The sequence below is a fragment of the Ochotona curzoniae genome, unplaced genomic scaffold, assembly GCF_017591425.1.
Source record: "Ochotona curzoniae isolate NIBS_2020 unplaced genomic scaffold, NIBS_Ocur_1.0 contig_2210, whole genome shotgun sequence".
Lineage (NCBI taxonomy): Eukaryota > Metazoa > Chordata > Mammalia > Lagomorpha > Ochotonidae > Ochotona > Ochotona curzoniae.
The window spans coordinates 38,495,593-38,604,727 of NW_024465369.1; the positions used below are offsets into that span (position 1 = coordinate 38,495,593).

The 109,135-nt window shown below is 41.0% G+C and overlaps 1 protein-coding gene across 7 annotated transcripts; it reads left to right on the plus strand.

Annotated features, from left to right (window-relative positions):
- The first annotated feature begins 4,969 nt into the window (after positions 1–4,969).
- On the plus strand, positions 4,970–97,552 carry OSBPL6 (oxysterol binding protein like 6). Of its 7 annotated transcripts, XM_040972112.1 has the most exons (25): positions 5,126–5,227; positions 28,989–29,081; positions 35,168–35,290; positions 37,586–37,639; positions 38,692–38,805; positions 38,919–39,089; positions 42,284–42,416; positions 49,039–49,142; positions 49,693–49,785; positions 55,531–55,605; positions 60,436–60,601; positions 64,874–65,007; positions 66,542–66,565; positions 74,532–74,639; positions 76,280–76,417; positions 84,134–84,221; positions 84,662–84,915; positions 85,701–85,838; positions 86,738–86,801; positions 88,956–89,034; positions 90,292–90,436; positions 93,009–93,153; positions 93,898–94,024; positions 95,746–95,868; positions 96,839–97,149. In XM_040972112.1, the coding sequence occupies exons 1-25, from the start codon at positions 5,126–5,128 to the stop codon at positions 96,945–96,947; spliced, it is 2,904 nt and encodes a 967-aa protein (XP_040828046.1). In that variant the 3' UTR covers positions 96,948–97,149. The 7 variants fall into 7 exon arrangements, with proteins under 7 accessions (XP_040828044.1, XP_040828047.1, XP_040828051.1 ...); XM_040972110.1 differs by lacking the exon at positions 66,542–66,565 and having other exon boundaries at positions 4,970–5,227; positions 96,839–97,552; XM_040972114.1 differs by lacking the exons at positions 5,126–5,227; positions 66,542–66,565 and adding an exon at positions 20,587–20,625.
- The last annotated feature ends 11,583 nt before the right edge of the window (positions 97,553–109,135 follow it).

Genomic DNA, 109,135 nt, shown 5'->3' on the forward strand with positions numbered 1-109,135 from the left:
TTGTATTTTTGTACCAATTTTTATTTGACTTCCTTGTGTATTATAGATGACCAGATACATTACCTGTTGTCTAGCACTTGCAGAACAGTTAAAAGGGCAGTAGCCAGTATCATACCCCATTACTGATGCTAATGGAAATCGTTTTAGTGATGTTTCACCATTAGACCTAAGCTGTGCTGCCACGTGTTTGTGTGTGTGTCTTTTTATGTGTTTTCAGGTACAGAAACCCCAAAGACACACATCTATAGTTTTAAGAGGTTTTTTAAAATTTGGAAATAGAAAGGAAATGCATGAAATACTTTTTGTCAGTATGATATTAGGATATTTTGATTTTGATCTGTTATTCTAGCTACTAATTATAGATTTTAGCAGTCATCTCTTAATTTAGTATTTTCTATCCCTTTGCTCTATACTTAAATAACCTTGTTTGTGTCTTTATGGTTCATTTTATCTTCTTTGTCCTAGTTAGCATAGTTCAATTAATTCAAAGAAATAGTCCTTAGATTTATCAACTGAATTTCATAAGTGTATTATATATACTTTATACATACTTGTTTTTTCTAATTTCAAGTTATAAACTGTCAGCCCTGTCACTTACAGACTCTAAGTTCTAGCATGATTTAGAGGAACTAAAAGAGAAACAGCACCATGAAAGTGGAATTTCACCTTTCAAACTGTGGGCAGATAAAGAAGTAATTGAAAGCCATGCGTAGGGTTCAGTAGGCTGCAAAGGCATGTTAGAAAGGAAAAACCATCAAGCATTAAGGGAAAGAAGGAAGAACCAAAAAATAGGGACTGTAAATTATAGTTTCTTAACAACTCACTCCAATCATTACGAAAGGGGCATCACAATAAAAAATTATGCAAAAAGTTTAATTGTGAGGGATAGTTTCGTTAATCACTTGCAAATAAAAAGATGGTATGGAAAAAGAACAAGAAAGCACTAAACACAGAGAATCTTTTAATTTGTATTTTATTTGTATTTTACTTAGTTTTTAAGATTCCATACGATCAGTAGATACAAGTCTTAAGAACAACGGTAATCCCTCCCTCCCTTCTACCTTCCTCTCTTCTCTCTTTGTCACTGTCTTGTCTTTATTTTTATATTTAGTTTTTAAAATAACATTCTAAATTTACATTACAGTGAAAAAAAAAAGCTCACTACTTCACTGAAAAGAAGGTTAGCAAGTCGAAAATAAGGTCTTAGTTTAGACAGAGCACAGCCTGTAGGTATAAACAAAATTGAACACTACAGTTTTAATGATGTAGGGTTGCTTTAAAATTTACTGTAGATGAATGAAATCTGGGGAAGTCATTCTTCTACCCCCTCCCCAAAGGCAGTTTTTATTGATACAAAGAGAACAAATGCTTTGTGTTCCACAGGTACAGCTCCAAGAAGGCAGCCACGCTTCCCCCACTCTGCTGCTTCCCCGAAACACTCCCTCCCCTCTCTGCAACACTATTTCTTCTAAAGATCATACGTAGTAAAAATGTAACTGTGATGAGCTCTTTTGAGAAAAATCACATTGCTTCAAAATATACTGAATTTAACCTGGGTGTCTCAAGAGAAGATGGTTGCATGCGTTGTGTGTGTTGGTTTTAACTGTAGTAATGAAGATTTGGGGTGTCAGAATTTCAGTTTACAGTGAAAACCCATCGTGTGATAAAGTAGGTGGGGAAAATCCTACTGCAAATAATATGATTGGTCTCCTAATATTCTAATATCCTAGAACCAAAACTGATAAAGAAGGTTATCTGAAAATGTTAAAACTAGAAATCAATTCAAGTATTATCAAATGTACATTAATCTTTCCTAATAGTTTTTATAGTATGTGATTTGATTGGATTCTTCGAAAAGGTCATGGAAAAATTGAACAGCTCAAAACAAAAAAGATAGTTTCTAGTATCTGAAGTTTTTTTGCTTGTTTGAAAGAGCGATCTTTCATTTCCTGGTTCACTCCTCAAATGCCTGCAACAGCTGGACCTAGGCCAGCAGCATGGAAATCTTGCAGCTACCCAAGTTTTTTGACCCCCAAGTTTTTTGACGCGTTTGTGATAGCATCAAAGCATAGCTCAGGCTTTGTAGTCCTAAGTTTTAAATGTGTTTCTGAATACGAAGAATTTATGACAATTATGAACATCAAAGTGTGAAGTCTTCCCACCACCACTTGCTTTCATTTTATTCCTGGATCATAAATCTGAAGTTATATCATTGAGCACACCTTATAGCATGTAACAATACTTATTTTGTTCCCATTGGTAGGAAGAAAGCAGCAGGAAAATTACACGTTCAGTCTTATATTGCTGTTATTTTCAGCCACAATACTTTTTCTTGCTAAGTGTAGTGATTGTGTTGTTGTTATGTTGGTATAATGCATTTTGAAACAGAGCCAGTGAAATGGATCAAATATTTGTTTGTAATTATTTAGTGTGATTTTTAAAGGTCAATCTCATTTACCTTTAATATATTAGTACTTGGAGCATTTTGTTTAAAATTTCTTAAAAATTAGTAGAAACAATATTAACCCAAAAATTAAATCATGAGATCAATTCTCATCACTTTTCTTCCTTTTGATATTTTTTCAATATATTGAGAATTGGAATTCAAATAAAATGTTGCTTTTTCATCACAAACTAGTTATCCTGAAAATGTAATTTTTAGTTAAACAAAAGTGAAGGTGTTAGAATTGGTGTTGATGAAATTGCAGTTGGCTGTAGTTAAAAATAAAGTGTCCAATAAAGGAAGTGTGACTTGAATTTACTTCCACGTGGATAACGGTTTAATAAGTTAGATTATTGCAATGTCATCCCCTGGGGCATTTGAACAGATCACAGAACTAACATATATTGGCCCCAGTGTTTGCATCTATTTGTAAATATCTTGTACCTAGTGCAAAATCCTTCCAGTCAAGAATCCGAGCCAGGTTCTTCCTTTCTCTTTTTTGGCCTCAGAACTTGGCTTCAGAAACTTTATTCACACTTTTTAAGCTCCCTTCACAAAACAAGAAGATGCAATGATTGTCTATCAAGTATTGTCTTGTTGCTACCTTTTGCCAATACTTTATGAAACTTCTTTCCTAGGCAACAGAAGTGCTCTAATGCTCTTACATTTTATTTTTTCAAAGACTTAACTTTGTTTTAAGGGAAAGTCTTATCGTGTGTTGAGGGTAAGCAGTTCTTACTTTTGCTGACGTGATAGTAAAAGCTGAGATCTTTACTTAAATTTTATTTGAAAGTTTATTTGAAAGGTAGAATGGGAGAGGTAAATGGAAAGAATGACGGAGACAAGACATCTTCCATCTATTGTTTCATTCTACCAATTGCTGTAAATTTCAGTGTTGGGTCAGCGGAAGCCATGAGCCCAGGATAACATTTGGATCTCTCACATGGAGTAGTTGATAGTTAAGCCCATCTTCCATTGCCTACCCAGGCACTACAGCAAGGGCCTCCATTGGAAGCATAGCAACTGGGACTCAAACAGGCAGTTTGATATGAGATGCTGGCTTCATAGGCTGCAGCTTACTTTGCTGTGCCACAATGCCACTACTGAAGCTTGGAATCTTTTTTTTTTTTTTTTTTTTTTTTTTAAAGATTTATTTTTATTATTTTTTCATTGGAAAGGCGGATATACAGAGAGGAGAGACAGAGAGGAAGGTCTTCCATCCGATGATTCACTCCCCAAGTGAGCGCAACGGGCCGATACTATGCCGATCCGAAGCCAGGAGCCTCTTCCGGGTCTCCCACGTGGGCGCAGGTTCCCAAAGCTTTGGGCCGTCCTCGACTGCTTTCCCAGGCCACAGGCAGGGAGCTGGAAGGGAAGCAGGGCTGCCGGGATTAGAACCGGCGCCCATATGGGATCCCGGGCGTACAAGGTGAGGACCTTTAACCACTTGCGCCACCGCGCCGGGCCCCTGAAGCTTGGAATCTTAAGAAAGAATAACAAGTTATGTTTAATAGCATACCCAGTGTTTTCAGCTTATAAAAATCCACTTTTAGGGGGCAACACAATGGCTCAACCGGTTGATCCTCTACCTGCAAGTGCTGACATGCCATATGGGCAGCGGTTCAACTCCCAAATGCCCCACTTCCTATCCAGCTCCCTGCTTGTAGCCTGGGAAAGTAGCGGAGGATGACCCAAATCCTTGAGACCCTCTATGTGGGAAACCTGGAAACAGCTTCTAGCTCCTCACTTTGGATTGTCTCAGTTCCAGCTGTTACAGCCATTTGAGGAAGAGACCCTGTGGATGGGAGATCTTTCTGTCTCTGCTCTCTGGAAATCTGCCTTTCTAATAAAAGTAAATATTTTTTTGAAAAGTGAAGCAAACAGAACTCAAACTAGTGTTCATATGCTGGCATTTCAGATGGCAGCTTAACCTGTTATGTCTCAGTGTCAGCTCCAAGAATATAAATTTTTTATACATTTGGGAAGGCCAAGTTCCAGTTGCTTCCAAATTAGGGCCAAGTGTCTGTGCTTCCAAGATGACACCTTAAACATAATAACCACTGGAGGGGAAGAATATCTTGTCTTCTTGTGGCAGAAGAGCTAGAACCCGTCCCCTGACTTCTATTTATAGTAGCAATAATCTGTTCTTGTAGGTGATGCCCTCAAGACCCCATTGTATACCTCTTCCCAATATTGTGCTGGAAATTAAATTTTTAACACATGAATTTTGAGGAACACATTCAGATCATCACAGCCAGTGAGGCTCCATGGGGACTGGTCTTAGCTTTTCTTTGGCCATTATGTCACTGTCTGCTCTAATCAGATTGAGCACCATTAATTCCTTCATCATGCCATTTTGGGCACCCAGGTATCCAATTCACTGCTCATCTGTCAGATCTCATCTCTGACTTCCAGACCCATCTATTCACTGAAACATGTGTCTTCATAATAATTGGACATCTACCTGGTTTTAAATTTTTGCTTGTCTTTTATTAACCTCGGGTTTTTGTGCTTGCTTTCTCTTAGGAGGTGTGGATACCCTCGGTGTTTGCGTGCTCCTTCCTAGTCCAGTGTGATTTTCTGAAATGGAATGAGGCAGAACAGTCATCACCCTTTGGTGTGCAGACCTGAGAGAAGCCTGGGATGGTCTTGAGTGCATGTTACTAGAATCCAGTTGCGACGATGAGTTCAGACGAGAAGGGCGTGTCCCCTGCTCATAAAACATCCACACCAACCCACAGAAGTGCCTCCTCTTCAGTATCCTCCCAGAGGGACAGTAGGCAGGTAAGTGAAGAGTGGAAAGTACATGTTGTTATTTTTGTCCTTTCAGAACCATTAAGAACAGATGGGATTGTTCATTCTTTTTGAAATTTTGTTGTGAATACATTTATGCCACAGGACAAAGTGTTGCTTTATGTAGATACACCTGATGGTGTCAGGAAACGCCTGCTCTTGTTTTTCTGTGATTTAAGATCCTTTTCTAAAATACAGAGCACAGAAAAGAGACATGGTTCTCGGGGGAGGCTTTCGGTTTGCTCACAGCCTGTATCAGGAGGGAATTCAGCATCAGGACCTTGGATTTTCCTTCCTGTCATCCGTGAAAGTGGAATGGCATCTATGAACCTGCACTTGCTGGACTTCTTCCCATAAGATTACCACTGGTCCGACAGGCCATAACTTCTGTTTGGCGTTTTGTAGAATCTGTCAGATCCAGAAAATGTCTTACAAATAAAGTTATAATATCAAGAAATTGAGAGCACTGAAAACTCAGTGTTTAAAAGCAACAAACAAGATAAATTGTCTTTGTTTAGTTATAGTAGAAAATATCTGTCCCTTGTCTCATGTGAGTCAATTCTGTATGAATTTTGCTTACAGTTATGTCAGAACTATTTTAGTGGCTCTCCTACTTTCAGTGTTTGGGGATTCTTTGCATGAATATTCTTCATTTTCAAAAGAAGTGGTTTGGGCCAATACAGATGTGAGTGTAACCATTTTCCATTATAATATGAGAGCACTTAAAAATGGGCATGGAAAATGAAATTGAGTACAAGTTTAGTTTGAAGCAAAACATTTGAAAAACATGTATACAAAGAGTCATCAAAAAGTTTGTGGAATTTTGTATTATGAAAAAGCAATACATAAATTTTAAAAAACTTTTGTACCAAAATAAACTTATTTCTCAATTCACTTCTCCATGATTTTTGAGGTATTTTCTTTTTTTTTTTTTAAGATTTATTTATTTTATTGGAAAGGCTGATATACAAAGCTGAGCCCATCTGAAGCCCGAAGCCAGGAGCTCTTCTGGGTCTTCCAAGCGGGTGCAGGGTCCCAAGGCTTTGGCCCATCCTCGACTACTTTCCCAGGCCACAGGCTGGGAGCTTGGTTGGAAGTATGGCTGCCAGGATTAGAACTGGCACCCATATGGGATCCTGGCACGTGCCTGGCGAAGACCTTAACCACTATGCCAATGAGCCGGGCCCTTTGAGTTATTTTCATATTGTCTTGTGGCAATATTTAAATATGTAACTTGAAATTCTCAGTAAATAGTTTGCTAATCTTTCATAAAAGCTATATTTTCATATTAAAGTATGTGGTCTAATTTATAGAAGTGTAAGTATCACATCAAATAGATATGGACCTGAGATGCTAGTTAAGGTGTAAATTCATTCTTGTAATAGTCAGACTACAATGCTAGGTCTGCTCTTCAGAGAATCCTAATCACAAACCCTCGCAGCATTCTTTCTCCTATTTCTAGTGAGAAATTCCAGTGAATTTGTAAGAATCAGGGATTCCTCAACATATGTGTCTTGCATAGGTCCTAAGGCAGAGAAAATTTTTGCCATTGGTGTCCTTTGAGCTGGGCTCAAAAGAAGACATCTGCTTTCCAGTACCTGTAAAATGTATTATTCCAACCCCACATAGCCTGTATCTCTCTCTCTCTCTCTTTTTTTTTTATTAATTACATCGCATTATGTGACACAGTTTCATAGGCTCTGGGATTCCCCCAACTCCTCCCTCTGCCCTCCCCCCATGGTGGATTCCTCCACCTTGTTGCAGTATTACAGTTCACATTCAGTCAAGATTCTTTCTTTGCAAACATATACCAAGCATAGAGTCCAGCATCTTATTGTCCAGATAATGGTCTCCCCAAGAAACCGTTGAACAGCCTGTACTTCATGCAATAAGATACTGTGCTGTAACCAATGAACGAACCATCAATGTGAGTCAGACTGCTTATGATCCACATCAAAGAATTGTAAAACCTAACATACTTTTAAGACCCTAAGCTACTTGGAAATGGGGCGGGAGAGCAGAGAAATCTTCCATATCCTTAGAATGTGTGAGGAAGACGTGAAGTATAACCGATTGGGAACATAAGAGATAATTTATAGGGCCCGGCGCGGTGGCGCAAGTGGTTAAGGTCCTTGCCTTGCATGCCCAGGATCCCATATGGGCGCCGGTTCTAATCCTGCTTCCCATCCAGCTCCCTGCCTGTGGCCCAGGAAAGCAGTTGAGGATGGTTCAAAGCTTTGGGACCCTGCACCCGCGTGGGAGACTCGGGAGAGGCTCCGGGCTTCTGATCGGCATAGCATCGGCCGTTGCGCTCACTTGGGGAGTGAATCATCGGACGGAAGATTTTCCTCTCTGTCTCTCCTCTCTGTATATTCACCTTTCCAATAAAAAAAAAATATTTAAAAAAACAGATAATTTATAGACAATAGGCTAGAATCAGCATTAGACAATAGTAAAACTACAAGGACATATAGGGAAAATCAAGAGCGATCCTGACAACCCCTTAACAGGAGGTCATATGCACAGAGCAGGGCATAACCCAGAGTGGAACAAGTAGACAGGAGGAAGCTTGTATCCCAACGCTGGGGATTCCCGGATCCTCACCAAGGACTATCAGTACAGGCACCAAGGACTACATCCCAACTGCCAAGGAGACCATGGGGAATTGGAGTGCCTTCAGAGGCCAAGAACTCTGAGGTCACCCACTCCCATTTGGACCTACCACATGGGATGGAAGCCCAAATCCCTCCTTGCAGGATCCAAGGTCATTGGAACAACAGCCAGGAGCCCTGAGCAGTCCGCAGAAACAGAACAGTAAACTTCCTTCAGGACTAGGGAGGGGAACTTTCTCTGGTCCTTACTTAGTTCCAAATTTGGATCCCCATCTTCTCTTGCAATGACCATCAGGGTCACTCCGGAGGCACTCCCCCCCATTAGAATAGATAGAGAACAACAAGGAAAGCTTAGAATCAGACAGGAAATGGTCAGCGTGGATTCACATATACCTTACTAGGTGAGATACAAAAATTAGTTAGTTACTCCTCACTAAGGTATTGAAGATTTCTCTGCACACCCCTCCTAAAACTGTTCTGCACTTCAACTGTTGACATATGCCTTGTTAGAGTTATAAGCCAGTTTAGACTATCCTAAAATCTGTCAAGTTCAGCAAAATTATGCTTCAACACTATAAACTGCTAAATACAAAAATGAAAAAGACATGAGATAGCTGAATAGTACTCTATAGCCATTTTAAGGTGTATAGCAGCCAGTTCTGTATATAAACTAAAATTGAGATGTCAATGAATTAGTCACAGGATGTGGTTAAGAACTTGCATTTTTTAAAACATATTGGTTACTCAATACCATGTCAATTAATTCCAAAATGTTGCAAATTGTTGTTGATGTTGTGTTGGGGCTTTTAATTGATCAGGATGGTATTCTGCCAGCTCTGCCTTCAGACCAGAGATGGTCTCCTTAAGAAACCGTTGAATTTATCTGACAATAAGATGCTCTATGTTTGATATATGTTTGCAAAGAAAGAATCTTGACTGAATGTGAACTGTAATACTACAACAAGGTGGAGAAATCCACCATGGGGGGAGGGTAAGGGGAAGGGTTGGGGGAATCCCAGAGCCTATGACACTGTGTCACATAATGCAATGTAATTAATAATAATAATAAAAAAACCAAGAAGACATCTGTTTTCTGTTAACTGGAAGTAAGGAAATTGATAATTAATTATGTGATTGTATAATCATAATATGTGTTGCTTTGCATTTGTAGAATCAAAAAAGCAGGGGTAACATGAATGAAAAGGTTTGTATATCAAATAACTACCTTATACTTCAAAGCTAAGTTTTTTGGGGTTTTTTGTGTTTGATTTTTTATTTTTCTTTATGTTATGACACCGTTTAATAGGTACTGTGGTCCCCTTTTCCCTTCCCCAAGCTCCCTCCCCTCCCCACCGTCCCTGCCTCCAGTCTTACAATGGATGTCTAAGATTTCAAGTTCAGTCTATCCCTTGCTTGTCCCTCTGCCCTCGCTGCAGGCATTTCAGTTGAACAGCCTGACCTTCCAGGCTGCTGGCTGGGAGGAAGGGATTGTCTCCCCAGCTCACTCTGGGGAATTCTCGTGATAGCATAAGGCTAGTTAGTGATTGCCCTAGAGTTACCGGTCAAGTGGGTGTTGTTGATCTGCTTTTTGCATTTGTGCGCCAGGAGCAGCACACAACACATAGAGGAAAAACTGCCAGAGGACTGAGAAGGAAGGTATTTTGCGAATGGAAAATGTTATAACCTGAATGATGTCTGTAAATTAATTGTGAAAAGTAAGAGCTGCTGTTATTTTTTAAAGGAGAGTTTTCCTTAACTCTTCCATATAGTTTTTCCTCTGGTTCCTTGCTGACTCTGTTTTCTGTCAGTCCATCTCCCTTGAAGGAGAAAAGCATAAAAGAGAATTGCAGCTCCGTTTTTCCTTTGCTTTCTTAGTCATGATCTAACGCCCAGAGTTTATGCATGGGACTCAGACATTGTGAGCGATCCTGTGATGTGAGGTGATAAGTGTCAGTGCTTTCTGTTTGTGTCGCTGTTTTGCATGAAAATCATGTTCCCTATTAAGAGACTTGGAGAAAATGTGATAAAATATCCATGCTCCTGATTTGAGTGATAGCTGTGCAGATGGAGCCAAACTGCCAACTTCAATCTAGTTTCTGTTCTAAATTGAGTATTTGGAGGTAGGAAACCTCTGGCCCACCGACTATGTAACACCCATGAAATCATTTTATCCAGGCCTGCCCAGGCAACTGTGGACAGGACTAGTAACTTTATACTTCTGCAGCAGGCTGATCTCCAAGTTGATAGTGTTTTATTTTATGACCCATGATAATGTTATTTTTTATTTATTTTTTTTAACGTTGCATTATGTGATACAGCTTTTTAGGTACTGGAATTCCTCCCTCTCCTCCCCCCCATGGTGGATTCCTCCACCTTGTTGGGTATCCACAGTTCAAGTTCAGTTGAGATTCCTTTCCTGCGAGCATATACCTAGCACAGAGTCCAGCATCTCATCTTCTAGATAAGTTCAACAGCTTGGGGAGACCCTCTCTGGTCCAATGTTAGAGCCAACAGAGTAAAATCCCGGTCAATTACATGCCCCAACATAACATCAGCAACAATATACAATTTTGTGGAACCAATTGACATAGTATCGAGTAAGCAATATATTAAGATTAAATGCAAGTTCTTTACCACATTCTGTGAGTACTTCGATGACATTTCAACAATTGAGGTGCGAGACAGTTTAGGAGAGGTGTGCAGAGAAATTCTCAATACCTTGCTGAGGAGTACTTAATCTTTGTGTCCTCTCTAGTGAAGTGCGTATGAGTGTATGCTGATCAGGCTTCCTTTTTGTTCTCTGCCTATCTATTCTAACTTGTGTGTGTGTTGGAGGGGTGCTCGGGAGCAACCCTGATGATCATTGCAGAGAGGGTGAGGACCCAAAGTTGGAACCAAACAAAGACCAGAGAAAGCTCCTCTCCCCAATTCCGAAGGAGGTTTATTGTTCTTCTGGTTCTGAGGACCATTCAGGGTTCCTGTCTGTTGTTCCGATGACCCTGGGTCCCATGATGAAGGGCTCAGGCTTCTTCCATCCTGTATGGTGGGTCCAGAGAAAAGGGGGGATGTCCTCTGAGTTCTCGGCCTCCGAAGGCATTCCAGTTCCCTGTGGTCTCTTTGGCAGTTGGGATGCAGTGCTTGGTGCCCGTACTGACAGTCTTTGCTGGGGATCCGGGAGTCTCCAGGGTTTGGGACATGAGCCTCCTCCTGTCCCCCTGCTCCACTCTGGGCCCCGCCCCCTGCTCTGTGCATATGACCTCCTGTTAATAGGTTGCTAGGATCTCCCTTGACTCCCACTGTATGTCTTTGTGTTTTCACCATTATCTAATTCTGTTTTGAATCTATTGTTAATAGGTTACCTGCTATGCTCCTGATAGGTTACACTACAAGTCTTCCTCACACCTCAAAGGAAATGGAAGACTTCTCTGCTCTCCTGCTCCATTTCTGAGTAGCACAAGGTTTTGACAGTATATTAGGTATTGCAGTTTTGCACAACACATGGTTTGAGACAGTATTAATTACAGGTTCATCTGAGGCAGAATAACTGTCATTGGGAATCGTTAGGATTGATTCACATTCACAAAGCACTGAGGGTTCTAAATGGAGTTATCTAAGCAGCAAACAAAGTACAGAATTCCCAGAGCTCCCTGGCCACGCGGCCAGCAAGCGAAGCTTAGAGCCAAATGGCGCGCTGGCTGCCTGGGTTGCAGCTCACCCCTTGCGTGTGGCATCCGCCGTGTGCGATCCAGGCGTGAGGCTTTGCTGAAGGCCCAGGGAGCTCACAGCTGCCATGTGGCCATGAGGTCATTTTCCCTGGTCCTGGTCCCACCCCCTCCTGGACCCGCCCCCAGCTCCAATCGCTAGGCCGTCAGGCTCCCACAGGAGCAGTAGGGCAGCCCAAGCCGGCTACACAGAGCTCCGTGGCAGCCCATGTGGGTCTGGCCAACCCGGGTGGCAGCTCACCCCTTGCGTGTGGCATCCGCCGTGTGCGACCCAGGCATGAGGCTTTGCTGAAGGCCCATGGGATAATGTTATAAATACCCAAATGGCCCTTGGCAGGGAAAAGGTTCCTGGTGCCTGATATGGGTAAAGGACCTAGCCTGTAGCTGAGTGTACACTGGTAGTAACTTCCTGGTCATTATTGGTCTGTGCTTCTTCCTAGTTTCTAATCCCAAATCACTAATAGATTGATTGAGCATTTCTGCTTAGATGCTCCACTGTCAGATTGTGCATTAAGTGCTGCAAGGATAACTGTTCTCTCAGGGCCTCAGGGTTAATCCTCACCTTTCTCCAGGGCTCCTCCCATATACAGTTAAGGCCAGATTTCCTTAGTTAATATCCAGTGACCACCATGTTCTGCAGGTCTAACCTCATATCCAAAACATACAGTTTTGCCTGCAAATGGTTCTTGTAGCATCCCTCTCTCTATGTCTGCATTTATTTTTTCTGTGCGGAATTCCCATCCTCCTCTTCTTGTCTTTGTGCCTCCATTTTAAACAGCCTTTTCATTAATCACTCAAATTGACATTACCTGCTCACTTTTCTCTCTTCTGTGAAATTTTACATAAAACTTTCTGATGATATTTCATATTCTGTATTCTTTCTCTTTTTATGTGCTCAACTGTATTGTGAATGCTTTTAAATATGACTATGTAATATAATTCCTTTGAATTTCTTAAAGCAATGTATTTTATGTATTTGAATGGCAGAGTTAGAGAGAAAGGTCGGCGAAAAACATCTAACATCTTCCATCAGCTAATTCACTCCCCAGATTGCTGCAACAGCTGGGGCTGTAGCTGGGGTTGGCTGAAGTCAGGAGCCTGGAACCTCACCCAGTCTCCAGCGTGGATACAGAGAGCAGCATTAGGGCCATCTTTGTTGTTTTCCTGAGTGCATTAGCAGGGAGTTGGAATTGAAGGAGCAGCTAGGATTCAAACCAGTACTTCTATGGGATGCCTGAGTTGCAGGCGGTGGCTTAACTCACTACACTACAATTCCAGCTTCTATAATTCCTTCAGGACAAGATTTTTACTGCAAATGTTTTAATGTATCCTGGAGGATATTTTTAAAGACTTGAAGAAAATAAATCCACCCATCATGGGCAATGTGAAATCACCAATATGCCTGCCACAACTTTGGAAAGCAATGCCCAGTAGTTTTCCCAGTAGCCTTTTTTTTTAATAAAATATTTATTTTGAAAGTCAAAATTACTTAGAGAAAGGAAGAGACAGAGAGACAGAGCAATCTCCCATTTGCTGGTTCACTCTTCAGATGGCCAGAATAGCCAGGACTGTATCAGGTTGAAGCCAGGAGTCAAGAGCTTCAGGCAGGTCTCCCAAATGGGTAGCAAGTGTTTGGGCCATCTTCTGCTACTTTCTCAGGCCATTAATAGAAGGCTGAGTCAGAAGTGGGGTGCCCGTAAGAGGTGAATGCATTTCAGGAGTGGCTTAAGCCGTCACTCTACAACACTGGCTCCATTATAGCTTTTCTACAAGCCAAATATCGTAGAACTAAATGGACTCAGAAGCACAGAGAGTAGTCAAAAGTAATAACATATTAGGAATTGATGAGATTTGAAAAGTTGTGACAAATTTATTATGATTAATTATTGGTACATTTATATAATTTAGTGTTTAAGATTGGCTGTGTTTAACAGCAGCCTTTCACATTTCATTCCCTAAGTGAGTGCAACAGCCGATGCTATGCCGATCCAAAGCCAGGAGACTCTTCCGGGTCTCCCACGTGGGTGCAGGGTCCCAAAGCTTTGGGCCGTCCTCGACTGCTTTCCCGGGCCACAGGCAGGGAGCTGGAAGGGAAGTGGGGCTGCCAGGATAGACCCGGTGTCCATATGGGATCCCGGGCATGCAAGGCGAGGACCTTAACCACTTGCGCCACCGTGCCGGGCCCACCTTTCACATTTCTTGAGCATTCAACAGGCGGCTGATGTACTCCTGAACGAGCATACCCTGAACATCTCCTAGTCTTTGGAGATGGAGTAGCAAGAATGCAATAGTATATTCTAAGCATTGACACACTGCTTTTCAAAAAGGGCAAGAAGGGCTCGGCACAATGGCTCAGTGGCTAAATCCTCAACTTGCATACTCTAGGATCCCATGTTGGTGCTAGTTCGTGCTAGGCGTGATAGCCAGCAGCTAAAGTCCTCGCCTTACATGCACTGCCATCCCGTGTGGGCACCAGTTCATGTCCCAGTGGCCCTACGTCCCTTCTAGTTCCCTGCTTGTGGCCTGGGAAAGCAGTGGAGGACGGACCAAAGCCTTGGGACCCTGCACCCAAGTGGGAGACTTGGAGGAAGCTCCAGGCTCCCGGCTTCAGATCTGCTCAGCTCTGGCCATTCCAGCCACTTGGGGAATGAACCAGGGGATAGAAGATCTTTCTGTATCTCCTTCTCTCTGTGAATCTAACTTTGCAATTAAAAAAAAAAATCTTTAAAAATAAGTAAAGTAGGGTCTAGTGCAGTAGCCTAGTGGCTAAAATCCTCACCTTGCATTCTCAAGAATCCTCTATGGGCAGCCCTGCTTCCCATCTAGCTCCCTGTTTATGTCCTGGGAAAGTAGTAGAGGATGCCCCAAAAGCCTTGGGACCCAGCACCCATGTGAGGGACCTGAAAGAAGTTCCTTGTCTTGGCTTTGGATCAGCTCAGCTCCAGCCATTGCAGCCACTTGCAGAGTGAATTAGCAGATGGAAGATCTTCCTCTCTGTATATCTGACTTTCCAATAAAAAATAAATAAATCTTAAAAAAAAAAAGTAAAGTAGTGTAAGAAAAAGTTTACTTTCTCAAACTATTTTCCTTTTCTTCAGTTATTACCAAACAATGAAACAAGAAATAAGTGGTCAATAAATTTTCTGATATGATCAGCACCGCGCAGGAAAGGGTAGAAATAAACGCATTTACATATATTAGTTTAAGTAAAATTTTGAGACAATATTAGTCTTTCTTTTTTATGACCAATTTCTACTCTTTCTCCTTTCTCTTCTCCCTTCGTCATGGATTAGTAAAGCAGAGAACAGCTGTGCTAACAGTAATGGCTGTCCTTGCTGTCACTGTGTCGCGTATGTAGCACACCAGGTGACGGAGGGAGAGGAGTTGGAGACGGAGCGACCCCAAGCCCTTGTGATTTCACTAAGAGTTTTTTCACCAATGAAGGGGGCAAGTCTCCGCTTAATATGTAGTAAGCTGGAAGACTTTAGCAGTCATCTCATTTATGTTTTGTTCACATTTGTGTCTAACTATATATAGCCGTATGTGTGTGTGTGTATCAGCTGACTCAAACTGTGCCATTAAAGTTCCAAAGAAGGAACAGAGAGACTGATTGACCTTACCCATAAGACTGTAGGACTTACCCGTAAGCCAGCACCAAGGAATGCTTGTCCCGGGAGATGCTGTACGAACAGAGAATTCTGTCAACTTTGGGAAATGCTAAACAAAACCTTCCTTGCAGTGTTCATCAAAAGTCAAGGGCACTGATAGCTCCTGAAGTCGTAAGACTGTTGCAAAGGCGAGTGACCCAGTGGATGGAATCTCTCTCTGTCTCTCTCTGTCTCTCTCTCTCTCTGTCTCTCTCTCTCTCTCTCTTTAATTCTCATCTAATTCTCACTTTCAAATAAAGAAATAAATCTTACAAAAGTAAAACCAGCTTGGAGAGTCCTTGTATCTTGAATGCCATCTCAACTGTGTAGAGATCTGTGCCGCTCTTGCTTGGCGTTGACAGAATGCATTCAGTCTGTGGAAAATGTGCTGAAATTTAAACTACAAGAAAGAAATTTGCCCCTGGCACTCAGAGGCTCATTGCCTACAAATGTTCACAGCTTTCCTTGCTGCCTACTGGAGCTCTAAGGCCAGACTCCTGCCCATGTTTCGTTTCAGGTTCTCCCCTAGTTACCTTGCAGTGACATTTTTATAGCAGTGACTTTGCCGGTCACATCCAAAATTAGCACTGCCTGTTAGGTTCTTGGGCATAACACCGAGCAGAGAGAGCCACAGCCCAAGCAGTTACCAAGCCCCAGCTAGTCTCACTCAGGAGGCAATCCCCAGGAGACTTCATTCATCCGGGTGTGGAAATCATTGCTGGCACAGTTTCAAGGGTATTACATTGGGATGGTGAAGACATTATCTTGAAGAATCAGAAGTCTACCAAACTGCTTTCTTGGATTTTAAATTTAAAAATGCTATTTCCCTCTGTGTGCTAGGCACAATGACTTTCCCAGAATGAAAACAAAATGCTCTCACAAAGGTAAAGACCCACATATCTTATTATGTAATCTGTGCAAGGCTCTACACTGCTTGACCTCATGTCCTAAGAGCTAAATTTCTAAAAATTGTAACAACTGGTTTTGTAAAGTTACAGAGTGGACATTAGTGTGAATTCAAGGGAACCCACCCTTTCCATGAGCTGTCATTTAGGACACATCATGGACCATGTCGAGTGTCTAGGAATGAGTCCTGGCTCTGCTCCCAGTTGCAACTTCTTACTAATGCACATCATGGGAAGCACCAGGAGATAGCCCGAGGAGTTGGTCTTTGCCTCCCACGTAACCTAGATTGAGATCTTTAGCTCATGGCTTGCTCCCTGGATGTTTGACCCAGAGGTAGGAGATTTTCATTCATTCATTCTCTCTCTCTCTCTCTCTCTCTCTGCCTTTCCAATAAAAATTAAATATGAGGGAAAGTATTTTGAACACTAATTAATATTGTGGAGGAATTTTGCAACCCTAATTTTGAAAAACAGGATTTGAAAAATAGTATAATTCTAATTTTGTTTTAAATGATTGAGTATGTAAATGCATTTTTAAAACACTGAAATAAATTGTGCCGGTGCATTAAAAAATCATTGCTGGAGCAATGGTTTGTTCTATTTTTTTTTCTGAAGTTTTTTTCCCAGAGTTTCAGCAAGGAATATGTGGTTTTTGAAGGTCAGGTTTTTCAGAGTGATGTGTGTAGCTTTCCAACAGTGTTTGTGTGTTCCTTGTAACAGAAGTATGAAGATCCCCTCTATCTGGGCAACTAAGCAAAAGAGAAGCAGGTCATAAGAAATCGTGCCTCTGGCTCAGACAAAGGAAATAGGGAATAAATAATATGAACTGACCTGTGTGGTTCTAGCTAGAACCAGTCATGACCACAGTCAGGACACGTGAGTGTATGCAAATGTCTAAGAGAACAAACCTTTCTCTGCTTTAATGCTGAACACTCCACTGTGAGAGAAGCTCAAAGCACATTACTGTGACATGAGATGTATGTCTGAGCATGTTGCTAAAGAGCACCTGTGTTCATCTGTGCCCACCCCTGCATGTGATGACGAGTTCCTTCCCTCTTGTGTGTTCATTTGTAGTAAGAAATGCTTGGGAAACCGTAAGCTTGGAAATGAATTCCTGTAATCTCCTTTGTTCTCCAAATAGATTTCTTAGTATGACAACTACTTCTGATGAAGCTCTGGATTTGTTTTCATCAAGAAGCAGATCCACAGCTTCAGGGTATCTGCTATTTTAGTAATGTAATGGTTACTCCTTACCCCACACACTTAAGATGAGAAGTCAAATAAATACAAGGGATATGAAGTTTCATAGGAAACTTGGAATAAATTTGCAAAACCATATTTGAGGTGATAGGCTGTGAACTGGGCCACGTTTGTGCTCTCTGCTGTCCAGGCTTAATCTCTGGGTAATTTAGGCATGTCTGAGCAGGAACTTGGGCACTGTGTAGCTAAGTATTATAGCAAATATTTATTCATTCTTGCATTCAGCAATTTTATTTATGAGTACACATGGGCATATCATAGATAAATATGCTCTGAATTTACAAGTCTGACCAACAAGATTCATACCTCCCTGTTAAAAGGTAAGAAGAGGGTCGTTTTTTCTAACTTGTGTTGTTAGCAACTTCAAGTGAATGATTGTTTACTGAAATCTTGTGTGCATTCTAGGTACTTTTGAAAGCCTTGTTGAAAATTACAGATTAACTCGAGTCTGCTTTCAAATCACAGGAAACTTTTTTTTTGGGTCTCTTAAGTTCACCTCATGTTGCAGAGCCTTTGCTCTCAAAATGGTTCACCATTTGTCCATTTTATGTGGCTTTTTTTTAATTGTTGCTATAATGAAGCATGATCGGTACATGTATTTAAATCAATTGTTATAATTCCCAGTGGTTTTGCTACACTGCTGAGTGTTCATAGTGCGGAAAAAGGAGCTCACCAGCATATTCCTTTTCCAATTCCAGTTAAAGGTAACCCTAAGAATTATTTGCTTATTCCTGTGCATTTATCACTTCCCAAGTGTGTGACAGACGGTATCTCAAAAAACACTGAGACTGATATGCCTAAGTCACATGGTAAACAGAGTGATCATCCGTGTACTATTCTGTCCTGTAAAACTTACTTTCTTTTGACTGTGTTATACACTGCAATCCAAAAGTAAAAGGTTAGCCCACTTGCTTTTTTGCTTCTTGTAAATCAGAGATTGTAAATTAACCCTGAGGTTGCTTCAGAAATAGAGAACATGCTGTCTTGGGGCTGTACTTTATTTGAGAGCACTATAGTTGATTTCTCTCTCTCAGACACACAAGTTCTCTCTGTTTCTCTCTCTCTCCCCTTTGTATCTTTATCTATTGTGGATGAACATGTCTTGTGATGTTCAACCACTGTTGAGGGCATATGCATTTGATATTGCTGTAGGTTTTGTCTTTTAGCTTTATATATATATATATATGTTTTTTTTTTTTTTATTCACCCAACCCCTCCCCATACTCTCCCCCCATGGCAGATTTCTCCACCTTGTTGCAGTACTACAGTTCAAATTCAGTCCGGATGTTAGCATTATATTTGTTTTTTGTTTTTGTTTTTGTTTTTGTTTTTGTTTTTGTTTTTATAGGTTAAGCCACCACTATTTTAAAGATTTATTTTTTTATTATTTTTGTTGGAAAGGTGAATATACAGAGAGGAGAGACAGAGAGGAAGATCTTCCGTCCGATGATTCACTCCCTAAGTGAGCGCAACGGCCAATGCTATGCCGATCCGAAGCCAGGAGCCTCTTCCAGGTCTCCCGCGCGGGTGCAGGGTCCCAAAGCTTTGGGCCGTCCTCAACTGCTTTCCCAGGCCACAGGCAGGGAGCTGGATGGGAAGTGGGGCTGCTGGGATTAGAACCGGCGCCCATATGGGATCCTGGGCATGCAAGGTGAGGACCTTAACCACTGTGCCATCGAGCCGGGCCCATATGTTAGCATTATATTTGATTGCAGTAGTAGGGAATATTTAAATTGAATTATGAATTCAATTTCAACTTTTACTGACTCTGTCTCACTCATCCTCTCTGTGTCTGTCCAATCAGCTATAAAATAAGATTCAGTAATCATTACTCAAACACTTGTTAAGAAGATGGAAAAATTAATCCATGTAAAGAATGTAGAGAAGCAAAAAGAATCAAATATCAATGACCATCATCATCACATCAGTATTGATGAGTATCACTAAAAGTTATGTTGCTGCTTTTAAGAGTAGCTATAATTAGGGGCCCAATGTGGTAGCGTAGCGGTTAAGGTCCTCTCCTTGAACGTGCCGGGGTCCCATGTGTGCACTGGCTCTAGTCCCAGCCACTCCGCTTCCCATCCAGCTTCCTACTTGTAGCCTGGGAAGGCAGTCAAGGACGGCCCAAGACTTTGGGATCCTGCTTCCACATGGGAGCCCTTGAAGAGGCTCCTTGCTTCGGATTGGCTCAGCTCCAGCTGTTGTGGCCACTTGGGGAGTGAATCATTGGACAGAAGATCTTCCTCTCTGTCTCTCCTCCTTCTCCGTATATCCGCCTTTCCAATAAAAATAAATAAATCTTTTTTTTTAAAAAAAAAGAGTAGCTATGATTATAAAAGATATATGACTAGTGCTGGAAGCTGAAAGATAAGTTTTTACATTGTTTTGAATATTTTTCCTTAAAAATATTTTATATGATTTTTAAATATAAATATCATTTACATAAGACAGATGAACAGTTTCAGTGGAATTCACATTCAGGGAGCAAGAATCCGATTGAATTTATTTTTGTCTTTAAGGTTTATGAAAAGTGAGCCTGTGGAGAAATTTGTCATAGGCTGTGGTATTTCCTGTGATGCCTTTATACCTTGGGAATTAAATTAATGTGAGGCAGTGACAAGAGTGTGCAGCAGGTCTTCTGGACCCCTGGGATCAGGTTCCTCTTGACCGAGCTGTCTGGCTGTTGTGCATGATCTCATTGTCTGTTTACTCACCTCTTTGATACTCAGTACACTAGGCTTTAGTCATGTTGGCAGATTTCCACTTGCTGGCCAGGAGGTATCAAGATCAGTAGATGCTGGCACTGGCGCTGTAGCCTAGTGGCTGGAGTCCTCACCTTGCCCGCGCTGGGATCCAGTGTGAGTGCTGGATCTAATCCCAGTGGTCCCGCTTCCCTCCCAGCTCCCTCTTGTGGCCAGAAAGTACAGTTGAGGGCAGCCTAAAAGCCTTGGGACCCTGCACCTGCATGGAAGACCCAGAAGAAGCTCCTGGCTCCTGGCTTCAGATTGCCACGACTCCAGCCATTGTGGCCACTTGGGAAGTGAACCAGTGAATGGAGGATCTTCCTCTCTATGTATCTGACTTTCCAATAAAAACGAATAAATCTTAAAATAAAAATCAGTGGCTGCTGACTTCAGAAACATTTTTACCAAAATAAGGAGCTGGAGTGCATAAGTGCTCTAGATTCCAGTTTTTAAGCTAAATATGCACCAGCTCACTCTGAGCAGGGAGATGAAGGCAAGAGCTTCCTCTTTTGTCTTCTCTGCGTGCTCCAAGTTTCTTCAAAAACTGGACCTGGTAATTAAGTTGAGAACTAAGGATTGAAGGAAAATTTTGACTTTAAAAGAATAATTAATGGGCTTGTGTAACTGTTTATGTAATTTGCTTATGTAAAGTGTGTTACGCCTTGAAAATAGTGGCATGCTTCCTCATCACTGTGAAAGAATATGATAATAGCTACCCTGTGAAGGAACTGCAAAAAATTATGGCACAAACTATGGTCCTCAAGAACTTTTTGAGAACTAGTTTTTATAACGGAGAATGCACTGAAATTAAATTGGATGTACTTCCCTTGACCAATCATAGCTTTAAGCCTGCTGTGTGATAATTCTGTGAGTATGAGACTAACTTTTTTTTGTTGCTTTTTTTTTTAAGATTTATTTTATTTTTATTGGAAAGGCGGATATACAGAGAGGAGAGACAGAGAGGAAGATCTTCCGTCCGATGATTCACTCCCCAAGTGAGCGCAATGGCCGATGCTATGCCGATCCGAAGCCAGGAGCCTCTTCTGGGTCTCCCGCACGGGTGCAGGGTCCCAAAGCTTTGGGCCGTCCTTGACTGCTTTCCCGGGCCACAAATAGGGAGCTGGAAGGGAAGCAGGGCTGCCGGGATAGAACCGGCGCCCATATGGGATCCCGGATGTTCAAGGCGAGGACCTTAACCACTGTGCCACCGCGCTGGGCCCTGCTGTTGTTTTAGATGTTAAATTATTTTAAGTTTCCAGAGTTTTATCCTCTTGGAGCTGGGATTTTTAGAATTCCAAATGAAAGCTAGATGATTCTTGCATACCTTACAATGAATTAATCACTTGCATGACTCCGTATTAATTAATCAGAAAGCAGCGAGAAGTTCCAGAGATTTTTGATTAGCAGCAATATGCAGGTGTTATGCTAGATACGGTGTGTTGGGGGTAGGAGATGGGATACCAAGGTGAACTTGAACTGGTTCCTGGTTTAAAGATCCCCCAGGCTAGGTAGACTCCACAAGTGGGTGTGATAAGTTTAAATTGTCATCCTTATACCAGCTGATATTAAAAATATAACATTTAACTACTTAGATATTTCACTTAAAGTAATGAGCAGATGAGTGTGTTATTATCTGACTTCAGAGATACACTTTTTAAAAGTATGAATCCGAGGATAATGAGTAGTGAGTTAATTTTTTTTATTATTAGATTAAAAATAATAGGTTCTAATAATATGAAAACAGAAAACTGACAAGTTTATATAAGAGTGGCTCCTTTGTGATCATACTGGAGGTTAAATGAAATTGCTTGTTTTTTGAAGCTAGTTGCAATTATAATATTAAGTATTAGGGATGGGTGAGATGCCTGCTAATCCTCTGCTGCAGTGCTGGCATCCCATTTCTGTCTCATTCCAGCTGCTCCACTTCTAGTCCACCTCCTTGCTGACGGCCTGGGGAATCAATACAGGATGGCTCAAGTCCTTGGGCCCCTGCACTCACGTGTGAAATCGGGAGGTAGCTCCTGGCTCAGCTCTGGCTGTTGCAGACATTTCAGGACTGAATCAGCAAATAGGTCTCTCTTTGTTCCTTTCTCCCTGTAACTCTCACGCATTAAAGCAGATTTTTAAAAATCTTTCTTTATAAAGTTGTTTTAAAAAGGAGTAGGCCTAGGACAGTGGCTCAATGATTAAATCCTCACCTTGCACATGTCAGGATCCCGTGTGGATGCCAGTTCATATCCCAGCTGTTCCACTCTCCATCCATCTCCCTGTGTATGGCCTGAAAAAGCAGTAGAGCATGGCCCAAATGAACACTTGGGACCCAATAAACCCACATGGGAGACCCGGAAGAGACTCCTTACTCCTGGCTTCAGCTCAGCTCAGCTCTGGCCAGTCTGGCTTGGCCCACCCCTAGTCTTGGCTTTTGCCAGCAGCTGCTAGAGCCTACCTCAACCTGGCCTGCCCTTAGTCCCAGCTCTTGCTAGCATGTGCATTAACCTATCCCAGCCCAGCTCAGCCCACATCCAGCCCTGGCCTTCATGTGAACCTGTCCTATCCTGCACTCTGTCCTATCTCTAGCTTGTGCCAGCATGTGCTGCAAATTGGCTGAGCCTGGCCTGCCTCTAGATCCACTCACATGTATGCCAACAGGTACTGCAGTACAGCCTGGCCAGGCCTAGCCAGTGCCCAGCCCCTGCCCACATGCTCACTAAGGAAAACTGTGGCCTAGAGGGGAAGTTCCTAAAGTTCCCTTACCAGGCCTACTCCCAGCTTCACATCTCATGTACGTCAGCAGGTGCTCTGGCCCACCCCGACATGGCCTGTCTCCAGTCCTTGTACTCACCAGCAGGGACTGATCTAGCCTGACTGTCCCACACCCATTCCAGCTGTTACCAGTGGGTACTACAGGTTAGCCCAGCCTGGACCACCCCCAGATCCAGTTCTCTTGTGAACTGACAGGTACTGTAGCCTAGCCCAACCCATTTCACACCCAGATCTAACCCATCTCCAGAAGCAGCCCACACACATGCCTACAGGTGCTACAGTCTTGCCCAGCTCAATTCAGCCTCAGCCCAAAACGTCATGCTCACCAATGGGAGCTGCAGCCTAGCAGAGGAGTCCCTAAAATCCTGCTACCAGACCCAGCTGTGGATCTTACGTGTGCCAGTAGGTGTTCCAACCCAGTCTGGTATGGCCACCCCAGTCTCAGTTCTTGCCAGCTGACATTAAAACCTAGCCAATTCTAGGTGCAGCCCACACCTCTTCCTGGCTTTTAAGCATGCCAGTGGGTGCTATGGCCTGGCCCAAACCGGCCTGCCTTTACAGTTGGCTCTCATGCTTTCTAGTGTGAGCTGTGGCTTAGCAGGGGAGTTCCCCAAATTCCTCTTGTAGGTCTTCTTCCAGCCCCAGCTCTCACTATGGCAGCAAGTGCAATAGCTCTGTTTGGCATGGTTTGACCTCAGTCCTGGCCTTTGTATTTGGTGGATGGTGCTACAGCCTGTCCCAGTCCAGCCCCCTCCCAGCTTCAGGCTCCCACAAGTATTGGTGGGTTCCACTGTCCTGCCTGGCTCATCCTCTCACCACCTCCAGCTCTCCTGCAAACTGGCAGGTGCTACAGTCCTAGAGAAATGAGCCACCAGTTCCCTACAGCATCTGCCCCCAGAATCAGTTCTCTCACATTCCAGTGACAGCCCAGCCTGTCATGGCCAGCCCCCCTACCCTAACACTTGCAAGTGGATACTGCAACCTAGGCCAGCCAGGCATGCCCTTCAGTCCCAGCTTTCATGTGTGCCACAGGCAATACTACTTAGCCCAGCCCAGGTCTCTCATGAGGATGGATGCCTTGGCCTGACCTAGACATGCCCTCTGTTTCCCACTTCTAAACTACCCTGTGAGTCCCACATATCCTCAAGCAAAACAGAATAAAATTGACACCTGTGCTCACTGGTATAGTTAACACAGATTAGGCATTAAACAGACCCAGAATGCCCACCAGCTATTGGCAGCTTTTCTCCCAGCAGTGTAACACTCGCCTAGGTACAAAGCAACCTAAGCAGTTGCCTATAGCAGGAGATTAACTTTTTTTTTATTCTATTTTTTCATGAACTTTTTGAAGTACCTTCGTATTTATGGGATAACATGTGACATTTTATTTAATGTTCAGGTAAATTATTTGTGCCTTTGGGCATTGATCATTTCTTTATGATAAATACATTCAAAATCCATTATCCTTTTATAAGAAAGGACAGTAAATTAACACTACTGTTGTCAACCTACTGTGCAACACTCTACCACCAGAACTTCTGTTGAGATCTAACTATAACTTAGTTCCCATTAATCAATCTCAACCTGTCCTTCTCTCTCCCTGCTTTCCAGCCTATGGTATTAATTCTTGTTTTTCAAAAAGTTTGTATCTTAAGACCTTTCTTTCCCACAGCAGTACCTTAAATTATGCAGCAATTCATTTGTAAGTGGGGGAGCCATTTTATATCTCTAATCTCTGAAAGATAGTGACAACTATATAGCCCTTGGTTCTCTCTCTCTCTCTCTCTCTTTTTCAGGAAAAACACCTTGTGTATCTAAAAGAATATTTTTACAATTGTTTACTCTTCATAGAATTGTTGTTAGGGAAATTTTGCTTAGATTTATCTGGGGAATACATAAAACAAGGATTTATTTCTTCCCTTTTAGTGGCTTGTACACTGTGTCAGGATGATTTGGAGTTATTATCAATGGGAGGTTTATGTAATTTAGATGAACTAGCATTAAATAAAATTTTGAAATGGGTTTCCTTTTAAGAAATGCTTTTCAATTTTCTTAAAAGAAACACTATGATAAGAATAGTATACACATGTAAGAATTCTCCATTGTGATAGTCAACACCAAGCTTCAACAGCCATTCTTTTAGGACAGCGTTTGTCGAACCTCCTGCTCTGGAGCAGGTGTCTGGCACGGCAGCTAAGATGTGCCTTGGGATGTCTGTGTCCCATTTCTGAGTGCCTGGTTTGAGTTCTGGATTCACTTACAATTCTAGCTTCCTGCTGGGACTCACCTTGGGAGTTAGCAGGTGGAGGCCCGGCTACTTGGGTCCCTGCTACACAAGTGGGAGACCATGGTGAGTTCCAGGCTCCTGACTTTGGCTTGTCCCAGAATGGCTGTCATGGGTATTTGGAGAAGGAAACAGTAACTGCAAGATCTCTGTCTTTTTCTCTGTCTCTCTCTGTATCCTTCAAATAAAATGAAAATAAATGTTCAGAAATCATACCGTTTCAAGTTTTAAAAATTACTGAAATATTTTAAGAGGTTTTGATTGTGTGGTATATGTTTATCAATCATGACTAGTTTAGATATTTAAATATACAGTACTTAGCTATATGATTAATATTTCAAAGTTTATTTTAAAAAATTAATAATAGACCCATGACATGTTAACCTAAATTGTATTTTAATATTTTTTAAAATCCTGTATTTACAAAAAAATACTTCAAGCGAGTTTAATGGTATCATTTTACATTTTTGTAAGTTTCTGTGATGCCCTGCCTCTTATAAGACAGCTAGATTGTCACATCTGCTTCTAGGTTTAATATAGCATATCACATGTGGTGTGGCTTCTGGAAAACTCCAAAGAAAATGACATTAAAAAAAGCAAATAACATTTTGATATTATTTTGAAAATAGTTTTCATTTCACCTCTTCTTCCCCCCAAATTGGAAAGACCTGGGGTTTTCCAGGCTTACTAGGCTCGCCTGTGAGAGCCACTGCTGCAGCAGTAACAGAGGAGGAGGGAGAGCAGGGGAGAGGGAGCAGCCTGGGCTTTTACTTTTTAATGTTTCTGTTTGACTTTGGGTTTCTAAATCCACTAGATACTTTTGTCATTCCGAAATATCCAAGAGAACATGGAAAGATACAGGGGGAAAAGAAAAGTAGTACAATTTCTGTTTTAACAGCAGAAAATGTTATAGTGATTTCAGATGGTTTCAGATGGTCTTACAGTAAATTTAAATTTCTTTTTCATCTGATGTGTTTTATGTAGAGTCCTATCTACTGGATCAACATGCACCAACTAGTCATGCAAGCCCCAGGCTGTTGCTGTGTGCTATCTATCACGAATCTGAACATGCCCGTGGGGCATCACTCATCACAGACCTTTGCTTGTCCCGTGAAAAGCACCACACAAATAGTACTAAGACACATAAATCTGGGAATGGGAAGAACAGTCCTAGTTACTGCTTTAAACTGTCCTTGGACACTGTAACTATCTGGTTGATCCCTTCCCAACTTTATACTTGGCCCCCAAAATACCTGTTTTTGTTTTTCCTTCTTGAATAATTCTCCAATCTCTCATGTTGATTATTTTCTTCTTATGGCTTTATATGATTGGAAAAGTCTACTGAGGGGCTAGTGTTGTGGTGTGGAAGGTTAAATACCCACCTGCAACACTGGCATATCATTTAGGACTGTTCCAGTCCCATCTGCACGGCTTTAAATCCAGTTTTCCTTCTAATGTGCCAGGGAAAGCAACAGACAATGGCCTAAGTGCTTTGGCCCCTACTGCTCACATATGGGAGACCCATATGTAGCTCTGTAGCTGGCTGGCTCAGCCTGGCTTGTTGTAACCATTTGAGAAGAGAACCAATGAAAGGAAAATATCTCCTCGCCTCCTTTCTCTCTCTCCCTCCTCTTTTTCTTCTTTTCCTCCTCTCCCTACTTTTTACTCTGCTTTTCAAATAAATACATGAATACACACATTTAAAAAAAAACAACAGTGCATCCAGGGAGGGGGCTGGCTGGTGCAGTGGCATATCAGGTTCATCTTCTATGGTGTTCTTATGCCACTTTTCATCTCATCTCACCGGTTCACGTCCCAGCTGCTACACTTCTGATCCGTTTCCCTGCTATTGGCCTGGGAAACCAACAAAAGATGACTCTAGTCCTTTAGCCCCTGCACCCATGGGGGAGACCTGGAAGAAGCTGTTAGCTCCCAGCTTTGGATGAGCCCAGTTTGGGCCGTAGCAGCCATTTCGGGAGCAGATAGAATCCCCTCTCTGTGTAACTCTGACTTTCAAATAAAACAAATAAATCTTTTAAAAATGCATTCAGGTAAGATTTTTTAATCTAGCATCATATCTTCTTTTGTTTTTAAAAGTAGTATAAATAAAAAAAAGTTTTAAAATCTACAAAGGATTTTAAAAAATTTGGCTCATGTAAAAATGTAATTTTCTTCATGAAAAAACCGCAAATATTAATATCTAATGTTTTTCCAGTGGGATACCAAAAATAGAGACCTCCATAAATAAATACCAATCCTATCTGTTCAAACAGTGAAACTTTAATTCCCACAGTACAATGTCTCATTTCATTTTCAGCCTGTATTTGAAAATTAATTGCATAGAGTTATTTCTCACATGTCTTTTAGATTTACAATTCTCAAATAAAGTGTTTTTTTTTTTAATTTTTCCAAAGACACAAATAGTACTTATTTGCTGCAAAAAAAAATCTTTTTAAAAGATCAATTGATTTGAAATGTTGAGTTATAGAGGGAGAGGGAGAAAGGGAGAGTCACAGAGAGATTTTCCATCTACTGGTTCACTTCCCAGAAGACTGCGATGTCCATGGCCGGGCCAGGCAGAGGTTAGGGGCCTGCAACTACATCTGGGTCTCCTCTCCCACATGAGTGGCAGGCATTCAAAAATTTTGATTCTTTTACTGCTTTCCCAGACACATTAGCAAGGATCTGAAAAAGGAAGGGAAGCATCTGAGACTCAAACTGGGGATACAGTATGGGATGCCAGGATCTACAGGCAGCAGCTTACCTGGGCTACAGTGTGAGCCCCCCAAAGTAAGTAGAAAAAATAAACAAGCAAACAAAGAAATTTTTGTCAGAAAACTGTTAAGAAGAAAGTTTCTAAATTTTCTGTCACCTTTGTTTTGTGCCGTTAATATTCTGGAGTAAGTCTTAATTGTGTATGTGTATAACATCATCATACTTGTCGTTTTGACATTTCCTTAGTAGTATGTAATATTTTTATAGGTGTCAGATATATTTAATTCAAATAATGCTTCAGTAAGCGTCTGTGTTCCAGTATCTTTGCATACCCACTTACCCAATTCTTTCCTTGGACATTTAGCTATGGTATTACTTGATCAATGAGGCATGCTCTTCTTTTTCGGAGGACTTTTTATATAATTGTAGAATTTCTCCTTAAAAAGATCATAGCCAGTTTATACTATTTTCTCTCTCAACTTTCATCTTGTTTTTAGTCTGACAGAAAATTTTTTTTGTTTTTTTTTTCTTTGAGTACAATAGAGGGTGGAAATGTTTGCAGGTGTTCCACGTGACTTGCATGTTCATGTACTTTTCCTGGTGAAACATAGGAATATTTTATCCTTATACTCTTTAGGAACTTTGTAAAGGATACCTATCAATTATGTTTGATTAGTTCTTGGCATGTTTTAATGCAAAACTTTAAAGACTCATTGATATTACGGCTGTGGACTTTCTGACGTAACGTTCTATATATTGGCTGTTCTCTTGGACAGGTGAGAGAATGTTGCTTTGCAAGGCTAAAGTAGATACATCATTCTCATGACGTAGGAATTTCAGGCATACCCTGTCTGTTTTTGTGTATCATGAAATTTCTCAGGATGTGCTGTGTTGTCAGACTTGAAGCCCGCATTGCAGCAGTTCAACAGCAGAACCAGAACAGGGGAGAACAGAGCCCTGCACTGACATGGCTGCTGAGAAACTTGTCACTTGGAACACAGCTTGCTGTTTGTGCCGTGAGCTGTGCACTCTAATCTCTGTGGCCTTCTATGTGAGGAACAGGCTATCATACGTTGGGCTGTGTCTCCTTTTCTTTTCAGAGCATCCACATATTGGAAAGAACTGCTTCCACTGGTACTGAGCCTTCGGCAAGCCGGCAGCTGCTAGAACCAGAACCAGTCCCCCTGTCCAAGGTCAGTGATGCATTGTGGTTGCTTTTGCTAGTATGCTCATGCCTTCTGTGGACCAGTCAGCTGTCCCAACCTTTTATGTTAGACTGCACTAAGGCAACTGTAACTTCAGGTGTATGGTGTTTCTTCCACTTTTTTTCTGCCTTGAGTACGAAGAAGTTCTGTGCCCTGTGTTAGGAGATAATAGATGAAATTATGTGTTTCTGAGATTTGCAGGGTTCCATGCAAAGGTCCCAAACTCTCTTTATTTTAAAGGATGAAGGAAGGAAAAGCTGTGGTCATTCCCATTTGGAGAGATAAGCAAGTATCTCAGTGTCATGCCAATGGAAAGTCACTAAATCTGGTAATAACAATTAATAGTAATAGCTACCATTACTGCCCACGTACTGGATGCCAGGTACTATGATAAGTGCTGGAAAACATTACCCAATTTAATATGATTACAAAAAGTTCCATGCATGAAAGGTATTTGTTACATTTTTAAAATGCAGAAACTGAGAGTTGGTAACTTTCCCAAAGTTTGTAAAAGCAGAACAGAAATTCAAACTTAGACGTGTCCAACCTTCCAGCTAGTGTTTTTCAGCTCTACACAATCTCTAAGATAAAACAGTGCTCACACAGACGACTATTCCACAGTCCAGATTCTAGTCCTTCTCAGGCACACGTTCATTACTAATATCTTTTCTGTTCCATGGGAGCTGGGGTGCCCTTCAGCCTGCCCTTCCTCAGATAAGGAAACTATCTAAGTTCATTTATGCCTCACAGGCAAAAATTGCAAAGAAGAGTTGAGAAGCTGCCATCCTATTCCCCCTGGGATTTTCATTGGGCTGTGTCCCTTAAAAAAAAAAACTCTGAAAGTAGAATGCATGCAGATTTTGAATTCAGATATAAAAATAGCAGATTACTTCCAATGATGGTTAATTCTAAATGTGTATAATGAATCCTTCCATTTCAATTTTCTTATATTAAACATAATTCTTCAAGAGAAGGACACTTTTCTACCCTATTGTTGTAAAATATAGATACTTTTACATAGAATGGTCTGAAAGTATTACAAATTATGAAAATGTATCCTAGCAGACAGAAATAGACTAATAATCTGAAAGAAAAATGAGAGTGCTAAACTATAAAAATAATTCAAAGTTAGGTAAAAAGTGGTTTGATTTCCATGTAAATAGCAAATAGAGAATGTATGCTTGGTAAACGTAAGTGGCAATCGCTTTGAGACATCACTTCTCTCCTATGCTTTAGCCAAAAAAAAGAATAAATCAATGTAGGCCATGGAAAAGGCAGCCAGCACGTGCTGAGCACCTGCTTCTGTCTCCTGCTGGGCACATGATTAGAACACACATTCCCTCCCAAAGCCTTTAGCTCATTGAATTGGGTTATTACATTATTCTCCTTTTAGTAATAACCACAGTATGATTTCCCAGATACAAAGGCCCAAGTTTGGTCAAGAACCATTTCCCTATGGAAAGAAGTAAGCTCATAGTAACTGGGATTGGGTCCACTGGCTTGATAAAGAGATATACTTGGGACACCAACAAAATCCATCCTTTCTACATTGTTGCTTGTTTGGATCTTGCTATAAAATTAACAGATCCTTTTTTTTTTTTTTTAATGCTAGTACAGATTCCAGATACTATAGCATCCCACTAACTCTATGATTCTAAGGAAAAATGAATTTCCTGATAGTGGAAGAACTTTCTTTGAAATACATATTGTGCTTGCCCTGATTTCTTCAAATGCTTTGTTCTGTGCTTTTACCTATTAAAGCATTTTACATACACCCTCATCGCCACTACACACACAAACATGCAAAAACATACAGTATACCCTGAAGAAAGGAAATGTCTGTTTTTTTTTCCAAGTGAAATGACTGGGACTATTATATTATGTTCCATTTTTATTTTCTGTGATCAAGTTAAAAGTATTTTTAAAATTGTGCAACACCAAATATGTGTGTGTATCTGACTTCAGTCATGCAGCGACATAATCTCATTAGGACTTGGACTCTGTTTCTGTTATATGTAAGTCTACAAAAAGTGTATATTGTTAAGCAGAAAATAAATATCAATTGAAACTTCAAAAATAAAGCTTGTCTTCCAAAAAGTTAACTTAATTTTCTTATGATACACCTACTAGGAATGGAAGCAAGTATTTCATCAATAGAAAATCATACTTGGAAGATTTTGTCTTGTGCTAGCTGGGTCACTTTATACCTTTTGGTAACATTATCATCAGTGTTGAAATTGAAATAGGGAGAACATTGTTTGCTTTACCAGTTTGACAGCTTATTTAATTGTGAGAATTTTATTAGAATTTTCCATTCTTGTGCTAGACATTACCACATTGTATCAGACCAAAGGGAATTATGCTTGGTTCTGCTATATTTATGTTTAAGCAACAGGCGTTATAAGTATATGTTGGATCTGCCAGTTAAGATGCCAGTTAAAGTCCACATGTTCTTACTGCACCTGGGTACTCTCTCTACTCTGCCTTCCTGACTCCAGCTTCCTAGAAGACAGTGGTGATGGCTCAAATGATTGGGTTCCTGCCATCCATGTAGGATACCTAGACATAGTTCTTTGACTCCTGACTTTGGCTTCAGCTTGATCAGAACCAATGCAGGCATCCTGGCAGTGATCCAGTCGATGGAAGCTCTCTGTCTCTTGGTGTGTGTCTCTCTCTTTCTGCCTTTCCAATGAGTAAGGAAGGAAAGAAATACTATGAATTCCAAATTTTAACAGAGAAGTGTATTTTAAGTTTTTTACTTTTCTGTACTTCATCTTTCCTTTTCCCTGGTACAGTTAAAACTCTAAAGAAGAAAGAAGCCACTGAAATAGAAATCGGTAGTCCTAGTCCCACAGGGACAAGCAGTTATCAGAGCTCACTTAAAAGTCTATTTGAAAAGCATTTGTACTTGATGATTCCGTGTTTACATGTTCACAAGTTAGAGAGGGTATTCATCACACACACAGAAGAGAGAAAGAGAGAATATAAACCCGAGTTCGGCCCTAACCTTTGAAGAAGATCATCCCAGAAATAAGGATGGCTTTTTTTTTCATGGTTACTATCCATGGATGGGTATCCTCAAAATAGAAATATCATAAATACAGCTGGCATCCCTCTAAGAGAGTTCTAGAGAATATATCTGAGAGCTATTCTCATATATAGAGAGAGAGCTATTCTTTTAAGTTCTTGAACATGATGAACTTTCTAAAAAAAATAAGTAAAATGTAGCTTTTTAAAAATTGTGTATGTCATTGGAAAGGGAAAGGGATAGAGAGAGCCCATGTACTGGTTCACTCTGTAATTCTACCACTTTTATGGAACAGAATGATCCTCTACTTTTCTGGTAAAAGTAAAAAGGCAAAGATACTAGACTTTTTATGAATCTACTGTTTTCTCCTGCTATTATCATTATTATAAGCAGTGCTCACTTATTCAGTTGCAATTTGATGTTAAGAAATTGGGGAGCTACTACCTTGTAGATGATGACATCCCCACTATTGTCACCGCCCCGCCCCCAAAAGAACATGCTGTGGTATACAGCTTGTGAATGTTTCACTGGAAACAGTTTTTAAAAATCACTCTGTTTAGCAGTTTTGACCAGGTCAATCACTGTTTCTGATAGGATCATCTTCAAGTAGAAAAGCTCTTCTTGTGTAGTTACAGATTCTTTAAAGCATTTTTAAAATTGATTAATTAATAAATTTTATTGGAAAGGTAAATATGTAAAGAGAAGGAGATACAGAGAAAGATATTCTGTCTGCTGGTTCACTCCCCAGGTGACCGCAACAGCCAGAGCTAAGCTGATCCAAAGCCAGGAGCCAGGAGTTTCTCACAGGTCTCCCACATGGATGCAAGGTCCCAAGGCTTTGGGCCATCCCCAACTTGCTTTCTCAGGCTACAGTCATGGAGCTGGGTGGGAGTGGGGCAGCCAGAATACGAACTAGTACCCATAAAAGATCCTGACACATGCAAGGTGAGTATTTAGCCTCTGGACTATCACATCAGGTCCTAAAGCATTCTCAACATTGCCAAATGAATCACCAGTTGGTGTGTTTCATAAAATCCATCATCCATGTTGTAGAATTGCTTTTTCTAGGTCTGGGTGGCATCATGAGGTTGATCTTAGGGAGAAGAAACCTTCTTGCCAGCTGTAGAAGACTTTTCAGAACTTGAGGAGCACCCACAAGTCCTAGAAATATTAGAGTAAAGCCAGATTTAGGCACATCTCCTGGAAATACAACTCAGTGTGAAAATTCCACCCCATGTATGTATACTTGGACTTAAGATCAATTTGGGTAGGCCGTAGGATAAGCAGCTTCTGAGGTGACTGGAGAAGAGAATGGAAAAGACAATGGATAGCAAATACTCCACCTGCTCCTTTCCTGTAGCTGATTATGGCACCTCTTCCTCTGAGCCATGTCAGGGCAACCAACATCTGGCTAAGAGGCCAGATACCACCAGATCTTAGGTATTTTCTTAGTTGAAATCCTCTGGTTAATACATGTTGACAACTTATTTTTTTAATTTTTAAATTTTGAAACATTCTTGTATTCTTTTTTATTATTATCATTTTATGATACAGTTCCATATGTCCTGGGAATCTTACCCCTTCCCAAAGTCCCCTCTCCCTCTTGCCACTAAGTTCCCTTAATTATTACTATAATACAGTTCTTCATAAATAGTCATATGTCCATCCTTGTGGTCATGGACAATAGCGCAGACTCCAGCATCCTATTGTCAAAATATAGTTAGCAGTTATAAAATAGAATATAAAATAGTTGTAAAATAGCAATTATAAAATAGAAATTTATAACACCTTGGAGTTTTTTATATCTTTTTTTCTTCCTGTTGTTGATTTTGTTTTGTGTTTTTTCATTTAAAGGGATGTAAAGTAACTGTAATATCAGATTCAGATATGAGGATACAATGCAATATGCATCTCTACTTCCAGACCAAAATCTATGAGATATAGTTTCCGCTAATCTTTGTTGGTGTGACACATCTCCTGTAGGCAACAAATAGATAGGCTTTGTTTTTAAATCCAGTCTACTAATCTATGACATTTGATTGATGAGTTTAAGCCATTTATATGCAGGGTTAATATGAATGGGTGGTAATTTGGTTTGTCAGTTTAGCAATGGGTTGTTCATTGATTTAGTCTTCTGTTATTTTACTGGGATGTTCTATCATTTGTAGGACATTTTTGGAAGAGGCATATTCTTTTAACTTTACTGTTTAACTCCTGGAAAAATTCTTATTAGGAAATAAGGAAAGACAAAGGAAAGCTTTGCTGGGTATGTCATTCTAGACCAGCAAGGGTTTACATTTTTAAAAGTCAATGACAACTCACTTTAAAAAATGTAAATCCTGTAGATGAATACAACATGCCTGATAAAGCAGGATATCATGACATGGTGAGTCTTTACCATAAAGGAGTCTTGAAGCAGAATCTAATGCCCAGAAGTTTGACTTTGTAGCCTGCTGCAGTTTCCACAGGCTCCCAAGGCTTTGTGCATCTTTGAGAGCATGGGTGTGTGCATTTGATGAATGAGGTATTTTATGCACGCTTTGAGAGGCACACAGCCTGCCCAAGAGGAAACGTGACCACAGCACTGTTCTTCATTGTTGAGAGTAGGATACAATCCATTTTAGCCAACTGCAGCCATTCCATTTCTACACAGAAAGCCCAGTCCGCACACTGAGTGAACATTTGTCATCAAAACAATACTGTTTGGAAACTTTAAAGTGCTTCTGTGCCCAGAGGTTACCTGTCTGGAAATAAACATCTTAAACATTCTGAGTACAGGCATTCAAATCAAAATTCCATTCCACTGCAGATAGCCAGGGCGGCTCCAAGGAGTCTCTGGGAGGGTCCGTATACCTCACTGCCTACCTAGGAGACTCATGTCATGGCAGTGTGTGGCTGTGCTTGATGCTAGAATCCTCTCCAGAATGTTGTTCATACTTCTGGCGGGTTGAGTGTTGCTTCAAAAAACAACTGCTACTGAAGAATCCCCTTTAAGTGTATCATCAAGCACAAAAAAAATATGTGATTTGTTTTTCTTCTCTTTCAGGAAGCTGACAGCTGGGAAATTATAGAAGGGCTGAAAATAGGCCAAACCAATGTCCAGAAACCAGACAAACATGAAGGCTTTATGCTGAAGAAAAGAAAATGGCCTTTAAAAGGCTGGCACAAGGTAACAGTTTCATGAGACTGAGGTTCAAATTGTCTTCATATTATTATATATGTTGTCATTTGGAGAGACATTAAGAAGATGGCCATATGTGAAAAAATGAATTTCAAGTCTTTATTTTAACCATATGGGTTGTAATCTATTATGCCAACTTGAGTCCAAGATCAATACGTGTATACATGTATGCACTGCAAGGAAAATCATTTTACATATTTAATGTGTGATTTTTAAACTAATTTTATAATCTGCTTTTTCCACTTAAATGAATGTGAATGTGTTCTCATTAAATATTCTAATATTTAATTATGTGCATATGTTTTATTTGGTAGGTTTATATTATATATTCCGCCATTACTGAATGAATTTCCTACTGCTGGATGTGTTATATAGGACTTGTCCAGTTCTTTACTGTCTTGATATTGTTATGAACATCCTACTACATTTGTTTCCATTTAGTTCCTTAGAATAAATTCTTAAAATTCTTGCTACCAAAGTAAATTTGGAAAACTGCTAATTCTAGAAGTTTATCTGCTGCCATTTAAAGTTTATAATTTATTCATTTCTTTTCAACTAACATCCTTTTTCATCTCCTAATTTTAATTATGGAGAAAACAATGTAATGACATTATTAAAATGACTTGAGTAGCAGGAATTTTGAGTGCTAAGAAGAAGATTGTATTCCATTTTCAGTGCAAACCTTGGGTACACAACCCAATGGCAGACACTTGGTGTTAGACTTTTGAATATCTTCTCTGGAAGAGAAAGTTTGCCCACTCATCCCCTTTGCTGAAGGATTTCATCTCAGAGCAGGTGGATTTGTTGTCTTGAGGGCAGGGTGGCTTCCTATTGACTTAGTGCAGCAAAACTATGTATAATAACTTCCATGAGGAAGCATTGGATGTACTCAAAGGTAAGACATAAAAATAAGCAGACAGCAAGTGTGCCAATCCCCTGTCTCTAATGGTGGAGTAAAAACAGGGTAAAGGGTTTTCTGACCATTGTGACATCTCTCTGGTCTGAAGCTGTCTCCACCGGACCCACGCTGTTATCCTTCTGTAAGGCGTGTCACCACTATTGTGCTTTCTGATAATTTGGCTAACTGATGTGCTTCCTAGGATTGCCCTTGATTTTGGATCTTACCACTTTAAATCAGTGCATTTGCTAATGTCTTTCCTTGTGACATCTGACAAGTTTCTCTTGCTGAAATTCTTTGATAGGTAGAAATATTGGAAAGAGTGGTTAAACAAAAAAGTTTTATATGAGTCACTAACTGTAGACATTCAAGACATTCTTCAAGTGTCATTCAGGCGTTTTGATTGTCCAAGTTACAGGCAATTGAGTGAACATGTTTTTTTCTACTGTAGAGATTTGTTCTAGCACTTTACTTCTTATGCCCCCAAAACCCAAAACAAAGGGGTTATAGGAGCCTTCTGTGAGTTCAGTGCAAGAGCCAAGAATTCCTTATAAGAACCTCCCGATGAGTTAATTTTCCAGCAACATGAAGTGCTCCTTGGATCTGCAGAGCAAGAGCAGGGTGGTAGATCCATTGTATGATTGGCTCCTGGGACCTATCTGTTCTCTTACGAATCACCATGGAAAGAGAACAACAAAGAGTTTCTGCTTGCATGGCACAAATGTCTGCATCCATTCAGACTTCACCTGCAGCATCTTGGGAAGTACCAAAACTGCCTCTTCCCCCCAAAAAAGCACACTATAATGTCTATCAGAAATAGCTAATAATTTTGTGTAATAATGAAAAGCATTTTTGCTAAATGAAGAGTGAAAATGTATGTTAAGGCTGCTAATCTTTCCAGATAATTCATTACTTACAGATAGAGACCATTGGCTTCTTAAGGAACATGAGCATTTTCTGGAATGAAATCTGGGTGAAATTTACAAATTTAACTTCAGTGTAAAGAAAAATCTCCTGTAGAATTGTGAAGAAGAGATCCCCAATCACTGTGAATCTAGGTTCTTCTCATTTTTCACTTTAAAACAATCCCAACGTGGTTTGTTCCAAAGGTCTTGGTTGCAGGCCCTGAGGTTTCCTGCCTGCTCAGAAAAACCATGGTGAAAAGACTCCATCCTCCTTGGATTGTGTGTACAAATAAAAGCAGCAAAACACTGGGTAGGTTATTAGTCATGAAGCTAAAGCTCTGATCCCCTCGTTGTACCAAAGCCATACATCGAAATTGTCAGACTTAGTTGTTCAATGCCCAGAAGCTTTAGACCTACACGTGTGTGTGTTTTACATAATTCCAAATGCAGACAGTAACTAGGGATGTTTGATTCTTGCAGCGGTTTTTTGTCCTGGATAATGGAATGTTAAAGTATTCAAAGGCACCACTGGATGTAAGTAGCTCCCAGGACATGTTTGACAGATTGATTTAGCATTCTGCTTGAAGTGAGTAAACACTGTCAATGGACAAGCCTTGTGCCCTAGTTACCAGCTCTGTGCATGTCTGTGCCTGTAATGTTTAACAAGCGCCCACCCGCCAAGTTCTGGAGAGATGTGCTTTATGCTAACACTCACAAGCTTATGCATGAAGACTCCATTTCCTCATTTTGACACGTGTTATTCAAAACTGAAGTGGAAACCTAAAAGTAGCACACTACTAAAACTGCCCTTTCTCCATTGGAGAGAAATCACTGCTTGATATTCCTTCATCTCTTAAGAAACCGCTTCATGTGCTTTCTTTAAGTTTGTAAACAGTCTTTGTTCTTGTCAGTGTTCTTTCAAAAACTGTCTTTGAACTTCATTTCTATTGCATGCATGCATCCTTTTGTCTTGCGAACCCCAAGTTATTAAAACAGCACCTAGGTAATTTTTAGTATAAAAGTGGTTGATTACATATCAAACTGAAAATTCCCTTCTTTTTACCATTGTTATGTAGGGGGAAATAACAGAAAGTTCATATTCCACCATTGTCCCTGTCTGTGCTGTAAAATCAGCCATGTCCTTGACACAAGGCAGCACCCGGTAGGAGGAGCTGACTGCTCCATGCTGTCTGGTCCCAGCTGCCCAGTGCTGCCCCAGCAGCTGTCTTTCAGCTGATTATTCAGGGGTGTCATTTGCTGCAGGTCAAAAATTGACCACAGTTATTTTAGGAACCACTAAGATGCCTTAGAAGGTGGGGTATATGAACCGAGTAGTCTAGAATTACGAAGTGGCAAGATAGGTTATGCCAAAACGTAAGATGGATAGTCTCGCTTACTGGAAGTGTGAAGTCATTGCAGCTTCATCTGTCCTTGGCTAAAGAACCTTCAGCTCAAAACCTTATTACCCCATTTCTCTTTATTAAAGAGATAAGCTGAACATTACCTTAGGTCCACCTAAATTTCAGTATAGAAATGCTTCAAGTCCTATTTGCTTCATGCCAGCTTACTGATGTTTTGGTTTTTAGATTCAAAAAGGGAAGGTGCATGGGAGCATTGATGTCGGCCTCTCAGTCATGTCCATTAAAAAGAAAGCTCGAAGAATAGACCTGGACACAGAGGAGCACATCTATCATTTGAAGGTGAATTCACTCGTCAACACACTTTCTGCCCTTATCAGAAATGGGGGAAATTATTTGCCTATGCTAGCAGCAATAGGCTTGACAAGTATTTCTCTTGCTGCTCCTTGCCTTAGGTGAAGTCCCAGGACTGGTTTGATGCGTGGGTTTCCAAACTGCGCCATCATCGGTTGTATCGTCAGAATGAAATTGTGAGGTCACCCCGAGATGCAAGTTTTCACATATTTCCATCCACTTCCACAGCTGAGTCCTCTCCAGCGGCTAACGTTTCCGTTGTGGATGGGAAGGTATGACTGTCCTGTCACCAGCATGGAAAATGCTGGGGAAATTAGGCCAACACTCAAGACTCACATTTGCAGGACATGGAAAGAAGTTTGGTTTGTGAATAACACTTGGGAAGTAACAGTGACCTTGGTATCAAAACTGATCAAGTAGAGAACAGAAATGTGATTGGCCAAGAGAATGAGCAATTATTTTTTTCCTTTCTAATGAATAGACTGCATCCTAATTCATGTGACTTTGTAGCAATACTACAAAGTGCAGCAGCACCCAGAAGTCAGATGCCTTCCTGGATGGTAGCAAGAAAAGTCCCAGAATTTTGAAACTGAAACTCATGTTCTTGCCTTGAGCTGTAATTATGTGTAGGTCCTAGAGAGAGGTTAGTAAATTTACCCATGCAATTAATGTAACTGTACTTGAACATGTGACGGTGATATAAGCAGTAGCCTATTTAGGGGTCCAGACACTTGTTGAGTATCAACTCATTCCTGGTTAGCATGGAGCCAAACTTCAGAGGCTGTGAAAAATTTATCCAGAAGTGACAAAAAATTCCAGGATCTGAACCTGCGTGTCTGTTTCCAATATCAGTACCAGCCTGGGGCGGGGTTAAAGTTGTTACTTGTACTCTAATAAGAAAGTGATTCTTAAATTAATGAAAAGCTGGAGGGGTCATCTGCTGAAAAAAAATCAAGGTTGAGACAGTGAACTGGGAGGCAGCTGGTTCTGCCTTTGATCCAGTCATTAAGTTCCCTGAAATAGAGCCACATGGCTCTGCCCAGAGATGCTCCAGCTCCAATCTTGGCACCTGAAATTTGGGACACGACCAACCGTGAAGAAGCTGCTGTCACAAAGGTCGAGTTCACAAACATTCCACAGATGTCTCTACTGTTCTGTATGTGTTTAAACTGAATGTGGGCAGTGTGTCAATCCTGGCTTTCTTTGCAAAGCATTGGAAATCCTCCTAGCCTCATAAAAAAGATGAAACAAATTAGATTAAATGAAGCATTACTTTGTTCAGTTTTTGTTATTTTAGCAGAAATTAAACACTTTTTTTTGTTAAATCCCATTGATTTTATTTCACGTGCTTCTCAGACCTTACATGATTTCATTTTGTTTATAGCCCTGCCAAGGACTATTTAATTAATTTTCTCCTAGGAATAGTGTTGAGTAACCCAAAGCCAGCTACTTGTGAAATAGAAAAGAACAAACCAGGAAGTCAGGGGCTTAGGATGGTTGGAAGCGCAGAGACCTCCAAAACGATCCCAGCTTCCTCTGAGACTCTCGCCACATAATAGAATGAACCCCAGAGTTAGCCCAAGTTAAATAAGAACTATATCCCAAGTGGGTTTTTTTTTTATGTATGTTTCTAATTTTGTAGTTATTTCAGTTCTGTTGGCACACACTATTGAAAAAAATAATAAAACTCCATCCCTTGTGTTATTTATTAAATAACTTAGGTGATATATGAGAATGGAGGAATGAAACCAAATCCTCCCCACTACCTGGTTTGGAATGACAGCTGGCCACCTCTGGCTTTCACAAAAAGAGCCATTGTTCCATTTACTAATGATATACCTCCATAATCTAACTTGCTGAAAGATTTCCATTAAGTTTATCAAAGTGCAATAAAGAGTGAAATGAGCTTTTTGTGACTTTGCTTGCATTCTAAATAGCACATTATGAAACCCTTGGATGTTAATTGGTTTGTGACCCAATGTGAGTAATAACTGAGTCCCAGCTTGCGAAGTATGTGCATCATTCACTTCGTAATGACTTAGAAGAGACACAGCTGCCATTGAATATTAAAGTCAAGTATGGCATTGCAAAGTTATTTCAGCTTCTTCAGTATAAAATGTCTGCCTTTTCCAACTGACTGTTCACTGCACTCAACTTAGTAGTTACACACTTCACACACATTTATGGTATTTCACATAAAATTCCCTTAATGGAAGAAGGCCTGTCGGCTGTAAATAATAACTTAGTGAAACAGACCTCTTCACACGTTGTCGGTTTCAGTGTGCGTTCAAATCATCACAGCACTGCCTGCTGATGGTCACGTATTTAGCAGTCCCTTGTGGCTGGCAGGTCCTTGGGCTTATCCTGAGGGTGACTTTTTTGGAACAAAAGACCCACACTCATGAGTGAGAAGCCATAAACACATTGATTGTATCAAATGCAGCTTGCTGACAAATTGCAGCTATTAGAAATTTCTGAGTGAGAAATACAGCAGTCTTGGAATTTGTCCCCTTCCTTGAATGATGGAAACCGTAACCTAATGAGTGTTGTCCATGAAGTTTGCCTTCACTGAGCCAATAACCCATTCAGCTAGTGGGATCCTATGTATTTGGACTGTGCTCTTCCTTTTTTTTTTTTTTGTCTTTAAAAATAAAACAAAGCCCTTTATTGTCTTAAGTAATAACTCTCAAGTGAATGAGGAAATCAACAATGAAATTATAAATTATTAAATATGCAGAATGCTATATATATATATATATATATATATATATATATATAAATTCTAAACATAAGAAACGAAAAAACAGGGCCTGGTGGAGTAGCCTAGTGGCAAGGTCTCACCTTGCACATGCTGGGATCCCATATAGGTGCTGGTTCTAATCCCGGCAGCCCCACTTCCCATCCTGCTCCCTGCTTGTGGCCTGGGAAAGCAGTCAAGGATGGCCTAAAGCCAGGGGACACTGCACCTACATGGGAGACCCAGAAGAAGCTCAAGGCTCTTGGCTTCGGGTTGGCACAGCTCCAGCCATTTTGGTCATTTGAGGAGTGAATCAACGAATGGAAGATCTTCCTCTCTGTCTCTCCTCCTCTCTGTATGTCTGACTTTCCAATAAAAATAAAGAAATCTTTTTTAAACAAGAAATGTTAAAACCATCAGAGATAGTGTCACCAGCATAAATGATTCTGTTAATAAAACAAGAACAAATACAAATTCAATTGATACTTGTATTTTTTTTACATTGTTCTAAACATCTTAAATTGTACATCTTTAAGGGGTACAAGGTGATAGTTTGAGTCATATGTTCCGACTTTGAAGAGCAAACCGAGTTAGTTACATTTCCATCTCAAATATTTTTCTACAGTCTTTGGAGACTTGCATTTTTAAGGTGGAGGATATCATTTCAATGCCCTGTTCTTGATTCATGTCACCATGCAGTTCCTCTCTGGTTCTTCTCGCTTTTCGTAGATGCAGCCTAACAGTTTTCCCTGGCAGTCACCTCTTCCGTGCAGCAACAGCCTCCCTTCTACCTGCACAACCGGCCAGAGTAAAGTGGCAGCCTGGTTACAAGACTCAGAGGAAATGGACAGGTGTGCGGAAGGTCAGTGCTCACCCACATGGGCTGCGAGGAAAAGCCAACCAAACAGTACAAACAGCAAAAACTGAGAAGCTGAATGTGGGGTCCTAGTTTCAGCCCCCCACCCCCTTGAATGCCATGACTTTCCTTTTCCTATGTTTGTGCCTCAGACTCTTCTCCGGCCCCTGGTTCAGCCTATTCCCTGCCAGTTCTCCTCACATAAATGAGCGTGGTTTTTGCTCTTTGACTGCCTTCTACCCAATGGGTCCTCCCTCATCTCTGTCAGTTTTTCTGGACTTTCTCAAGCCCCAGCCTTGGGCAGTCACGGCCAACACTACATCCCAGGAGAGTCCTCTGCTCACCTCCCAAACTCCGTCCTGCCTCCTCACTAGGTCCCCTCCATAACTGCCTTCTCTGCTGCTCTGTCTTGGTCATGGAACAAACGTCTGTCTCCTGGCAATAATGGGAACTCCAAACAGCGCTGATGTAGGATGCAACTGTCTCAACTCAAGGTGCCACGAAGTCCACCTCTCGTAATTTCAACTGAGATCTGTTTTAATGATGCTAGTGGTGGTAGAGAGTATGATGGCAGTGGTAATGATATGGTCAGCAGTGGTGGTGACGGTCATAGTGGTGATAGGGGGGATAGGAGGTGTGATAACAGTAACAGTAAGTAGGTGTTGAGTCTTTCCCGTACCCCAGCACTATTCTAGGTGTTTTATATACAGTAATTAATTTCTTCCTCTCAGCCATATTTTGCACATGTACAGAGAAGTGCACTCAATTGTCCAAGTTCTCATGACTCTAACAATGGAGTTGGGCTGCTGACTGCTGAGCCTGTGTCTGAACATCTGGTCACACTGCCCTCCCAGCATGTAACTCTCCCAAAAGTGAGCCTAGCTCCTACATATCCTTGTTACCACCAGTACTGCTGTCATAACCACCCTTGACACCTCAAGGTCATCTTTAGCCCTCCTTCTGTCCCTGTTCATGAAGCCCAAACAGTTCTATTGTGTCTTTGAGAACACCCCTCCCCTCCTTTTCTTGTCCTCCTTATCTCTCCTTTCTTAGAGTTCCAATGCTCTTTTTCTGATTCAGGATCACCATGAGCAGCCCCTCAGCCTTCTGACTCAGTTTCCTCCCTTGCAGAGGCTCGCAGGAACCCCCTACTCTTGGAGATGCGAGCAGACTCTGGCAAGATCTCAGCACACATTATCCTAATGCCCTCAGCCAAAATATTGCTACTCTTCTCACTTAGCTGACATGGGAAGTGAAATGCATGGAGTTTAAGGAATTTGCCTAAGATGATACAGCCACCCTGGCAGAGCTATTGGCATGCCAGCCAACCCATATTCCACTAACCCAAAAGTCAAATTTTTGTCCACTGCGTAATGCTCCCCCAAGGCCATTAGCTCCTAAAATACTGTTTATGCAAAAATCCCTTCCATGGTTCTCCATTGTCCTGGGGCTTTATACTCCCAATGTTTAGCACAGCACTTAACAAACTGCATAGTCAGCTTTTTGACCCTAAATCCCCTTTCCACATTGCCTTCCTTTATAGCCTACCCAGTGAAATGTATTTGTGGTTTCATGAACAGTGAGCATTTACATGTTGCTATCTTAGTGCCTTTGGCGAATTTTTTGCAAGACACGATGCCTTCTCTTCCCTTCTCCGCCTTCCTATATTCCTGAATCCTTTGCATCAACCCAAAGCTGCTCTAGTGACTTCAGACCTCAGCAGCTGTCCAATTCCTAAAATTCTATGGCACTTTTTTGACCCATATTGGTCACTTCTGAGAGTCCCTAATACCAGTAATAAAATTGTCTGTGTTTCCAAACCAATAACATTTTGGGGGTTATTTCATCAGTTGCTTTTCAAAAGTTGTAGCAGTGTATATACTTATGGCATGTCTCATTTGTACTTGAAGAGGCTGACCATTCACAGATCTGGACTTAAGATCAGTACAGATCATCTCAAGAATATCAAGCAATTACTTGACTCTTGGAGAACCTTTTTCCCCATGAAGATAAATGTCATGTCGGGTGTGGGGGGGACACGTCAGTGAGGGGGTTTAGCCCGCTAATTTCCCACCTGCAGTGTTAACGTCCCACATGGGCACTGGGTTAATGTCTTGGCTGCTCCACTTCAACTTAATTTCCCACTTATGGCCCAGGAAAGCAGCAGAGAATGGTCCAAAGCCTTGGGGCCCTGCACTCACATGGGACACCTTGGAGAAGCTCCTGGATCCTAGCTTCAGAGCAGCTCAGCTCTGGTTATTGCAGCCATTTGGGAAATGAACCAGCAAATGGAAGATGTCTGTGTGTGTGTGTCTCTCTCTCCGTAATTCTTTCAAGTAAAAAATAAATAAATCTTAAATGTTGGGGCTGGCATTGAGGCTTAGGGGATTAAGCTTCTACCTGCAAATTGACATCTGTTTCCCAGCTGCTTCACTTGCAATCTGTCTCTCTGCTGAGGTACCTAGGAAAGCAACAGAAGATGAGCCAAGTGCTTGGGCCTTTGTATCCAATGGGGAGACTTGGAAGAAGCTCCTGGAGCCTGACCTTGTGACCACCTGGGGTGTGAACCAGCAGATGCAAGATCTGCCTTTCTGTCTTTTCTTCTCTGTGTAACCCTACCATTCAAATAAATAAATAAATCTTTTAAAATAATAATAATAAAATGGCAGGTTAGTATGATAGAGAGAATAGAACATTTAGCCTCGTAATTAAGATGCTCAGTAAGATGCCTGTGTTCCCCCATTCTAGTACCTGGGTTCAGTTTCCGGATCTAGTTCTTGACTGCAGCTTCCTCCTAAATGCATGGTGGGAGGCAGCAGTGATAGCTCAAATGAGTGGGTTCTTGACACCCAGCAGGGAGAACTAGATTGAACTCCTGTCTCTTGGCTTCAAGCCCAACCCAGCCCTGGCTGTTCTGGTCATTTACGGAGGGAGCCAGAAAAAGGAGCTTGGTCTTTCTCCCTCTTTTTCTCTAAGAAATAAAACATTTTTGAGTATTCTATGTATGCCAATACATGCCATCATTAAAGATGAGTAAATGGGGTCTCACTGTAAACGTTGGTTATTAAATGTACTTTTTTTTTCCAGAATGTAAATTACATGAATCTCACCTTACTTTGTGTTTAGAATCATGTTGGCTACACAGTGTCCTCCCAATAGATGTCATTTAAATGAAACAATGAATACGTTTGGAGATACCTTAACTTATTTAACTCTTCCATATTTGGATAGCATGTTTCTTTTTGGAACAAGGCATGATGTGATAAGGAGAGAGGGAGAGAAAGAGAATGATCTTCAATCCATTGTTTCACTAAGTGGCAGTCAGCAGCCAGAACTAGGCCAGGACAAAGGCAGGAGCCAGGAGCTTCTCCCCATCTCCCACATGGGTGCAGGGGCGTTTCTGCTTTCACAGGTATATTAGCAGGGAGCTGGATAAGAAGTGGAGCAGCTGGGCTTTTGAAACAGTACCTCTATGGGATGCTGACACTGCAGGCAGTGGCTTAACTTGCTAGGTCACCAAACCAGCCCCTTGCCTTTCTTGACTTAATTTTTTTCCTTCTTTCAAATTTCAAAATTAGATTTAATCTTAATTTAATAAAATCGAGGGTATTTTTAGTGTCTTTGAGATGTCTTTGTCATCTGAGATGCCGCCAGATACTTAGACAAGCATTGGAATGCTGCCCAGGATTTTGTCTCAGCCACTCTGTCAAGGACAGAAGTGAGTGGGGAATGGTAAGATTCGGGCAGGTTGATGCAGCGTGATAATACTCCATGAGGAGCCTTTCTGATTTTCATAGAGTTTCCCACTCATCATCTCAGTGAACAGGCAGAAGAGGCAAATACTGGGATCACCATTTCACAGGTGAGGAATGTGCGACTAAAGAATGTGAAGGGCAGGGCCTGATGCAAGGGCTCAATTGGCTAAATCCTCAACTTGCAAGCACCAGAATCCTATACGGGTGCCAGTTTGTGTCCTAGCTGCTCCCCTTCCCATCCAGCTCCCTGCTTATGGCCTGGGAATGTAGCAGAGGCTGCTCCAAAGCCTTGGGACCCTGCATCCTTGTGGGAAACCCGAAAAGAAGCTCCTGGCTTAGGATCGGCTCAGCTCCAACTGTTATAGCCAGTTGAGGAGTGAACCAGTGGGTGGAAGATCTCTCTGTGTCTCTCCTTCTCTGTAAATCTGATCTGCCATTCCAATAAAAATAAATCTTTTAGGAAAAAAAAATGTGAAGAGCAGTGACGTCTCCTCAGCCTTAGCTTTAAATTCCTTGCCTTATACTGAATTTATTTACAAAGTTCTATTTCCATTCTGTTGAAAAAAGAGTGGATATTACTTTGATGTGTGGAAGCCCTAGTTCCAGATTTTGATCTGTCCTATATAGCACCATTTATATAGAATAATTGCTTTGATTAAGAAGCATGAATGCAATATGTGCTAAACAGAAAATTCGGTAGATAGATAATATTGGATGAAGTCCCTTCTGGTCTGGGATATTTGGCAGAGTTTTGTCTGGCCAGCTCCTCTCTCCTTTTCCTCTAACCCTTCCTTCTTTCTTTGTACTGGGTTTTGCTCTGATTGCTCCCGCTGAAGATTCTTTAAATTCTCTTCCAGAGGCAGGGAGTAGGGAGACAAGAGTGTTGCCTCCTCTTAAGGTGAAAGGAGAGTAGAGGTGGTGTTAGGCTTTTGTACCTTTAATTCAGTACTTCTATTGGATGGCAGCAGCTAAAGGTCATTGGTGACCAAGAAATTCTGGAAGGACAACAGCAGCATTAAACAGCCTATCTCCCTTAGGAATATGCTACCTGCCCGCTGCCCTGCTTTCCGTGGTGTATTCAGAGATTCGGAGTCTTACAAAAAGACCCTATTAGCAGTTACCACTCTTATATCCAACTCCAGGATACCAAGAATCCCCTTAAAAGACAACTGCCTATATTATTTACCTACCTAATCTTTAGCCATGTTTAGCAGCCATGTTTTACTGACTATACCCTATGTGATGGGTCTTCAGAAAGTTTATGGATCAGAGTGGGCATTCAGGTCCTAGTTTTAATTTCTTGGCCCCAGCTCCTGACTCCAAGTTCCTACCAATGTAGAAATTGATATGGGGAAATCAGTAAGGGGATGTGGGTTTGGGGAGGTGGAATGGAAATTTCAGAGCATATGAAACTGTATCCTAAAATAATAAATAAATTTAATATAATTAAAAAAACTGAAAAAGAAATTGGAGTCAGCAGTGATGATTTAGGTAAATGAGTTCCTGTTCCTGCACCCACCTGGCAGTGAGTTCCCAGCTCCTGGCTTTGGCCCTAGCTCAGTCTCTCTCTCTTATGAATAAACGAAATATCTCTAAAGGTCAATGGAGAATATGCATGGCTATGCCTGGATTTAAAATTTTTGCGCAGAAATAAACTCACCTTTTATCTCCATCCTTTTTTTCCACGATACAGTTTTGTGCATACAGGGATTCCTCCCTCCCTTTCCATTTCTCCCTCCCTATGTTTCTTCCTGCCATTTTCCCCCATGTTGTCACAGTAGTTCAGTCCCTTGATAACAGTTACGGGTTTAGCTTTCTGCTATTTAAGTGAACCATGGCAAGGTAGATAAAGGTAGAGTCTAGTATCATACTGTAAAGGCATTTTTAATTGTTTCACTGGGAGTCCTACTTTTATTCAGAAATACGTTTTACATAATCCTTTTGAAGTACCCTGGAACCAAACAGTTTAGATCTTTGAAATTTAATGAGAAGCATAGATAATATATATAAAACTTTGCACACCTAACCACAAAAAGTAGCAGTCACTTTACAGTTTAACAGAAACTTAGGGATGTGCCTTGTTGTGGTCTATTTATAAACAGGACATATGCAAACAAGTTCCAAATGCTGAATCATTGAACCAGGAATACCAATAACTCAAAACTCTTCACTGTGCTAAATTTCATAAAGTAAAAATCAGCTTCTTTAAAAAGTAATGTTTTGTTAGGTATATCATAAAAATTCTCTTGTTCCGTATACACCACAAATTTATAATAATCGTCACTTCTTCATTCCCAACCTTAACTCACACAGAGTGAGTTTGACACTTAGGTGATTCTGCTGGACACGGAAACACACTTTGAAAATCCTTGATTTGGTAAATATCTAATAGATTTTTGAGAGTTCATTTTTGCAACATTGCTCATGATGACTTTGTTTGATTTTGTATTCCATCTATTTTTTTTCTCCTAATGTGACTTAAACTTTCCCCAATTTCCAGACAACCATGTTGTAAGTCATTTTGGAATAGCAGATAGAGGAGGTCTGAAGCATGAGGCCACAGGATGTAAACATTTCACTGCGTTAGCTTCCCCTAGGACAAGGAGCAGAGCCAGAAAGCAACCACAACTTGACGGGGATGCAAACAGCTGCTGCACTGGCACCTGTAAATTTGAAAGAGTAAGCTTTGAGATCATCTGATTGCTGAGGTGCCATAGTGCTAAAGCAGAGAAAAGTCTGTTGGTCTCACCTGCTGATATAAACCTGGAGATGCCCAGTCCTGCTTGCCACAATTGACACTGATTCCCCCTCCTTAACCATCACTACCACTCCCTGTCCAATTCTAAGCATATTTTTATTTCTATTTTTATTAGATCTTGCTCATTGCCAGTCCAACCTTGTGGAACTTAGCAAGCTCCTGCAAAATTTGGAAATACTTCAGAGAACTCAGTCTGCACCTAACTTTACCGACATGCAGGTAAACGGGTTACTGCTGCTGGTAACAGGATTCATTTATAATCTTTACTGGTTTGTCCTAAGAATATATAAGGTAACTTTTAGAGGAATAGTATAGATAGTATAGACCAGTTTGTTTTCCGGAGCCTTAACACCATTGAATCTCAGTGTCATTATGCTCATTAAGATGCCTGTTTTGAGATGTTTTTCATTTTTAAATACAAACTAACTAGAAAAACTAGATATCTGATTCGGTCTTCAGTGTTTGTCTTGCATCAGAAATGGCTTGAAAATATAATTTAAATACTCTCAATGATGAATAATATCTGTGTAGAGACAAGTTACTAATGATCTCTAATCCTAATTTCATTTTGTCTATGAGAGAAATATCTTCCCTAAACAAGCCCTTTACTCTGCTTCTAACACTCACCCTGTATCTAATATGCGGTTCTGTCTGGCTCACACATGTGGCAGCGATCCTTACTAACTGTGCTATGCTCTGTCAATGGTGTTTGTCACCTGTGTTTAACCTAATAATACTTTGTTGCTTTTTAACTATTTGTGTAATGTAGGCTAACTGTGTAGATATTTCAAAGAAAGACAAGCGGGTTACAAGACGATGGAGAACAAAAAGTGTCAGCAAAGATACAAAAATACAACTACAGGTACAGTTTTTACTTTTCCTTCCTTCACATTGTTATATTCTTTTAAAGCATTGGCGTATGCATCAGTACAGGGAAGTTAAATGGAGGAAGCGATTTAACTGCTTTTAAACCAGTGCCTTCAAAACAGATTTATCAAAAATAATGGGCATAAATGAAGTGAGTTGAAATGGTAAAATTGCACAACTTTATTGCAAAGTGATATTTTTGTTTTCAGTTATAGCTTTGAAGCTATATATCTTTAACAAACAGTTGCCTTAAAATCTAAAGATCTGATAGGTTGACATGAGCATAAACTTACAGATGCCAGATCTTTAAAGAGCCTGTTATCGTATCAACATTGTCTGAACTTCTAGAAGAGTACAATAAATTAGAAATAAACAAACCTGGGTTCTAGCCTAATCATTGTGGTTGTCTAGCTATGAAACATTTTGTGCTTCTCTTAAAATTTTCTGAGCTTCCATTTGTTCACTGGTGAAATGATGGGGTTAATTGAATGCTCTCTGAATTCCATTTCAACTCTAAAAATCTATGTTTCTAAAAAAGAAAAAAAAGATCTTTGTCCAATAACAACACATTAAAATATAAACTGAAATCTTAATGGCTCATGATAAATTTATTTGCAATGAATGTATTTGATACAGTTCTAAATTATTAAAGTAAGACCTTATGTTATTATGTTACCATGATACAAAATATAGTAAATGCCTGAAACTTCTTAGGTCATGAATCATGCTACTTTTAAGTGAGACTGCTACTGTTCTCATCGTAGCTTACCTTGCCCCACACAGTCAAAACTAGATTTATGATTTGGCTTTTTGTAATACTAAAATATATGAATTTATATTATAGTACAAAGGTATGAAAAACCATCTTCAGAAAATTAACAAAACAGTTCTGTAATTCTGGTTGCATTTCATTACGTTCTCTGCACTGTAATTCTGCAAACGTAAATAACAGTGTTGCTTTGCCTGCTAATCTGACGTAGTTGAAAATAAAATTCATAAACATTGAAGACCAATAAATTCTAATAGTGAATTTCCATATTCAGTTAAAATGCTTTTTGTGTTTATTTCTTCAGTATGCTTCTGTGTGCTTTCCTATCAATAAAGTTAATTCTATAAGGACCATGATTTCACAAGAAAATTACCTAAAATGGTTCTTGGCAGTTTTGTTTATGCTCCAGATTATCTGGTTTTGTGTTTGTGTTTGTATCTTTTTAAAGCACACAGTCTGTGGTTCTCAGAGCTAGCAATAATAATTTTAAAAAGAACCTTCTTAATAAATGAAAGAGCAAGTCTCCCAAATAAACTGAAACAGGCCAACATTATCAGATATTATCTCAATCTTTGTTTTTCACATGTGCCACTGAGCAGATTCCTGTTCCTGTTCCTTGAGTAGTTTGTTTGTCCCTGACTCTCAGCCAGTGCCCCCTGGCTCCCTGCTGTGGCCAGGAAGCCACCAGAGTCCCCAGAGGACACCCTTTTGTCTGATGGAAGCAAAATGTAAAGGTGGATGCTCTCTAGGCTCAGATTGTGCTTTGAAATATGTAGAGAGGTTGTGAAGACTTTTCTAGAAACTACAAGAGAATATATGAAAGGAAGAAGCATATTCATTCATGTTGGTTTGTTTTTAAATTTTTACTTATGCTGTTTTACTTTGTATTTAACCAAAGCGTGACAAATGGCCTTTGTAATTCTTTTTCAGATTTATATATTTTTAAAAATTTGAATCAACATGTTATACTTTTCATATTTTTAGGATTACACTGAGGTGCTTCAGCACATAAACACAGCAGAAATTGACCATGCTGGGCAACCAGCTTTACTATCTTCTTATTTTCTTTGGTTGGTTTTGTTTCTGGAGCCTACCAGATCCTGTCTTCTGGCTCTTTAAGATGTCATGGTACCCATTATTCACCTTTTCCCCCTCCATTCCCACTATTTTAAATTTGCATCAAATACATGTATATATGTGCACATATTTTTAGCTATCTCATATCAGAGAGAACAAGTGATATTTGTCTTTCCATATCTGACATATTTCACATAATATTTGATAATATAATAATGATCTCCATTTCCATCTACTTTGTTACCAATGTCAGGATTTCATTTTTTTTTTATGAAAGAATTTTCCACTCTGTGTATATATCATCTTTCTTTATTAATCTGTAGATGGTCACCTAAGTCAATTCCATATCTGGACTGTTGTGAATAATGGTGCAGTGCAGCTGCCTCTTCCATACACTAATTTCATTTCCATTTGATAGGCACTCAGAAAAAGTATAGCTGGGTCATAGGGTAAATTTATTTTTGGTTTCTTTTTAAATTTTTTAGTTATTTTCAATAGGCACAGGAGAGAGAGAGAAAGGTCGATAAAAGAAAAAGCCCAGTGAAATAGAGATCGTTTCCCTGGTTCACTCAGCAAATGCGCTAGTACCAAGCCTGGGCCATCTGAAAACTGAGTTCAGACTTTAGCAGAATGCTAAGTCAGAAATGGAGCAGCTGGGACTTAGGCTCTCCCAGGGGACTGTGGGCACCCATGTGGCAGCTTAACTCCTGAGCCACATGTAAACCTGTATTTTTCGTTTCTTGACGAGCTCCATACTCTCTTTCATAATAGCTGTACTACTCTCTGCTTCCTCCTATGTTTTTGAAACCCCTCCTATGTAGGGACTCCAATTTCTCCACCTCCTCGCCAGCATGGTTTGTTGTTGTTGTTAATAGCCATTGCTCTGAATACTATGATACCCACTTGTACTTTAGATTTTCATCCTTTTTCAGGTATTGCCTAGCCATTTATATTCTTTTAAGAAATGTTTGTTCAAATACTTTGCTCATTAATTGAGTTTTTCATTGTATGTGTTTTTCACATCTTTGCTTATATGTATTAAAGGATTTTTTTTCTTTTAGCTGTTTTTAATGAGATTGCTTTTATCTTTTCTTTTTTTGGCAATTTCATTGTTGTTGTGTAAAAATGCTACAGATTTGGGGGCTGATTATGTCATACAACATCATTGAGTATACTTGTGAGTTCAAGAGCTTGTTAGTAGCATGACAAGTTTTTCTTACATAGGTTCATGTTATTGATAAGCAGAAATGGTTTGAATTCTTCCTTTCCTAAGTGCATGTCTTTGTTTCTTGCTCTTACTGAATTGTTCTAGCTAAAATTTTTGGTACTATATTGAGTAAAAACATTGATAGTGTTCATCCGTGTCTGGTACCAAAACTTAGAGAAAATGCTTTCAGTTTTTCCCCATTCAATATGATGTTGGCTGTGAGTCTGTCATATAGTGCCTTTATTTTCTTGAGATATGGTTCTTCTATAAATAATCTGTTCACAGTTTTAATATGTGTTCAATTGTGTGAATGCTTCTTCTGCATTTATTGAAATGATCGTTTGAGTTTTACCTCTCATTTTCTTGATATGCTCTATTACATTTATGGAGTAGTAAATTATTGATTACTCTCAAAGAAACTTCACCACTTCCTGGGCAAAAACAAAAGGTGCTGTAGAGCAAATGATGCAGAATTTTTACTATTTGATCTTTTGTGAGTGCCCAAACCCATAGGAGCTCTTAGCAAGCTCACTCTGTATTACTTGGAAGTTATTTCAGGTTCCTTCTAGACTCCCATGTGACTAGGAATGTGACTGTGACCAACATAATTATGTGTCCTCATCAGTGTCGTGTTTACAGAAGGCCACAGCACAGCATTTATTTTTGCCCTGGTGGGAGTAAACATACCAACTACCTCCTCCCACTCCAACTCTCGATTTTCCCTTCCAATTTTAAATGTTTGATCACAGGAATTCTGTGGAATGATGTCAACTTTTGAGCCCATAAATCGGTAACTGCTTTAATCACTGTTCCTGATTGTAATCAATGCAGCTCTTTGAAGCAACTTTGAAGTTGTGATAGCTCCTTTCTTATCCCCTCCACTGTAGATTTTTTAGCACTCCAGTGGGTCCTGATGGGACCCAGATGACTGGTGATCATTAGTGCTGTTGTTACTGATGTTGTATAGCTAAACTGTATTCAGCCTTCTGTGATAATTGTCATCTTGAAATAGAATTAATAATTTTTAAAAATAGGTCTCAGAAAAGTAAAAATGAAGTGCATGTTATACTGGATGTTTGATTCCTTACTTTTACACTAATTAGTTTGTGCTATAGATTTAAGTGCAAATACAGATTTCTGGATCTGTGTGGCTGTATATCTACTAGAAGGTATCAGGTCGGCTATGTCACCTAAGCAGTAGGCATTTTTCCTAGAAGGTTCTATGAAGATTACCTTTTAGAAAAACAATTTCCTATCTCCCAAACTTCAGACATGTTGGTTCTAAGAAGATTCTCAATATTATTGTTTAATTGCAATTTGGTTGTTCTCTAAACAAGGTAGAGGAGAAAAAAGATGAATGTAAATTTTGAAAGATTTGCTGATGAAGAAAGACCTGCCAGGTTTCTTAAGTTGCCAATAGCATGATTTAAGTGCTAGATCCCTAAATATTGGGGAGAGAAGTAAGAATAGATAATACATATTACAGGTAAATGACATGATATCTCAGTTGTTCAAATTATACCAAAAGGTGAAAGTAAGTTTTCACTTTTTCCACACTGAGCAGAAAGGAATTTTGCATAAAAAAATTTGTGTGAAACATTATTTACTTGTATGTGTGAATGCAGCAGACATACAAAGATGAATGCAGGTTGGTGAAAATTAGAGAAAATATGAACATAATTTGGAAATTTTAAAGAGAATTAAAATTATTAAAGAGAATTAAAATTATTTCTATTTTCCTAAAAAAAACTAAAGGAGGTTTTTTTTTTTTTTTTTTTGCCAATTTGGACTGTTAGATGATGCTAAGAAAGTAAGTCCCTCATCTGCTGGAAATTAAATTATTGGCTGCAGTCTCTTAATATTTGGGGTCTTTCAGATACAAACAAAATCAGTTGTTTAGAAGGAAATATCATTTTCCCTTAGTCCCATCCATGAAAAGGAGGGAAGGAATGAAAGAAAATCCTAGAATTTTTTTACTTGCATTTGGTGTACATCAGTAGATGGACTAGGTGCTTTTGGTTTGTCATAGTTGATTTTTATAGATATTATCTGTAATAGGGATCCACTGAAGATGTTTTTTTTTCTTGTCTCATATTAACTGACTTTCACTTTAGAATATTTTGTAACTTGAAATAAACCCTGCACGTTTTCTCACTGAGTCCACGAGAGCAAGTTTCATGCTAAGAGATTGAAGATATAAGAATCCTAGCACCCTTCACTTTGTTGTTTTCTTGTTAGTTAAACATTGTACCTGGCTGACAGGAGGCTCTTCTTATAGCCTGTTATTTTAGCCTCAGGTATCATTTAATCAGTTTTGCCTGAATGTATTTTTTCTTTTGCTACCAATAACTGAATAACTTTTGACTTCCTATAACATGACATAACATGAATAAAGCGATATACATATTATCTTGCCTTGAAGTCACAGGCTATACATGAATTCTTAGTTTTCCATCTTCTTTGGGATGGGATTATAGTCAGCAAAGCGACAGTTGAATTACTTACAATGAGAACAGCAAACATTTCACAGTCCAAATGTTCTTGTATAGCATTATGCAAACTTATTTTAAAAAGTCAAAACACTGCATTTAAAAAATCTCCCTCTCTTTTTCTGATTATCTTTCATCCTTCCACATCCCATTCTCGCCCTTCCCATCCCATGTGTCTCTTCTCCCATTCACTGTCAGGAAGGGACACCTGCGAAGGGCCAGTTCAGCACAACTCGGCGCCGACAGAGGCTAGCAGCAGCTGTGGCTACAACAGTGAGTGGATTTCAATCTCAAGTGGAAGAGTAATAAGAATGAGAAACTGTGTACCAGGGTAACCTCCCCTACTTTGATGGTGTCACTCGTGTGTGGTGGCATCATCTATAGCCCACTCCTGTCGGCATAGCTTTCGCATGTTCTCTGGCTGTTTTTGCATGGCAGGAGTCCAACACAGGTATCTGTTTGTGCGATGGAGAATATGACATAATCAGTGCAAGAAGTAATTTAAGTTTGTAAAACCGAGTACAGAAACTTGTAGTGTGGAGTTTTCTTAAATGATATTGTTGATTTTTATTTTTTATTGGTTTCTTTTTTACCATGCTAATTATTGCTTTTCTAAGAAAAGTCATGTTACTACAGACATAAATTGTGCTTTTTTTTGTAGCAATGTGACTATTTGAAAAGGATGTGAGAATAAAGAAATGAGAGGGTAAGAAAAGGTGAATTTTGATGTCATCTCTAAATGGCTACCCAAATTACACTTAGCAAGAGAAAATTGTTTTCCAGAAAGAATATTATCATAAAAATCAGCAAGCAAGCTTAATGTGGAAAACTTTTTTTTAAAACGTACAGAGTGAGATGATGTTTAATCCATATGTAGAGATTTTTTTTGAAAGAAAATTACAGTAAATGTAAGGGAAGTATATGCCATATTGAGGTAGATAAGACATGTAATAGTAAATTGTTCACGTATAATTTACAATAGAAAATACAAGCACAAGAATCCTACTGGATAAAAACAAATTAATATTTGCTTAATCATGAAATATTGTGAATTTTTAAAAGATTTTCTTATTTGAAAGAATTACAGAGAGACAGAGATTTTCCACCTAGTGGTTTATTCCCCAGATGACCATAGCAGTCAGGATGGGGCCAGGTGGAAGGCAGAAGACAGGAACTTCATCTGAGACTCCCATATGGGCTTCAGAGACCCAAACACCTGGCCATCTACTCTTGCTTTCCCCTGACTGTTTGCAGTGAACTGAATTGGAAGTGGCGCAGGTGGGACACAAGCCTACACCCACATGGGATGCTGTCATCACAGGCAGTGGCTCAACCTGCTAAGCCATACCACCAGCCTTAAAATCCTTTGAAATTTCTAAAATACAGATTATAAAGCTCATTGAAATTATGTTCATTTTGGGCCCGGCGCGGTGGCGCAAGTGGTTAAGTCCTCGCCTCGCACGCCCGGGATCCCATATGGGCGCTGGTTCTAATCCCGGCAGCCCCGCTTCCCTTCCAGCTCCCTGCCTGTGGCCTGGGAAAGCAGTCGAGGACGGCCCAAGGCTTTGGGACCCTGCACCCGCGCGGGAGACCCGGAAGAGGCTCCTGGCTTCGGACCGGCATAGCATCGGCCCGTTGCGCTCACTTGGGGAGTGAATCATCGGACGGAAGATCTTCCTCTCTGTCTCTCCTCTCTGTATATCTGCCTTTCCAATAAAAAATAATAAAAATAAATCTTTAAAAAAAAAAGAAATTATGTTCATTTTTTATCTATTTAATAATATTTCCCAGATTAATGAAGTTTTGCTGCAGCTAAAGATAGCCATATTTTAAGAGTGGAATTGCTGAAAACTGTGAAATGGTTTTGATTGTGTTATAGGAAGACAGATACTGCTGGCGTTTTCCTTCATAATAAAGAACTGACTCTTGCTTTATTTCTGAATGTTTAGTTGAAATGGTTTAGAAACAGAATTGCTTCTGATTATGAAGTGAACCAGTGACGTGGAATGTATTAGAGACCTTACTCTTAAACTCACAGTTTTGTGAACATTTAAATAAACTATGGAAATTGCTTTCATAATCAATGACTCAAATGCAGGTGAATGAGGTTCTGGACCCTGATGTAATAGATTCTGACAGCAGATATAGACAGAGTCAGTTGAACTACTCTTAAACCTGATTTTTTTTCATTTGCAAAATTAAGAAATCCAACTGATAGAGATATAGTTCAGTCTTGGCAAGGAAGGGTCAGCCAACTATGGAAATACTGATGTTGCCTTAAATAGTTTGCTTCTAAAATAGCATGCAAGGAAGTGATTGCATTTCTCCTTGGCCAATTTTTAAATTGCAGGTACATACTCAGAATATAATAGAACTGAGATTAATTCCTATTTGAGTAGGATAGACTTATGTTTTAAAAACTGGAAATATGCATAGAAGAAGGAAAACAAGCCTTGTAAACAAGAAAGCATTTATGTCTACCTCCTGATACATGTGTGACCTTACAAGTTATAAGAATAACTTGCCTCTGATTAGAAAGGCTGCTGGTAACATCTAGTAACATATTCAGGAATAAATGGGAGTTGGGAGAGATGGGGATGCTGGCTACGCTAAACCTTCCATTATCTGTAACTATGACTCCACCTCAAAACACAGCACCAATGATGAGGACCTGACCTGGCCCATCTGCCCCTCACCAACTTCCCTGACATGGATGACTCTGCCATATTTCATTGATTGCAGTGGTTCCCACTGTTATGCTCAGAAAAATGAATTTATCACTTGAGTTTGTCTTAGCTTCTGGCTGCAATGATTAATGGAGGTCGTGGTCTCTGGGACAGCTCTGGGTGCCTGCAGGATGCTGGTTGTCATTGCACAGTGGCCTCCCACATCTTCTGGGCAGCCTGTCCCCAGCTCCACCTGCTCTTCGCCACCCAGCAGAGAAGACTGTGCTCATGAGGAGTATGGTCCCAAGTGTGCTGAGGGCTCCTCAGTGCCCACCTAACTCTGCACCAGAATGCTCTGCGCATCACATCTCCCATTAGCAAGCACCACATTCCTTTTTCTCAATGTTTTTCTGGTTCCTCTTCTTAAGAAGCCTCATCCTTAAATCTGAAAAATCCGTCTCCCCACATCTTCAGCTCCCAGTATCTCCCTGTGACCTCTTCATCTCCCCTTTCTTTCCCCTGGATTCCCTGTGCTCCACCTGGAGGACTATGGGTTGATTGCTCTTCCTCCATTCATCATGACCACTGTAAAGGTCAGAATTCCCTCTATGTGTTTAATTGTTCTTTGATAGAACCCTGTCCTTTGCAAGGCATCCCAGAAAGGACTGGGGCCATTGTTATTATAAGGATCCCCAGATAGGATTCCAGCAAGTGATTGAATGCCAGTGCCGCATTAAGTCAAGTGGCTTATTTGCTACCTTTCTATCTCCAGTTTGGATTAGTTGTCAGTTTTGAAGCTGGTATTATAAACAAGCTGTTGAAACTCCCAGCCCAAAGTAGCTGAGATACCCACAAAGCGTGGACGCAGCTCCTTCGTAACTCCTCATACCAAATGCCTTGGATGACAAAGATTGAGACATTTCACTTAGCTGAATTTAGGGGGGAAAGCTTTATTCGCTTTGTTCTTCAGTAAGCCCAGGATGTTTCCTGAGGTAAACAGCTCCCTGCCAGGGCAGAGCACCATCAGCAGAGCCTTGATTGGGTCTCGCCTACTCTCTCCTTGCAGCCCAGGCCAGCCTGCGATTCTTCCTCTCCCTTCCTTCCATCTGTTCTTCATATTCATAGAGTGAGAGAACCTCTTCGCCACCCACCTCTTCTCATCCAGCAAACCTCTTAGGAAGTTTGGAGCTAATAATAGGAGTGAAAAAGCAGTGACTCTGCCATGCTTATACATTAGACAAGGTGTTGGCCTTCCTCCTACTGAATATTTCCTGTTAGGTAGCTGGGGGATGCGAATCACCTTTTCCGTGACACAGAACAGCTTGTAAGTGGAGTCCAAGAGTATCGTTCTTGCAGACAGTTTATATCTGCACAATCAGAATAAGGGGCAGGTTACCGGCAATCTGATTTGCAAGGGAAATTGCAGTTTCCGTGGTCCAGAATGCCTGGCTGACAGCATCCATCATGCTTAGGCAGAGCATTCTTTAAAAGAGAGGAAAGGGTGCTTTGCTTCTAGACGTCACAAACCTCATCCAGATCCAGCCTGGACAGAGAACACCTGCAGCCATTTGGAAACATCTATAGTAATATGACTTTTTCAACATTTTGTTAAAATATTGTGAGTGATTATGAAGGACTATACTATTGTAATGATATAGGGGAAATTAGTGGGGTGGGGAGACTTGAAGAGGTATTAGGGAGTAAGGGAAATCCCAGAACCTATGAAACTGTATTATAAAATAATAACCCCCCCAAATTTTTTACTCTTACCTAGTTCATGAACCATTTCATAACAGTTGTCTTTAGCAAATAAATATAAACTACCACGACTTGCATAATATATGTTCAATTTCTAATATATATATTAACAAATCAATTTCAAAAATAATGAAACCATTATCGAATTTACTATTAAATGTAATTTTAGCTTTATCTAATGACTATGGAGTAAATCATTATGTATAACAATTTTATATATATATTATATATAATATATCTTGATGTTTTTTAGCCTCTTTAGTAACATTCTGCTCTAGGCTCAGAGAGAAGTGAGTATAAATAACCTTCTGACCTACTACTTAGATTTTGTAGCAGACAGTCAACCTCCAGCCAAATTCATTGTGCTGTTCCTGCCAGATACTTTTGAGGTCAAGTGCAAGTTCACAGTTGAAGCTTACCTGAGATTATGCCTTTTCTTCCTGTCATTTTTAGTCACTTTGCTCTGTAACTGAAGACAGGCAGTTCTAAATCACCTTTGGAATGTGAGAAGCCCTCTTCCCACCCCCAACCACCTGCAAAATAAATGAGTACTGAGTGTCTTTGAGGGTGTCATCAGAAAGGAAGCTATTATTTTGAAGAATAGCAGAGGCCTTGTCGTTGTGGGGGAAGGTGGAACAATGCACCTTGCTCTTGAATAATTTCTTTCTTCCTCTTGCAGGTTCCTTTCAGCGCTACCATGTCACCTGTGCGCTTGCATTCCTCCAACCCCAATCTTTGTGCAGATATTGAATTTCAGACGCCCCCCAGCCACCTCACTGACCCTCTGGAAAGTTCAACAGATTACACAAAGCTGCAGGAGGAGTTTTGTCTAATTGCACAGAAAGGTAACAACCAATGTAATATGCCCTTTAAAGAAGTTCTCTTCTTTGATGAGAGCTTTTTCTTTATTCTTTTATCTGGATGGTAATGGTGAAGAGTTAAATGGTTTTTATTAACTGGTTGGAGTTCATTAAAAAAAATAGAAACAGAGCAGGACATGATGCCTGTCTGTTAGGAAAAACATATATCACAGGTTCACATAATAATAATAATAATAAAAGAAGTATCATGGGATGGATGGAAGAAAAAGGACAAAAAAGTGGTCTAGTAAAGTATTACTGTTTAACATCTTTTTTGTTGATGTCAGTTACCATGGAGTACATATTTATTGCTTATCCTCAGCAGGGAAAAATTATTCTGTTTTAATCTATGTTATGAAACCATACTCATTGCTGTATTTTATCATAGTATATGTCACAATTATGCTTAGGCAGGGCTGAGCTAAGCAGCTAAGCTTCAACACCATGTGCTCTTGATCAATTAATTCCTCATTGAGACTTGTCTGGAGGCTGGGCTGGATTCAGAGAGCCAAGGTGGCATCCCTCACATACGTAGCACATTGGCCAGAGAGCTGAAAGACTTCATCCAGGCCCCTCTGCCTGTTCCTGATGCATAGGAATTCAGGAAACTACAGGAAAGAAGAGTCTAATCCTATTCAAGGTCAACAGTACAACTAATAATACAGCATCACCTCCCGTGTACTCCAGTCTGTCCTACCGACTAAGGCATTGCAGGCCGATTCTGATGTGAGGAATGGGAAACTACTGAACACGTTGGGCGGGCATTTGGCCTAGCAGTTAAGAAGCCTTTGTGCCATATTGGAGCGGCCGGGCTCTATGCTGAGCTTTGCCTGCTAACTTCAGCTTTCTGCTAATGCAATCCCTGGGAAACAGCAGGGTTGGCTCAAAGAATGAGGCTCACCACCATGGAAAGCTTTAATTGTGTTGCTGATTCTCAACTTGAGCCCCAGCTATTATGGGCATTTAGAGAATGAATCCAAATGGGATCTCTCTCTCTTAAAATTAAATAATGCTTGTGGTTCAACTGTTAGTATCAGCCACAGAAAGTAGTTCAGTCTTTCTTTGTAACAAGAAACTTGGCCCTCAATTAACACCCACTTCCTGCCATAGTGCTTTATTTGTAGCCAGCAAAGGTTCTTTGTTTTTTGTTTTTGCTTGTTTGTTTGTTGGTTTGTTTGTTTTTTACTTAAGATAATAATTTTTTTCCTGGCATTTCCTTTTAAAATCTTCTGGAAAGAGAGAATACATTGTTTTGTTTTCAGATGCTAACACTCATAGTATTGATCCATAACCTTTGTTTCCCCTGGAACTACTAGATAATGGGCTATAAAACATTGTTTTTTTTTTAAGATTTATTATTTTTTAAAGATTTATTTATTTTTACTGTAAAGTTAAATATACAGAGATAAGGAGAGAGAGAGAGGAAGATCTTCCATTCGTTAATTCACTCCCCAAGTGGCCGCAATGGCAGGAGCTGCGCCAATCTGAAGCCCAGAGCTTCTTCTGGGTCATGCATGCGGGTGCAAGGTCCCAAGGCTTTGGGTCATCCTCAACTGCTTTCCCAGGCCACAAACAGGGAGCTGGATGGGAAGTGGGTCTGTCAGGACATGAACCGGTGCCCATGTGGGATCTCAGTGTGTATAAGACAAGGACTTCAGCCGCTAGGCTACCATGCTGGACCCAAAGATTTATTATTTTTTTATTGGAAAGGCAGATTTACAGAGAGAAATAGAGACAGAGAGAAAGATCTTGTATCCACTGTTCACTCCTCTGGAGGCTGCAATAGCCAGAGCTGAGCCAGGAGCTGGGAGCCTCCTCTAGGATTCCCATGTGGGTACAGGGTCCCAAGGCCCTGGGCCATCATCTACTACTTTGCCAGGCTACAAGCAAGGAGCTGGATGGGAAGTGGAGCAGCTGAGATATGAACTGGTACCCATATGGGACTCTGGCAGATGCAAGGTGAGGAGTTTAGCCACTGGGCTCTCATGGGGCCCATATAATACTCTTAAAAACATGTGGTAACTGGACTATCTCAGTGTCCTTAAAATACTTCACAGCCTAGTTGCTAAAGAAAAAATACACACACTGAGTCCTCTGGTGTCTGTCAATAGCCTTTGTCTTCTGAACTAAATCTCATCTTACCCTGGTAATCTTTTAACTGTCAGATACCAAGTAGTTAGTGAGAAGATAATCAACCACCTCCATAATCCTAACAGCAACAAAGCTAAACGAAATTTCCCTGCTTTCCCTCTAATTTGTCAGTTGATCTTCTATAGGACCAACTCTTCCTCACTTGCCTTCATATTCCTAGCAAATCCCTTCTCCTTGCATGTCCTAACTGGATGCTAATTATGTTGTTCGATGAGCACACTAGTGTTGGCCTCTCTGGCAGCAGAGATCTTCAGCCTGTGACTTTGACTTCTGGGGGAAGGAAGGTTCATGCAACAGCTGTGTGAGCTGAAAGATCTCTGGTAACGAGAAAGAGATGTGTCTGAAGGCAACCCCACGAGAGCCTGGTGTGTTTGCTTGCAATCCTGAAGCTTTCCGGTAATCCAAATCTCAACAGGTTTAAAGTCTCTGTTGAAACTGTGTGTTTCCAACAAACACACACATTTTTCTAGGCTGGGAAACAAGGAGGAGGGAGCTATTGGGCTGTGACTCCTGCATGAATTCGGTAGAAAGGATTGTACACAGTGGAGGAGTCCACTTTGGAACTTGCAGCAGTGTTAATATATTCCAGTTACCACATTATTACCTTTCCCTTGATGATGGTGGAATGCAGCACACCCATCAATACACTGTGAATCCCTTGTGATCCTGCTCTTTTTCTTACTTAATTCAGGCCACTGTGTTTTATGTGGAAATTTCCCACTTTTAAAAATAACCTTTCTCATTGAAAGAAACATCTATTTTAGATGACTTTGCATACTGTAAAAGCTCTGTTATTGTCAAAGTAGGAGCTGGAAATTCACCCTTTTTGAAGTTCTATGTTAAAAATTACCTCAGATTTGAGGTATGTAGGAAATGAGGGTGGAAGTGGTTTTTTTATTGTTGCTTTTAAACAAAAATAATTTTGACATTAAGACATTCCTGGCTGAGGAACTAATACAAATGCCATCATGATCATTATTATTACTTATCTCCTGCATTCCACAGATATAATTCCAAGAAGACAGTCGCATTTCCCCCACTTCCATCTTCACCCCCAAATACTCCTCTTCCATCCTCAGGTCTTCATCAATTTTTGCAGATATAATTTTAATCCGCTCGATATTTATAGGCTTCATTCACCACTAACCATAATTCAACAGTTAGAAAAGTAGAGCACAGTTCCACAGGGCTAAAAACAACAGTCATATTCCAAAATGGTAAGTGCTACTCTTAAAACCAAACCGTGCCCTGTCTGGGAGAACTCAGAGCATGGAGACTGGCTGCCTGTTTATGCTGGCAGAACTCATAAAATGCTCCTTTTCTGAGCACCTGATGTTTTGGGGTGGTTGTAAAAAATTTTTTTTATGAAATTTCATGCTAACAGAGCTGCTCAATTATTATCACCAAATATTGCAAGTAAAACTTTTCTATCAGGGTTGGTGTTGTGAAACTGTGGGTTAAGCTACTGCTTGTGTCACTGACATCCCATGTGAGTGTCCGTTCTAACTCCACCTACTCTGCTTCTGATCCAGCTCTCTGCTGTGTACCTGGTAGTGCAGTGGAAGATGGCACAAGTGCCTGGGCTCCTGCCCCCCACTCAGGAGACCCACATGGACTTGCTGCTTCTGGGTTGGCTGACCCAGTCATTGTGACCATTTGATAGAGAACCAGCACTGCATCTCTCCTTGCTTCTACTCCCATTCCTTGTATCTCTGTCTGTCTCTTTCTCACTCTTTTAGATCAATAAGGCAACAAATAAATATATTTTTTAAAAAATTGTCCCTTTACTCTCCAGGAATTACAAATTCATTTCTAAATACTGTCGCTTGGTATCTGTATTTCATCTTCAGTTTCCAAATGTTGTTGGCTTCTGCTGTATGAAATGCTAATGATTTTCCTATTGGTTAATCACCATTTCCATGTTTGTTTTTAAATGTAGGTACTCTGATAGACCCTATATTGATGCTGACCTTTAGTTAAACTGTACCATAACCTTTGTAGAAAATGTCAGGGTCTGAGTTAAAGCCCTAAGGAGTTTAAAATTGTGTATGTTCATTGTAGATATATTTTAACATCTACTTTTCACTTTTCTCCCCACCCACCCAGTGCACTCCCTTTTGAAGTCTGCGTTTAATAGCATAGCTATAGAGAAAGAGAAGCTGAAGCAGATGGTTGCTGAGCAGGACCACAGCACTGGCCACAGCTCGCAGATGGCCCGGCTCCGACAGTCACTGTCACAGGTAAGCGAGGGAGGGCGTTTGTTTTCACGTGCATGACACCTTCCCAACCCTGAGAGTCAAGAGATGCCCATGGCACACTCAGTCCAGGGGGCAGCACATTCCCCTGACATTATCCCAAGATGTTGAGGTGTCAGCATTAGATTGTATTACTTTTCTTTTACAAGATGTCAAGAGAAACAAACAAAATAAAATTGGCTTGCACGCTTGTCAGTTATGTATCATTGTTGTTGAATATTTAACAGCATGATGTGATTTTTAAGGCATAGCCCTGATAGTTCAGAAAGAAATATGCATTGATTTATGATTCATACTTTCAGAAGAAGTTCCAGAATATATATTGTGCAGTTGCTAATGGAGAAAAAGCTAAACCTGCCACACTTATTTTTCTCACTTAAAATATTGTTGAATCTGTTGAAAATTGGTGATTACTATTACCTCTTGCTTTTCATTTCTAATGTGTAGTCTTAAGATTTTCTTCCTTCATTAGGTTTCCTGAAGCTAGACTTCTCTATCTTAAGATTTTGCACAGTAGATCTTATTAATACCAGTCAAATTCCTAAGAAGCAGAGTATCTCAAAAAGTTCATGGAAAATGAAATTAAGGACAAATTTTTGTTGATGTGAAAAGTTTTGAAGGGCTGTTGTGGTGCATTGGGTTAAAGTGCTGCCTGCAATGCGTGGATGCTGTCTTGGCAGTTGTTCATATTCTAGATGCACCACTTCCAATGAAGCTCTCTGCTTATGGCCTGGGAAAACAACAGAAGAAGGCCCAGATGATTGGGCACCTGCACCCACATGGGAGACTCAGAGAAAGTTCCTGACTTCAACCTGCCCCAGCCCTGGTCTTTGCAGCCAATTAGGGAATGAACCAGTGGATGAAACATCTCCCTCTTTCTCTTTTTCTATTTTTCCTTTTCTTTGTACCTACACTTCAAATAAATAAGTAAATCTAAGTTTTTTGAATTTTATTCATAATTTTTTCATTATATAGATTTTTGTGAACTTTTTTTTTAAAAAAGTACTGGTTTACAAGATAGTCAGAGAGGGAGATAGAAAACTCCTATGCACTGGTTCACTCCCCAAATATCCACAATGGTTCCTGAATGGCGGGGAGCAAAGTCAGGAAACAGGAACTCAGTCTGTGTCTCCCAATGGGTGGTAGGCAAGCCATCCACTGGAGCCTCCTGGTGATCCATTACCTGCTGCCTCCTGGCATACACATCAACAAGAAGCTAAAGTCATGAGCCAGGGCAGGAATTGGGTGTCACACCAAGCTACTGCAGTGTGTGCCAGGTGAAAGACTCTCCCCTCCATGAACTTTTTGAAGACCCCTGGAAAATCAGTGTTAAATGTTCTGATTAAAATCTTTTAATCCTGCACGGTAACTTTTTTACACTGAGTACTTCTTTTGAAGTCAGTAAGTTCTAGAAATGCCCTTAGTTAAACAATTTGAGAATTCAATGTTGTTCTATGATTGTTTGTGAAAACTGAGTGTTCATATAAAATATTGTTCACTTCCTGGTGCCTTGGATCAGAGTGAAGGAGCAAGCAAATCCTGGGTAAGTGGTACTCCATGTGGATCAGCTCCTGCTTGAGTGGCACTCTTCAACCCCTAAAATTAGATTTAAACTGTCTCCTGTTGTATGTACCTGATCTGTTGGCGTATCTTCAGTGTTAAGTCTCATGCTGCAAAACGGCTGTTTTCTGGACCATACTTTCTGCATTCACTGTAAAACACTGCCCACTGAGGTGCACAAGCTGCTCCTGGTGCTAGGGCCTCCAGAGCATGAGCAGTAACCGCGGCAACTGTGGGACCATCTGCAGAGGGCTCCTATGTGAACACGGAATGGCTTTCCCTGGCCACTGCCCATGGCTTGTAGCAGCTGAATACCCAGTGGGTGCTAATTGGTCCTCCAAATCATTCTGAAAAGGCCATAATTCAGAAGATCAAAATAATGTTCACATAAACATGCAAAAGTCATAAACATATAAAATACTTACTTGGCCCCCAAATGTTGCAGTGTTTTTCTTTATAAATTGTTTAACATTGGAGGCCTATTGAGAGAAGTCAAGTCTGTACTGAGACAAATAAGAAAATGTGTTGCTTGCTTGCTTGCTTGCTTCCATCTGCTTGTTGGTAAGATAAAGGTAACAAAAGGTCTGTGTTTGAACTTCAGGTGAAATTTAAAAATAATTGTGAAGAGAAACTTTAAAGCAGTTCTTATGCATTTGCCCACTCATATTTTCAGCTGTGTGCCAGATGTTGTTGTTGTGTGAGGTGTGGCACAGCACCATCAGTGTGGCCCTGGGCAAGTTCCCAGGAAGCTCATGATCTGATTAGGGAGATAAGTGCTCACCCAGGAACAGTTGAGTGAACCACACTGCCTGTTGTTAGTGTCACATGATGGTGCAGATCTGCAGGGCCATCCCTGAGCTGAGAACAGAACCATAGTTCAGACTGAACAAACAGCAGCTGATTAAATGAAGAAGGACCTGATGTTAGGATGACAAAGTGAAATAAACGAAATTATGTTTGCTCTGCAGCATTTGGCTTAAAATACTCCCATCTTATGTGAAAACATTTATTTGCATCTATAGCTAGAGTTTCAATAGATTCTTGCTGATTTATTTGTTTTTTTTGTTGGTTCTATTTTGTGCACGCTTATTTTTGTTAAACACTAAACTGATCTTAAAAAGAGGTGAAAATGCTTGAGTTAAGTTTCCTGACAGTTTATGCCTTTCTTTCCTTTCTCTTTTTTTTAAGACTTAGCATTTGAAAGGTAGAGAGAACTACAGAAGTTTTCCATCTACCAGTTCATTTCCCAAATGACCACAAAATCCAAGACTGGACCAGGCCAAAGCCAGAAACCTGGACTCCTATCCAGATGTCTTAAATGTGTAACAGGGGCCCAAGCACTTGGGTCTGTCGCTGGTACATTCCCGGTGGCTCTTACCAGGGAGCTGGATAAGAGGCAGAGAAGCCAGGGTATGAGCTGCCACTTCAGTGTGAAATGCTGGTCTAACAAGTAGTGACTGGACTGCACCACAATGCCAGCCCGTGGTTTACTCTTCTCTTGTATATTATGATCTCATGGTTAGATCACCAAAGAAGTTTCTCTAGAATTGTAGGTCATTGATAATGGGAGGTTAATAATGAAATGAAATGAACAAGGAAGAATTCAGAGGGTGGCAACCAACGCATCAGGGAACACACAAAGAGTTTAGATTTGTCCCAGCAATGATAACGAGCTTGGAGAATTTTATCTGAAGGATAATGCTCTAAATATGTCGCTGCATATTCCTGCATATTTGAAAGATTTGTATGGTGTAGGATGAGCAGTGTTGGATTTAAGGCAAAATTACTTGTACAGACATCTGCAGTATTCAAGATTATTTGAGACTATCATGTGTGATACTTAAGATACTATTCCAAAATGAAAGAAGTGCCAGCATTGGCGAGAGGAGCTATATTTTAAAGTCTCTAGAGCAAGGAGAATTAGCATGACTTGGAAATGAGCTGAATGTTAAGAAGAGATAAGATGACATTCAAGATAAGACCATGCCCATTACCTGGACAGTTGGATATATGATAGTTCTTTCCCTAAGACCTGTTGTGGGCTAAAGAGAAAGGTATGGATATGAGTGGAAGTGTAGATGCTGATGATTTCTGCATTTTCAGTCACAATGGAAGTTGATCAGTGTTATCAGGGCTGCCATGAAGAACACAAGAGTATTAAGGGTGAACTAAGAAAGAGGATGGATAACAGGATACAACCAAATAATTGAGAAGCCCTATTTTGATATCTGTCTCGAGATATGCTCATACTTTTTAGTATGTTAATTTGAACTCAGGAAACACCATTGTTCTATTTAGAAGGCACAAAACATATGAAATAAGCATTTTTAACTACATGCTGAGCATAAATTGTTACCTTCCTTAGGCGAGTAAAATTGGCAAAAATAGAGTCAAACAAATTCCTCTTCTTTTAAAAAAGATTTTATGTTTAACTTCATTTGAATGGCAGGGTAACAGAGAGAAAGGAAGAGCATTTGCATCCACTGGTTCACTCCCCAAATGGTCGTAAATGGCAGGACTGGTCCAGGCATAGGCCAAGAGCCAGGAACTCCATCTGAGTCTCCCACATGGGTGACAAAGGCACAGTGATAGGCCGCCAATTGCTGCTTTCCCAGGCATGTTAGAAGGGTACAGGGTCAAAGACAAAGCAGTCAGAACTTGAATCCATGCTCCAGTAAGAGATGCAGGAGTTGCAGGTGATCCCATAGTGTTCTGTACTACCATGCTAGCCCCAAATGAATTCCTCTTCTGGAGTCATATTTTTTACTTGGTCTGGGTATACACAAGCACATGCATAATTCTGCTGTTTACTCTCATGAAAATTAAATTAACTTTCACATCTGAGAGACACAATGGATGTTAGACTGAAGCCCATAGACAGTTGTATGTGACATCTTTCCCTCATCCCTGACTTTATGACAGTGTAATTTCATAATCTGTTTAATGTTGTATCTGGAAGACCGAAGTCAAGGAGGAAATGAAGAAGCACTGCTGTCAATTCCACTGCTGCCTTGCTTCAGAGGGGCCAACTGTGAGGGGACATGGGTATCTGTGAATCCATGAAATGTGCTATATGTGGGGTTGTAAGCAAAGCATGAGCGTAAGGCACATGGGAGGATAATTAAAAACACACTTGTGGCATCTGTCATCCCTGCTGTGCACAACATGTCACATACACAGAATACATATTCTGTGATGAAGTAAAATTCCCAAGTGTATTTGTTCCCGAACTCCACAGGAATGGAGTGAACATTTGACCAGTGAACGTTTGTTGTGTGCCAAATTTTTCTTCTTTGAATTATTTATGTCATTTTTAAACTGTCCAGCAATTTTAAGTTGTATTTTGAACATACTTTAGCAGTAGTTAGTTTTAAAAATTGCTTATTTGAGAAACAGAGAGAGTCACAGAGAGAATTCCCATGTATTAATTCACTCTTCAGCTGCTAATAATTGCCAAGGGTTGGTTGGGACTGAAGCTAGGAACCACGCATCTCGTTTGGGTGACAGGGTATAACTGAGTGAGCCATCATTGCTGCTTCCCAAGACCTTTGTTGAAAGGAAGCTGAAGTTAGGAGTTCAAGACAGGAATCAAATCCAGGTTCTCTCATGTGCGATGTGGGTATCTTAACCACTAGGCTAAATACCTGTTCACAGAAATATGTATTAAAAATCATCAAAGTTTTAGACTTTGTGTAAGTCCCTAGGTGATATCCCTTGTCTAGGAAACTAATGCTAAATATAGAAAATAGTTAATGCACATGAATGTTAATTATAGCATCATTAACACTACTAAAAAATCAATAATAGCCTAACTATAAAGTAACAGGAAATAATGGCTTATTATGCAGCTTTAAATTATGTTTTTGAAAAGTTTGCAACATATAATAAATACATGTATGCAGAAACTAAGAGGCAGACATGAGGTTAGAAGGTGTGCTTAGGGAAGAGGCTAGAAATGCAATCTACCATCAGGTGGGTAGGGCAATATGAATTTTTAGCTTTTTCATCTAGTTTTTGTTTTTCCCAAAATATTGTAATACTATTTTTTTTCATTGAGCAAAATTATTTTAGAGTGAGACTCAGGATTTTCAGACTTATTTTCTCATCTGCTTGGGACTAGTTTTAACTTTAGCCTAAGGGTTGTAATTTGCAATAGCTCCATCTTGCCATGTGATTCATATTGTTCATCAGCCATCAGTCATCCATGTGTTCTACTAGGAGCCCACAGTTCCATTTAGCAAAATATTTGTGCCTGAGTCCAACCCCATCTACGGTATACTCTCATTGTCTTATTTCTAAGAAGTGAAGACTATTCTGGCTCTGGCCTTCTACTTGGTAACTTGTTTTAGAGACGGAAAGGGACTCAAAGCCAGGGGAAAGAAGCATGCTTTGTTTTAATAAAAGATTTTACTATTTATTTTTATTGGAAAGTCAGATACACAGAGAGTAGAGAGAGAGGAAGATCTTCCCTCAGCTGATTCACTCCCTAAGTGGCACAATGGCTGGAACTCCACAGATCCGAAGACAGAGCCAGGAGCTTCCTCTGGGTCTCGCATGTGGCACGGTGTCCCAAGGGTCTGGGCCGTCCTCAACTGCTTTTGCAGGCCACAAGCAGGGAGCTGGACGGGAAACGAGGCAGCCAAGATCAGATCCAGCGCCCATATGAGATCTCAGCGAGAGCAAGCCGAGGGCTTTAGCCACTAGGTTACCACGCTGGACCCAAGAAGCATGCTTTATGGATAGGTTTTAGAAAGCCTAGAGACAGTGCCTGGATTCATGGTACTTCTTCCCAGGATGCCTGTGGGCCTCTGTGCCACTAAAAGAGTGATGATACTACTGACAAGTTCCGTTAGCTTTTCTGGCTTAGTGGCTGGCCAGTTGACTGGTAATCTGCCTCCATTTTCCTTGCTTTGCCATGGTTCACTGTCCTTGGGTGTGATCCCAACATTCCATCTGTTGTCTTCTGGACCCTTTCATGTTAATTGCCACACCTGAACTTCTCAGTCATTCCGCCAGGGAAGGACAACAATAAATGTTGTGAATGCTACCCAACAAAGCTCACAGCACTTGGTTGTGTATTACACTTCAAGAAACAGTTTATTTGCTCAAGGCAAAAGAAGGAGGCAGCCTGGACAGGACTTGTGGGAGGGGGCTGCTGCATGCTGGGGCCTGCTTACACTGCCACCCTGGGATTGCCGTAGTGGGAACAGTGTTAATTTCCATGGGGCCTGTGGCAACAACTTTTTCTACCACTGCATATATATTACTGATCAATTATTTCTTTCAAATTTAAGCTTTGAATTCAACATGCTAAACATGTGTGTGAAAAAACTGAAGCAGAGTTAAGTGTTCTGCTTTCATTTCAACTCTGATTATCTTATACTTACATAGAATCAGACCCAGTTCTGTTTTTGGCATGATATAAATATTTTGCCAGGAAAGTGTAATGTTTTCCCAGTAGTGATATACCAGAACAGAGTCTTGGCTTCAAGTATTAGCAATAATTTAAAAAAAAATAGTTTTGAAGTTGTTTTTTTTTTAAAGAAACCAAAAAAATGACTATTTTCTACATCTCACTGAAAAATAATCCAGATTTTTCTTCTTTGGTCTCATGATACTGTTTTGCAACCCAGTTGAGAAGAGAACAGCACCGGCAGAATTAAGGACATCCTGTGGAATCTCGGAGTAAACTTTGTAGATGATAGAAACCAGCCTTTAATCATAACATTAAGTATCAGAAGTTTATTTGTATATCTAGTGTTTCAGCCAAGTTTGGAGAGGATTTCAAAGGTTACATGGGTAATCCCTCTTGTTTTCACTTCAAAAACAGAAGCCCAGAAAGGTGGTCAGGAACACACAGCCTTGATGTTAGGAGAACTGATTTTCTAACCTAGGACAAGATAATTTTATTTTTCACATTGCATCCAAGAAAAGGCATAAAACTGTGTTCAATATTTTTTTTGAAACATTTAGCATATTTTCTATTGATAATGAATGACTAGAGATTATCTTGTGAGCCCTTCACATATACTTGTGGGCAGGATCATTTAGCGAATATTAGATGAGAGCATGAATGAGAATTTCATACATTTTTAAATACAGGGCAAAGAGTTCTCTAATTTCTCCAATAAATGGCAAAGCTGTGTGTGACATTCCCACCCTAAAGAAGACCATTAGTGATATTTGGCCTTGAGTTTCTGTGGGTTTTTTTTCTATTAATGCAGTTCCAGAAGGCATGGCCACTCTTGGCGAACCATTAGTAGAGGCTCGTACAAAAGCCTCAGGTCAAGACCCACGCTGCAATTAAAACCATTAAACATCTGACCATAAGGCAGTCTCTTTCCGGCTAGAAAATGTATCTGATTCCAAATACTTGAGTGGCCAAAAGAGTTTTCTGTCTCCTTGTAGGCAGAGAAATGATGAAAGAACAAAATAAACCTGTCTTTAATAGTGACAGAGAGTAAGAGGAATGCAGTAGTTTTTCTTCACATTCTAAGTGACATTTTGCCCCAAGAAAAATAACCCTGAGCCCATTTGCAGGATGAAAAGTTGTTAGGATTCTTCCTTTGAGGCACATAGTTTATTCATTGAAAGTGTGATTGCCATTTTTGCTAACACTTCCTCATTTTCTCAGAAAACCAGAGACATTACTTGATGCTATCCCCAAATGTAATGACTGTAGGAACTGAATCCACTGTTAGTTCATCTGTACTTGACAGGCCAAGGGTGTTATTTGACATATTTTACATAATTGGTTCTGAAAGCTTTCAACAAAAACCAAACACTGTGACATTTCTCCATAAAAAGCAAAAGTTGGTAGATGACAGGGAAGAAGTGTGAACCTCGATTGAGAGGGAAAGTCAGGGGGCTTCTTGGTGCTCCCTGATAAGTGCTCATGTAGACATTAGCACTTACCCTGAGTGTTTCAACAGGTGCAAAGCTGTAATTGTGATATTCTACTTGGGTATGTTCTGACCATTGCATCCATTAACTATTTATACACCTTGACATTTATCTTCTACTCTAAAATCTTCTTGCTGATTTTAGTGGGAAGGAAAGATCTTGTTTTATCTTTCACTGGACCTCGTCCTCACACAGGTCTTTTACTTGATTTAATTCCAGTCAGCCACACCTGTATGATGACCACATGGCTCAAAGTGATGTGCACTCTCTGGTGATTTACTGTACTTTAGTGCATAGTCCCTGCAGGGAGGCCATGCCTGTGTAAGCCTGTTCATTCTTGAAGTAAGTGCAATTGATGCACTTACTAAACTATGTCATAGCATGTAGTGTTTTACTCATGGTAAGCTGTGTTGAAAGTAGTGTGGTGTAAATATCTTGGGGGTAGCTTACTACAGTATTATGTCCGTTATTGCTGTGTTCATTGTCTATGCTGTCCCATGAGGCTACCTTCTGGTCTGCACTTGAGTTAGTTCTGTTGTACTGTCATGTACATTATATCCTCCTGGAAAATAAAATACAGTGTTTTTTCTTTATCCAGACTAAAATATGATTTTTGTCAACTCTTTGTTCATTCAGCTCTCAAATAATACTGAGCTTTGAATGAATATCAAATTTCAGGTACCACAACAACAACAAAAATTGAAAGTTTGGCAGCCTTCATCCCAGGCTGTGAAAGTAATATATATGTGGTGGTAGACTGGGCAAGGGTGGCCTGACTCGGAGAGAGAGATAATTCTGTGAGTTTTTTAATGAAGTCCCTTACCTCTTAGCTCACCATTCTACCAAGTGGTGATCTGCTTTACTACAGCAGAGTTAATGTGTAAACTCTGAGCCTTCTGTTTCCTTTTTACCAATAGGATCTGGCTCGTGATGATTTCAGAAGTTAGAGCTCAGAACCCTAGAGACTTTGTTGTCTATCTCTGTACTTTTTCTGTTGGTGCTTGCTTTTTAATTTGAAATTTAAAATGCATTTCTGTTATTTTAAGGCACTGAACCAGAATGCTGAACTGAGGAGTCGCTTGAACAGAATACATTCAGAGTCCATCATTTGTGATCAGGTTGTCAGTGTAAATATTATTCCTAGCCCTGATGAGGTAAGACTCATTTTTAACAGAAGTAGTGTACCTATCACACAGCATATAAATCTCCTACATGTTTTTATTTATTTCTGTACAGTTCCTTCATGCTTAATAAGATGCCTTTCATAAACACGTATGATTGATGGTCCCATGTTCTTTGTAGTAAACGATGTTCATGAGCTTGACATAATTTATTCTTGGTGATCAGTGTCCTTATTTATTTTTGTACCAATCTGATGCCACTGAACGTTTAGTTTGCATGCCTATTCCAGCTTGTTAATTTTCTGTGTCTGTCTGTGTTTATGATCACCACATGACCAACAAATGCTAAAAAAAAAAGCCGCTGTGATATGAGAAATTGCTAAATAAAAGTGAAATTACTAAATAAAAGTGTTCTTAAGGTTTGTTTTGAAAGCCCCAACAAGAGAAGTTGCCTAACCTGGGAAGGTAATACCAATACTGCTACAGTTACCACTGATGATGATAATATTTAATAGTTCACATGTGTCAAGTGAAGATTTACCATGTGTTAGGCATTGTGCTATCATTTACGTTGTTACCTCATTTGACATTCTCAACTACCCTCTGAGATAAGTGCTGTTATTATTTTTTTTAATTGAAGAAATGATAAAAGAATAGAACATTCAGCATTGGGACTAAACTTGAGTGTGTAGTTCCATTCATTTTCTTTGGTAGAAATTCTTTTGTAGTCATGAGAATTTACACTTTTCAGCAGTAATTTCTGAGCTTAATAGATAGTGAAACATGAACACAGTGAGAGTTTTAACAAATTTTGAGATCATATTTGCAATAAGAATTTGCATTTTATTAGAAGTCTTCCAGTGCAGGTTCTACCATCTAACTGCTTAAAAAGTAATGCCGTAAGATAATTTATGGTGTATTACCCACCCTCTGTCCGTGCACGTTCTTGGGCCTCCTGATCTCTGATGACACTTCAGTTCAGGCAGCTGCCTAGAAATATGGTTTTGAGGAGCGCTTTTAATATTTGTTGGTTGAAGGCAATTTAATGATTCTCAATTGAGTCCTCTTTTCAACCTGAAGTATGCATTTTATGCTTTTTTATTATATGCTATTTTTACATATTTTTTCGATTATAATTTAAATGGCTTCCTTAAAAACTATATTCATCACTCATTGAATAAAAATCCAGTTTGAAATAAGGTTCATTTCTCTAAGCATATGTTTCACAGGTTAAAATATATGATATTATTGAGAATAAATTACATGTTGTCTCAAAAATTAATCTCATTATTCCCTGGTAGTTTCTACAAATGTTTCTGAAGACTAAGTATACTAATTAGAATGTGACAAGTAAGATGGACCCTAAAAATAAGAAAATACACTTGTCTCTAAAATGAATTCAGGCTATTAGTAGGGGATTAACCTGTTAAATTCCATTTAATACCATTTGAATATAGACTTAAAAATCAAGTCATGGTATTGGCATCTTTTGACCATGTCCTTCTGAATCTTCAGACACAAAGAAAACCTATGCACTGGTTACTGTTAAGTAGCAACAGGAAGTTAATTGTAATCAATACTCTTTACACATGATATGGATTTCTGTAGAAATCATCTTCATTGGAAAGAGTAGCTAGTCTAACCACTATACTGTATGTTTCTCTGCTCTCTAGGGTGGTGAGCAAATCCATGTCAGTCTGCCCCTGTCACAGCAAGTAGCCAATGAGAGCCGCCTCTCCATGTCAGAGTCTGTGTCGGAGTTCTTCGATGCCCAAGAGGTGCTCCTCTCTGCCAGCTCATCAGAGAATGAGGTAAGGACTCAAGTCTGTGCTTCTGACTTGAGGCTTCAATTAAAGAAAGTAAGATTGAAATTTCTGATCGTGGTTTTTGTTTATGCATGAGAGTTGGATGAAGAACTTGCAGCAGAGACTAAACAAGGCCAATACTGGTGGTTTCCATTTACTGAGCAGTTAACACTGTAGGTAAAAATGTAATAAATAAAGAGTCCAACACTTATTCTGACTTTCTTCCTCCATTCCTATTTCAGGGAAACCAAATGGTTCTTGACAGAATTCTTTATAGAAGGAGTCTATGTAATAATTGAAAAGAATGAGAGAATTAGAAAATCACCACACACACACGCGCACACACACACACACACACACACACACGCACACACACGCACACACACACATGCACACGCACACACACGCACACACACACACGCGCACACACACACACATACACACCATCATTTATACATATACATAGCCAGGGGCATGAATTTGAGCTTAAAGATTTATATCTAGTTGAGTGATTTTTCTTTTGAAGGTTAGTCACAGACTACCACAAAATCTTTATTAGATTGCCCTTCATGTTGATGAGAGTTGGCAATATCTTACAAACAAGAAATCTCTTCCTTAATCAGGTTTCAGAAATTCATTCTTTCAGTGGAATTTAATCAAGTGTGTGTGTGTGTGTGTGTGTGTGTGTGTGTGTGTGTGTGTGTGTATGATCTTTGTTTTCGTCTTCTTTGCATAAAGGAATCACTCAAACTTTTTGCTATACAACTGATTAGGATTTTTTTTTTCATTTTGGAATTGCCAAGTCTATAGTTAAATACTTATTTATTTATTTGCAAGGCCGACTTGGGGCAATGGTGGGTGGGGAAGCAAAATATATAAAGAGAGAGGGGGAGAGGAATCTTTCATTCACTAGTTCATTCCCCAAATGGCCATAACAGGATCCTGCAGTTCCATTGGGCTTTCCCACCAGAGTATGAGGGTCCAAGTACTTGGGTCATCCTCCACTGCATTCCCGGGTGTATCAGCAGGGAACTGGCTTAGAAGTGAAGCACTCGGGCCCGACGCGGTGGTGCAAATGGTTAAAGGTCCTCGCCTTGCACACCCGGGATCCCATATAGGCGCCGGTTCTAATCCCGGCAGCCTGTCTTCCCTTCCAGCTCCCTGCCTGTGGCCCGGGAAAGCAGTCGAGGACGGCCCAAAGCTTTGGGACTCTGCACCCGCGTGGGAGACCCGGAAGAGGCTCCTGGCTTCGGATCGGCATAGTATCGGCCGTTGCGCTCACTTGGGGAGTGAATCATCGGACGGAAGATCTTCCTCTCTGTCTCTCCTCTCTGTATATTTGCCTTTCCAATAAAAAATAATAAAAATAAATCTTTAAAAAAAAAAGAAGTGAAGCACTCAGGAGTCTAATTCATGGACGTTGTAATAGGCAGCTTAATCCGCTGCACCATAACACCTGTCCCAGTACTGAATTTTTACCAATAAGAAGAGAATGAGGGGCCTGACATTATGACTTACCAGGTACATGTGTGGTGCTGGCACCTCATATGGGCACCAGTTTGTGTTCTGACTGTTCCACTTCTAATTCAGCTCCCTGTTATTGGCCTAGAAAAGGCAGCAGAAGATAGCCCAAGTCCTTAGGCCCCTGCCTCCCAAGGGGATACACAGAAGAAGCTCCTGGCTCCTGACTAACCTGGCCAGCCCTGGTCATTTGCAGTCATCTAGGGAGTAAATCAGTGGATGGAACGATCTCTAGCATTTTTCCCTTTCTCTTTTACTTTTTTCCTACTCTCTCTCTCCTCATCTCTCTCTTTCCATCTCTATAACTCTGATTTTCAAATAATGTTCTTTTTTAAAAGGATAAATGCAACAGTTGCTATATTTGTTTCCATGTGCATAGAAAATAAATAATATTAGTAGCTGTTTTGGGATGGTTGCAATTACAAATGACTTCAGAAACAAGAATAATATACAAAAGAAGAAATGAGTAACGCTTAGCACTTTTATAAAGAGGAGAAAATACTATAGAATTCTTGTATTGGTGCTGAATTTCTCAGCCTACCAAGGTGTGTACGTGCCTCCTCTCAAACCCCAAAGCATGCATTAAAAGATTTCTGGACTCCCATTCAAGAGCCAGAGTGTTAGCTTAATTAATCACACTTGCCACTTCTTACCTCTTTTCCTATAGACAAATCTGCATGGCAAGTCTAATCCTAGTCATGAGGTTGCTCGGCCAGCCAGGAGTAGCAGAAGTGAATTGTGTACACTAGGACTTGGAGAGATGAGATGTTGTAGCTCTATGCTCTCTCCATTGTGATGCTGTTCTGCCACATGTTCTTGTGGATGCACCTCTAGAGGCCCCCATGCCAGAGACATGCTACCAGAATTTTCTCTCTTCTCATCCCCCACTGCTGACCAGTCCTTCACCCTTCTTCAGTCACACTTCATATTATCTAAGCTCTGGCTTACCATCTGATGTCGTAACTCTCAGAGAGGAATCTTTGCTTTCCCATTTCCAAGGTCTTGAGCCTACCAGCTAGGAACACAGTAATCACTTGTCTGTGACCGTGAGAATACAGAAGTGAGCAGAGGACAGCTACTCCCACTGGAGAGCATGAGCCGGGATGGGGACAGACCAGACTAGGCAGGGCTACAACACCTGTGCGCCTCATGTGGACTAGATCAGGGAAAAGCCAGGATGGGCAGATTATTCCTACAGATGCAAACATAATTAGAGTGGGTGAGGGTTGTTGGGGCTTAGCCACAGCAGAAGCTGACACAGGGAGCTGATACTACCAATTCTAACCGCAGAACCACCTGGAGAGTGCACAATCTGGGAGTGAGAGAGACCTGGGAGGGAAATAGTTGGCTCCTCCCTCTTGGGTTATCACTCCCATGGGAAGGGAAAAACTAGGACAGGGTCTGGGGTGGCTAGACAGAGAGGCACTCAACAACATCTCTGAGGGCTGGATGGTTGAGCTGGTTGGATGGAACTAAGCTTCAATACCTTTTGACATGTACGAGAGCCAAATGAGATATGAGGCAGACTGGACTAGCCTGCTACGCATACTGGCAAATCAGGGCAGGAGCAGGCCTGGTGGGGGTTATTGTGGGTCGCTCTGACAGGGTTGCAGCTCCCACTGGTTTATGCGAGGGCCAAGTGTGTGCTGGGCGGAACCAGGCTGGACTGCAACACCCATTGGTCCCAGTGGAAGTTGGGGCTGAAAACAAAACCAGCCCAGTAATTGCAACCACCAGCTGATCGGGGCAATGGACTGTGGTGGGCCCTGTGCTTGCTAGTACATACAAGAATCTGGTCTGGGAACATCTCAAAGTTTCTTTTGGGTATCTCTCCAATCGAAATGGCAGACTCAGAACAGGTCAAATGGAGACTCTATGATGGACTATGTCAATCAGTGGATTCTTCAACAGCCTCATCATGCCTGGAGTGGATAGAAGGGCAGCAATTTATAACTGGTGAACTATCAAAACCACTTGAGCAAGGATTTCAGAGCATGCCCCACATTGGGGACCTGGGGTGGGAGGGAGACTGGGTGGTGCTTCTCCCGCAATATTCCCTTTACCTTAGATGTATGAATAAAATTTTTTTAAAAAGTGAGCAGAATGGGAAGTGCATTATGACATGAGTCGAAGCCAAAGGATGATGCAACTACCTGTGAAAGGATAAGTTTAATTGTAGAAAAAGGGATGAGGAGAGTGAAGGTAGCCTGGAGATGCATTGTTCACTTTGAGACATGATGAGTTTGTCAGACCTGTTAGTGGAGTTATCTGGTGGACAGTTGGATGGTCAAGTCCAGATCTGAAGGACAGAGCAGGTCTGGAAGAGTCAGATTAAGATGCAAATGAGCAGTCCTTTCCTAAACATTGCCACCGAGGTTCTGATAAAAGCCCTAATTCAGCATGTCCCCAGAGGAAATCACTGAGAGCAGGCATTCAGCCTACTAAAGTAGCAAGTCCAGAACCCACATCAGAGTGCCTGGGTCCGTTCCCAAGCTCTGGACCTTCACTGCAACTTCCTGCGAAATGCAGACTCTTAGAGGCAATAATAATGGCTCAAATCAGTGGGTTCCTGGCACCCATATAGGAGACTGCAGGCATCTGGAAAGTGAAACGGTGGATATGAATACTTTCTCCACTCTCCATCTCTCTCTCTCCTTCCCTCCCTCTCTCTTCTCTGTCTCTCTGTCTCTCCATCTCTCTTCTCCATCACTGCCTCTGTGTATGTGTTTCTGTGGCTCAAAAGAATGAAAAAGATTTACTGAAGATTTAGCGCACTCTTTTCGCTCATTACCAACACCACCCTGCTCCAAGCAGACAAATTAAACTACACACACCGATCTCCCCATTCCTGTCAGATTGCCCATGTGCCTTTCTGTCCACACAGTCATTACCAAATACCCGACAAGAGTGGACTCACTGGGTTCTGAAGTTTATATGACCTGCATTTGCTCAGATCCATATTTTCTTGTTGATTCATTGCCACTGATTCACTCTAATCTTCCATTTCTCCCCACCTAGATTACCATGTCAGTCCCATAATTGGCATTCCTGCCTCTTATTGCCCCTTCTGATCCATTGTCTACTGGGAAACCTGATTAGCTCCTCCAAATTATGGCAAATCTGTTCACATCTGTATTCTCCAGTGTCTCTAAGATAGCAATTGAAACCCCTTATCTATCGCACTGACCCTTGTAATCTAATTCCTGCTATCTGCAGCCTCATGTCACTCTCTTCCTTAAACATTGCAACAGCCAAAGGAAGGATTCTGGAAAGTCTGTTTAGCTAAAGATGCCTTGTGCCCCTTGTGGGAGTAAGAGTAGTGTCCCTCCTGCAGCTCTTGTCAGAAATAACTACACACCTAGTACTTGTGCAAGATGTCTTACAGGTTTTCCTAAACTCACTGTTACAACTCTTCTTTCACACAGCAATCAGTCTTAAGTATTTGAAGGCACTCGACCAGAAGATAAACTCAAATGACAAACGTTGTGAGTTCTCACAATTGCTCTTAACCTTCAGATATGACCTGCTGACTGGGCCAAGCTCATCGTCCCCAGTCACTAAGCCCTCATATGGTGAGGCCCCCACAGAGTGCTTCCCTAGCTTGTACACTAACACACTCGGAAGGCCCAGCTGGTGAGACTGCCGTGTGTGTGTGTGTGTGTGTGTGTGTGTGTGTGTGTGTGTGGTGTGTGTGTGTGTGTGTGTGTGTGTGTGTGTGAATCCTAACAACAGCTCCAGAGGAGGCTCTGCTGCATGTTCTGCATTGCACTTGCTCCAGGACACTGGCTTCTGCACTTGTCTGGAAGTGCAGCACTTCCCCAGAGGTGCACACATTCAGCTGCCACTTGTTTCAGTCCCTTGCTCAGAAGTCATGTGCAAGGAAGCTTATTCTGGCCACCCTAGTTAAAATCAGAGCTGCTGTCCCACCTCTGACCTAGTGACGTCCCTCTTCCCTCCTTTGTTTCCCTTCCCATTTGTCACTAACAAAATGTGTTTTTCCTGGGCCTGGCATGGTAGCTTACTGGCTAAAGTCCTTACTTTACACATGCTGGATTACCATATGGGCTTCGGCTCTAATCCCAGCAACCCTGCTTCCTGTCCAGCTCCCTGCTTGAGGGCTGGGAAAGCAGTCAAAGATGGACCAAAGCCTTGGGACCCTAAACTTGTGTGGGAGATTCAGAGGAGACTCCAGGCTTCTCGCCTTCAATTGGCTCAGCTCCAACCATTGCATGGCATAGGGATGAAACAGCATTTGGAAGATCTTCCTCTCTGTCTTTCCTCCTCTCTGTATATCTGGCTTTCCAATAAAAAAATAAATAAATCTCTAAAAGCAAAAGCAATAACAAAATATATTTCACCTGCTTCACTTGTTTGTTGTGAGTTCCCCCCACTAGAATATAGGTTCTATGAAGGCTGACATTTTGCCATGGTCATGGAAGACCCTCAGGGGTTCGTTGCATATGTGCTAAATGTATTTCCTACCAAGGCCTCTGCTTTAATTAATTTGTATTTTGTTTACAAGATGCTAAGAAAGATAAGCAGAGAGAGGGGAGGGAGAGATGAAGGGAGAGAAAGAGAGGGAGATGAGGAGAGAGAGTCCATCCACTGGTTCATTCTCCAAATGCCTGCAACAGTCAGGGGACCAAAGCCAGGGACTGAAACCGAGAGCCAGAAATTCAGTGTGAGCATCCCTCAACTTGAGCCATCACTGTTACCTCACAAAACAATGTGGGGGATCCGCAGACAGCTACAAATAGAACTACCATCTGATCCAGCAATCCCACTTTTGGGTACATACCCAAGAAAACCGAAATCTGTGCATTAAAAAGATATCTGACCTCCACTGTTTACGGCAGCACAGTTCATAATGGCCAGGAAATGAAATCAGTCTAAGTGTCCATCAACTAATGAGTGAATAAAGAAAATGCAGTACCTATACATGATAAATATTAGAAGCCAATAGGATGAAGTCTTGTCACTTGCAACATAGGATAGAAATGCAGATCATTATGTTAAGTGAAACAAGACCAGCAGAGAAAACCATATAACACATGACCTCACTCACATATGGAACCTTTAAAAATAGGTGATTTAGTAGAAGCTAGAAATGTAACAGTTGTTATTGGCAAAGCCCAGTGGGTTCTTTCCTCAGCTTAGTATAGAAATAAAAAGCCAGGAAAAAAGGGCAAGTGTAACAGAATCTTTAATCAAAGCAAAGTGACCAGAAAGTACTGCCCCACGGAGAAGCAGAGAAGTGGACTGGAGACTGGCTTTATGGGAAATGGCTTAGGTTTTTTTTTTTCATGACCATAGGGAAGGACATAGGGGGACCCAGGTGGCTGGGCTAATAGAGAGGTGTCTTGAATGAGAATATTCAATATACTATCTTGTCTTATTCTGGGAGCATGGCCTGCCTTGGTCTGAGCAGAGAGACACAGGCAAACTCACCTTGGTTGCCTTGACAACTCCAAGGTCTAGCTTTGCACAGCCAGCCCATTTAGTACCTGCAGACAGTGAACTGTGAGATGGGTTTCAGGAAGTGGGCACACCCTCTCCTCCTCCAAGGCCCTGGACCTGGCCTCAAGAGTGGTTACTAGGGGTTGGGGGTAGAAATAGGGAAGGAGACCTTGGGGAAGATTAATTGATGAAAACTGTTAGAGATAGATAGGAATAAAATGTTCTGGGGTTCTGTTATATAGTAGGGTAAAGACAGCTAATACTAATTTACAACGTATTTCTGTCTCTTTATAAGGCTAGAAAATAGATTTTTAGATATTTTCACTGATAAGAAAAGTGAACTGCTTGAAAGCATAAAAATAGTTAACCGATTGGACAATACAAGTTGCAAACATGTAATGAAACATCACATAGTATCCGACTGATAGTTTTATATGTGTATTGTTGTTTAACTTTAAAAAAGTTTTCAGAAAAGGAAGTAAGAATTTTGTGTGTGAGCAGAACAACCTACATGGGATGCAGGTGTCTTTTTTTTATTATTGTTAATAACATTGTATTATGTGATACAGTTTTATAGGTGCTTGGATTTCCCCCGCTCCTCCCACAACCCTCCCCCCATGGTGGATTCCTCCACCTTGCTGGATGCAGGTGTCTTAACCACCCCGCCCTGCTGCTACTTTTCCGTCATTGGCTTTTTTGAGCTTTCCTCAGTGGAACAAGCTCCTGTGTTGTTTCCTTCCTCAGGCTTCAGATGACGAGTCATACATCAGTGATGTGAGCGACAACATCTCTGAAGACAACACCAGTGTGGCGGACAATATATCCAGGCAAAGTATGCATCATTTGAGCCTCCCAGTTGTACTGTCTGCATCACTTATTACAACGTGGTTGATATAATGAGGAGGCATTTCCTCGTCCCTGCTGATGTAAATTGTTGCAAAAATCCATTAGGGATATGTTTCAGTGAAAATTTATTAGCTCTTGCTCTAAGCAGAAGTTTGAGTCCTTCAGACTTATTTTTTTTTATAATTGTATTTTCTTAAATAGTAGTTGAATGTATTTAACAGCTTCTTCAAAAACCCATACACTGGTGTTTTGTGCATTGGTTAGAAAGCAGCCTTGCATTGAGCTAAGTCTCTTTACCTTTAAGACAGTATCACAAAGGCTCAAGAAATGCTATCACAACGCGAATTATGCACAGGAGTCTTTCTATCCTTAGTTTTGTGAAATCAGAATAACAGTGTCTTGTCATGGTGATTCTGCCACCTGCAGTCTTGAATGGGGAGCTCACGGGAGGAGCTTTCCGAAACGGACGTCGAACATGCCTACCAGCTCCGTGTCCTGACACCAGTAACATTAACCTGTGGAATATCTTGAGAAACAACATTGGCAAAGACCTGTCTAAAGTCTCCATGCCTGTGGAGCTGAATGAGCCCCTCAACACTCTACAGCATCTGTGCGAGGAGATTGAGTACAGCGAGCTCCTGGACAAGGCGTCGGAGACGGATGATCCATATGAGCGCATGGTAACAGGCCACCACTGTGCCCCCATAGGGCTGTGCAGCCCTTCAGGGGGCTGAGCCAGGTTCATTAGGGTGATACATTGGGGTTTTACCTAACATTCGTCCTGCATAGGAAAGAGAGGAATTGGTCTGCTGGCGTAAATCAACAGGGCCAAAAAGGTCTAGATAGCTTGATTGTTACATAACCCATTTTGTGATTTCTCCTTTGTCTGGGTTTGTCTCTAAAGTTATTGTATAAAGGTGTTATGTTCCTTAGAACTTAAAAGCCTGCCCTTCCTCACCTTATCAGCTCATCTTGAATGTCAAGATGGCCAATCTGTTCAAGACTGTAGTCTCAGGAACTTGATGTCATGTTTTGTCCCTGACTCCACTGGCTGGAAAGATGCCCTCGCTCCAAAAGGCCCTGACAGTCCCTGCCCTCTTCCACTTGGTGCAAGCACTGTGCACATGACATAGCCCATAAACTAAGTCTCAAACCTTTGAACTCTTTGAAATCAGAACCCTTGATTTCAGGAAATTGATTTTAGGAAACCTTTGAACTCTGGAAATTGGGTGAATTTAGGGGTGAAGAACACTGGACCCCACCGACCTGCTGGGGAATATTTTAACCTGATTTTGATTTTTTTATTTTCCTTCTGTATTGATGAAGCATCTGTGCATATACTAGACAGTACAGTTGGCCACCCAATGCCCATCCACCCAGGGTGTTTAAAATCTGGAGGAGTAGCAATGAGCAACCTGGCAGAAATCTGTCCTATATTTGTCTCCTTTCTTCAATGTTTTAACAGGTTCTCGTTGCTGCATTTGCAGTTTCAGGATATTGCTCCACCTATTTCAGAGCAGGAAGTAAGCCATTCAACCCAGTCCTTGGGGAGACTTACGAGTGCATTAGGGAAGACAAGGGATTCCGATTTTTCTCAGAACAGGTAACTCTCTAGGGCAAGCTGTGACAACAGTTAATAGGAAGCATGCTTATCAGCATCATTGTCCACCTCTCTAAATGTGTGTAAGCCCCTTGTGTTAAAGCATGAAGTCATTAAAGAGTTATTGGAGTGGCCATGTAGCCTAGTGATTAAGATGCCAACATTCTACTTCAGAGTGCCTGGGTTTGGTCCTGGGTGCTTCCCGACTCCAGCTTCCTGCCAGTGTAGACCCTGGGAGGCAGTAGTGTTCACTCAAGAAACTGGATTCCTACCCCCATATATGAGACTGAGTTGTTTCTTGACTTCTGGTTTTGGCCGACCACTGCAGGCACTTGAGAAGTGAATTAGTAAATGGAAGTACGCTCTTATCCCCTCTTTCTCCCATTGTGTGTGTGTGTGTGTGTGTGTGTGTGTGTGTGTGTTCGTGTTCCTCTGCCTCTTAAATGATTTTTTTTTTATTTTATCCATTTGAAAAGGAGGGAAACAGAGAAAGCAGATCTGTTTGTCATTGGCTTACTCTCCAAATTCTGCAACAGCCAAGGTTGGCCCAAACCAAAACTGGGAGCCAGAATCTCAGTCCAGGCCCCCATGAGCACATTGAGGACCCAGCCCTTGAGCCACCAAGTGAAGCCTTCCAGGGTCACATCAGCAAAAATCTGGGCCAAAACTAAAACCCAGGCACTGCAGCACAGGGTTTGGGCATCTCAAGTAGCGTCCTAACCACTGTGCTAAATGCCCACCTCTTAACAATTGAAGTTTAAGATCCACTCACAGAGTTACTAATAGAGATGAATGAATTATTGCTGTCATTGTTTATATACATTATACAATGATTGTTCATGAAGTTTAAACAGTGATATCATTGCTTTCTTTTTGTTTTTGTTCTTTTTTATAATCGCCAGGTTAGCCATCATCCACCCATTTCTGCCTGTCACTGTGAATCAAAGAATTTTGTGTTTTGGCAAGGTTTGTATTTTTCAATTATGATTTAAGGGAAAGTTAAGACCCCATGGGGGGAAAAAAAGCTATAGCTTCCAAAGGAAGGCATGCTGTACTGAGCTTCGATATCTACCTTTGAAACTCAGAGCGTGTTGCTCATTGGTGTAGAACTCAGATTGAAAAGTTACATTTCTCAGTTTCCTAAGCATGAAACGGTGTCAGGTAGGTAGCAAAGCCTGGGGAACACCTGGGCCAGCGCTGAGCCACCAGCTAGCCTCCCGTGCCTCATCCTCCGCACTGCTGCCCTCCTGCTTCTTGAGGGGTGAGTGTACAAAGAGAGCTTCATCCTGAAGAGAGCTTCTAAGACACTACTCAGTGTTCTAAGTCCATTTATCTATATTGGAGGTATTCAGAAACTTCATGGAAAATACATAGTATGAAAAAACTAGACATGGATTTGCTTTTTAAAACATTTTACTTCTATGGGGCTAGCAGGTTAAGCTTCTAGCATTCCATATCAGAGTATTGGTTCAAATCCTGGCTATTCCACTTCAATCAAATTCCTACTAATGCTCCTGGGAAGACAGCAAAATATAATCCAAATGCTTGGGTCCCTGCCACCCCTGGGGGAGGCTGTAACAAAGTTCGTAGTTCCTGGCTTCAGTCTATTGCAGCCATATGGGGAGAGAAACAATGATGGGAAAATTCTCTCTCTTTCTCCCTCTAGCTCTCTCCCTCTCTCCCTCCCTGTCCTTCCCTTTCTTTTTTCCTCCATGTAGCTCTACTTTACAAATAAATAAATCTTTTTTAAAAAAATATTAAAAAGTTTACTTGTACATATTTATGGGGCAACATACCATCATAGACATATTCACTGTATCTTGACCAGATCAGGGCCAGTGAACATTCTCCTCCTCTTGATACTAGTTCATGTTTGATGTCTTTGAACTCTTCCAAAACTTTTTATACCCACCCATACTAACTTATGTTTTAGTTCTATTTCCAGTAATATTTTGAAGCACCCTTACCTTACGTAAATATATAATAGTTCACTGGAAATCAAAGGTGAATTAATTAAAGTCTCAACTTGTTTGTGCTTACAGTACAGTCAGAATGTTTGCTTGTTTGTCTTAGAGAGGAATTTCTGAAATCTCCTTAGGAAAATGCCTGTAATGTTGACCATTAAGTCTAACCCGTTCTCTGCTCAATAGATGGTGCTCCCTTGTGCACAGAAAGGCTCTTTTTATGAGCATTTCCTTTACGTGAAAGGCAGCACTGGGAGGATAATTTATTGACAAACAAAACCATAAATCATGTATGGCTTCTAACCAAGAGACAGAAATGGTGTGGTGATAGCACTAATTCATCAGAGCGGGCCTGTGTGGTTATTAAAGATACACAGGTAAATCATAAAGCCATCATGTCAGATAAAGTGCAGAGGCCCCTGGCTCTATCGTAGCAACTGGTGTGGCTACCTGTTCATTAAGTTAATCCCACTGTCCTATAAATCTTTTTTATCTGTAGTTAGAGGTTTTATTTGATTTTTCTTTATCTGTTCTCCCCAAATCATAGAACTTCAAAAAATTCATGGAAAATGAAATTAAAATGTGTTTAGGTGCAAGAAATTTTGGAATCCAGGCCTATTTTTTCCTTGAATATGAAGTTTCCATAATCTTGTTAAAGGTCCCTCCCCTCATGTGCATGACTTTCAAAGCTTTTTGTACCAAAATAAAGTTTTCTTCTAATTTGGTTTTCTGTGAACGTTTTGAACCGTCTATTACTATCCTTTGCTGTCACGTATCAAAGCTCAGTAAATGTCTTCTGAAGCATATATTACTATCAGGTATCAAAGCATCATCAAGCCTTATTTGTATGTTTATGTGAATACACACACACACACATGAACACTCATGTACATGCTGGCACATATGTTACTCCAGGTTTCTCGTAGTTAACAAATATGGATTATGGACTACGGAGAAACATAGATGATAGACTTTTTTTGTTTTACTGCTGGCCATCTGCAGGTGCTTGTCATGTTAAGTCAACAATACAGAACTAACTTTGGTTACAGAAGTGATTTGTGAAGTGTCATATAGGTGTTGGGTTTTACAAATGATCAAATGAACAAACGATCAGCTGTGGAGTGTGCATTTCTTGTCCTCTGCCTATGTCGTTTAGATATCAGATGGAAAAACAAGTTCTGGGGAAAGTCGATGGAAATCCTGCCTGTGGGGACACTGAATGTCATGCTCCCAAAGTAGGTCACTCTCCTCTTCCTTGGGGTTCTTTTCTATTTTCTGAATCAGAAGTGGGTGTTGTAAACTCTGCAAGATGTCAACAGTTCATTCCCTGTGGGCCAAGATTTGTTCCCCCCACCAAAGCTTTGAAATTGGATCCCACAAAAACGAAGTTTAGCCTGTGCCTGAAAGCTTCCAGTTTAGCTCTCCAGATCCTCCACTTACTAATACCGTGGTCCCAACACACTTTATCAGTGGGTGGAAAATAGAGGAAGATTAGCAAAGGGAGGTGCCTCCACACTCCAGGACAAACTTTCAGTATTCAAAAACTGATGGGGAAGACAGTGGTTCTAGGTAAAGATTAAAGCCTCCCATCATACCAGTTCATACTTTTCTTTTAGAAACATAGAAGTACTCTATTTTGAAATAATATTTTATTTGCACATACACTTTAATGTGCAAACCTAAATGTGATCTGAAAATTTTCCTTCCATAGCAGAAATTCTGTAACTTTACTCCCAAGAGTTTGTGTTTGATTTCTGCCATCAGAGTCATGTGTTTTGCCAATTGATGAGACACATTCTTGGTCTTGGATTATGAAACAGCATGCTCAGAGCGATCTTGTGTTATATGCCTCTCTTCTATCTTGAATCCATCCTTAGTGACTATTACCTGCAGGGAATGGCCAGATGCTGGGGTGTGTCACAGCAGCCTTCCCAGCTCTGCTCCTCGTGCCTTCCCAGCCTTGTCTCTCCACAAGGATGCTCCCTGGAGTGCTCTGCTCCGAGGCCCCATGTCCCAACCTCTGCTTTCCCTGGGGCTTTATCAGTCCTTTTCTCAGCCCAGAGAGCTTACTCATCATTCCAGCTTATATCTCACCCAGCATCCTCTAGGATATTTGCCCTGTCACTGAAATCCAGAAAGGTCTCTGCTGTGCACCCATGGTACTTTGATTTTACATTCATGACAGTCCTTTGACTTGAAGTATTTGTTTACATATCCAACTGCCTCTACAATATTTATAGCTCTAAAAAATTAGGAAATACATCCTATTTAACTCTGTGGATTTATCAACAGTTCCAGGGAAAGCACTTAACTATTCCTTGAATGAATGAGTTGTGTTGCAAATATTTATGACCATATGGAAGCTTTCCAAAAATAATGAGAGGAAGCAGAGGGAAACACAAGGCTCAGCCAAAGCACATTCTCATTAATAGAAACAGTAGCATGCATTTATGACCTTCACTCCTGTTCACCAACATTATGTTCCTTACCAGGTATGGAGACTATTATGTGTGGAATAAAGTCACCACCTGTATACACAACATCCTCAGTGGGAGAAGATGGATAGAACACTATGGAGAAATAACCATTAGAAATACCAAAAGCAGTGTTTGCATTTGCAAACTTACATTTGTCAAGGTAAATAACAGCATTGAACAGAAAAGGAAAAATAATGCCTAGTGCTTCCTCAGGAAGAGATGGAACAATAGTACCGTGAACAGTAGTAAGGCAGTCTGCCCCGTGCCATGGGTCCATGAGAAACTTTCAGGTAAGAAAACAGGACCCACCTGTAGATCTGCTCAAGGTATGTAGGTTTCTGAATGTGTGGAGGTCCAAAAGGGTATCATTTCAAAGCATAAAACAACAACAACATGCATTTCTTTTTAAAGGACTTTGTTTTTATCCTCCTAGTTCCCTAAGGATAATTCCAGAAGACACTCCCTGACTATTCCAAGTTTTCTGATTTGGCTTTCTATTTTTATTCTGTTTGATTACTGCATATTCAAGTGATCCTATTTTAGAAAATTCGTTATAATGCAGTTGCCATTATTTGAGGATACTTGAATAGAGCAGTCATGTAGATAGATGATAGCTACCAGTCACTCCGTGTTTATCCAACCCTGCCACTATTATGATCCAAACACTTTGAACAAAAACATTTTCTCTGTTGTCAAGAAAAGATTTTTAAAATAGAATGTATACAAAACTTGCCCTAAGTCTCTCTAGCCTAAAGTGGAACACACAGAATTGCCACTGTGCTTATTGCTGCCCCTTTCTGCTGATGAGTAATCTAGTATGGCAGACAGATAGCATATTGGAATCTTAAAACTAATATTTGGGTGCAGAGGGCTAAGCCACTGCTTGCAATGCTAGCAACCCTTATCAGAAGGCTAGTTCTACTCTTGGCTGGTGCACTTCCAGGTTTCTTTGTCTCTGTCTCTGCTTCCTTTCAAATAAGAATATAAATCTTCGGGGAAAAAAAAAGTCTAGTATTTATTTTTATGCCACACTGGAAATTATGTTTATTTTGATTGAATATCTTTATTTTTACTTCAAGATGTTTTCATTGATTTTCCTTACAGTCTCCTGGGGAAGCTAACATTGAGGCAGGATCACCATTCACTCTGAGAGCTGAAGTGAATGCGTACTTTGGATTTTGTAGAAATGAGAAACTTCACTTTCAGCCTCTTCTTAGCATTAGCAAAGCCAAGGGCAAGAGTGCAGATGGGATTCTTCTGCATATGTGTCGTCATCGGCAATATGTAAATCAAGCCAGATGCTGTCAATTCAATTATGTTCTATCCTTTTTGTTTTAACAAATAGGCCTAGACTGGGCCCAGTACAGAAGCCTAGTGACTTAAATCCTCACCTTGCGTATGCTGGGATCCCATATGGGTGCAGGTTCAAGTCCCAGCTGCTCCACTTTACATCTAGTTCCCTCTTTGTGGGCTGGGAAAGCAGTCAAAGCATGGACCAAAGCCTTGGAACCCTGCACCCACATGGGAGACCTGGAAGAGGTTCCTGGCACTTGGCTTTGGATTGGCTCAGCTCCAGTCGTTGTGGATACTTGGGGAGTGAACTGGCAGATGGAAGATCTCTCTGTCTCTCTTCTCTGCAAATCTGCCTTAAAAAAAAAAACAAGAGCAAATACACCTGGCCTTTTAAAATATGTATATATTTTACATAAAAGGCAGAGTTACAAAGAGAGGGGAAACAGAGAAAAGGAAAGAGAATGAGCTTCTTCACTCCCCAAATAGGCACAATGATGGGGACTGGAACTGACAGAAGCCCGGAGCCACGAGGCTCATTCAGGCTTCTAGATAAGTTGCAAAGGCCAGGTACTTGAGCCATCTTTCACTGCTTTCCCAATCACCTTAAATCAAAAATGGAGCAGTCAGGACTTGAACTAGACCCATTAGGAATGCCACCATCACAGGCAGCAGCTTAACCCACTCTGCCACAATGGTGAACAGATAGGCCTTAGTGAAGCGTACCACCAGGGGCCAGATTGTATTCTTCTGAGGTCTAAGCTGGAAACCTAGTGATGCCAGAAAGCCAGGCCCGGCCTCCAGCCTCTCCTGCTGTCTATGCACCTCTCACGCTCTCCTTCACTGCAGGGACCTCAAGCATTCCACTGTGGGCACTCAGCCCACAGAAACAAGCTGTCCACACCTGCTGATGAAGAGTCATCCTAGGCTCCCCTTGACACTGAAAGGGACAACCCTAGTCGGGGGAAAAGCCCTATGCCAATTGCAAAAGAACTCGTAGCCTTTTGCACACGGAATTCTAAGGTGTTCTGTAGTTGGGGTCTGGCCTGGAAGAGGGGTCACGAAATTGAGGTTGGTAGGTTCCCACCAACTGCTCAAGCTCAGGGAGGTGTGTAGCTGGAATAGGGTCCTCATGTACGGGCACTGTGACAGTCACTTTCACAGACTGAATCTGCAGCCTGGCCCGCTGAGATTCATGAAAATCCATGAACCAGGGAACGATTCAAGGCAAGGATCCAACGGGGGAAATAATAACCTCTAAATTACCATCAGGGTTTTCAGAGTGTGGCTTGATTCCAGAGGTCCTCTGCCCTCCCCATCAAACATTCTGAGAAGGAGTCATGGAAATGAATGACACCAGTTAATAAAACTTTTTTAGGGAAATCACAGGGGTTGGCCTTATTAAATCAGTGGGTGTCTGAATTGGGGCTTGATTTTTCCAGGTGAATTACTGGAACTCTAACGTGAATGAAGTCCAGGGAGTCGTGATGGATCAAGAGGGGAAGGTGGTACATCGGCTCTTTGGGAAGTGGCACGAAGGACTCTACTGCGGTGTGGCCCCCTCTGCCAAGTGCATCTGGAGACCTGGTGAGGCTGGCCCAGGTCCTGGGACAGAAGAGAGGGGAATGTGGGAGCTTTGGCAGATCTTTTTACAATCCAGCGTCCTGCTGTTATACATACAAAGGCAGTGGAAGATGGCCCAAGTGCTTGAGTCTCTGTTACTTATGTGGGAAACCCTATGGAGTTCCTGGCTCCTGGCTTTAGGCTGGCCCACACATGGTTGTGGTAGCCATCTGGAAACTGATGGGAGATCACTCTCTCTTTCTTTCACTCTTGCTCTACTTTCCAAACAAACCAGTAAATAACTCTTTAAGAAAAAGACACTGCTTGGGATGCCTGCATTGCATGCCAGAAGTCTGCGACTGTGTCCCAGACCAGCAGCTTCTGTTTATGCTCTCCCTGGGAAGGTCTCTACCTCCCACTTGGGAGATTGAGTTCTGGGCTCTCTACTTTGACCAGCCCAGGAACAGCTGTTGTGGGCATTTGAAAAGTAAGCCACTGATGGAAGATGAAAAGTTTTATCTCTGTCTCCCTCTGCCTTTCAATTAAAAAAAATAATAAAATTTCTAAAAGACTGTATTTTATTAAATATCATTCAATCCATTCTGATCAATATGAAATTGCCCACTCAACAACATGTAGTCAATTTTGCAGAAATTTTGCAGAATCCATTGGCATTAATGTGGGTAGTAATCAAGCACTGGAATAGCCAGCTTCTTCCAGTTCTGCGGGCCTTTGGGCGCTCATAGGGCTTCCATGGTCTCATTGCAGGTTCCATGCCAACCAACTACGAGCTCTACTATGGCTTCACAAGGTTTGCCATTGAACTTAATGAGTTAGATCCTGTACTGAAAGAGCTCCTCCCACCAACAGATGCCCGATTCCGGCCAGATCAAAGGTGAGAATGGCACTGTATTGAAGATATGGAACAGATCATGGCTGAGTCTTTAAAAGCCATTTGAGGTTGATTCTGGCTATCACGTTTGTGTTCCGTCTTTCCCAGATTCCCTTATTCACGCGGCAGTATTTGAGTTTTCTACCCTAGCTAAAGCTGCATTGCTGGAATGATCATTACAGAAGAGTATCTCAACATACACAGTAACACAGATAGTTCTTAGCAGAAAGTTCCCTCCCTGAAAAGCTACCAAAGGTCTGCAAAGTCATAAATTCTGCCATAGACAACAACACTCCTCATCCAGTGTCTGACTGCTTTGTTTCTGTCCTATAACATAGGAGATATTTTTTCAATTTTTATTAATACTTGCACATGTTATTGAATACAGTGCAATGTTTCAGCACTTGTACACAGCGTACTTATCAAGTAGCTGGCATTTCCATCTCCTTATCATATTATTTTATGATTGGAGCCATTGAGCTTCTCTTTTCTAGTTCTTTCTGCAAAACATGGATAAGAACTAGAGCTTTCCCACTGTGCTATAGAACACTAACACCTAGCATGGCCACAGTTTTGGCCCCTATAAGCCAACCTCCCTCCTGCCGCCTCCCCCTACCCTTTTTAGTCTCTAGGAATCACTTGTCTAAGATGGGAAGAACACTGTTTTTAACTATGGAGTATCTTTCATACTGAAGAGACAGTTTCCCCAGCATACTTTGAGTTTGCCTAGCCTGGATTTGATCCCACAGTGGGTGAGATGTCTTCCAAATACAGGAACTTCAATAGCCTCTGATTCTTATTTATCATCATCATTATTACTGTCAAGTTCTGCATGAAGGTTGTCCTTTCCTGTGGAATTCATTTCACTTTTCCCAAGAATTTTATATGCCATACAAATTCTATCCAAGATCAGCTTTTCCCTTAGTATTTGTGAATTTATGTGTCATTTGCCTACATGTCCTGAGCCCTGAGTGTTCTGCTACCCAATGCTCTATCCTCCTCCTCCCATAAGAACATGCAGTCTCACTGTTTGACATTTCAGGTTTATCCAATGAACGTCCTTTACAGTTTGTACCGTATTATAACTCTGTGCTTGCTCTCATTTTGAAATGTTTATCATTTTCAGTTCAATGTTGCCTCTGCTTCTGTTACGCAAATCTGCTTGAGCATTCCCTTTCTAAATTTCTTGTATTAATTTCCTGTTCTGAGGCCTATAATTTTTTCCAGCTGTTACCTTTTTTTTTTTAATCAACTTTACTCTCCAGTAAATCAAAAAGCTTTTTTGTCTCTCAATCTGCTGTCAAAATATCAGAATAGCCAGTTGCCACCCCTTCCCCTGCCCCGCCCCAGTCTATGAACTTTTTGGCTGTGTGAAAAAGGAACACACGTACAACTTCCTGCTGGTCTAGTCCAGGACCCTGGCATCATCCTTAGAAGTTTTGGAACCCCAGACAGCACAGAGAAGCCTTCCAGGTCAAGCCATTTACTTTGCACTTCTACCACTGTGTAACTGTGTACAGTCCTTCTGTGTCTGTTCTCTAAATGTGAACAGCTGGACGGACACAGGTCATGTGGCCTGCTGTAGAGCTGTCAGGACATTACTGGGATTTACTGTCCAGCGTGTTAGGTTCATAGTAGCTAGAATATGATTGTATGCTTGTGACATTTTTTTTTCCTTCGGAAAGGAGGATAAAATATTAAAATATCAACTGCTTCCTGCTTAGATTTTTGGAAGAAGGAAATTTAGAAGCTGCTGCAGCAGAGAAGCAAAGAGTAGAAGAACTCCAGAGATCTCGGAGACGATACATGGAAGAAAACAACCTCGAACACATACCAAAATTTTTTAAGTAAGTCACTCCATTGCTGTCACAGGCTCATGTCTTGCAAGTGGTTGCCACAAACAATGTGAACCTGCAGGTCAAAAGAAAATGGGAGCTAGTTTGAGGTCCAGGGACCCTTGAGGGTAGAAAAATGAAAGTGATTTAGGTAATATTGCTTTTGGAAGTAAAATATATTGAATCAGACTTGGCATCTATGAAACATTAGTCTCCAGGAGAAGAAATCCTTCTCTACACTCCCTTTTCTTTCCATGGGCATTAAGGGAGTGAAGATCTCACTTGGAAGCCTCCATGTCCTTGAGCTACACCCTTTAGAATAGTGGAACCTCCCTCCCACTCTGTTGCCTTCAGACTAGGTCGGATCCTGCAGCCCACAAGGTCATCCTGGCTTCCCTAGGATTTAACTTTGTTTCTGTCATGCAGAGCTGTGTCAGATTTTGTCCCTCCCTGGTGTGATAGGAAGTGATTATGGCAGGATTATACAGACATCACACAGATTTATCTGTAGACTCCAAATCCATCTGTTACCCTCCAGAGCCCAGACAAAGCACAGGGTAACCCCACAGCCTTGAAGGCTGCTGTTTTGCTGAATACCTGGGACAGAAATGCAGCCTTATCTAACGTGTGCCCCATGCACTCCAAGACTCGCACCCTGCACGTGTTAGGGGCACTCACAGTGCCTGCCTTTCCTCTCAGGGTGAAACAGAAGCCCTTGTGGTTGCAGGTTCAGAGACCTCAGTAAACACTGTCTGAATATGTTTTGTTTGCAGGTCTTTACCATCTGCCCCTCCCTAGAGATGACTTGTTTCTCCCTTAGGTCTCTTCCCATAATCCTACCTACTTCCACTGCAGATGTTTAAGAGAAAGTGAATTCTCTAGTCAAGTCTTCAGTACTTAGCAGATAAGACATTCCCTGGCTTATGCAGACACATCTGAAGGATATGATGTGTGGCTAATGTTGATTTCCATGTTTCCACAGAAAAGTTATTGATGCCAATCAAAGAGAAGCCTGGGTATCTAACGACACCTACTGGGAGCTCCGAAAGGACCCTGGGTTTAGTAAAGTCGACAGTCCTGTTCTTTGGTAAACTGGGAACCTAGAGATAGCCAACATATCACACTCTGAATGAATGAATAAATAACTATGCACAATTATGTTTCTTATAGCTACACGTGGTTTCTGGGTCGACTGAAAACCTACCATTTGCTTTTCTATTTCATCTTTATAATGGATTTTCAGAAGTGCATTAGACAAGGCCCCTAACCACATTTGGATCCTTTCAGTTTTGCTGCAACCATATTCCTTAAAAATAAATAAATAAATAAAACATCCACACCCTCCTTGGAAAGCAGAATAAAAGGAGCAGGATTTAAAACGCAAAGCCTGAAGAGTTTGTCATGGAAAACAAACTGTAACTGGTGCTTAAAGCTGATCAAGGGAGTTAAAACAACATAGACCACGAGTTGGGTCCATCGCCTGAAAGCACCGTCCCCCTCGTCTATCGTAGGAGCTCCTGGGCCGCAGTGATGGGTTAGCTCAGACTTCAGGCGTGTCTGTCAATGTGACGTGCTTGTGCTGGCCTTGTCAAAGAAGACGTGATGCTTCTCGGAGCCTGCCCCATCTGTATGCCATCGTTCATGCCTTAAGAAATGCAAATATGTACAATAAATCATTTTTAAATGTGTGCCCATAGATTTATGTGAAGGAAAGATCTTTTGAATCACAGCATGATTCACTTGCTCAATCAGAACATTGATGAGTCTAGCTGAAATGGATTTTTAAAAGGAAGCAACACACACCTGACTTACCTGTCATTTATGGGAAAGGCAAGAGAGAACAGGTGTACAAAACAGAGCTCTGTATGTATGCACATTGTTCTTTGAGTTCTGTCCTGCGTCCAGATAATAAACCGCCCCTCTTGCACCCGATCTCACAGTGTGCCCTGTTATTCAGCAAAAGTTTGTATGAAGTGGACATTTGTCATCAGTGTTACAGCTGTGGAAGAAAGTAACAACAAGCATATAGAATTCTTATATGGGCTTAATAGTACTGTGGCAACTTTTTTTTTAATGAAGCATTTCTCTTCCCATGCCCTCCTCCCCACAACATTAACGCCATGTGAATTCCTCCCAAGGGAGGAAATACAAAACTATTAGTACCTTATTTGCATTATTTAAATGAGTTCCATGAAAGGTCGTATTTCATGTTTCTGTTAAATGACTCCATGTGATGTAAACATTTACCTTGCTGTTGGCAGAGATACAGAGCTTAATAAGGAATCTGGCCATCTCAAAAGGGAAAGGGGTTGCAAAAAGTGTTTTTGCCCGATTCAGGGCTTATTTTCTCTCTATTAATACAGAAAGCCTTTGGTAGGAATTTTACATCAGTATTCCTAAATTTCTGCACATAGATGACTATATAGATGCCTTCCTTGTTTTTTTAAACTGTCTTTATAGGTTTTCCTGGAGAATTATAAATGCCAGTATCTTATTGGTTAGATTTTTATTCTTCAGTCCTTACCATCAGATTTAAGTATTACTATAAACTCTGATAACAAGGTGGCTGACATCTTCTCCTTAATTATGAGTTGTTGACGTAGATGTTACTTCTCCTTAGTAAAGCACTCCTGGTAATGACTAATCCACCATCAAATAAGTCTTGATAGTGGCTAAGCCACCATCAAATAAAAACTGGTGATGAAAGCATAGCAGGAAAACCCTGGAATTTCCATAGTGGGAGCAGCAGTTTAGTTATCCCAAAACTTTATACTCCTTTCAGCTGAGTGTGACTCCAATGTGTATGGTTTGCATTTGTGTCTAATGAATTTCATCCTCAAAGAAACATGCAGATCCATTGCCAGGGTGAAGCACTCCACTTAAACAGCACCCCTTCTTTTCTGTCCACTTCCTCTCATTGCCATTTTAAATCGGTAGGTATCTTGTCCTCATCATAGTCAGATCTCTCTGGGTTATTGATTCTTTTTCTGTTCATTGATCTTGACTTCTGTTGATCTGTAATCTGAGATACACCACTTTAATTTGAATTTAATTGGATTCCTGTTGACTTCCTTAAAGAATTCTGTTCTGTAATTGGAAAGCTTAGAATACTATTCTCAGAGGTTCCGCTCTGTACTTATTAGCCCTTCTCGGAACAGCCTCAAAACAGCCTAAATGCAAGAGTCCTGCAGGTAAAGTTGCTGCATTTGAAGAAGTAGGAAAGTGACGTGTTAGGTGACCAACAGATGTATCAGGTACAAAAAAAATCTGATTTCCGTTGTTTTATGCAGCCTTGGAAGGCACAAGATTCCCATGTTTGCTCTTTTGCACCATTTATGAAATGCATTTGTATCCAGTTTCTGAGTCATTCAATACAGAAAACTATTTAGCCTCCTGGTGAACAGCACCCATCAGTAAAGCAACCACTGTACAGAGGAATTGGGTTTAACTCAAAACAAAAGGAAAACAACAGAGTGAACTTTTTGACTAGACCATGGGTTCACACTACAAATCAGGTGGGTGGATGCTGATCAGAGCTAACCTGAAACTGATCAAGATTTCAGCATCAGAATGTGGGGGGAAATGTCAAACTAAGTGGAACCTCTAAGATTTTGTAATATCTGATTTAGAGTCTCTTCAGGATTCCAATTTCCTCTTTGTTCCAATTCAGATAATACCCTCAGTCATTCCTGATTTACTCAGGCTCGACAAATACTGGGCCTCCTCCCCTGTCCTTTCTTACATTTGGTTGACACGATGGCTATGAAATTATGAGACTGCTGGAGGTTTCATTGAACATTACATTTTGGGCTTTTAAGATCAACAGCAAAAGGGTAGAATGTGAGATCATTCTCTTGGTAAAACCTGATTTTTGCCTTAGAATGTTATGTAAAACTTTGTTTCAGGGGCACTTTTCCTAGCTTTCCCACAGCAGCCTCGAGTCGAGGTGGCTTACCGTATCAGTCTGCTTGCCTATGGCTTCTCGAGGCCCTCCATCTTGTGCCATGGTCACTGAGGAAGTGGCAGTGACCTTGTGGTCTTGGTTGGTTGGCCTCACTAGATTGATGGCCCAACACAGCCCTGACAGAAACTGACTGAAAAAGGGGTGAATTTGATTCCATTTGGACTCCAATTTTGCAGTTGTTTCATTGGTTTTTTATGACTTCATTCTTTTCAATGGCTTATTTAAATACCAATATTTTCCAGGGAGTTGTAAACATAAATCTCATTTAAGATAACTTTTCAATAGCACATGTTAATTTTAAGTGGGAAGAAACCCCCACATATAATTCTCTGGGTAAAAAAAGAAAAAGCCACCAAGGAATTCTCCTTTCAATTGACGCCGGGATATGAGTGACCCCAACTTGCAGCTTCTCTTGCTTTTTCTGACCCCATGCCTTTCAGTGATGATGGCACTCAGCCGTCATTATATCCTGCCCCAGGAACCAAGGGGACAGGGAGGACAAGCAAGTTAAACTGTTTTTGCTTTACACTGTTATAGCCATAGCTGGCAAAGTTTCTCATCATAACATTTTTGTTATCAACATCTGGATATTAATTATCCTCTGTCTAAGCCTGTTTTGCTGTCATTCTAGATAATGAGTGTTTGGGAACAAGGCTTCTCACACACCAGGGGGTGTACTAATGTTTGCACTTAACTTGGTATATTCTGAATGTGGCTCAATAAATAAAATTCATGTTTAAAACATTGGTTTATTTCCATGGGAGCTTTGATGGTCAGGAAATATATAATATATCTACACAATTATGAGTCATTTCTATGCTCTAGAAATGTTCTGTGGGGGGAAAGATTAAAAAAAATATGTCAATGGAACTAAGGTTTAAGGTGTTTATTTTTCCAGAAAATTCCAAGATATTTAAAAATACTGCTTGCCAAACCAGGATAAAATCCTTTAAGTCATAATGGAGCTTCTTTTGTAAAAAGGATACATTTAAACTGTGCATTGCAAGAATCATTCTGTTAAATTGAACTAGATTTTGCTTAATATGGTAACAAGTACATATGTGTTACTGAATTGTAAGACCTTTTCTGCAGTCTTCATTTTTGGAGAAAGTTGGCAGATTGTTTAAGGAATACATAGCTTTAATCTTTCCATAACAAGATCCAAAGAAAAATGAGTTTATTCAAAAGTGCTTTGATGAACCAACATACTCAGCATCTTAAGCAAGCAATCTTCAGATTCAAACAGCTCACAGGTAATTCAGTTGGAAAAGCACTTGGTTATCAAATGTATCCTTTTATTTTGCAAAATAATGTCACTTGATTCCTTTTCTCCAACCTTCTGGTTCTAACACAGGGAAGAGAGATTGCTATGATTCTTTGACTCCATCTGTAAAAATTATTGTACCTAGTTTCAGAGTCAATATAGAAAACTACTTAGCTTCTTATTGGCCACTAACACTTTTTTTTAAAGATTTTTTAAAATTAGAAAGTTAGAGTTAGGGAGGGAAGGAGAAACAAAAAGAAAGATCTTCCATCCACTGGTTCACTCCTCAAGTGGCTGCAATGGCCAGAGCTAAGCCTATCCAGAGCCAGGAGCCAGGAGCTTTTTCTGGGTCTCCCACATGGCTACAGGGTCCCAAAGCTTTGGGTTGTCTTCCACTGCTTTCCCAGATGACAAGCAGGGAGATAGATGGGACATGTAGCAGCCAGGACATGAACCAGCGCCCGTATGGAATCCTGGCACATGCAAGGAGAGAATTTAGCCATTAGACTGTCAGGCCAGTACTGCACTAAAAATATTTTATAAATTGAAAGTTACCCTAAAAATACAGGTCATTGGTTACTTCAGTGTCTCCAAAATAAAAGAAAAATGTTGATTTTTAGTAAATTTTGCTCCTAGCCATGCCTTCTTTAGAGCAATTGTAGGGAAAGGAATAGTACATTTTTATAAAACAAGTGATAATCTTGCTTGGATTCCACCTGTGTCTTAGTAAATAGAGTAAACAAGTGAACTTAGTACTGTTAAAAACATAATGCTAAAATTTTATTTTTAGCACTACTCACTGTTATCCTCATTAGCTCTTTAGAAATTCAAGTTGTAAGGCTTAATTAAAGTATAATTGACACATGATAAACCTCAAATGTGTCTTAGTCTGTAACTTGACACATTGACATAGGTAGGTATACATCTATGGCTCCACCACAATCATAAGTGAATATAATCCATCACTTTGTAAAATGCTGCTTTTTTTATAATCCCCCATCTTCTTCTCTGAGATAATATTAGATTTGATTTATTTTTTTTAAGTTTGCATATTTTCTATTGTATATGTGACTTTTCTAGAGGACTGTGCACCTGTGGACTCTATACATGCCAATACCCCTAAAGCCATAAGGCACTCAAATTTCAAGACAAAGAAGAGCCTGTTGAATTCTAGTTTTAGTAGCTCAGTTAAAACTTTAGATTTGAAATTTAGAATTTAATAAAATTTTTCACAGTGAGATACCCATGTAAATGAATGGGTTAATTTTCATACTTTGGAAATCCAAAATAGAGCTGACACGGAACTGGATGACAGCACAGGGGAGGTGTTCTCTGCTGTGTCATTGATCCTTAACAAAACGTTGGGGGCCCAGAATGATGACTCTCGAAATGAGGTTTTGATGCTTATGACCAGGGAAGTAACCTGTGTAGAGTTATTTTCCTCCCCAGCCTCACTTTTGGAAACAAACATTTGAAACTTCACCTCTTCTCTTGCCCTTCTCATTTGAAAAACAAAGTTGATAACAGCCTCATTTTGAAAACAGCAATGCATGGGGCAGCACAATGGCACAGCATGCTAATCCTTCACCTGCAAGCATCAGTTCATGTCCCGACTGCTCCAATTCTGACTCAGAGTCCTGCAAAAAACCTGGGAAAGCAGCTGAGTTTCACCTGATTGAACTCCTGCACTCCAGCTGGGAGACCTGAGTAACGCTCCTGGCTTTGGACTGCCCAGGTCTGGCCTTGGTGGACATTTAGGGAAAATCCAGCAAGTTGGAAATTTCTCTCTCTCTCTCTCTCTCTCTCTCTCTCTCTCTCCCTGTAATTCTGAATTTCAAGTAAAATAAATTTTTACAGGTAAGATCCTATAAACTCTTAAGTAGCATATCTGAGTTATAGACTCCGCAGTGTGTAGCTAATCTCTGGCCCGAGTTTTGAGGCCTAGAGGAAAGTGAAATGAGTGTTGACCAGCTAATCGCACCTGTTCCATCATCCCTGCCCCACCATTGCTATTCTCTTTGTTACCACAATGCTTGAGAGTAAGAGAAAGTCAAAAACCAAAACTAGAGCTCAATCCACCAAAGCTGCCTTCTTCCATTTGGCTCCTTTCTTGCCTCCTATCTTAATGCCAGTGTTTTAAGATGGAGATGATGAGTAGGGAGGGCAAACTGAGACCTCCGTGACAAGACTGGGGTTGAGCCAGAAAGTACAACTAACTCCCTGGAGGCTTTTAGAATCAAAAGCATACTCTTAAAAGCCACAGATTCACGCCCCACCTCACCTGCCGTTGGTTTTCAGCACTGGTGTGCGAATCTAAAAGGAGTTTTCCAGTGGATTGGAGGGCTCTATGCTTTGCTTTACCTGCCATTGCTTCCCAGGACTTCTCCCCAACACCAAGAGGAGTTTTCCAGTGGACTGGAGGGTCCAGGCAGGTAGGAAAGCCTGTGAAATCCCTTGTCAGATGCACACACCCTCATCACCCGCCTGACAACTGCATAGCCGGATCCTTTCCCAAGGCAGCCTCTTCACTGTAAGTAATGTATTTGCAAAAACTCCGCTGGGAAACCCCTGTGCTTCCAACTGAAAATGTAAAGGTTGGTGGTGTGCTTGTTTGCATGTTGAGATAGGAAAATTCTATCTTAGGAATAGAATTTCAAGCAACTTGCTGCAGAAAAAGTTCATGGTTGGACTTCCTAATGAGCTGTCTCATCTGTGCCTCCTCTGTGAACGTCATTTATGAGAATGTGCATTTGTAATGGCACAGGAAACATCAATACATTTATAATAAATTCATAAGAGATGTGATTTTTCATGTGTGGCATGTCCTCATGACTCTACCTAGTTTCACTAAATTTATTAAATGGCTTTATCTCCAGCAAGAGACTTCAAATAAAATATAAAGATTAGGAACTTACCCTGAGTATATTTCCCAGGTCTTTTTTTTTTTTTAATATTACTACTTGAAAGCATTACTACTTCAAGTATTATTATTGTGTTTTTAGATCAAATACTAGACCCAGGACTCCACCCTGCATTTATATATATATATATTCATCTTATTTGAAAAGTAGAGAAACTGAGGTAATCCATCCTCTGGGCTCCCTTCCCAAATGCCTAAAGAGCCAGAGCATGGTCACCTGGAGCCAGCAGCTCAGACCTCAATCCAAATCCGCAGGGATAGCAGGAACTTGGCCATTGAGTGCTTGGGCCCAGCGTGCGTGTTAGTAGGAAGCTGAGCAGAAGCGGAGTAGGTGGGATGCAAGTGAGGCACTCAGCGGCAGGCTCTGGGCACCCCACACAGTGTCTTAGCAGCTAAGACCAATGTCCCCTCTGCCTTTTCCGTGAACTTGGAACTTGCCTGCAGTGAAAGCCTTAGGATACTGCCTTCAGTTCTGGGAGTGAAATCGCGGTTCTTTAAGACTGGAGGAAACGAAATCTCAGCTGAGTGGTGTGATTAGTGTGCGTTTGAGAAAGTCCTTGGAGCTAGTTTGTGTGATCCCAGTCTTTTTGGAAAGACAGTTTTCATGGAGAATATTCCTGTCACTGGAGAGACCACTTCCAATAAAACTGGTGACAGTGTATTTTGTTTTTTAGCCTCTTGAGGTTTTCAAGGAATAAACTTACAGAATGGCACCTGCTCATTACTTGAAACCACTCCTCAAACTCAAATCATTGTTGTGGGATTTTAGATGAGAAATGGGAATGAGAGCTTTTCTTTCCAGGAAGGCCAAATCGCCACATCTTATACTTTCTCCCCAAGAACCCCTGCCAAAAAGCTTAATTTTCTACTGCATCTCCCAGAGTTGCCTACACGCTGTCATAGTACATTTTGATTATTTATTTTATTGGCTTTTCATCCCCCTTAAAATTATATTATTCTTTTTCCTGGTGTAGAAAAAAATAGCTTTGCACTTCAGTAATTCATATCCCCTCAATGCAAATGTTGCAGCCATTCTGTAAGATCTCCTCCCTTGTTAGCGGACGTGGTGGTTCCTTCGGCTTAGGGAATCGCCAAAACACCTGAGTCAGGTGGGAGTGGCCCAAAAGAAAGCTGCCGTTTACTTGTGGCGAGTAAAGGGGATGGGGAAGGTACAGTTCCCTAAAAACCAGCCTCCCCTCCGTGAGAGGCAATGTGCCAGGACTTTGATAGTAAGGCTTTGGAGAAGGTCTTAGAATGTGGAAGAGGAGGCGTGAAGGAGGGCCCTTTCTTCTGGCTCAAGTGTCACGGATCTGAATCATTGTCGGCTCCAAGTTCAGACTCGGGCTGGTTCTGGGAGCGCCGCTGCTTGTCTGCCTGCCTCAGAGTGCAGCACTGTACGGTAAGCTTCCTGAAATGCTTCTTCCTTGGAGAATATCGTTCAAGCAAAGAAAAGACTTCAGAGTATCTATGTTCCTGTATCTCTTGCCTAAACCCTAACTCTTGGTTATCTCCATGGGTTAATTCCACCAACTACTCCAAAGGTGCTCCTGCTTAGAGTAAAGGCTGGACAAATGCTACTATTCACCTAAGGTTGGCCTTCCACCATCCTTTAAGTTATGGCAACTTCTCTGTCTCCACTCTCCTTAAGATTTTGCATTGAGAGCCTTGGTTGTTGCATAACAAGCTAAGCTACAGGCTACAGGACCCATATGGATTCCACTCTGTGTCCTGGCTGCTCCATTTCTGATCCAGTTCCCTGCTAATATGAGAAAGTAGAAAATGACCCAAGTCCTTGGTTCCCTACCACCAATATGGGAGACCTAGAAGAAATTCCTGCTTGCTGGCTTCAGATTAAGTCCAGCAATACTATTTGGGGTGTAAGCCAGGAGAAGGGAAATTTCTGTCTTCTCTTTTTCTCTTTCAAAAACTACCTTTTAAATAAATCTTCAAAACAGATTTTGCATTCACTTCTAGGGAGTACTGTGTAGGCAGCACTTACTTGGTTGCATGCCCTGCACTGGCTGGCCCTGCCCCAAACACCCCTTTTTCAGCCACTGATGTCCGGGTTCCTTAGGGTTCAAAGCCATTTTCTAGATCTCACAAAGTTTCCAAACATGAGTAATCATAATGAACATTTTAAACTTTCTACATTACTCAGAAAAAAAAAAAAAAGATTTTTTTTCCCCCACAATGTAGCTGAATTGATCAAAGTGCCTAAGGCTGTGGCCAGTTGGAGAGAGAAACAGCTGATGGAGGTTTTCGCTCACCTTTTTCTCTCTTGCTTTCTGAGTCTGTCTCTCTGTTTTCAAACAATATGAAAACAAGACAAAGCAAAAAAAAAAAAAAAGTGCCTAAGTCTAGTGTTGAGATTTGAATGTTCCCCCTACAACTCATGCTAGGATTTTATTAGTACTTTAAGAACATGGAGACAGGGGAACTTTAAGAGGTGATTAGACTGAGGTCTCTGCCGGCAGGAATCAAATAATGACATTAACGAGTTTGCTTAGTAGTCCTGAAGGAGCATCTATCGCTGACACCTGCTCATTTACCTGTCAGTCGTGACATGACTGGCATAGAAGCCTCCGTCTATTCCTGGCCTCTTTTCTTTCTAAAGTCACTTAGCACAGTATCAGACAAAGCTATCAAGAATACACAAAGCTATTGTGTTGAACCCCTTCAGGTAATCATGCAGAGGCATCTGGAACAAATCTTGACAAATCTATGTGGGCAGTTGTTATCCAGCCTTTAAATGCAACAGTTTCTGTGGGAACCAGAATTTGAACTTGCACTTGTCTAGCTCCAAAGTGCCATCTCAGTTACACTATCTCCTCAAGAGATCCTGGGACTCATAAAGGAGATTACCTCAATATTTTTTGTAGCAGAAGGCAAAATTTTGTGGAACAGCTAATCCGTGGATGGCATTTGTGATTTTTTTTTAAGTTACTTATTGAAAGGCATGGTTACAGAGCAAGAAGGCAATAGAGGATGGCCCAAAGTCTTGGGATTCTGCATCCGTGTGGGAGAGCAGGAGCAGGCTGGCTCCTGGCTCCTGGCTCCTGGCTCCTGGCTCCTGGCTCCTGGCTCCTGGCTCCTGACTCCTGATCAACTCAGCTTGGCCCATTGCAATCATTTGGGAGTGAATCAATGAATAGATCTTTGTCTCTGTCTTTCCTATTTTTTAAAGATTTATTTATTTTTTTTTACTGCAAAGTCAGATATACAGAGAGGAGGAGAAGAGAGAGAGGAAGATCTTCCTTCTGATGATTCACTCCTCAAGTGACCACAATAGCAGGAGCTGTGCTGACCTGAAGCCAGGAGCCAGGAACATCCTCAAGGTGTCCCAAGCAGGTGCAGCGTCCCAAGGCTTTGAGCTGTCCTCAACTGCTTTCCCAGGCCACAAGGAGGGAACTGAATGGGAAACAGCGCTGCTGGGATTAGAATTGGTGCCCATATGGGATCCCAGTGCATTCAACGCGAGCACTTTAACCACTAGCCTACTGCACCAGGCCTTTCCTATTCTTTGTAAATCTGCCTTTCCAATAAAAATAAATTTGAAAAAAGGAGGGCATGGCGTGGTTGCCTAGTGGCTAAAATCCTCCTCATGCACCCATATGGGTGCTGGTTCATCCTGGTCTCCTTTCTGAGAGTCAGAGTTCTAAGTTCTTGTGCCATCTCCCACTGCTATCCCAGACTCGTCAGAAGGGAGAAGAATTAGAAATAAAGCAACTGGGAATCCACCTGGCTGTCTGAGATGGATGCCAGCATCACAGGCAGCAGCTTAATAAGCTGCATAACACCAGCCTCAGGTTTTTGCTCCTTTTGCTATCTATCTTCAGTTGAATTTTAAAATGTCTGAACCTTCAAAGTACTACATGTTAAGCCATCATATAAATGCTTTATAATAGTATATTGAATGTTTTATAACATATTCTCTAAAGGTTTCTCTTTTTTTTTAAATTATATTTTGACAATCTTTACATAGTTGATTAGGGTAAAAAGGTTCAAGGGCTACAGGAAAGTGGGTAAGACTATTATTTTTTTCCATATTGTTTCCTTCATGTTTAAAGGGGGGTATTAAGGGAGAAGGCCCACCCAATTTCCCACCCTCGCCAGGTCCCGGATATAGGGTATGCTCTGAGGTTCTTGCCCAAGTGGTTTTGATATTTCAACAGTTATGAATCGCTGCCAGTCTTGACACTCCAAGCACTATGAGGTCTTTGAAGAATCCACTGATTGACATACTCCATCATAGAGTCTCTGTTTGCCCTGTATTTCGCTGCCAAGATATAGCTGAGTTGGTTGGTTGACCTGTTCTGTCTCCTCTCTTTTCTTGCTTAGGGTTCTAAGTCCAGCATTTTGATTGGGGGAAATCTCCAAAGAAACTTTGTCTGAGGTGTTCTCAAACCAGATTCTTGCATGTGCTAGCAAGCACAGGGCCCACCACAGTCCATTGCCCCAATCAACTGGTGGTTGCAATTGCTGGGTTGGTTCTGTTTTCACTCCTGACTTCCACTGAAACCAATGGGTGTTGCAGTCCAGCCTGGTTCTGCCCAGCACATACTTGGCCCTCGCATAAACCAGTGGGAGCTGCAGCCTAGTTGGAGTGACCCGCAGTAATCCCCACCAGGCCCGCCCCTACCCTGGTTTGCCGATATGTGTAGCAGTAGTCCAGTCTGCCCACACCCCATTCCACCCCAGACCCTATCCTAGTTTTATCCCTCCAGTGAGAGTGGTAACCCAAGAGGGAGGAGCCCACTATTTCCCTCCCAGGCCTCTCCCACTCCCAGATTATGCACTCTCCAGATAGTTCTGTGCTTTGACTTAACAGAACTAGCCCCCAGTGCCAGCTGATGCTGTGGCTAAGCCCAAAAAACCCTCACCCACTCTAATTTTGTTTGCACCAGTAGGAATAATCCACCCAGCCTGGCTTTTCCCTGATCTAGTCCACATGAGGCGCACAGGTGTTGTAGCCCTGCCTAGTCTGGTCTGCCCCCATCCCAGCCCACGCGCTCCAGCGGGAGTAGCTGTCCAGCAAAGGAACCCTCCCTTATTCCCCTGCTGGCTCTGCCTGCTCCATTCCTGGTTTTCACACTTACTGGTTGGGCTCTACGGTCACTTCCAGTAGAGGCAA

Excerpts from the sequence above, each read along its gene's own strand:
- OSBPL6 (XM_040972112.1), top strand. The coding sequence starts at position 5,126 with ATGAGTTCAGACGAGAAGGGCGTGTCCCCTGCTCATAAAACATCCACA. Across the intron at positions 29,082-35,167 it reads AACCAGTCCCCCTGTCCAAG|GAAGCTGACAGCTGGGAAAT; the intron begins GTCAGTGATGCA and ends CTTCTCTTTCAG. Across the intron at positions 84,222-84,661 it reads GGACAATATATCCAGGCAAA|TCTTGAATGGGGAGCTCACG; the intron begins GTATGCATCATT and ends TGCCACCTGCAG.